This window comes from Oncorhynchus masou, chromosome 15, assembly GCF_036934945.1.
Source record: "Oncorhynchus masou masou isolate Uvic2021 chromosome 15, UVic_Omas_1.1, whole genome shotgun sequence".
In the NCBI taxonomy this organism is placed as follows: domain Eukaryota; kingdom Metazoa; phylum Chordata; class Actinopteri; order Salmoniformes; family Salmonidae; genus Oncorhynchus; species Oncorhynchus masou.
The window spans coordinates 9,956,608-10,100,786 of NC_088226.1; the positions used below are offsets into that span (position 1 = coordinate 9,956,608).

A 144,179-nucleotide genomic window follows, 5' to 3' on the forward strand; every position below is an offset into this window, starting at 1 on the left:
TTCTGCCCTATGTTATACAAGAGACCACAGGAAACCTCTTTGATCAGAGGTTAGTTTGTTTAATAAGGATTGCAAGCCAGAGTTTACACTTACAGTCATTTGCAAGTAACACACTCAGCACAAAAGATGGTGTTTTCCTTTTTTATCCCCTACTATGGTTCACTCCGCCCAGGCTGATGTCCCTTAACTTTACAGTTTTCACAATCACTTTGGCACTAATTTCAGAACCTTGATGTAATTTTTCAAAACTCTAGACACAAAACTCACAACCAATGATCAAAATGCAAATTTTTCAAAACTCCAACACTTTTTCCAATTGCTTGGATACAATACACATAAAGCATTGTGTATTAAAACATACAGTAAGCCAGGTGAGGATTTGTTCATTGAACTAAAATACCTGTTCAAAATTACACAACATAACATCAAAGTATTACCATTTCAAAAGGCAATTCACACATGATTGTCTACTCATTTCATTACAATGATCTAACTATCAATTGATACAACTGCTCAACATGATAAGTAACTGTTGCATTACTCTTAATGCATAGTTTTGTGGAAATTGACGAACAATAGTCCATGTTTAGATCATGAAAGTTTCAGGTTAACGAGATCCATTGACACCAATTACAGTGGAACATGAACCAATTGGACTACATTATCTATGGATGTAATATTTCATAACCATTCTTTATCACTGTCTCTATGGTCCCATGTACTACTTTTCAAACAACATCTTAAGCTCTCTACTCTATATACTCTATATATTGAGCTGCAGGCAGCCACATGATTCGCTGTTTGAATGTAACCTTCCTTGATGAGCTAAATCAGGGCTGTAGAGATGATGGCATGACCTATGTCATTGTGTGGGATAATGTCAGGTTCCACCATGCTCAAATGGTGCAAGCATGGTTTCAGGCCCATCCACAATTTACCACCCTGTAATTTTTCTCCACTTGGAGGTGGAAGGTATATGATAGGCGCCTTCACGAACAAGCCGCCCTTCCCCAGGCCATGGATGACGCATGCAATGACATCACGGCAGACCAGTGTCAGGCCTGGATTCGCCATGCCCGAAGATTCTTCCCAAGATGTTTGGCTAATGAAAACATCCATTGTGATGTGGATGATAACCTGTGGACAAATCCACAAGACAGGGTTGAGGGAAATATAGATGTACAGTGATCAATCTTTTGTTTTTCTTTTTACAGTAAGCCAGGTGAGGAACACTGCAGTGATGTTTTACAGTAAGCCAGGTGAGGAACACTGCATTGATGTTTTACAGTAAACCAGGTGAGGAACACTGCAGTGATGTTTTACAGAAAGCCAGGTGAGGAACACTGCAGTGATGTTTTACAGTAAGCCAGGTGAGGAACACTGCAGTTGACCTTTAACTGTTTTTTCTTTTTTTTTGATCAATCTTTTGTTTTTCTTTTTACAGTAAGCCAGGTGAGGAACACTGCAGTGATGTTTTACAGTAAGCCAGGTGAGGAACACTGCAGTTGACCTTTAACTGTTTTTTTCTTTTTTTGATCAATCTTTTGTTTTTCTTTTTACAGTAAGCCAGGTGAGGAACACTGCAGTGATGTTTTACAGTAAGCCAGGTGAGGAACACTGCAGTGATGTTTTACAGAAAGCCAGGTGAGGAACACTGCAGTGATGTTTTACAGTAAGCCAGGTGAGGAACACTGCAATGATGTTTTACAGTAAGCCAGGTGAGGAACACTGCAGTTGACCTTTAACAGTTTTTTCTTTTCTTTTCAGTTTCTTTTCTTTTTGTAGCTAAATATTTTTAATTTGATTCAAAGAAACCTATGTTGTGATTTTATTGTATTTCATCAATAAATGTCATATTTTGTTCAATGATTCCACTGTGTCTGTAGTATTCTCTCTACTAGTTACAGTGATGTATTTACGTGTAGTAGCATAATGAAACATGTATCACATATTTTGTACTACAATATTTAATGATTGTATGAACAACTACACAGTGAAACTATCGGTATCTTGTGTGTGGGTGATCTAAATGAATGTTCCTATGGTATTTCATGATAAATTAGTTATTTGAACCAATGATTCTGCAAGTGCAAGGTTTCTTTAAAGATATGAATGCACAATGCAATGTTTTGGACATTGGACAGCCTGTGTTACACGTGATGACCGTTTTGAGTTTTGTGTCTAGAGTTTTGAAAAATGACCACAAGGTTCTGAAATTAGTGCCAAAGTGATTGTTAAAAACTGTAATACCATATAAGCTCAAAATTCATAGTTGCTAATACAAAGATGTCTTTGCTAGGCGGAGTTGAGCTTATTGTGTTATTGGCAGTTAGTTCCCAATCACCTTTCCCCTTATTGCTATCATATGTCAGCAGAAGTAAAACTGGAACATAGCAACAGCAGGAACTCTTGGTTCCCTTTATCCATCTGTTACTCAAAGTATAGTTTCAACACACAGACATATCACTTTGTACAGTTCACCTTGTCATGCACTTGCAAGGTCCATCACTGATTCTTAATCTCAAGCGAAGACAAAACATTAATCATTGTACTTCTGTAATCACAGGTAGAGGGGGCATGATATTCATGAGGGGGGCCATGATATTCATGAGGGGGGCATGATATTCATGAGGGGGGGCATGATATTCATGCGGGGGCCATGATATTCATGAGGGGGCCATGATATTCATGAGGGGGCCATGATATGAGGGGGACCATGATATTCATGAGGGGGGGCATGATATTCATGAGGGGGGACATGATATTCATGAGGGGGCCATGATATTCATGATGATATTCATGAGGGGGCATGATATTCATGAGGGGGGGCATGATATTCATGAGGGGGGCCATGATATTCATGAGGGGGGGCATGATATTCATGAGGGGGACCATGTTATTCATGAGGGTGCCATGATATTCATGAGGGGGCCATGATATTTATGAGGGGGGCATGATATTCATAGAGGGGGTGATATTCATGAGGGGGCCATGATGTTCATGAGGGGGCCCCTGATATTCATGAGAGGGGTCATGATATTCTTGAGGGGGTCATGATATTCATGAGGGGGGCCAAGATATTCATGAGGGGGGCCATGGTATTCGTGAGGGGGGTCATGATATTCTTGAGGGGGGTCATGATATTCTTGAGGGGGGTCATGATATTCTTGAGGGGGGTCATGATATTCTTGGGGGGGGTCATGATATTCTTGGGGGGGGTCATGATATTCTTGAGGGGGGTCATGATATTCATGATGGGGGGTCATGATATTCAGGCCACTGTAACCAGACACACTGAACCAGCCGAGAGCAGCTCGTCTAACACGTGGACCACTGGACTGGCTCCTTTTTAAATTAAGTGGCGTAGTGACATGTGTGACAAAGTCTGTCCTCTATGGAGGGATATCATTTTTGATCAACAGCTTTCTGCTTTCACGGCAGTAACCATGACAGGAGGACCAAACCTGTCCTCAGCCTCATTGTGGAAATGAAACTGAAACTGTAACTCAAGACATTCAAGGTAGGAGGTGTAACTGTGGGGTTGCTTGGCTAGCTGTATAGGTCAGCTATTACTGACAGTAAATAGTAACATTTGAATTCAACATGAATGCTTTGTTAAACCGTATGCATTTTTCGATAAGACTGCCATGGTTTAGGAGACAGATCAAATGTATATATTTGGAATCTGTCCCGTTAACCAAGTCTCTTGAGTAAGAAATAGTTTAGTCTTAAAGGGATAGTTCAGGATTTTGGCAATGAGAGGGGGCTCATGGGTAGGCATCAGTAAGATCTGGGAGAGGTGAGATGAACTGGAGAGTGAGAGAGTGAGGCAGAGGGAGACAGATAGAGAGAGGGAGGGGTTGCTGAACATAACAGTATACCAGTGGAAGGGAGGACAGTAGCAGGTGACCCAACTGTGGTTTGTGAATATTATGATTTCCCATTGTAACCAATTCAGTTGCAGTAATTCCATTAATGATTTTTTGGTAACGTAATTATGAGTTTTAATCACTAAATTACGAGTTTTATCATTTAACTAATAAACACACAAATTACATGAACTGATTGGTAGGTCTACCATTACTTGTTACTTCGATGAACTTTCATTATTCTCCCTCCTCAATAGGGAGAGAAATTAGAAATTATATACAATAGTATGTGGACACCCCTTCAAATTAGGGAATTCAGCTATTTCAGCCACGCGCTGGAATGGTGTAAAGCTAGCTGAAATTGAACTCTGGAGCAGTGGAAAAACGTTCTCTGGAGTGATGAATCACACTTCACCGTTTGGCAGTCCGACGGACAAATCTGGATTTGGCAGATGCCAAGAAAACGCTACCTGTAGTGTCAACCGTAAAGTTTTGTGGAGGTGGAATAATGGTCTGGGGCTGTTTTTCATGGTTTGGTCTAGGCCCCTTAGTTCCAGTAAAGAGAAATCTTAACGCTACAGCATACAATGACATTCTAGACAAATCTATGCTTCCAACTTTGTGGCAACAGCTTGGGGAAGCCCCTTTCAGCATTTTTTAAAACTAGGCAAGTCAATTAAGAACAAATTCTTATTTTCAATGATGGCCTAGGAACAGTGGGTTAACTGCCTTGTTCATGGGCAGAACGACAGATTTGTACCTTGTCAGCTCGGGGATTTGAACTTGCAACCTTTCGCTCTAAACACTAGGCAACCCTGCCATGACAATGTGCACAAAGCTTGGCCTAATCACCAAACATCAGTGCCCGACCTCACTAATGCTCTTGTGGCTGAATGGAAGCAAGTCCCCACAGCAATGTTCCAACGTCTCGTGGAAAGCCTTCCCAGAAGAGTGGAGGCTCTATAACAGCAAAGAGGGAACCAACTCCATATTAATGCCCATGATGTTGGAATGAGAAGTTTGATGAGCAGATGACCACATACTTTTGATCATGTAGTGTATGTGGGTTTCTGGTAACAGAATTACAAGGCATGGGCCAATATTCCTTAAACTTACAGAAGGTAAACATTTTCTCCAAAACTCATTTTAAGTGTTCATATGAGTTGAAATATGTGTTCCAACTTCCATTCACAATTCAAATGGTTAGCCATGTTTTGGTTGAAAAACGTGTGCAATAAGTTGTGATGGTAAAATGAAATGATATACTCTGCAAGCTATTCTATGTGTCAGCATAGGGAGTGAGTGTATTAAAGGGATAGTTCCATGGAGTCAGATAAACTCGCAGGTACCATTTTTATGACTCTGTGTCCAGTAGGAAGGAAGTTAGAGGCAGTTTCGCAAATCAATTAATACTAACTAGCGTTAGTGCTATCTTAGCGTGCTTCAGGTACAGCATTGCTAACTAGCTTAGCGCAAAGATGCCCTCACTCCCTATGAAACCACATACATAGACGAAGTGTATGATTTTAATCTACCATCACAACTTATTGCACATATTTCAACCAAAACATGGCTATCCATGTGAATTATGAATGGAAGTTTTCAACTTGGAATAAATATTTCAATAGACTGAATGAATTATTTGGCCTAATTTTGAATATTTCAAAGTGAAAAGTGAAAAGTGAACCATTAGATAAAAACTGTTGGACTTCCCTAGGAATCCCAAATTAGATTAAGATGTTTTTTCTAAAGTTCAAGAAATGCTGGAATGGCTTATGTGAGAGTTTGATATAAGGACTGGCTTATGTGAGAGAGTGATATAAGGACTGGCTTATGTGAGTGAGTGATATAAGGTTTGGCTTATGTGAGAGAGTGATTTAAGGAATGGCTCATGTGAGAGAAGGAAAGAGTTTCAGAAACTATGGCAAATCAATAAATAAATCAAGTTCCCCCACTTAAAAAGATGAGAGAGGCCTGTAATTTCAACTATGACAGACAAAATTAGAAAAAAAATCCAGAAAATCACATAGGATAGGAGGATTTTTAATGAATTTATTTGCAATTTATGGTGGAAAATAACTATTTGGTCACCCACAAACAAGCAAGATTTCTGGCTCTCACAGACCTGTAACTTCTTCTTTAAGAGGCTCCTCTGTCCTCCACTCATTACCTGTATTAATGGCACCTGTTTGAACTTGTTATCAGTATAAAAGACACCTGTCCACAACCTCAAACAGTCACACTCCAAACTCCACTATGGACAAGACCAAAGAGTTGTCAAAGGACACCAGAAACAAAATTGTTGACCTGCACCAGGCTGGGAAGACTGAGTCTGCAATAGGTAAGCAGCTTGGTTTGAAGAAATCAACTGTGGGAGCAATTATTAGGAAATGGAAGACATACAAGACCACTGATAATCTCCCTCGATCTGGGGCTCCACGCAAGATCTCCCTCCGTGGGGTCAAAATGATCACAAGAACGGTGAGCAAAAATCCCAGAACCACACGGGGGGACCTAGTGAATGACCTGCAGAGAGCTGTAACAAAGCCTACCATCAGTAACACACTACGCCACCAGGGACTCAAATCCTGCAGTGCCAGATGTGTCCCCCTGCTTAAGCCAGTACATGTCCAGGCCCGTCTGAAATTTGCTAGATAGCATTTGAATGATCCAGAAGAAGATTGGGAGAATATCATATGGTCAGATGAAACCAAAATAGAACTCAACTCGTCGAGTTTGGAGAACAAAGAATGCTGAGTTGCATCCAAAGAACACCATACCTACTGTGAAGCATGGGGGTGGAAACATCATGCTTTGGGGCTGTTTTTCTGCAAAGGAAAGAATGAATGGGGCCATGTATCGTGAGATTTTGAGTGAAAACCTCCTTCCATCAGCAAGGGCATTGAAGATGAAACGTGGTTGGGTCTTTCAGCATGACAATGATCCCAAACACACCGCCCGGGCAACGAAGGAGTGGCTTCGTAAGAAGCATTTCAAGGTCCTGGAGTGTCCTAGCCAGTCTCCAGATCTCAACCCCATAGAAAATCTTTGGTGGGAGTTGAAAGTCTGTGTTGCCCAGCAACAGCCCCAAAACATCACTGCTCTGGAGGAGATCTGCATGGAGGAATGAGCCAAAATACCAGCAACAGTGTGTGAAAACCTTGTGAAGACTTACAGAAAACGTTTGACCTCTGTCATTGCCAACAAAGGGTATATAACAAAGTATTGAGATAAACTTTTGTTATTAATCAAACACTTATTTTCCACCATAATTTGCAAATAAATTCATTAAAAATCCTACAATGTGATTATCTGGATATTTTTTCTCATTTTGTCTGTCATAGTTGAAGTGTACCTATGATGAAAATTACAGGCCTCTCTCATCATTTTAAGTGGAAGAAATTGCACAATTGGTGACTGACTTAATACTTTTTGCCCCACTGTATACATACACATTTCTCTCATACTATGTGTTTGTGAAAACTAATATTTTTCCCCCTTTAAACTGGTAACACAGACTGACTGACCCTTGAAGTGTTTGTTTACTCATCTATAACCACCAGTTATTATAGTTCATGAAACAGTTATTGTACTGTAATTAGCAGAGCAAAACAAACAGCCTACAGCAGCAGCGGGAAAAATATGTGTGATGTCACCAGCCACAGCACTGTCAGAGATGTATGAGTCATCAACCAGCTTAAGACACAAGGACTAAAACAAGAAATCTGACTCAAATAGACTAATCCAGTAATGCACAAACACAAACATCATTCCCATAAACAGGCCAGTGATGCATGTCAAAAATAAATCACATAAAACATCAACTGAAAAAAGAAAATAGCAATTAAAAAAACACATATTCCAAAAGTTCTAGACAAATAATATGCATATTGCAGATACGTTTGCCGTATTGCAGATACAATCTGCAGACACAGAGTATTTAAATGGTGCCAGGGTGGCAGAGTCAGACACCCAGATCTGGTGTTGTCCTGTGGCAAACATAGGGTTACATTGTGTCATGACCCCATGCTGTGTCAAAGCGCTTCAGTAGCAGTGCTATTCTGGCCGCAGGGCTTGAGAGCCCGTCTTGATGGAGCTGCTATAGGCACAGACTTATATCGCTAAAATAACAATCTCACTTTATTGATCTCTCTTTCTCTTTCACTTTCTCAGCTTTCTCTCTCTGCCTTGAACTCCTCTTGCTCCCTTGCTGTTCTCTCTATCCATCTCTGTCACGCCCTAGTCGAAGTATATTGTGTTTGTCTGCATTTATTTGGTCAGGCCAGGGTGTGACATGGGTTTTTTGTGGTGTGTTTTGTCTTGAGGGTGTATAGTATAGTCTATGGCTGCCTGAGGCGGTTCTCAATCAGAGTCAGGTGATTTTCGTTGAAAGGAGGAATGGACATGGGAAGACGTTTTGGATGGCAAGGGTTGTTACACTTGGGAGGAGATACTGGCTGGAAGAGATCGCCTCCCATGGGAACAGGTGGAGGCACTTAGGAGAGCAGAGGCAGCTGGAGAGAGGAGCCGGCGATACGAGGGAACACGGTTGGCAAGGAAGCCCGAGAGTCAGCACCAAAAATTTATTGGGGGGAGGCTCACAGGGAGTATGGCTACGCCAGGTAGGAGACCTGTGCAAACTTCCTGTGCTTACCGGGGGGCTAAAGAGACCGGGCAGGCACCGTGTTATGCTGTGGAGCGCACGGTGTCTCCAGTGCGGGTGCATAGCCTGGTGCGGTACATACCAGCTCCTCGTATTGGCCGGGCTAGAGTGGGCATCGAGCCAGGTAAGGTTGGGCAGGCTCGGTGCTCAAGAGCTCCAGTGCGCCTGCACGGTCCGGTCTATCCAGTGCCACCTCCACACACCAGTCCTCCAGTGGCAGCTCCCCGCACCAGGCTTCCTGTGCGTGTTCTCGGCCCAGTACCACCAGTGCCAGCACCACACATCAGGCCTACAGTGCGCCTCGCCTGTTTAGCGCTGCCAGAGCCTTTCTCCTCTACAGAGTTGCCAGTATCTCCCGCCTGTTCAGCGCAGCCAGAGCCTTCCTCCTCTCCTGCACTGCTGGAGTCTCCCGCCTGTTTAGCGCTGCCAGAGCCTTCCGCCTCTACAGCGCTGCCAGAGTCTCCTGCCTGTTTAGCGCAGCCAGAGCTGCCAGCCTGCATGGAGCAGCCAGAGCTGTCAGTCTGCATGGAGCAGCCAGAGATGCCAGTCTGCATGGAGCAGCCAGAGCTGCCAGTCTGCATGGAGCAGCCAGAGCTGCCAGTCTGCAGGGAGCAGCCAGAGCTGTCAGTCTGCATGGAGCAGCCAGAGTTGCCAGTCTGCATGGAGCAGCCAGAGCTGTCAGTCTGCATGGAGCAGCCAGAGATGCCAGTCTGCATGGAGCAGCCAGAGATGCCAGTCTGCATGGAGCAGCCAGAGCTGCAAGTCTGCATGGAGCAGCCAGAGCTGCCAGTCTGCATGGAGCAGCCAGAGCTGCCAGTCTGCATGGAGCAGCCAGAGCTGTCAGTCTGCAAGGAGCTGTCAGTCTGCAAGGAGCTGCCATTCTGCAAGGAGCTGCCAGTCTGCAAGGAGCTGCCAGTCTGCAAGGAGCCACCAGAGCTGCCAGTCTGCAAGAAGCCGCCAGAGCTGTCAATCTACATGGAGCAGCCAGAGCCGCCAGTCAGCATGGAGCAGCCAGAGCCGCCAGTCAGCATGGAGCAGCCAGATCCGTCAGTCTGCCAGGATCCGCCAGTCAGCCAGACTCTTCCAGATCTGCCAGTCAGCCAGACTCTTCCAGATCTGCCAGTCAACCAGACTCTTCCAGATCTGCCAGTCAACCAGACTCTTCCAGAACCGCCAGTCTACCAGACTCTTCCAGAACCGCCAGCCAGGATCTGCCGGATCCAACTACCTGCCTGAGCTTCCTCTCAGTGCTGTGCTTCCTCTCAGTGCTGGGCTTCCTCTCAGTGCTGAGCTTCCCCTCAGTCCCGAGCTGCCCCTCAGTCCCGAGCTGCCCCTCAGTCCAGTGGGGTTCTGGGTGAGGACTACTAGGCCATGGACGTGGCGAGGGTGGACTATCTTAGGACGCGAGGAGGAGGGACTAAGACATTGATAGAGTGGGGTCTATGTCCCGTGCCGGAGCTGGAGCCGCCACCATGGACAGACGCCCACCCGGACCCTTCCCTATTGTTTTGGTGTGCGTCTGGGAGTCCGCACCTTAGGGGGGGGGGGTTCTGTCATGCCCTGGTCGAAGTATATTGTGTTTGTCTGCATTTATTTGGTCAGGCCAGGGTGTGACATGGGTTTTTTGTGGTGTGTTTTGTCTTGGGGGTGTATAGCATAGTCTATGGCTGCCTGAGGCGGTTCTCAATCAGAGTCAGGTGATTTTCGTTGTCTCTGATTGGGAACCATATTTAGGCAGCCATATTCTTTGAGTATTTCGTGGGTGATTGTTCCTGTCTCTGTGTTTGTTGTCACCAGATTTTCACGTTCCGTTTGTTGTTTTGTATAGTTCGTTTTTTCATTCCTCATTAAACATGTCTCAAAAATACCACGCTGCATTTTGGTCCGCTTCTCCTTCACCAGACGAAAGCCGTTACAATCTCCCTGTGTGTTCCTCCCTATCTCCACTGCCACCTTGGGCCTCTCTCTCTTTCGTCCTCTCCGACCATTCTTTCTTTGTGTGTGGGGAGGCTGGTGAAAGAACCCATCTCTTTTTTGGCTGATTGGGTTACTGGGGCCAACACCGTTGATGGGGCCAGCCATGCAGGGGTAGTAAGACAGCTTCGCAGGGGCATTAAGACCACAAGGAGAGAGACGGATTCAGACAGATCTCATGGCCTGGCCAGGAGGTAAGTCAACTCTATAAGTGACGAGAGACTGACTGACTGACTGGCGAGGTGCATCAATACTGCAATACATTAGCACTGCACTGTTCTCATTGAGCTGGGGAGGGAGGGAGGTGATGAGTGGGATAAAACGGATTAATGGTTGGTTGAAATACGGAGAAAAGGGAGGACAGAGAGAGTGAACATGCAAAGGGTCAATGATGATGAGATGTCAGGAAGTGATGGAAGTTTTGAAGGAAGACATTTAATAACATACTCTTTTACACAAGAATTGCTACAAAACAAAAGGTTAATGACACACAATTAGCTTGAAGTATAATAACAACCACAAATAATACTAACAACTTCTTCAAGGTTATTGGTCAGAAATGCAAGATGTACAAAAGATTTTTGTCCCACATTATCTTACAACCTGAATAAATTCACTCACCTTTCACAACAGATTGGGTTTCTGGGCGGTTTCCAAAGCCCAGTCTTTCTCTTTGGAAAAACACTGGGCCGGAAGACTGAGATATTAGAGCAAATGGGCCTGACCTGTCGCAAATTTCTGTACTGGCAATAAGTGGGCGGAGGTAATGTATCCAGAGTGTGTACATTTAACAAAGGAATGAAATCTCCATTCATTACCATGAGAGAGTTTCTCGGCCATTGGCAAGCTCTCTTGTTTATAAGACCAAACACTCCTAACGATAGGGCAAATCAGTGTCTTTAAACAAACACACACAAAGGTATGTATGTACACACCATGCATTTACACGCAAACACTTTTCTTGCATATGCACAGGAATAAACAAATACTGAAAGTGCTCTGAATGTAACATTAAGCTATTCACAATCTCCATCTACTATATCCATGTCACCTCTAACTTTCAACCCCTCCTTCCAATCATCCTAGGAGTGACACAACCTCCTTCAAAAAACAAACAAGATAAGAATGTCTGGAGTGGACCAGATCAATGCTGGGTGTGCAATGTGTCGGGGGGCCACTCGCTCGCATCGGTGCTTGAGGTATCAGAGCGATCAGGAAAAATGGTAGACTAGCCAAATACATCAATCAGCATCCAGACGTAACAGTATTTTAGGCAATAAACTCCCACTGTTTCCTCCCTGAACTCAGCCTAGCAGCTAGGGCCTCTTAACCAAACAATATGCTCCTCTCTCTCTGTGTCTAGACTGTAGGCAGAGTTGTCATTAGAGTTGGGTTCAGCCCACCTCTTTTTCTCAATTTTCTCCACCTGTCCATCTCTCCGTCTCTCTTAGTTTTTTAATCTTTCTATCTATCTGTTTCCTGCCATCTCTTCCTCTCACACCCAACATCCAAGAGACCAGAACCAAAACAAATCTAGAGTGAGTGACAGTTACTGGCTATAGGACTGATGTTCTGTCCCTGGCTAGAGAGAGAGAGAGAGAGAAAGAGAGACAGACAGAGGGAGAGTGACATAGACTGAGGGAGGGAGAGCGACAGAGACTTAGGGAGAGAGGGGAGAGAAAGGGGGAAAGAGAGAGAGGATAGGGAGGTTTAAGAGGTACCGTATAGTGGACATATGGGACAGCGGGTGGAGGGAGAGAGATGAATACAGAGGGATGGAAAAAGGAATGATGATGACATGTAATATATTTTGACGTTCATCTTTTATTTAGAGGGATGACAGGGGGAGATCCAGCATGCAACAGGAACAGCTCTCCACTCTCTGTTTAGGAGTTTTTTTTGATGGGAGCAGATTGGTACAATGTGTTCTGCCAAGGTGAAACCAGGCTAAAAGAAATATGAGTGCCACAGGGGTGCTATCAGGCCCGGTGAACGGAAATAATAAAATGATTAAAGACAGAACTCTCATCTAGCCTGTACCCTCCCTGCCCTCTACCCCCCAAGACATTTCCCATCATCCCCTCTTTCTGCCGCTCCATCCATCTCATCTTTCTTTCCCTCTCCACTCCTCCCTCACTCCTTCTCCCCCCTCCATCTCAATAGATAATTGTAGGCAGCAGTATACACGAGTGCAATACTTCACAGAACAGCAACATTGCCTGACATCTTTATCAACAGTATACTTTCTTACTGCAGGCAGTTTCATACTAGACCTGCAGTTAGGGAGGAAGTCAGAGAAGAAAACAAATATTGATGAGAGGGGGATGAGATGGAGGAGATGTGAGACTTGGAGAAAGAGGGTTTATGACTGCATGTGAATTTGGGAAAGAGGGTTGGTAAGGGTTAGACAGAAGGAGATGCTGTGCAGGGAATAGTGATGGGTAGGCGAAACAACAGTGGCTCAAAAGAGAGAAAGAAATAGATGGAGAGATGCAGCTATACAGAGAGAGAGAGAAGAAGACTAGGGCAGTGAAATTAAACAAAATAAGAGAAAAAAATGAAAATATGAATATTCAAAAGGAGTATAATGTCAACAGCTTTGAAACATAATAAAATATTTAGCAGCATCCCTTCGCTATTTTGCTATGTATTCTGATGAGGATGCATATTCGCCTAGAACGCACAAAGAAGGCCCAACGGCACTTTTTCTACCAAATCTAGTTCATGTACAACATTAAATCAGGGATTATTCCAAATTCATACAATTTTGCATCTCTCTCTCTTTTCTCTTTGTCACTCTCTTTTCATCCTAATCGCTCAGGTCTTGCTCTCTGCCTTTCCTGCAGAATATCCTTTTCCTAGCCTTCAATTATCTCCCTCTCTCTCATCCCCCACGCCACCTTGTCTCTCACTCTTTCGCCTGTTATCTATCTTCCCCTTCCTCTACTACCTGGCTTGCTCCCTCTCACTCTCCATCTATTCCTACTCCTTTCCATCCCTCCTGCAATCTAATAATTCCTCTCCCTCTCCTTCCCTTTCAAAGCCGCCCGCCCCTCTCCCCTGCTCTTCAGTCCCTGTTACGTTATGTCTCTCTCTCTCTCTCTCTCTCTCTCTCTCTCTCTCTCTCTCTTTTGCTCACTCCCCTCCCTCTCCTCTCTCCCTCTCTCACTGCCTCAGTAAATCAAATCCTGCAGCACACGTTAGAGACATGCTCACATAAAGACCAGGAGGGTACATAGGCATTAGCACAAGCATGCTCACATAAAGACCAGGAGGGTACATAGGCATGAGCACAAGCATGCTCACATAAAGACCAGGAGGGTACATAGGCATTAGCACAAGCATGCTCACATAAAGACCAGGAGGGTACATAGGCATTAGCACAAGCATGCTCACATAAAGACCAGGAGGGTACATAGGCATTAGCACAAGCATGCTCACATAAAGACCAGGAGGGTACATAGGCATTAGCACAAGCATGCTCACATAAAGACCAGGAGGGTACATAGGCATTAGCACAAGCATGCTCACATAAAGACCAGGAGGGTACATAGGCATTAGCACAAGCATGCTCACACATGGACACATGCAGTCAGCACCACTGCACTCATCTGTTGAACCGAGGGGGGTTTAAAAAGAGAGAGGGGGAATGGATAGGGATAGAGGATGCAGGCACGGTAAACAGAAAAGGTTAGACAGGGGGTAAAAATAAATTAGGGGATAAAAAAAGAAAAGAGAGCAGAACGAGAGAAAGGAAGAGACGTGGAAAGATTTAAAGAGAGAGATTTGGAAGGAGAGAGTACAAAAACATGGGACACAGCCTAGGGAGGAGGGTGTCAGTGACAGAGAGGGGGGGGTCACCAAGAGAGGTGCGCTCATTCGCTCACGAGAGCGAGTGAGAGATAGCGAGAGAGAGAGAGCGAGGGAGAGAGCGTGTGAGCATTTAGTCCTGCCAGAGCACAGTAGTGCAACATCAACGGAGACGGGATAAAGAAGCTCTGTGCGAGGGACAAGGGAAACAGAGGAATACACTTCTGAAGAAAAACAAAGAGGGGATGGAATGAAAAAAAGCATCCTACTGCTGTTGGTTATCCTGTTTCATCCAATTTCTGTTGGAGAATTCCATAAGCAAAGAAACAGAGAAAACACATACATGTGATATATATCTAAAATTCCTATACATATATATCAAATTATGCCTGTTTTCACAGAAGCTGCTTTGGGGGAAGGACTGTGTTGAGGTCCCTTGCATAACAATTGGAAGACTGCTTTAATGTGCAACATTTGGTAAAACTGTTGCATATTAATGCTTTTTGCAAATGAGCGTGATAAAAGACCACAAACAACACAAACAGCTTTGCTGCAGTTCCCATTTTTGAAGGCTTCTTGAAAACAGGATTTTGCATTGCCTTTTGTTGTCGCCTCTCCAGTTATCCTGCCCTTGGAACAGGCTGGGGAGTTGAGGCTTGGGTGTGTTGCATGGACCGCAGTCCACAGGCTCAGTAATACCCTCCTGTATTCACAGCATTAACGCGGCAGAAAGCCTGCTCTTTAGTTGTGTCTGAAAGAGGGAGAGGTAAGTGAGGAAGACAGAAGAAAGCAGAGAGCAAGAAACAACAAAAAGCAGCAGAGAGGGATTATGGAGTCGTGGTAAATAAACGAAGACAAGGAAAACAAGGAAGGGACCAAAACAAATAAAGCAACTAACCGACTACAATAAAGAAGTGGGACACTACGCAGAAATGTAATTACACCGCATGTTCGCTCAAAAGTGAGCTTCTCATAAATTTAGACTAGGGAGGACTGGACTAGACTCCACAGGCTGGGGGGGATTGTTCAGCACTCTGCCCTTGTCATTCCCCTATCCCCTGCTTGGTAGCACTTGTGGGCTTGTAGTTGTCTGGCAGCAGAGCTGTATTGGTGACCCCATCCTTTTAGAATCCCTCTCAGGTGTGGTGTGGAGCCGATCCGACAGCACCAAGAGAAACCCACAACAACAGAGAGTGACTGGACCCCCATCCCTCTAAACCCATTAAGCCAAACTGACACTGACGGAGCGCTGTCGCCTATGGATTAGAATGTGTGTGTGTCTGTGAGAGAGTGTGTCTGTGAGAGAGTGTGTGTGTGCGTGCGTGAGTGTGTGTGTGTGTGAGAAAGGCTGCCTGCCTCAGGTTCTGAGGACCTCTTTTAAATCTGGACTAAATCATCATTTCAGATCTCATAGGACTATATTGAAGAACTGCAGGCTGTGCTTTCGCTAGAGGGAGTGGAAGCAAAAACCAATATACCTTTTTTTCTGGCATAATATTGAAGACCAATTGTAGAATAACATCAAACTGGAATTGCACATCTGGAAAGGAAAGGAATGAGAGCATCATGTTTCACTTAGCAAAGGGATTAAAAATGGCTGCAAGAAAAATAACAAAGAATCAAATGAACATTCAGTTGGAGACCAGGCAGTTGCTCGAGGCAAGATAATCTGAGAGGGGAATATCAACAACTCCCATAATTATAGATTATGACAAGTGGATTATCTAGAAGTTCCAGTGCTTTGCCGTTTCCCCCACTTCAGCATTGATTAATGCTTGGCAGGGCAATTATCAAAATCTGTGTGTCCCTCTCCTAAATGTTTACAGAAAGGAGCTTGGAGCCTTGAGGAATCTGCTTTTCCGCTGGCGCTGTTGGGATTCCAATCTCTCTGATTTACGGATAACACTTTCTTTATTGGGGGGAGATTTTTTTAAATGCCACGGGCCAGTTCATTTCTGGGTGACACCTCCTAAACTGGTGGTGCTCCAGATTTCAGATCACATCTGTTATTGACATTTGGCAGAAAAGGGCTGTATTTTCGCAACGCTGCCAGAACTGTGTGTCTGAGTCTGGGACTGAATCACTGGGGACTCATTTGTGAGGAGCAGGTTGAGGTTTGGGGTTAGTTTGTTTCACTTACTTGCTCATCCCCCTTCTTGATGGCAATTTATTACTTCACACTGAGCCTCCTGTACCTGAGTGCTGTAATAACTCTCAGCAAAGTAATTGAAAGCTCAACTCCTTTTCAAGTCTCCAGTGTGTGAAATACCTAAAAGGCTATTTTCATGTCATTTTTTGGGGGCCAGTGAGAAGCCTGCATTTCTGAAGTTGGTGTTTTTGCACCAGCTTTGAGACACTTCAGCAACTGAACAGAAGCAGCATCCACAGGTATCAAACATGGCTGCCAATTCTGTGCTAATCTGCCTCACCTTCAGCTTTCTGCTGGGCTTCACTTCACTGGGTCAGAACTCTAGAGAGGCTGGGGCAGATGCCCAGGCCACCAACCAGACGGCAGCCACCTCTAATTCTCCGGAGGCTACGCTGGTCACTCCGGTGGCGGAGGACCAGACCATCCCAATGATAGGCAGCCGCTGCCGGGGCTACTATGATGTCATGGGCCAATGGGACCCACCGTTCAACTGCAACGCGGGCGTCTACCTGTTCTGCTGCGGCTCCTGCTTTTACCGCTTCTGCTGCCAGTTCAAGGTGCACAGCCTGGAGCAGGAGTCCTGCTCCAACTACGACACGCCCGTCTGGGCCAACACCGGCAAGCCGGCAGCCCCCGTCACTGAGGTGCAGGAGGAGCCCGACCGAGACCGCACCCACATGATCGTCTACATCATCTGTGGCGTGGTGGCCATTATGGTGCTGGTGGGCATCTTCACCAAGTTGGGCCTGGAGAAGAGCAGAGGTGGCCAGACAGACATGACCAACTCTAGGTAAGAGAGTAGCAGGGGTCATGGGCCAGTGGGACAGGGTGGCAGGGTGGATGTGGTTGTGCTCTCACAAGCGATAATAGGCGTGACCATGGAGTGTTTGCGTAAAGCTATTTGTGGAGAGCCCAGACTATGGCTTCTAGTACACTGTGAGGGAATCGGAGCTGGGGTTTTTGGTGGACTATTGACATGCGCTGGCTGGCGCAGTGCCAAGGGCTAATTCTAGTTCAGTGAAAGTGAAGGGAGGGCTGGGTGTGACTGGCCGTACTATTGGTTGTTAATAACGAGACCACAGGGATGGCGTTAATACAAGTCATTACCGGATCTCTCAATTTGGGGGAGGGGGACTTCAACCACACCAGTATTATTATTGAGAGAAAAGAGGGCCCAGTCACACCCTCGCAGGTTCTGTTTTCTCAGAGGAGACGAGCTGCAGGGCTGAGAGGGTGAGAGAGAGAGACAGGAGCCTCCAATGCCCGAGTCATCTGCTGTATTGATGAGCCCAATGACAAAGGCGGGGGGGGGGGAATGGAAGGGAAATCCATTGGAGCGCAAGGCTGGGCAGCCATAATTTCCCCTGATTTACCGTAGTGCGCAGGATTTTTACGAGCCTCGATGAAGGCGTCCTGCCATCCTACAACGGGTGGGGAGTGGGGGGAGAGGGACAGAGAGAGGGGCAGAGGGTGGTATCTTATTGATCAGCATGGAGAAACCCAATCAGGTCAGTCAGCCAGTTGTCCCAGTCACTGGGCCCATTGATTCACTGAGACCCCAATTTCAAGGTTGTGGGTGGCTAAAACACGCACACAAACATTGGAGATGCCTGGGGATAGTTTTAATTACGTTACTTGAACAATAACATACTTTAATAAACTCTGACTTTCCAAAATGTTTTAGCTTTTCCTGAATGTATCTCTTTAGCCTAAGCTGATTGATATGATTTGATATCAGAAAGGGTATGATCACTTGTATGAGAAAAGTAATCAAATGTCTTCATGAACATGAAACAGGGCCTTTAGATCTGTGATATATTAGAGGGAAGGAGACAGTTGTCTGTGGGAAAATGACATTCAAGACCATTCCCTTTAGTTGTGCTGTGTGGCTCATCACAGGGGTACTGTATCTGTAATTTGCTTCTCAGTGTGTGTGTGTGTGTGTGTGTGTGTGTGTGTGTGTGTGTGTGTGTGTGTGTGTGTGTGTGTGTGTGTGTGTGTGTGTGTGTGTGTGTGTGTGTGTGTGTGTGTGTGCATCCTGCGGTAAAGCTTTCTTACAGTGTAACAGAATATGTCTGGTGTTTTGTTGTGCATTCAAGGAGTAATTGATTTTAATAATTCAAAATGCCTTTCAAGAGCTGAATGTTATTGAATTCAACCTTTCTAAATTGGACATGTTCCTAAGATTAAAAATGTAAGTGTGATGTATACAGTATGTACAGTTCCAGTCAGAAGTTTGGACACACATTTTTTCTTTATTTTAATTATTTTCTAAATTGTAGAATAATAGTGAAGACATCACAACTGTGAAATAACACATATGGAATCATGTAGTAACAAAAAAAGTGTTAAACAAATCAAAATATATTTTATATTTGAGATTCTTCAAAGTAGCCACTCTTTGCCTCGATGACACTCTTGGCATTTTCTCAACCAGCTTCACCTGGAATGATTTTCCAACAGTCTTTAAGGAGTTCCACATATGTTGAGCACTTGTTGGCTGCTTTTCCTCCACTCTGTGGTTCAACTCATCCCAAACCATCTCAATTGGGTTGAGGTCAGGTGATTGTGGAGGCCAGGTCATCTGATGCAGCACTCCATCACTCTCCTTCTTGGTCAAATAGCCCTTACACAGCCTGGAGTTGTGTTGGATCATTGTCCTGTTGAAAAACAAAATGTTAGTCCCACTAAGCACAAACCAGATGGGTTGCCGTATCGCTGCAGAATGCTGTGCTAGCCATGCTGGTCAAATGTGCCTTGAATTCTAAATAAATCACTGACAGTGTCACCAGCAAAGAACCATCACACCACCTCCTCCATGCTTCACGGCGGGAACCACAAATGCGGAGATCATCCATTCACCTACTCTGCGTCTCACAAAGACACGGAGGTTGGAACCAAAAATCTCCAATTTGGACCCATTTCCACCAGTCTAATGTCCATTGCTCGTGTTTCTTGGCCCAAGCAAGTCTCTTCTTATTATTGGTGTCCTTCAGTAGTGGTTTCTTTGCAGCAATTCGACCATGAAACCTGAAACCTTGTCATCAAGGCAAAGGGTGGTTACTTTGAAGAATCTCAAATATGAAATATATTTTGATTTGTTTAACACTTTTTTGGTTATTATATGAAGTCCTTTAATGCGCTGATTCCTGCTCGGGTAGAGAATTATTCATGTGCCAAGCCACCTTCAACTCAGCTAATCTTGTGCATGGCTTAGTCTGATGTGGATGAGTTGGGAGAGAGTGCTTTGCGTTTCCCTCCAGATTCAGATATCGAACTGGAGGGGATTTATGGCCCACGCCATTAGCTCCTGACGTTTCTAACAGGTTGTATGTGCAGCACAGCAGGCTTAGTACCTCACTGAGGACAGAACATTTCATAGTTTGAAGGGTGAGATATTTCAGCTCTGTCTCAAGCTTTAAAACATGTAATTTCATGTTCTGTGTGCTTACAAGATGCTTTTACTTATCAGTGAGTGGCTCACCTGTTTAAATCCACTATTCCATGAATGCGGCTGGATGCTCATTTTGAGCAATTGAGCTTAAGTGTTATCCTCAAGGGCACGGCAGCAGCCTGACCCACCAGGAATCTAAACAGCCAATACTTAGAATACTATTCTAACAATTCCCATCACTGCTCTTGATCATTCATAGCCAATGGTTGCCTGGCTACCCATTCACATCGCGCCGCCCAACGGATGTTTCTTCTCCACAATGAGTCTGGATTTGCCTCCCTCCCCGCCGATTTCTAGAATGCCCAAAAAATCTGACCGCTTTCATTGGTCCCAGACAACGATTGGTTGGGCCAGAGCCGGCCTACATGATGGCATTATCAAATTTGATACTCTGATTGGTTAGACCCGTTAGAGGCGATCCAATGGCTGATGAATTTGTTTTGTACAAGGCCCCTCATTTTGAAGTCACACAAATGACTTTAGGATGGAGGTTTTAAACTGAATGTATGTAGTGATCGATAGAGCAGTGCAATTAAATTCATGGTGAGTCATCAGGCAAAACCAATGTCAGCTTTGAAGGACAGAAGAAAATATGCAAATATTTGAACACAGATTTTTTTTAATGTGTGGTTGCCTTCACAAATTAGAAGGGCAACAATTGATGTGAAGTATATTCCTCCAGTATAGTCTTCAACAGGGGATTTAACATTATGAATACTGTCACCTCTTTCTCCACAGAGGTCCCTGATGCAGTAAAACGACATTCTCTGCCCTATTATTTTCCATTACGCACTTAACACAAAAACCAAAATAAACACTTTGATGCTTTCTTGAACAACAAAATAACCTCCCCCCCGCAGTGCAGAGTGAAATCAAATGATGTATCTTATGAGCCCCCACATTCAGTGTAGCTGAGCAAAGAAAGAATAAAACTTTATCCAATTATTAACGCATGGGGGCTTGAATGGAGCCATGTGTCGTCTGTGGCTGGCCTTGTGGGACCGAAGCCACTGTCCGTCACTTCATGTCAGTCACTGCGGACTGAGTGTACTTTGGTGTTCGATAACGCTCTATTGGAAAATATGAGACCTTAGACAGTGGTTCACTGACAGCCAGGAGCTCGTCTGATTTGTGGATTTACTCCGTGAGCAACAGCAAACCAACAGAGACAGTGAGGGATTGAAATATTGTTTCCTGGGGACAAACACTGCCATCCATCTTTTGAGGCTTGAACACAGAAACTCTACAGAGGAATACATACGAGGGCACAGCCATTATGGCTCGGGTGTGGACACTGTACTCAGAGATGCCAACAGGTGACCGATTTAAGGCTTGAGGGAAAAAACTGGTTCCCGTGAGGAGCAGTCATGCACAGCCTTCTATTTACCTTCTGTGGACACCCACCTGCTCACACATGCACACACAAACACACATGTTCATAATAAGTGATTCTGTGTGCACTTCACACAAACATTGGCAATGCACCACTTACATAAATACACCAGCCGTACACCTATGAAGAAAGACATGGTTGCTAACATGTATCAGGGCTCAACGCTGGTCCTATACAAAACGTTAAGAACACCGTCCTAATACTGCGTTGCACCCCACCCCCTTTTGCCCTCAGAACAGACTCAATTCGTCAGGGCATGGACTCTACAAGGTGTCAAAAGCGTGCCCATATTGACTCCAATGGTTCCCACAGTTGTGTCAAGTTGGCTGGATGTCCTTTGGATGGTGGACCATTCTTGATACACACAGGAAACTGTTGAGTGTGAAAAACACAGCAGGATTGCAGTTCTTGACACAAACCAGTGCGCCTGGCACCTACTACCATACCTCGTTCTAAGGCACTTAAATATTTTATCTTTCCAATTCACCTTCTGAATGGTGCACATTCAATTCTATTTAACAAGTGACATCAATAAGGGATCATATCTTTCACCTAGATTCACCTGGTCAGTCTATTTCATGGAAAGAGCAGGTATTCTTAATGTTTTGTATACTCAGTGTAGATAAGTTGTCCAAATGGACAAAATCAATGAATTACTCCAATCAGAATTGGATAAGAAGCCAACATTGGAATAATATTCAAATATTATTTTCATGTTCTAGGGAGTTTTTCTCAAAAACCCAACATTAGCACAACATTAGCACAACAAGAGGTACAACATTACAAATATTATGTAAGATAATTAACTTGCTATCTGTAATATCGTATAGCTTTGGAATTGTGATATTATGTACTTTCGAGGAAAATAGGCACATCGGCATGTACACTGACTTTGAGAAGGGATTGCGTGGCGATTAGCTTAGCAGCATGACAACGTGAATGGGTGGGGCGGGGCACTATACATTGGATTCCTATCTCCTTTCTACGCACCCTAGACTAAAGAGGCAGACAATTAGGATAAATGTGCTAGACCCTAAATTAGACATTTCTTGAGGTAGGAATATCGCAAAAATATGTTCAATGGCTTATTCCAGAGAAGGCTTCCTCTCGAGTTCTGATATTTGCCAGCATTGAAATCTGACATGTATGATAGACGTTTTCACAATCTAAAAGTCGTATTCCTATTAGCTTCCTGTGTAGTGGGAGCGACTTTATCACAGTGCTATGTCATACCGGACAGATTCCTGCATGCTTGAACGCCAATACACATGAAAACATGAAATGACCCAGGAAATCGATAGAACATCGCTCAGAGACAAACAAAAACAATATAATACCCAAAATGGGTGAACCTTTCCTTTAAGGGGGGCATTTCCCCCCAAGCTACCCTAACCCATGCTCGTTGATGCATCTTTAGAGCTCCTCTCTTTCTTCATTTCTAATGGATATTTTCATCTCTGTCACATGCGCTTTTGAGAACAGTGTTTTCCTGGTTGCATTTTGGAACATTCACACATAGCCTACAGTCATGTGTGTCATCCCAAACCTGTCCCAGAGTCTGAACCAGAGACATGTTTCTATTGTCCAGGGATGAGGGGACGCCCTTCATTTTGAGCCCTGGTTGTAATCGTAATGTTGCAATATTTTATAGGCTTCCAAGTGTGGCCAACCATCCTCCAGGAGAGCCTTAAAGGGGCACTGTTGTATTTTGAGACAGGCTTCAATATGCAAAGAAGCCAACAGGCAGTGTAGCCTACATTTTTGAACAAGTAAAAAATCTGTCCTACTAAAAAATGTAATGTCAAGCCCTGATGTATGCACACAAACTCATATGCCTGCACACAGACACACACACACACACACACACACACACACACACACACACACACACACACACACACACACACACACACACACACACACACACACACACACACACACACACACACACACACACACTGATAAAACACTTTTGACAGCAGGTGGTCCCCAGGCTTTTCCTTTAGCCTTTTCTGGAGTAGCACTCCACACTTGAAATGGTCCTGTCCCTTCACTCCCTTCATCCTACTCTCCCACCCCTTTCTGGTGGCCCCCTGTGCTCTGTCTGTCGCTCCAGATCAGGTCGGGGGAGCGGTCCGTAAAGCAGTCAGGAGAGATGGGAGAGGCTGCTGCTCCAAAGTGGATTTTGCATTAGGTGTGTCCTGGATACGGTGGGACTGGGACCACCTCTAGGGTGTAGGTAATGAGTGCAGGCGGGGACGCTCAGATGTGCTATGTGCACCGCATTAGTTACAGTCTTATCCACACATACACACACACGCGCGCACATGAACATACAATACAAACCAAATGTGTTATAGTCCAATAAAACTAAACTCAAACTATCTGCTAACACTAATAAGCCCTAGAACACCTAGACACCACAGGAGGCTGGTGGCACCTTAATTGAGGAGAACAGGTTCGTGGTAATGACTGAAGTGGAATAGGTGGAATGGTCTGATTCCATTTGCTCCATTCCAGGCCTTTATTATGAGCTGTTCTCCTCTCAGCAGCCTCCACTGCTAGACACTGTTAAATGCTCCCAGTTTTACTACATTGAGATTTTATACAGAAACAACCCCAGAACGTTTCATCTTACAACCACACATCCCAGGCTTTGTGGGAGTGACATCACTTAGAAGGCCACACCACACCCCAGTGCAGAGCCTCACAGTGAGAGCTGCAGAATACTGAGGACCACAGCTCAATTGTTGCTGCATTATTCCAAAGCTACCTCTCACACACATTATCCTAAAGACAAACAAACACAGCATAGATATTGGCACAAATAAGACATGACATGTACTAAAACTGCACTACAACGTGGTTTTGACTTGAATTTGAATGTCAGTAGATAACTCTTGATAGTAGGCTTTTTGTTTACGTAACTCGAGACTAACTGCTAAAATACTGTATTTTCCGTTGTGAGACAAGCCGTTTGAGTAGATGGGACATGTGCATAGTAACACAACACTACAGTAATAATTCAATGTAGGCTTTGTAAATAGTGAGGATTACAAACTGCCGCTATGTGTGTGTGTGTGTGTGTGTGTGTGTGTGTGTGTGTGTGTGTGTGTGTGTGTGTGTGTGTGTGTGTGTGTGTGTGTGTGTGTGTGTGTGTGTGTGTGTGTGTGTGTGTGTGTGTGTCTGTGTGTGTGTGTGTGTGTGTGTGTGTGTGTGTGTGTGTGTGTGTGTGTGTGTGTGTGTGTGTGTGTGTGTGTAGAGAGTGCATATGATTGTGTACACCGGCGGCTGGGACATGCAGTACAGCCCGGGTCCTGTTTTCACTCGACTGGGCTGGGTAATGGGAAAGACCAGGGAGGATTGACACAGTGCCCAAGCCACAGTGACAGAACATCAACAGCTAACTTGTAGCGATTTGTTGGAGCGGACTCAGTACCAAGCACTATCAGAGCCTCAGTCTTTATCTGACCAGCAAACCACAAACCCATCAGTTTACCCTCCCATCCATCCTCAACCTTCTCACCATCCTCTCAGTAATCACCTAGACCCTTATCGTTCACACCATCGGCTAGAGCCTAAAAAACACAGCAGACACAAGAAAAAACAAGAGAGAGATGAGTATCAGTGAAACTCTGCTTGGGCCTCGAGGGGGAACCGGGCAAAGCAGCGTGCTTCTTTATTTTCCTTTCATCTGTTTCTCCCTCCCTCCCTTCCCCTCCCTCCCCTTCCCCTCCCTCCCTCCCTTCCCTCCCTCCCTTCCCTTCCCCCCTTCCCCCCTCCCCTCCCTTCCCCCTTCCCTCCCTACCCTTCCCCTCCCCTCCCTCCCTCCCTTCCCTCCCTCCCTCCCTCCCTTACCCTCCCTTCCCTTCCCTTCCCTTCCCTTCCCTCCCTACCCTTACCCTCCCTTCCCCCCTCCCTCCCTCCCTCCCTACTCTTCCCCTCCCTACCTTCTTCCCCCCTACTCTTCCCCCCTTCCCCTCCATCCCTTCCCTTCCCCTCCCCTCCCTTCCCCCTTCCCTTCCCCTCCCTACTCCCTTCCCTTCCCTCCCCTCCCTCCCTACTCTTCCCCTCCCTACCCTTCCCTTTCCCTTCCCCTTCCCTTCCCTTCCCTTCCCTACTCCCTTCCCCTCCCTTCCCCCCCTCCCTTCCCTTCCCCCTTCCCCTCCCCCCCCCCTCCCTACTCTTCCCTTCCCCTTCCCCCTCCCTACTCTTCCCCCTCCCTTCCCCACCCTACCCTTCCCTTTCCATCCCCCCCTCCCTTCCCTTCCCTTCCCTCCCCCTCCCCCTCCCTTCCCCTCCCTTCCCTTCCCTTCCCTTCCCTTCCCTTCCCTTCCCCCCTCCCTCCCTTCCCTCCCCTCCCCCTTCCCTTCCCTTCCCTTCCCTTCCCTTCCCTTCCCTTCCCTTCCCTTCCCCTCCCTTCCCTTCCCTTCCCCTCCCTCCCCCTTCCCCCTTCCCTTCCCTTCCCTTCCCTTACCCTCCCTTCCCTTACCCTCCTCCACTGTTCATTCATCCTGAACTCTTCAGTGGTGTTAGGGACGGCAGTGTGACTGAAGGCCTTTGTGAGACCAAATGCCGTGTAAACGGCCGCAGTGACAGACCCGTTAGGGTTAATTTGCTGTGGTGGAGAGAGACCAGAGACTGACTGACCCCACTGCAGGGAATAACGACCCCGGGGTAGGACCGGCCATGGCTAGATCTGTACACTGGTACTGATTTATCTTTTGTCCACTGTACCGCATTCTCATTTCAAGCTAAATGTACAGAATGAAAGAAGAGCATGGGCTGTAAAGCACACATTGAGAAATAGTAGGCTTCAATATATAGGCTTCAACAAAATCTCTCTTTCAATGCCTAAAGCCTCACCTGAATGCGGATGTCCACTCTCAAAAGGCCTTGAAGAGTAATGCCTGTCTGTCTGGTATATTCACCCCGGCAGTTTCTCACTTTTTTGCTGGAAAGCTGCAGTCATTCATCTTGACTGGACTAGATTTCCCTCACGATCTCACTCTGATGTTTGCTGAGGCTTTGGTGCACTGTGATTGATGGCCAGGCAAACCCACGGCTGTTGCAGACAACCCCGGTAATCATAGTCTCTCCAGCCGGTCTGGAGACGCTCCCAGAGATGGTCCCTTGTCACCCAGGGGGCACTTATGTTTGAGGTATCTCTAATATCTCCTATATCAAATGGAGGAGGTCTGGACAATCAAGCGTTAGCATGGGGGATCCAAGTGGTTAAAAATAGCACTCAGTTCCATCCAATGGTGTATTTTATGAGATCTGAATGGCGGGCGGAAGGCATCCGTTTCTGTGCATTCAGTTTAAAAGGAATTTGATACACTTCTTAGAGCTTCAATGTAGTTAAGGGGTCAAAACACTATCTCTCTGATCTTAATCACTCCTTTCATCTGTTTCAGGGCTCTTAATGACGATTAAGACTTCCTTAGTGTGATAATGATTAAATATACTGTACACCACTGCACCTAAATCCTTAAGCACCTCCTCAATAGTGATGCACGGGTCAACTCAGAACCACAGGGCCCACGGGTTTCAGCAGTGTTCAGGAATGTATTTTTAATCAAGTTTTATATTCCAATACACCTGCAAGAAATTTACTAGAAGTACAACCATTTTCACTTCAATGATTTGTCATTATAATACTAACTCTACTACCTCGACTCTTTTAATTCAAAATATTATGTAAACACTACCCTTCACACGCCATAAAAAAATAGTGCTTTCTAACTCCGGAAGTTCATTGTACATTGTACACACAGTGACGTTCAGCAAAAGTGGTACTGTCAATACTGTTATGCATACTAATTACTCTGCGGCCATATCAATGTAGCCAATGACACAGTGTCACAATGACGCAACAGTCAGATCAGTGACAGAGGGTTCCCACACTGATATCTACTGTATGTGTATGAGTGTGTTTGAGAGAGAGAGAGAAAGAGAACGAGAGAAAGAGAGAGAGAGACAATGTGCCCTTGAGCTAGACACAGGACACAATAGAATACTCCCATTGGCCCAATGAAAAATAAGAAGTCAATGAGAAGTGACATGAAAACTGAGATTCTGCATGTGGAGTAGATGACCAAGTACAACTACACCAATGACAACACCCCCCCACCCCCCACCCCAACAGCACCATGGCCAACCCCATTGTACATATGCTGCTGTTTGATCCTTAAATGGAAGAGCACATAGAGATACTGTGTTACATAACATGGGACTTGGCTTCAGTGAGAAGAAGAGAGAGGACTAGATACAGAGAGAACGGAATAGAACGAGAGAGAGGGAGAGCACCATCGGAGAGATGACATGACTTTTATTTTGATCACTCTGTTGCAGGAGAACATGTCAAGCTTGTAGTGTATTTGAGGTTTAAAAAGGCTTCTGAAGTTTGTAATTTCCACTTTGAAATGCCAGACTTGATTCGCCCCTTACGAATAAGTGTATTAACCTCTACAAAAATGTCCATTCATTATAATCCACATAATAATTCACATTTCCTGTTAGTGCAGGATTGTTTTCCTGCTGTAGCAAACTGGCTCAAATTAAGATCCTACATCTGTATGAGAGATCAAGCCCAGAGGACGCCTCCTCCCTCTCCTCCTCCTCTTCCTCCTCCTCTTCCTCCCTCTCTTTGGCAGAGCTAAAGCACATGCTTTTTGATTACCAAAGAGGAGTTGTGCGTCTTGTGTCCTTTGCTGCCGGCTCTCAATGTGACTAACCCCCCCCCTCCTCCACCGACCTCACCCCCTCCTTCCCTCACCCCTTTCTACCCAGATCCCCCTTACGTTCACAAAGCATCAAAAAGAATGTGAGTCACCCTGACATGTGTTGCGGGGCATTCGCATTCGGAGTACATAGATCTGCCCTCTGCAGAAAATATAATGATAAACCATGAGAAGGACTGCTCTGTCTCTTTCTCTGGCAGTGGGAGACTTTTCAAAAAAAGCCCTCTGTCTTCCACACCACCCTGTTCACACACTTCTGAGAGCCGTCCTCCTCTAGATGCAGCAGCCTTCAATTCAAAACCAATCCTCGATTTCTGGCAGGTGCAAAGACTGTACAAGTCTGTACAAAAATAGGAAGTGTCTGTTGTGTGGCTCGACAGACATGATTGTTTTCTACTCTCATCCCAGTGCATTCCATCTGCTCCAAATACCCTCGCCACCACAAACATGAACAGACAATACTGTGGCACGTGTAAAAACAACAAGTCCCTCCTTCCTCTCCCATTTGGAGTGGTTCTTTTTCCCCTCTCTTGTCTGATGTAGCGTGTCTCTTTGCTTTCTCCCAAAACTCTTTCTGACGTCTGCAGCCCTGAAGAGCGATGAGTGTATGATGTGCTCACTTAGTTTGACACGGGGGCAAACACAAAAACACGCAGGAAGAAAAACACACTTAACACTAAATCACTGGACAAATACAGCACCTTCATGCAAATTAACATGCACACAACTTACGTACACAGTCGTCACGGGCACATTATTAAAGTGCACGCACGCACGCACGGTCTCCTCAGCAAACAGATGGATGCTCTGCATTACAGCAGGTCACTAGACCAAGCATATGAACTGCTCCTCTGCCAGTGGTGCTGTTTTATTTAACCACTGCTCTAACCGTGATCCCTCGCTCTGTGTGACGCAGAGCACTTGACAATTGTGTATGTGCTGTCTGTGCCGCCGTGACACGCTGGGCTGGCCACCTCTTTATGAGCTTGGGGACCGTTGGCCCAAATGACTCTGTCTGGCTTGGCTGGACTGGCCTCGGCCCAGTTTGGTGTAGCCGTCTGTAAGTGTGTTTCTGTGCGTTTGGTTGAATATTTGGGTGTGGGAGGATGTGTGAGCTGACCCTGGCTACGCAGAGTTGTGTTTGGGTAAACAGCAGGACAGCCCTGCGAGAAGACTGCATAAAGGAGTATTGATTGTGAGTGGGAGATGTCAGCATGCTGCGGGAGGGACTAGCCATAAATCCCCTTAATGACGGGATACATTATCAATGGCTTAGCAGGTGGGACAGTCATCACTTAGAGGAAGAGAGGTAGAGAGAAAGGAAGGAGAGAAAGATAAGAAATGAAAGAACGAGGGATAATATGGAAGAGATGGAGTAAGGGACAAGGAGATGAAAAGGGAATGGCAGAGAGAGAGAGAGAGAGAGAGAGAGATAGATAGATAGATAGATAGATAGATATAGCGGAGGGGGTGTGCTCTGGGATATTTGACACAAGCAGTGTACGGTAGAGTACGGTAAAGCTGGTTCAGCCCCTTTAGCAGGATATTGCATATATTAGCATTTTAAAGCACTAAAGTGATTGCTTTATGATCTCCTGGCTGTGAGTGGCCATGCCTGCCATAGAACAAAATGTGCCGGCTGCCTTCACACATCTTGACTTTAAGCGTTGCTTGTTAAATGTATGTTTTACAGTATACAGTAGATGCCAGTACACAAAATATGTGTGCAAATGTAGGAATGTAGGTATGTGTATGTCTAACTCTTTAATGATCCTACAGTTTGCTGCCACATCTGTCTAAAACTATGTCTTTGTGTGCCTCTGTAGAAATGGACAACTTTTTAAGCCAATGTATGTTTCTGTGTGTAAAAGGCCAAATCTGTGAGTGTGTGTTTGTCTGTGAGTGAGGTTTGCCCAATAATGTCCTCTGTGTGTGTGTGTGTGTGTGTGTGTGTGTGTGTGTGTGTGTGTGTGTGTGTGTGTGTGTGTGTGTGTGTGTGTGTGTGTGTGTGTGTGTGTGTGTGCGTTGTGTGTGTGTGTGTGTGTGTGTGTGTGTGTGTGTGTGTGTGTGAATCAGAGGCCAGTTTGTCATGTTGCTGCTCCAGAGAGCCCTGATCCAAGCTGACAGGTGAAGCTGAGCGCAGCTAAACAGCACACGTAACGGGGAAGGAGGGAGAGAGAGAGAGCATGAGAAAGGGAGAGAGAGGGAGGGTCTGTGGGAACGTGGAGATTAACTATAGAAGGAGATAGAGGTTAATTGGCATGTTATCAGAGGTTATCTGGTGGATGTTCATTTTTCATGGCTAGATTTTCTCTGCCGTGGCTTTCTGTTATTGTCTCTTTAAACTCATTTGTCAAGGCATGAATATTATTGCCATGCCAATCAGTCACTATGAGGGGAATGGAGTCACACAGAGGACGGATACTAAATTTAATTGCTGAATGACTGCAGCAAACCGATACAGTCAGTGGACATAGCTCAAGGACTGCATGGAAGACCAGAGAGTGGGGAAGGGAGAGCGAGAGAGAGAGAGAGAGAGTGTGGAGATAGAGAGTGTGGAGAGAGAGAGAGAGTGTGGAGAGAGAGAGAGAGAGAGAGAGAGTGTGGAGAGAGAGTGGAGAGAGAGAGGAGAGAGAGAGAGAGAGAGAGAGAGTGTGGAGAGAGAGAGTGTGTGTGAGAGAGAGAGAGAGAGAGAGAGAAGGTTGGACAGGTTGATAAATTACAGTCATTGATGTGACCCACCCAGTAGATACACATTCACTCATGTAGAAAGAGTAGTACAGATAAGGCATGTTTTTGCTATTAGGAAAAATGAGAAGCAACAATTTGATGTGAGTGTAACATGCAATAGGATATTGTCCTGCATTGTTAGAGTATGCTTACACTATTTCTCCCCCTCATATTGGTATTTGGGTGGATGCATTTGAATAAAAATCATGACATTCTGTATTCTGAGAGTATCCCAACTCTGTACATGCATGGGAATACTTTGATCTTATGTATTGTGAGAGGTATACCCATCTGTGTGTGTGTGTGTGTGTGTGTACACATTAGCAACCATGACTTCATAGGTCTCCGGCTGGTGTATTTATGTAAGTGGTGCATTGCCAATGTTTGTGTGAAGTGCACACAGAATCAATTATTATGAACACGTGTGTTTGTGTGTGCATGTGTGCATGTGTGAGCAGGTGGGTGTCCACAGAAGGTAAATAGAAGATTGTGCATGACTGCTCCACACTGGAACCATTATGGATTTGAACCTGCGTCCATGCTTAAACCCAGTTTCTGCATTGAGGCCTTAAAAGTCATTCATCTGTTGGCATCTCTGAGTACAGTGTCCACATCAGAGCCATAATGGCTGTGCCCTCGTATGTATTCCTCTGTAGAGTTTCTGTGTTCAAACCTCAAAAGATGGATGGCAGTGTTTGTCCCCAGTAAACAATATTTCAAACCCTCAAATCAAAATCAAATCAAATTTATTTATATAGCCCTTCGTACATCAGCTGATATCTCAAAGTGCTGTACAGAAACCCAGCCTAAAACCCCAAACAGCAAGCAATGCAGGTGTAGAAGCACGGTGGTTAGGAAAAACTCCCTAGAAAGGCCAAAACCTAGGAAGAAACCTAGAGAGGAACCAGGCTATGTGGGGTGGCCAGTCCTCTTCTGGCTGTGCCGGGTAGAGATTATAACAGAACATGGCCAAGATGTTCAAATGTTCATAAATGACCAGCATGGTCGAATAATAATAAGGTAGAACAGTTGAAACTGGAGCAGCAGCACGGCCAGGTGGATTGGGGACAGCAAGGAGTCATCATGTCAGGTAGTCCTGGGGCATGGTCCTAGGGCTCAGGTCCTCCGAGAGAGAGAAGGAGAGAATTAGAGAACGCACACTTAGATTCACACAGGACACCGAATTGGACAGGAGAAGTACTCCAGATATAACAAACTGACCCCAGCCCCCCGACACATAAACTACTGCAGCATAAATACTGGAGGCTGAGACAGGAGGGGTCAGGAGACACTGTGGCCCCATCCGAGGATGCCCTCACTGTCTCTGTTGGTTTGCTGTTGCTCACTGAGTAGATCCACAAATCAGACGAGCTCCTGGCTGTCAGTGAACCACTGTCTAAGGTCTCATATTTTCCAATAGAGCGTTATCGAACACCAAAGTACACTCAGTCCGCAGTGACTGACATGAAGTGACGGACAGTGGCTTCGGTCCCACAAGGCCAGCCACAGACGACACATGGCTCCATTCAAGCGCCCATGCGTTAATAATGGCGGAAAGTTGGAGTCATCCTTTGCTCAGCTACACTGAATGTGGGGGCTCATAAGATACATCATTTGATTTCACTCTGCACTGCGGGAGGGAAGTTATTTTATTGTTCGTGAAAAGCATTGAAGTGTTTATTTAGGCTTTTGGGTAAAGTGCTTAGAGGAAAGTGTACTCATATATGTGGGTGTATTTGAATAAACATTGTGACATTCTGTATTCTGAGAGTATCCTAACTCTGTACATGCATGGAAATACTTTGATCTTATGTATTGTAAGAGGTATATCCATCTGTGTGTGTGTGTGTGTGTGTGTGTGTGTGTGTGTGTGTGTGTGTGTGTGTGTGTGTGTGTGTGTGTGTGTGTGTAAGCTATGAGCTTATGTAGTGACCTGTGTGTGTGTGTGTGTGTGTGTGTGTGTACATGTTTTCCTACATTATTAGGACTACAATGTCCTGACAAGTCACCAGAATGTCCTGGCAAGGTAGGAAAGCAATAACCCTTTTGAAAAGTCTGGACATTTTTCCATGGCCTGAATTCTTTCATATGCTGTTGTAAGCTTAAGGGTTAGGTTTAGGGTTGGGGTTAAAGTTAGGCTTAACGATATATTTAAGACTTAGGGTTAGGGATTAACGTTAGGGTTAATGTTAGGGTTAGGTTACGGGGTTATGGACAATAGGATTTTGAACGTGTTTGTCTGTTGATGGCAGGAGGGTCAGGACAGAGGTGTGACTAATTACATACGTGAGATTCCCCTGTGGGAGGTGTAATAAATCACCACAGAGCATTTAGGAACACCGCTATTTGCTCTCCCAAAATTCATTATGATACGCGGCGTGACAAAACATCCCCCTGATACCATGCAGGAGACTGATAACAATCTTCTTTAAATGGGCTTTACGAAATGGGGATGGACCAAGCGGGCCGGACACAGGGAACAGGACACAGCCACAGCACTCGGCAGAGCACATGGCCACTACACCATGTGTCCCTGCAGTCAAAAGCAGGTCCGTTAGCCAGGCTATTACAGGGCCATTACATTGACATGGCGAATGGAACGATGCTATTGTTAAGTCATGAAAACCCTGAGCCCCGTGGCAGGTCGGTAATATACAGTGACATCTTAGGCATGACACGGCCAGTATGGGACTGGAGCAGTTCCATAGGAAAATGTCAGGGGTGGCATTGATCGCTTGTCCATACAGTGGAGATGGATGTGTGTGATAGAGCTGATGATGGGTCATGAAGCGATAAGGCTATGTGCTGGGGCAGGTTGTCATGGGGATGATGGTCAGACGATGACCAGTCTGTGGCGTCACTTAGATAGGTCCATGTGGACCTTAGTGTGTCCTCCTGGGATGGCTGTATCCCTGGGAGAGGGTCTGTGTGTCCTAAAGACCCAACTTTCATTTGAGTAGGAGTCAGTGGTTGAAATGAATTATCTCCCATTAGGGTTGAATGGCAGGAACCCGGTTAACACGATTTTTCCTGCCCAGAACCACTCCCTTTTCCTGGGATAAATAACTGTGAGAAACAGGTAAATTATAATAAATGATTTATATGAAAAGCATGCGTGAAATGGAACTTGAATTATATGTGATGTCTAAATCTGTCTTCTCTACGGCCTCTACATGATGAATCATCAACGCACAGGGTGGAGACATTATTGAGAGCAGTTCATAATGCATGTAGACCTCTCGTCTCACCATGGTCACTTTTTTTCTAGTGACAGGTAGGCCTTCATTTGCTGCAGCATCTAATTTACCCATCTCCAGCTGGCTTTCGGGGTCACCTTGTTTTTTTTTACTGTAAAGATGTTTTATTTTTTAAATGTTTTGCAGCTAACCATTCAATCTTTGTGAATAGAAGTGAAAGCCTTCTGCATTTCATTCTAGTCCCATATTATTCAAGCATGCCATTAGAATGATGAGGATAAGGACAACAAAACATATTCCATTTAACTGTTGAAAGCGATGAAGGAATGATGTAACAATAGAGAGAGAAAGAGGAAGTAGGCTAATAACATTAGGGGAAATATTATGAATTATACAAATAGGCCCTGTTAAATTTAGACATTCAAATAATTTTCGCTAGCCTATAATTGTAACTTTGTAGGCCAGATGTGCTGCACCAGAATTGCATGTTCTCTCCCTGCTTTATCATGGTTTGAACGAGGTGTGTAATTCCAGTCCATATAATACAGTATAATACAATACAGTAATACAGTAATACAGTTCACACTCAAACAGATTAGCCTACTGGAGCTAGTTGCATGTATTTACCCAAGAGAGCATACAGCTATCTATGGGCTTTTATTTTTTTTATCATACATAATGAGCAGTATTCTATTTCATATAGGCCTATGTATTGGGGGCGGCAGGGTAGCCTAGTGGTTAGAGCGTTGGAGTAGTAACCGAAAGGTTGCAAGTTCAAATCCCCGAGCTGACAAGGTACAAATCTGCTGTTCTGCCCCTGAACAGGCATTTAACCCACTTTTCCTAGGCCATCATTGAAAATAAGAATTTGTTCTTAACTGACTTGCCTAGTAAAATAAAGGTAAAACATTGGTTAATGGCACAATCACTTGTGATTTTTATTATTTTGGGCTCATTGCATGTTGTTCATGTAGCGCTCATAAAATGTATTCATGTCTGGCTCATCAGGCTCAGGTAGCATCAGGCTTGAATTTTCTATCAAACTCTAATCAAATCCAGACACAGGCCTATTTATATGCTTTATAATGCTTTTGAATTACATTTCGGTTTTGGCGGAAAATATTGGGTTTCCCGGGAGAAATGTGATTTATTCTCGGAATGGAACATTGTTAAGATACAGCGAATATATTCAACCCAAGCTCCCATGACATCTTTACCCAAAGCCTAGCTTGATCTAAGAGGTGCTCCTCCAGAGTCCAGCCTATCCAATGGTTGAATATGAATGAGGTACTTTTCATCCTAGGAATGATGAAGGGTGTAACAAATGGTGTGTGTGTGTGTTTTTTGGAGAAGTAGCTTCAGCAACTATAGAAGAGAACTAGGCCACTGCAGACAGCACAGTCATGCCCACCCACATACAAACATAAACATACCCTGGCATAGTCACACAGCCATGCTAAGAGGCACTATTTGGCAGCTGTCGCGTCCAATACCAAAGTAGGGAAGACAGTGGCAGGCAGCTGCAGGCACTAATACTGGTGGGGCTCACTATCTGGCAGTGGTAGCTACAGTGTCAGCCTCCCTGGTTGAGAGGGAACTCAGCTCTGAGCACCGCGGGGTGGGAGACTCAGTACCCAAAACACAGGGTATCATTTCTGCTACTACATACCTCCCTTAGCGAGCACCATGGAGACACAGCCTGAATTATTGATCAAGGGAGACAGGGTTCAGAGAGAGCTGTTGGTTCTGACAGCCTAGAACACCAAGACAAAGAAAGAGCAGAGCTACAGATGAGGAATGTGTACAAAATTACTAAACTTTTACGCCTGGTGAGTGAAGCTGGCTGTTGGGCTCTATGATGGCACTTCAAATCAAATCAAATCAAATCACTTAGGGAGTGAAATAATGTGAACCAAGCCATTGTCGCACCATGCAGTCCAGAATTAGTTTTCTGCGCTGGAGGGTTTATTTTATCTTTTTGTTTGGGAAACTTTTCTGGTAGCTCAAGTTCCCCACCCACACTTAGCCTCGGCAGCACACCCTCAGTGGGATTTGGGGGTGACTCAGTGGGGTGTCCTCATAATAACCCCGGTGGACTGAACACGAGGTGGGGTGCCACAGATAAAACCCCACGTAGAAATAAGACAAAGCGTAATAACAAACACTATAGCTAGTGGTGGATGGTAGAGGCAAGCAAAAACACACTAACCTGGTGTGACAGTGGTGTGGCACTGGTCACACTGGTGTGACAAGAACAAAGGGTTTCAAACATACCCCAGAGCAGTGGACAGTAAAGGTGATATAAACATGCAGAAGTGTTCTGCAATTTCCGCCTTGAAAGGACAATAAACAAAATGATTAAATCTGAATTATATTCTATTTTACTGTACTGTGCAGTAGTGGACAGCAGCTGGAGGTAAACAGTGAGACACCCTGGCTCCTGGCTGGGACTGCAGGGGGTCACAGCAGGCCTCTTCTGCTCAGTGGGCTCCAGCTGTCTGGTGGTAATGAACTAATACACTCACTTTGATTGTGGCCTTGCCACCCACAGGGAGTGTAGGACTCCTCACCCTTACTACCCACAGGGAGTGGAGGAGACAGAGAGTCCTCACCCTTACTACCCACAGGGAGTGGAGGAGACAGAGAGTCCTCACCCTTACTACCCACAGGGAGTGGAGGAGACAGAGAGTCCTCACCCTTACCACCCATGGGGAGTGGACAGGAGATAGGCAGGCCTCATCCTTAACACCCACATGGAGTGCAGAGGAGACAGAGTCCTCACCCTTACCACCCATGGGGAGTTGAGAGGAGATAAAGAGGCCTCACCCTTACCACACATGGAGAGTGGAGAGTTATGGAGGCCTCACCCTTACCACCCACATGGAGTGCGGAGGAGATATGTAGGCCTCACCCTTACCACCCACAGGGAGTGCAGAGGAGATAGGCATGCCTCACCCTTACCACCCACAGGGAGTGCAGAGGAGATAGGTAGGCCTCACCCTTACCACCACAGGGAGTGCAGAGGAGATAGGCAGGCCTCACCCTTACCACCCACAGGGAGTGCACCAGGAGATAGGCAGGCCTCACCCTTACCACCCACAGGGAGTGCAGACCACACATGGTGAGTGGAGATAGGCAGGCCTCACCCCACCCACATGGAGTACCACCCACAGGGAGTGCACCCACAGGGAGTGCACCAGGAGATAGGCAGGCCTCACCCTTACCACCCACAGGGAGTGCAGCGGAGATAGGCAGGCTTCAACTCCAACCTGAACCCCCACTGCCTCCACTAGGGTGATGCTACAATCTCAGAGTAACAGGACCTTCATGCCGATCCCAGAGCCGTTTATAATTTAATATAATTGATCTAAGAAAAGTAATAGAAGTATTGTTACAGGAATTATATTCCTCTATGTTTTAATACCCAATTAAAATTAAACACTCTGTCAATTCCTAAGAATTTGTAAGACTCTTATTTGCATAAAATGGATGACCAGTCTCAAAAATCAACCAGCAGCGTTTATTCTCGAGAGTACTGAACATGATACAGTTTACCACAGATTATAAACTGAAAATGATGTTATTAGTTTTCGTACTACCCCGTCTCATCAACCAGCAGTACAATGGCTATATAGTTCTCAAGCCTTCCCACATCGTCTCTCCCTACTAAGATAATTTACGACCCAAGCCAAGGTCTGCCTGTGTAGATAAGCATTCTAGCCAGTCTGGCTATAAGTTCATTAATTTCTACCAAGGAACAGACAGTCATTGTTCTAATTCTTGATTATAATTACACACATTATATTCAGTACTAGGATTAAAAGAAAATCCATACATCTATACAGTAACATAATAGTATTCTGATTAGTCAGTCCTGATTGAAATGTATACATAATTGGTCATTATTGATAAAAAAAATTCCTTAACATAGAAGTACCGTTGCCTCATGCCTTTGTTCTTGTGTAGTGCATCAGCAAGAAACTAAACAATTAGCTACAGATGGTTGAAATCACAACAGAAGTTATCATTAGCATAATTTGATTCATGCTTGAACAATACCAGAGGAATCCAGCTTTGAGTATCAGACATTATTACAGTCTAATTCATTTTACTCTGCAAACCTGCATGCACTACACTGTAGCATACATCAATGAGTGAAGCAACTCACAAACTTAACTCAGTGTAACTTAACTATGTCCTTTGTTCAATCATTCAATCTAGTTGTTTGTCGTGTAAACAAGTCCGTGCCTCACCTCTCCTAGAACAGCCAAGATTTGCGCTTGGTTGAGAAGATGATAGATAGATTATGAAATCAATTTGATGTAATTACCATCCATATTTAATTGGTGCGCCAAAAAAACACATTCGCACAGAGGCTTTAAACTCTTTCAATTTGTAACCATTATGAATTTTACCAGCCCAGTAAGTGCTGAGTTTCCACCTGTCAATTTTTTCACGTGTTCGTTCCCTTCAAATGTCCCTCATAGCAACTGACAAGTCAACCCTGTGGAACCCTCAGACACTGCAGTCCTACAGAAGTCATCATCATCAGGACCGACCAACCAGCATATGGAGGAAATAGCAACGATATGCCTCAAGACATTCCAGGATCTTGCCTCATACAGTAAAGCCCCTCAGGTCGAACATAAACTTTCCCAACTTAACTTTTCTCCTTTCTGCTGACACACAACTGCTGATGAGGGAGCACAAAACTTTATGGTTATCTTTAATTCATTAATCGATTCATTTCCTTTCTTGTATTACAGCACACAATCCATTTTAAGTAATTCAACTGCAAATGAATCTCATCTGTGGCCCTATCTGATGCAACCTCAAGATAACCCCTGTAATGTATCCAATCTGGAAAACAATGTTGCCCCCTCTCTTAACAGTGGCACAATGTGTGCTAGAGAGAGAACGAGAGCGAGAGAGAAATAGAGAGACTAAACAGACTAATTCCTCAATGAACATCTTCAGTGACAAACTACAAGGGCTTTTTGAAATGTACAAAGCCATAAAATCCGAGCTTTTTTCTAAGCAGTTGACATTTGACCACTGCAGTAGGACTGGCAGAGATATCTAACACAATTTCCTTTGTAACATTCTGGCAGTGAGAACGTAATGTTTGAAACAACACCCAGGGAAATAGTTCTGTCAGCCCCGAGAATTGTGTTTGAGGAACACTGGCTCATCCAACCAAACCCTTTCCCCAGGTTCTTATGATAAAAGAGACAGATCCCGATTGGCTGTGCATGGGAATGTATCTGTGCATGGGATTCGCCAGGGCATTTGGCTGCCATCGTGGTTTAAACATTTCCTTGCCCTTGTAATGTCTGAGCCTAAGAGAGGGCTCTGGGAATTTTTCTGAAAAGTGTTGCAATGTTCTCACATCAAATCACATCATCCCTTTACATCTTTACATTAGCTAGGAGATGTGACGGTCCTGGGGGGTTAGAATACGGGTTCAGAGAGCTGACAGCTGTATTGAGAAGGTGGAACAACCAGCACTCCACAATAACAGCACCCTCAGCAACGCCCGAGAGAAAGAAAACAGAGAGAGGATGAGAAAGAGAGAGAAATGCTTTAGCCAAATAGGAGACGGATGAAACAAAGGGAATGAGTGAGAAAGTCAGAAACTAGCCAGAAAGACAGACACTCACTGGTGGTGATGCGTTAAGGAGTAGAGTGTATGTTTGTGTACTGCTGAATGGGTGACTGGAGGGCATTTTAGAGAGAAACCCAACAAGTGAAAAGAAAAGCATGAAATACAGAGGGGCAGTATTTCAGCACGGCCTCGGGACTTAATCCTTGTCTATACCTGCTGTCATCAGTCTGTCAGCACGATCTACATATTAACCCTCGTTCCTATCACAACACTACTGACCTACTGTCCGGGGCTCATGTCTAGCCAGCTGAGCTGTCAGCAGGCATGTACCATTTAAATTCAACCGATTTCTTTGAAAAGTTCCAGCTGTCAGTACTATAAATCAAATCAAATTTATTTATGAAGCCCTTCTTACATCAGCTGATGTCTCAAAGTGCTGTACAGAAACCCAGCCTAAAACCCCAAACAGCAAGCAATGCAGGTGTAGATGCATGGTGGCTAGGAAAAACTCCCTAGAAAGGCCAAAACCTAGGAAGAAACCTAGAGAGGAACCAGGCTATGAGGGGAGGCCAGTCCTTTGCTGGCTGTGCCGGGTGGAGATTATAACAGAACATGGCAGAGATGTTCAAATGTTCATAGATGACCAGCATGGTCAAATAATAATAATCACAGTAGTTGTCGAGGGTGCAGCAAATCAGCACGTCAGGAGTAAATGTCAGTTCGCTTTTCATAGCCGATCATTAAGAGTATCTCTACCGCTCTTGCTGTCTCGAGAGAGTTGAAAACAGCAGGTCTGGGACAGGTAGCACGTCCGGTGAACAGGTCAGGGTTCCATAGCCGCAAGCAGAACAGTTGAAACTGGAGCAGTAGTGGAGTGGGGACAACAAGAAGTCATCATGCCAGGTAGTCTTGAGGCATGGTCCTAGGGCTCAGGTCCTCCGAGAGAGAGAAAGAGAGAATTAGAGAGAGCATACTTAAATTCACACAGGACACCGGATAACACAGGCGAAATACTCCAGATATAACAGACCGACCCTATCCCCCTGAGACAGGAGGGGTCAGGAGACACTGTGGCCCCATCCGATGATACCCCCAGACAGGGCCAAATAGGCAGGATATAACCCCACCCACTTTGCCAAAGAACAGCGCCCACACTACTAGAGGGATATCTTCAACCACCAACTTACCATCCTGAGACAAGTCCCGAGTATAGCCCACAAAGATCTCCGCCTCGGCACAACCCAAGGGGGGGGGGGCGCCAACTCAGACAGGAAGATCACGTCAGTGACTCATACTACACTATGATTAAAGTGTTTGTTTTACACACCAATGGACATCACATATAAGAGGGCTTTTATTGTGATCAAATCACACAGATTAGGGAATTATGGCAGCACACTTCCATTTGATTTGATGTTGTAGAAGGAGTTTATTCTATGGTGATCTCAATCGATTTGACACAATGTTCTCTCGTCTTCCTGATGGGTGATCTTTAACCTAACACTTGTCTTTCTCTCTGCAGGGCCTTGACAGAGTTGTTGAAGCAGCCAGGAGAGGTGGGTGGAGTGGATGGGACCGGGGGTCACCACACCATAGGGACCAATGGGATATCTGGCAGGTCACCGCGCAGCAACAATGGTAAATCTGTTTCTCTGGGAGCGACAGTGGTTATTACAGGAGATGTCTCTCAGTGTAATTAAGCATATCGGATACTGATCCAGCAACGCGTTGCAAGCACTCTCACGAGGGCTCTTTTAGCACTCAATGTACTAATGAGGACACTAGTAACTCTGAATAGGGTACAACAGACTATTTCAGACTCTGGCATTTTTCAATTTTTGCTCTGCATTATTGAGAAGGGCCTGTAAGTAAATGTTTCACTGTTGGTCTATACCTGTTGTATACGAAGCATGTAACAAATCAAAATTGATTTGACACGCACGCATGCAGACACTTGTTATTGAGCTAGGAGGAAGGCTCAATTCCATAGCAGCCCCTGCTGTCTCCCTCCATGGCTGAGCAGAAGTGCAGGGACAGGCTGGTTATCTTTAATTCCATAGCAGCCCCTGCTTTCTCCCTCCATGGCTGAGCAGAAGTGCAGGGACAGGCTGGTCATCTTTAACTTCTCTGGGATATGTGGGACGGTAGCGTCCACCTCACCAACAGCCAGTGAAATTGCAGGGCGCCAAATTCAAAAACAATAGAAATCCCATAATTAAAATTCCCCTACAAGTATTTTACACTATTTTAAAGATACACTTCTGGTAAATCCAGCCACAGTGTCCGATTTCAAATAGGCTTTACGGCGAAAGCACACCAAACGATTATGTTAGGTCAGTACCTAGTCATGGAAAACCATACAGCCATTTTCCAGCCAAGGAGAGGGCTCACAAAAATCAGAAATAGCGATTAAATTAATCACTAACCTTTGATGATCTTCATCAGATGGCACTCACAGGACTTCATGTTACACAATAAATGTGTCTTTTGTTCGATAAAGTTAATCTTTACGTCCAAAAACCTCATTTGAAATTGGTGTGTTATGATCGGAAATGCATTGTCTCAAACAAACATCCGGTGAAAGTGCAGAGAGCCACATCAAATTACACAAATACTCATAATAAACATTGATAAAAGTGTTATGTATGTGCAGAGACAGGTGTCTGACATAACAAGAACAATTAATGCAACCGCTGTGTCAGATTTCAAAAAGGCTTTACGGCGAAAGCACACCTTGCGATTATGTTAGGTCAGCGCTAGTCACAGAAAAACATCCAGCCATTTTCCAAAGGAGATGTCAGAAAATAAATGTTTTAATTTTACCCCTTTTTCTCCCCAATTTCGTGGTATCCAATTGTTTTTAGTAGCTACTATCTTGTCTCATCGCAACGACTCCGTACGGGCTCAGGAGAGATGAAGGTTGAAAGTCAAGCCTCCTCCGATACACAACCCAACCAAGCCGCACTGCTTCTTAACACAGCGCGCATCCAACCCGGACGCCAGCTGCACCAATGTGTTGGAGGAAACACCGTACACCTGGCAACCTTGGTTAGCGCACCCTGCGCCCGGCCCGCCACAGGAGTCGCTGGTGCGCGATGAGACAAGGACATCCCTACCGGCCAAGCCCTCCCTAACCCGGACAGCGCTAGGCCAATTGTGCGTCGCCCCACGGACCTCCCAGTCGCGGCCGGTTACAACAGAGCCTGGGCGCGAACCCAGAGTCTTTGATGGCACAGCTGGTGCTGCAGTACAGCGCCCTTAACCACTGCCCCACCCGGGAGGTATATTCACTTACCTTTGATGATCTTGATCGGTATGCACTCCCAGGAATCCCAGTTCCACAATAAATGTTTGTTTTGTTTGATAAAGTCAATCATTTATGTCCAAATACCTCATTTTTTGTTTGCGCGTTTATCCCAGTAATCCAAATGCATAATGCGTGATCACTTTGTCAGACTAAATGTCAAAAAAGTTATATTACGGTTCGTAGAAACTTGTCAAATGATGTATAGAATCAGTCTTTAGGATGTTTTTAACATACATCTTCAATAATGTTCCAACCGGAGAATTCCTTTGTCTTTAGAAATGCAATGGAATGCAGCTACCTCTCACAGGCATGCGCGTGATCAGCTCATGGCACTCTACAAGACCTCTGGCTCAAACAGCTCTCATTCTCTCCTCCTTCACAGTAGAAGCCTCAAACAAGGTTCTAAAGACTGTTGACATCTAGTGGAAGCCTTAAGAAGTGCAATATGACCCCATAGACACTGTATATTCGATCGGCAATGACTTGAAAAACTACAAACCTCATATGAGACAGCTGTTCTGTTATACTCACAGACATCATTCAAACAGTTTTAGAAACTTTTAGAGTGTTTTCTATCCAAATTATATATGCAAATTATATGCATATTGTAGCTTTTGGGCCTGAGTAGCAGGCAGTTTACTCTGGGCACCTTTTTATCCAAGCTGCTCAGTACTGCCCCCCAGTCCCAAAGAAGTTAATGAATTTGTAATTATCTTTGTTCTGGTCTGGGACCTGTTGATATAGCACCAAGCAGTTCATCTGTTTACTAATTAGATCCCCTCAAATCCCTCTGAACCCCATTCCCATCCAACACACACACACACACACACACACCCATCCAACACACACACACACACACACACACGCTTTGCTTTCATCTTCACTCTATTCCAACAATTCCTTTCTCCATCACGTTCATGCCAACCTACACCCATCAGTCTCCACCTTCCCTTCATCTCTACTCCTCTTTATTATTTTGCCAAACAACACTCACTCCCCATCTGTCCTTCCTTTCTCCTGTCTCTGACTAGCGTTGACCATTAAATTAGTCTTTAATTAAGTGGTCATTATCTGTGGAGGGCTGATACAATGGGACGTGGAGGCCAGAGAGACCCGTCTGTGTGCCCCCTGTCCCCCTGTCCCCCCCTCAGCTCTCAGCATGGTATGTCCGCTGGCCACACAACCACAACCTGCCACCACCCGCATGACCTTCATTAAGAACCACAGACCAGAGAGAGAGGGGGGGGGGAGAGGGGGAGATGGAGCAAGATGAGAGAAGGGGCTCATTTGAGAGAGAGAGAGAAAGAGATGGATGGGGACAGAGAGCATGTGTGTGAGAAAGGTGGGCAGGTAGAAGTAGAAAGATGGAGTGCAGAGGATGGAAGAGGAAGAGGTGGAAGAAAGGGAAGGAGGAATTGGCAGAGACATAAGAGGGGAGATGGATTTCTGGAACAAATATCAAAGGAGAGGGCAGGAAAGAAGTGACAAGGTGAAAGAATGGGATGGAAATGAGGGAACGTAGGGATTGTAATAGATAAGGGTAAAAAAAACATGCAAACATTTAAAAAGATGAAAGATGGGGTGACATAGCCATTGAGGAATTCCCAGAAAGATATGGGTAAAAAAACGGATCAAATAATACCAGATGAAAGAAGGACATTGACTGGGGTGTGACATTGTGTCATGATGAACATTAAAGAGAGGACATACAGGTGCTGCCAAGTCTACTGAGGTGGATGAGAGTGTAAACCTCTGGCTCTGCACATGTTTTCATTATTTCTATTCCACCCAATACTGCTCTGCCCTATAATCTCAGTGCTTTATCTGACATGATATGGTTAAGGCTGCATCTAGATCAGTGTCTGAAAGTGTGAGGTTGGGGTTAGGGGACAATCCAGGCAGAGAGCGTGTGTGTGTGTGCACAGTATGTGTGTGTGTGTGTAAGTGTGTGCAACTGTGTTCTAGTGCCTTTGCAATAACAATTGAATATACTGTGCGGAGTGTTGAGACAGTATGTACCACAGTATGTACCATATGTGAGGCCAATGTTGGTTGAGAATTATAACGTTTCTGCATGTGTGTATTATTCTTGTCAGTGAGTGGCTATAAGCTGGTAATTACAGTGTAGAAGTATCTACATGAGATGTGATGGAATTGAGTGTCCCTTTTGGAATTTGGTGTTCCTGTGAGTGTGTCTATGTTCGAGTGTGTTTGGCATGTATTATATGTACTATAGTGAATGTGCCTATGTGAATGTGTGTGTGTGTGTGTGTTGTATGAGAGCATTCTCATGACAGTGAGTGGAACAGCTGGACAGAGCTGCTCTGTGTGGAGAGCTGCCCTGAGGGTCAAACATCTCCCAGTGAACAGGCCGTGCGTGTTCCTCTGTGAAACAACGGAGGGAAAGAGTCAGAGACAGAATGACAAATAAAGAGACTGAGGACATTTTATATCGATTTTGGGGAATAGAGAGAAAGACGAGAACATGAAGAGAACGAGAGGAAATTGGGTAAGGACAGAGACATAGGGAATGAAAGCAGGAAGTGAGAGGCTAACAGATGGAAAGAGAATGATTGAGAGAGCACAAAGCACAAGGCCTAGCCTATCCTCATCCCACTTGTTTCTGCTGTCTGTGAGCTGTGTTCGAGCACCATGGACAGAGCTAATGGTTCATTACAATACAGGGGACTGACTGGTCTAAACTCCTTAGAACTGCACCATGAATTATTTAAGGTTTACTATATGCTTGAACAGACCGATCTCAACATTTATAATTTTTTTATGTTTTGCCAATAACGACAGTTACACTACTGTTATTGAACACGATGAAGACAATGCCCCTGATGTTGTTGATGATGCTGATACTGTAGTGATGACGAAGTTGATCCTGCTCATACAGTGGCTAACCGTTATCTAAACAAACATGTTCAGAGGAAAATACCCCTGCGTTGAATAATCTTGGCTGGGCGGACTGTGTGAAAGTTCTATATTGGCACTGTTCCTGCTCTCTTTGTAGATAAGGGGGATCTGCATCTGTGGAGCGTGTGTAATTGCATGTTGCAGAGGCAGTCTGTGAGGGGGAGAGCGATAGCATCAGTGTGACATTGAAATCAAAACAAGGAAATGAGGGAATTTGGACGGGCGGAGGTAGTGTTAAGTGAAAGGGGGGGGTTGTATATGTATGTTAATTTCTATGTATATTCACTGTGATTAAAATCCACATGGGGCCAGCGCCAATTACATACGTTCTGTGCTTGCCTACCAGTCAACATATGACGCTGTGGTAATGATACTCTGAGAAACAGAGAGGATGCTGTGGGAATAACAGTCACACTGTATGACATACATGCTCATGCATGTGTCCTCTGCCATCTGTGTGTGTGTGCTTTGAGCTATGTTGTGTACTGTAGGTACAGTGTATTTGTAATGTATTCAGACCCCTTGACTTTTTCCACATTTTGTTACGTTACAGCCTTATTTTAAAATGTATTAAATATGTTTTTTCTCATCAATCTACACACAATACCCCATAATGACAAAGTGAAAACAGGTTTTTTTTAAACATTCTCAAATGTATTAAAACTATAAAACAGAAATAACTTATTTACATACAGTGCCTTGCGAAAGTATTCGGACCCCTTGAACTTTGTGACCTTTTGCCACATTTCAGGCTTCAAACATAAAGATATAAAACTGTATTTTTTTGTGAAGAATCAACAACAAGTGGGACACAATCATGAAGTGGAACGACATTTATTGGATAATTCAAACTTTTTTAACAAATCAAAAACTGAAAAATTGGGCGTGCAAAATTATTCAGCCCCCTTAAGTTAATACTTTGTAGAGCCACCTTTTGCTGCGATTACAGCTGTAAGTCGCTTGGGGTATGTCTCTATCAGTTTTGCACATCGAGAGACTGAATTATTTTTCCCATTCCTCCTTGCAAAACAGCTCGAGCTCAGTGAGGTTGGATGGAGAGCATTTATGAACAGCGGTTTTCAGTTCATTCCACAGATTCTCGATTGGATTAAGGTCTGGACTTTGACTTGGCCATTCTAACACCTGGATATGTTTATTTTTGAACCATTCCATTGTAGATTTTGCTTTGTTTTGGATCATTGTCTTGTTGGAAGACAAATCTCCGTCCCAGTCTCAGGTCTTTTGCAGACTCCATCAGGTTTTCTTCCAGAATGGTCCTGTATTTGGCTCCATCCATCTTCCCATCAATTTTAACCATCTTCCCTGTCCCTGCTGAAGAAAATCAGGCCCAAACCACGATGCTGCCACCACCATGTTTGACAGTGGAGATGGTGTGTTCAGGGTGATGAGCTGTGTTGCTTTTACGCCAAACATAACGTTTTGCATTGTTGCCAAAAAGTTCAATTTTGGTTTCATCTGACCAGAGCACCTTCTTCCACATGTTTGGTGTGTCTCCCAGGTGGCTTGTGGCAAACTATAAACAACACTTTTTATGGATATCTTTAAGAAATGGCTTTCTTCCTGCCACTCTTCCATAAAGGCCAGATTTGTGCAATATACGACTGATTGTTGTCCTATGGACAGAGTCTCCCACCTCAGCTGTAGATCTCTGCAGTTCATCCAGAGTGATCATGGGCCTCTTGGCTGCATCTCTGATCAGTCTTCTCCTTGTATGAGCTGAAAGTTTAGAGGGACGGCCAGGTCTTGGTAGATTTGCAGTGGTCTGATACTCCTTCCATTTCAATATTATCGCTTGCACAGTGCTCCTTTGGGATGTTTAAAGCTTGGGAAATCTTTTTGTATCCAAATCCGGCTTTAAACTTCTTCACAACAGTATCTCGGACCTGCCTGGTGTGTTCCTTGTTCTTCATGATGCTCTCTGCGCTTTTAACCGACCTCTGAGACTATCACAGTGTAGGTGCATTTATACGGAGACTTGATTACACACAGGTGGATTGTATTTCTCATCATTAGTCATTTAGGTCAACATTGGATCATTCAGAGATCCTCACTGAACTTCTGGAGAGAGTTTGCTGCACTGAAAGTAAAGGGGCTGAATAATTTTGCACGCCCAATTTTTCAGTTTTTGATTTGTTAAAAAAGTTTGAAATATCCAATAAATGTCGTTCCACTTCATGATTGTGTCCCACTTGTTGTTGATTCTTCACAAAAAATACAGTTTTATATCTTTATGTTTGAAGCCTGAAATGTGGCAAAAGGTCGCAAAGTTCAAGGGGGCCAAATACTTTCGCAAGGCACTGTAACTATTCAGACCCTTTGCTATGAGACTCGAAATTGAAAAAATTGTCCGTAGAGCTCAGAGACAGGATTGTGTATAGGCACAGATCTGGGGAAGGGTAACAAAAAATGTCTGCAATATTGAAGGTCCCCAAGAACACAATGGCCTCCGTCATTCTTTTTTTTTACCCCTTTTTCTCCCCAATTTCGTGGTATCCAATTGTTGTAGTAGCTACTATCTTGTCTCATCGCTACAACTCCCGTACGGACTCGGGAGAGACGAAGGTTGAAAGTCATGCGTCCTCCGATACACAACTCAACCAGCCGCACTGCTTCTTAACACAGCGCACCTCCAACCCAGAAGCCAGCCGCACCAATGTGCCGGAGGAAACACCGTGTACCTGGCTACCTTGGTTAGCGCGCACTGCGCCCGTCCCGCCACAGGAGTCGCTGGTGCGCGATGAGACAAGAACATCCATACCGGCCAAGCCCTCCCTAACCCGGACGACGCTAGGCCAATTGTGCGTCGCCCCACGGACCTCCCGGTCGCGGCCGGTTACGACAGAGCCTGGGCGCGAACCCAGAGTCTCTGATGGCACAGCTGGCGCTGCAGTACAGCGCCCTTAACCACTGCGCCACCCGGGAGGCGCCTCCGTCATTCTTAAATGGAAGAAGTTCGGAACCACCAAGACTCGTCCTAGAGCTGGCCGCCCGGCCAAACTGAGCGATTGGGGGAAAAGGGCCTTGGTCAGGGAGGTGACCAAGAACCCGATGGTCACTCTGACAGAACTACAGAGTTCCTCTGTAGAGATGGGAGGACTTTCCAGAAGGACAACCATCTCTGAAGCAGTCCACCAATCAGGCCTTTATGGTAGAGTGGTCAGAATTATGCCACTCCTCTGTAAAAGGCACATGACAGCCCGCTTGGAGTTTGCCAAAAGGCACCTAAAGGACTTGGACCATGAGAAACAAGATTCTATGGTCGGATGAAACCAAGATTGAACTCTTTGGCCAAGTGTCACGTCTGGAGGAAACCTGGAACCATCCCTAAGGTGAAGCTTGGTGGTGGCAGCATCATGCTGTGGGGATGTTTTTCAGCAGCAGGGACTTGGATACTTTTTATTTAACCTTTATTTAACTAGGCAAGTCAGTTAAGAATAAATTCTTATTTACAATGACGGCCTACCCCAGCCAAACCTGTACGGCACTGGGCCAATTGTGCGCCAACCCTATGGGACTCCCAATCACGGCCAGATATGATGCAGCCTGGATTTGAACCAGATACTGCAGTGATGCCTCTTGCACTGTGATGCAGTATATAAGACCACTGCGTCACTCTGGAGCCACATAGTCAGGATCAAGGGAATGATATACGGAGCAAAGTACAGAGAGATCCTTTATGAAAACCTGCTCCAGAGCACTCAGACTGGGGTAAAGGTTCACCTTCCAACAGGACAACGACCCTAAGCACGCAGCCAAGACAACGCAGGAGTTGCTTCGGGACAAGTCGCTGAATGTCCTTGAGTGACCGAGCCAGAGCCTGAACTTGAACCCGATCGATCATCTGGAGAGACCTGAAAATAGCTGTGCAGTGACACTCCCCATCCAACCTGACAGAGCTTGAGAGAAGAATAGGAGAAACTCCCCAAATACAAGCGTGCCAAGCTTCTAGTGTCATACCCAAGAAGACTTGAGGATGTAATCGCTGCTAAAGATGCTTCAACGAAGTACTGACTAAAGTGTCTAAATACTTATGAAACTGTGATAAAGTTTTTTATTTTCTATAGATTTGCAAAAAAATTATTATGGGGTATTGTGTATAGATTGATGAGGAAAAACTATGTAATACATTTTAGAATAAAATGTGAAAAAAGTCAAGGGGTCTGAATTTTTCCAAATCCACTGTATGTACAGTATTTGTGCATCTGTGTGTACTTGAGTTTACCTACCTGCATGCCGTCATGTTTGTGATTCTGTCATTGTTTTTTAGTGTATGTTCTGTCAGAGTGTGTTTGTTAGTTCTGAGCTATAGTTCGAATAAGGGTTTGATTATTTGTTACATTGTCATTTTTTTCCTTTGGTCCGGGTGTTCTCACATTGCCAAATGTCAAACAAACTAAAATGCCAAAACAAAACCACGTGTTCATGCATGTCATTTGTTTATTGGGCACAAATACTCACGTTAACTCCATCCCTGATTATCAGGAAGAATAACTTGTGTGTCTCAAAACTTCATATTACTTTCGCTTTGGTCTTCGAACAACATGCGGGGGGGACAGCGGAATAGCCGCTCCAACTATATTCAGCTCCAGTCTCCCCTAACCTGCATCGGATGTGCTCATAAATGGGCTGCTATTCACAGAATGCTTTATGCAGCCACAGCTGGTACTGTGTGCATTTCATCAAATGCTCTCAGTCAAACAACCAATAATACCGCTCACCTCTGGTTCTTTTCCTGTGTTTGGTCCAGACTGCCTTCTCACCTGCAGCGAACCGCACCACACTAGGAATGAAATAGGACTGAGAACATCCTTTTTGAGAGAGCCACAGTGCACTGCTTAGTGCGCTCCCTAGTGTGGATAGTGTTCACACCACTACAGACTAACCCAAATCAATTTGGTGGAAAAGCAGTGTGTCTGTTAGTGTTTGTTCTGTCAGTGTCTGTTAGTGTTTGTTCTGTCAGAGTGTGTCTGTTGGTGTTTGTTCTGTCAGAGTGTGTCTGTTGGTGTTTGTTCTGTCAGAGTGTGTCTGTTGGTGTTTGTTCTGTCAGAGTGTCTGTTGGTGTTTGTTCTGTCAGAGTGTCTGTTCATGTTTGTTCTGTCAGAGTGTGTCTGTTGGTGTTTGTTCTGTCAGAGTGTGTCTGTTGGTGTTTGTTCTGTCAGTGTGTCTGTTGGTGTTTGTTCTGTCAGAGTGTGTATTTTGGTGTTTGTTCTGTCAGAGTGTGTCTGTTGGTTTTTGTTTTGTCAGAGTGTGTCTGTTGGTGTTTGTTCTGTCAGAGTGTGTCGGTTGGTGTTTGTTTGACGGAAGCCTCAACTTCAATTACTGTGCTTGTGAGTTGATATACTGGCTGCCTGGCTGTGTTCATGTGTGTGTTCTCGTATGTGTCAAACGAGGCAGATGTGTTTGATCACAGCACAGCTTCTCTCCAACGCCTCTGGCGCTCTTCGTCTGACCCCTCCAGCTGTCTTTACAAAGCCACAGACCTCCTACTCTCCCCCTCAATCTCTCCCCCCTTCCTCCCCCTTCAGTCCTGCCCAGGGGCGTCTGCAGGCTATATCTGCTGGTTGCTTCTGCTACGTCTCAACAGGCTAGACTGTGCAGTTTAAGGAGGGTTGGAGAGGGGAATAGGATTATAATGTGCACAGGGCTTTTGGAGTGCAGCTAAGACAAACAGTGCCCCTAAGTCAGTTCTATTTGGATACCCTCTCAGCCAATGAGGTGTAGATTAGCATGGAGCAGCAGGTCCTGGACCAGTGCTAAGTTGTCTCTCAGTGCCCTGTTAAGGATTTAGACTGAAAGTAATGCACTGCCACTGAGCTGTGGTTGAGGGGATTTGCATCGCGTAGATCCAGCGACCGGGGTCGTTTCACTCTGTCATCTCAAGGACACCTCACACTACGGGCTACGGATGACACTGTCTTAAGTGATACAATATAGAGATATTATGGATATGGGGCTATGGGCACAATATGGACATGCTCTTAACCTTATCGCCTCCTCCCCACTCTCCACTGTAGCTTTGGGCTCCAACAGTTATGGATTGACACAGTTTTAGCTTGACCTTAAAAAGGCTGTAATGGTGATTGGGCTGAAGCAGGCTTTTCGTCGATCCAGTATGTCTGTGTGTAGCTGATAGGAGGGAAGCTGAGCCCCTCAGAGATGTGCGTGGCTATACATTAAATTACTGGGATAAGCCAGGCTGCTGACGTACTGATATTATGGCTTCCGGGCAGTTGAGTGGGGATGTGGCTCCATTCTGGCTCTGTTATTCCGTCATAATGAGACCTAACCCTTTCATAGATGAGCCTCCGGAGCCAAAATGAGTCTACAGTTTCCACCTAACCCCTGCAAGTCTCAAGCCCATCATTACCAGTGGGGTGATGTGTGGTGAAGATCAAGTGGTAGAATCCTCAACATACACTGAGTGTACAAAAAATTAAGAACACCTTACTCAAATTGAGTTGCACCCCTCCTTTTGCCATCAGAACAGCCTCAATTCATCAGGGCAGGGACTCTACAAGGTGGCGAAAGCATTCCACAAGGATGCTGGCCCATGTTGACTCCAACGCTTCCCACAGTTGTGTCAAGTTGGCTGGATGTCCTTTGGGTGGTGGACCATTCTTGATACACACGGGAAACTGTTGCAGTTCTTGACACAAACCGATGTGCCCCGCACCTACTGCTATACCCCTTTCAAAGGGGCGGCAGGGTAGCCTAGTGGTTAGAGCGTTGGACTAGTAACCGGAATGTTGCAACTTCAAACCCCCGAGCTGACAAGGTACAAATCTATCGTTCTGCTCCTGAACAGGCAATTAACCCACTGTTTCTAGGCCGTCATTGAAAATAAGAATTTGTTCTTAACTGACTTGCCTGGTTAAATAAAGGTAAAAAAAAGGCACTTAAATCTTTTGTCTGGCCTGTTCACCCTATGAATGAAACACATACACAATCCATGTCTCAATTGTTGACATGCTTAAAAATCACTTTTTAACCTGTCTCCTCCCCTTCATCTACACTGATTTAAGTGAATTTAACAAGGGACATCAATAAGGGATCATAGCTTTCACCTGACCAGCCTATGTCATGGTAATAGCAGGTGTTCCTAATGTTTTGTGTATATTTGAAGGTCACAGCATTTTCATGAAATAAACACCACAAATTGTTCTGTGTTAGACTGAGTCATGTCCAGCCTGAGAGTCATTATCAGACGCAATGTTACCCATTGTAAAATAAAGTGAGACCACTTAATGGCTGAGAGCAGAACTTAGTGAAGAACCAAGATGATCTGATAATACACTGCTCAAAAAAATAAATGGAACACTTAAACAACACAATGTAACTCAAAGTCAATCATACTTCTGTGAAATCAAACTGTCCACTTAGGAAGCAACACTGATTGACAAATTTCACATGCTGTTGTGCAAATGGAATAGACAACAGGTGGAAATTATAGGCAATTAGCAAGACACCCCCAATAAAGGAGTGGTTCTGCAGGTGGGGACCACAGACCACTTCTCAGTTCCTATGCTTCCTGGCTGATGTTTTGGTCACTTTTGAATGCTGGCGGTGCTTTCACTCTAGTGGTAGCATGAGACGGAGTCTAGAACCCACACAAGTGGCTCAGGTAGTGCAGCTCATCCAGGATGGCACATCAATGCGAGCTGTGGCAAGAAGGTTTGCTGTGTCTGTCAGCGTAGTGTCCAGAGCATGGAGGCGCTACCAGGAGACAGGCCGGTACATCAGGAGACGTGGAGGAGGCCGTAGGAGGGCAACAACCCAGCAGCAGGACCGCTACCTCAGCCTTTGTGAAAGGAGAAGCAGGAGGAGCACTGCCAGAGCCCTGCAAAATGACCTCCAGCAGGCCACAAATGTGCATGTGTCTGCTCAAACGGTCAGAAACAGACTCCATGAGGGTGGTATGAGGGCCCGACGTCCACAGGTGGGGGTTGTGCTTACAGCCCAACAACATGCAGGACGTTTTTCATTTGCCAGAGAACAACAAGATTGGCAAATTCGCCACTGATGCCCTGTGCTCTTCACAGATGAAAGCAGGTTCACACTGAGCACATGTGACAGACGTGACAGAGTCTGGAGACGCCGTGGAGAACGTTCTGCTTCCTGCAACATCCTCCAGCATGACCGGTTTGGCGGTGGGTCAGTCATGGTGTGGGGTGGCATTTCTTTGGGCACAGCCCTCCATGTGCTCGCCAGAGGTAGCCTGACTGCCATTAGGTACCGAGATGAGATCCTCAGACCCCTTATGAGACCATATGCTGGTGCGGTTGGCCCTGGGTTCCTCCTAATGCAAGACGATGCTAGACCTCATGTGGCTGGAGTGTGTCAGCAGTTCCTGCAAGAGGAAGGCATTGATGCTATGGACTGGCCCGCCCGTTCCCCAGACCTAAATCCAATTGAGCACATCTGGGACATCATGTCTCGCTCCATCCACCAACGCCACGTTGCACCACAGACTGTCCAGGAGTTGGCGGATGCTTTAGTACAGGTCTGGGAGGAGATCCCTCAGGAGACCATCCGCCACCTCATCAGGAGCATGCCCAGGCGTTGTAGAGAGGTCATACAGACACGTGGAGGCCACACACAGTACTGAGCCTCATTTTGACTTGTTTAAAGGACATTACATCAGCCTGTAGTGTGGTTTTCCACTTTAATTTTGAGTTTGACTCCAAATCCAGACCTCCATGGGTTGATAAATTTGATTTCCATTGATAATTTTTGTGTGAGCACATTTTTTGTTGTCAGCACATTCAACTATGTAAAGAAAAAAGTTTTTAATAAGAATATTTCATTCATTCAGATCTAGGATGTGTTATTTTAGTGTTCCCTTTATTTTTTGGAGCAGTGTATATTCCGTCGTTTCGCTGAATGTCACTCACACTGTGTGCTTTAATAGATCTACTCTCCTGTTTGAATACCTGCTGTGTTCATTTCTGTAGCTGAAACATTTCTGATTGGAAGCAATCCCATAACTAAAAGCCAGTGCACACTGCTTACGATGCGTCATAGCTGGCATCCCCTAATTAAGACGTCTGACCGGATCAGATACCTTTTAGACTTAATCATGGGTAAAGATTGCGCAACCAAGTTGTAAGAGAAAAAAAGCAGAAATGTCTGTCACGACATGACGCTCATCTTCTGCCCATTGAAAATATGGCGAACTTGGGTGGAGGCCCCATGGGGGAATGAAAGACACTGTGACTTTAACTTAAACTGGCACAGGACATCTGTTTCTCTGTTTCATGAGATCCCAGTCCCGTCTAGACTGAGGATGCACCTACAGTCACCACCAGGGAGGTTATAGTTCAGTGCCAAAATGATCGATCCCAGTACCAGTTATAGGGAGAATGATGTTTGGAGCATACAGCACCACGGTCCAGGACCCATCCATCCATCACTGGAGAGTGACAGGAAGGGAAGGGCTTGCTCCAGAACCCATGCAGAGGGAGTCCATCAAAGTGCTGCAGGTGCACTGCTGTGTGAGAGAGACATCATTTGTCAACAAGCCTCTGCTACAACACTAGAGCTCTGGAACAAAGGAAGTGACTGTGGACAACCCAGGTTTAAGTCAAGAGAAGAGGATGGAGAGATCTCCAAAACCACAACCGGAAGGGTAGTGCCCATGCTTGCCCTTGTGCTTAGCCTCCCCTAGGAATGGAAGGAACATTCATTGCTTTGATTGTATTTACCAGGCAGTCTTGTCCAAGGTGAAGGTGATTAAGAGGGGCTACCTGTCAAAACACATGGGACAGAACAGCAAGAGTCATTGGTGACACATGGAGAGCCAGTGTCAATCACAGTCAAGTGGCACAGTGTTAAACTACAGAGTGCTTACTCAGACTTCCACTGTTTTGATAAGGGTGTACAGAGTGGATTTTCAGATATCAAATCTCTGAGCCATACAAGCGCTCGGAGGAGATGGTGCAGGGAGAGAAGCCCCCTCGTGGAAGTGGTATTGATCTCAGCACACAGTGCCTAGAGAGATGTTTGTAGAGAGTCGGAGCTGACACCACGATCAGGCAGCATTATGGGGGATCAAAGAGCCCCTGGCCTCCCAGTGATCTGACGACAGCAAGGGAGGAGTGAGAATTTCCTGTTGACTGACGTTCCAATCCTGCGGCTGTCGTCGAATGGAGCCTCTCAATCATTCACCCGAACACAGAGGAGGGTGGGGAGACAGATAGGGAAAGAGTGGAGGATGAGAGAGAGGGAACAAAGAAAGTGAGATCAACATAAAGAGATGCAGAAACGCTGCTGTGACAGGAGGGATATGGGGAGACAGAGAGATGGAGGGGGGAGGGTTTGTGAGGTGGCAGAAGAAGGTGAGAAACAAAGAGCGACTAAGGGAGTAAAATTGGAAAGAAAATAGAAATAAAGAGCGAGAATGAAGAGTGGCAGAGGTAATAGAAACTGGTATGGAAGACCATGCAGGAGGGTTGGGAGAGGGAGGCATGGAACATTTAGGGAAATGTGGGGGACAGAATTTATAGAGCCATTGGTCAGTGTTCTGGAAAAGAGACCCCTTCGACCCCCCTCTCCCCACTGTCCCTCGCTCTCTCTGTCCCTCGCTCTCTCTGTCCCTCGCTCTCTCTGGCCCTCGCTCTCTCTGGCCCTCGCTCTCTCTGGCCCTCGCTCTCTCTGTCCCTCGCTCTCTCTGTCCCTCGCTCTCTCTGTCCCTCGCTCTCTCTGTCCCTCGCTCTCTCTGTCCCTCGCTCTCTCTGTCCCTCGCTCTCTCTGTCCCTCGCTCTCTCTGTCCCTTGCTCTCTGCTGCAGTGCTGCTTAAATGTCATTGGACAGCTTACATGTGGTGGGTGAAAAATGGGTGAAATGTCAAGCATGGTAAAGGGTGGCGTGCCTGTGTGTCATAGTGTGTGTGCCATGTGTGTGCCTGTGTGTTTGTGAGAGTGCATGTATTTGCCACATGCAAGGAGTGTTTAATTAAGTGTGAATTCATGTAGTATTCTATCTGTGTACCTTCGTATCATTCTGTGTGTGAGAGCATGTGGATAGGCAATATAAGGTTCCAAGGGAGTCTTTACTTGAGACATGTGTAGGTCTATGTTTTGTAATAAACCCTGCAGCTGTACGCTTCATCTGCTTTCGTCAAAAGGGAGCTGAATCACTGATTAAAAATGTCACGGGCAAGACCTTGGCCTATGAAGTCAGAAAAATAGTGCTATTATAGCAGCTGTAGGTATTAAATAAGGATGTTGTTGTAAAAACATGTCCCATTAATATTAATGCTGCTTTTTATGATATGAAGGTTTGTTTATCTTAATTGCAATGCCTCATTCTACTTTTTATTATCAAGGATGCATAATAATAAATACAGATGTTATGTTAGAAAGGCAACAGTTGCACAATGTACAATGATCTCATTAGAGACATTAAACACGTAATTACTATGCGGTGCACAGAGCCTGTTTCCCAAGCCTCACTATGAGATGGAGCAGTGATTCCAGCTGCTGAAATGTGACAGAATCAGAGCCTTAGAGGCTCAATGCAGCTGTTTTTATCGCCATATCAAATCATTTCTGGGTAACAATTAAGTGCCCTACTGGGGATTGCTTTCAATTAAAATGGTCAAAGAGAAACAAAAAGAGCAATTTCTCAAGCAAGAATTTAGCTAGGACTGTCTGGGAGTGGTGTGGGGAGTGGGAAACTGAAAACTAGCTGTTATTGGTAGAGATGTTTGGAACTCTCTTTCTTATTGGTCTATTTAAACACCTCTTAAACTTAAAAGGGCATTATCATAATTTTTACAATATTATTCCAATATTTTTTAAAAACAAGGAAAATCATGGTTGACTGCATTGGTTCTTTAAGGGAGAGTGGGAAACAGAGAGAGAAGAGGGAGAAGAAAGAGAACGAGAAAGAGAGAGAGATGACAGAACAAAATGTGAAAGATGGAGAAAGGTCAAAAGAGAGAGACATGTAAGTCCAGGAGAAAGCATGATAGAAATAGAGACAGGTTGAGCATACACCAGACAGAGAGAGGAAGGGAGAGGGAGAGAGAGAAGGGGATAGAAGCAAGGTATGAGAAGGGAACCATTACAACAAGGGGAAAAACATGAAAAGAGAGTGATCGCTATTCTCAGTGACAAGAGAGCAGCTGGACGCTGTGATATACATTTCGCTCTGTCTTCCTCTCTTTTTAAATGTCTCTGTTAGCCATCTGCTCTCCCTTTTTCCATGTAGTGTCCCTCTCCCAGTACACATTTTTATGCCTTGTGCTATTCCGCCGTTCTCTCACAATGCGCCTCTCACCCTTTCCCTCTCTCCTCACAGACACTAGCAGAATGTACAGTGTGGTATTTAATCTGCATGGGGGCTTGTTAAACCCCAACCCCCACCCCAGCCCCCAAGCCCCCCAGCTCGGTGACCCATTCCAACACCACACAAACCAGGTTCTAGTCAGAACATACCAAGTCAGGAACAGAAATAGGGGGGATGGCGAGGTAGGTGATTTGAAGGTCAAAAGACTGGGCTGTCTGTTAATGCGTCTGCAGTATATCAATCACAGTTTGTAATGGTGGGTGGTTGTGCAGACAGAGTGTACACGCCTTGCACATGCTTGAGGGCTTTGCCTCAAATCAGACAGTGTGTGTGTGTGTGTGTGTGTGAGTGTCAGTGTGGTGCAATATAGAACAATGAAAAGTCCCAATGTTGAATCTACTGGTTAACCCCAGATGGATTTGAACACCTACTCTCGTACTATTCTTTTGTACCATTCTTTAATGGCCGGTTTTAAAAGAGCTCATGTATATTGAACAAAAATATAAGTGCAACATATAAAGTGTTGGTCCCATGTTTCATGAGCTGAAATAAAAGATCCCAGAAATTTTCCAAAAGCACAAAAAGATTATTTCTCTCAAATTTTGTGCACTAATTTGTCTACAAATTTACAAAGCATTTCTCCTTTGCTAAGATAATCCATCCAACTGACAAGTGTGGCACATCAAGAAGCTGATTAAACAAAGCTGATTAAACAGCATGATCATTACACAGGTGCACCTTGTGCTGGGACAAAAGGCCCCTCTAAAATGTGCAGTTTTGTCACACAACACAGTGCCACAGATGTTCTAACTTTTGAGGGAGCCTGCAATTGGCATGCTGACTGCAGGAATGTCTGTCTGAGATGTTTCCAGAGAATTTAATGTTAATTTCTCTACCATAAGCCACCTTTTTTAGAGAATTTGGCAGTACATCCTACCGGCTTCACAACCACAGATGACGTGAATGGCTTGGTCGAGTGGTTTTCTGATGTCAATATTGTGAACAGAGTGCCCCATCTTATGGTGGTAGTGGGGTTATGGTATGGGCAGGTATAAGCTACATACAATGAACACAATTGCATTTTATCAATGGAAATTTGAATACACAGAGATACTGTGATGAGATCCTGAGGCCCATTGTCGTGCCATTCATCCGACGCCATCACCTCATGTTTCAGCATGATATTGCAGGGCCCCATTTCCCAAGGATCTGTACACAATTCCTGGAAGCTGAAAATGTCCCAGTTCTTCCATGGCCTGCATGCTCACCAGACGTCACCAATTGAGCATGTTTGGGATGCTCTGGGTCGATGTATACAACAGCGTGTTCCAGTTTCTGCCAATATCCAGTAACTTCGCAGAGCCATTAAAGAGGAGTGGGACAACATTCCACAGGCCACAATCAACAGCCTGATCAACTCTATGCAGAAGGAGATGTGTCGCGCTGCATGAAGAAAATGGTGGTCACACCAGTTACTAACTGGTTTTCTGATCCACGGCCCTACCTTTATTTAAGGTATCTGTGACCCACAGATGCATATCTGTATACCGAGTCAAGTGAAATCCATAGAATAGTGCTTAATGAATTTATTTCAATTGACTGATTTCCTGATATGAATGGTAACTCAGTAAAAATCTTTGAAATTGTTGCATGTTGCGTTTATATTTTACTTCAGTATAGTTAATGCATGATGGCGTCAGATTGAGCTAATACGGATGAGCTAATCCTCTGATGGGCTCTGGCGACACACACACACACTCTGGGGGATAGCATGATGGAGAGCTTGTGTCTTCCACCTCATCTGTAGCTTTAGCTCTGCACATTTGCCCACACACTCACATCAGGTCTACAATTAGCCAGAACACGTCTGTGAAGCTCACAGCTCAAAGTACGGTAGCATGCTCCAGTCATGGCGACAGCATGAAAGGTTAACAACTGCACTATCAAACATCCATGACATTACATAAACAGACGCTCCCAAGCATACATGACACACAGAGACATGGATACACGGCATCATTTCACCAGGGACTGTATGAGAATTACAAGTCAAATCAAATTGTATTAGTTACATGCACCAAATACAACAGGTGTAGACCTTCCAGTGAAATGCTCACTTACGAGCCACTAACCGACAGTGCAGTTTCAAAAAATATGGATAAGAATAAGATATAAAAGTAACAAGTAATTAAAGAGGAACAGTAAAAAAATAACAATATATACAGGGGGGTGCCGGTACAGAGTCAATGTGCGGGGACACCGGTTGGTTGAGGTAGTATGTACATGTTGGTAGAGTTAATTAAAGTGATTATGCATAGATTACAACAGAGAGTGGTAGTGGTGTGGAGAGGGGGGGGGACAATGTGAATAGTCTGGGTAGCCATTTGACTAGATGTTCAGGAGTCTTATGGCTTGGGGATAGAAGCTGTTTAGAAGTCTCTTGGACCTAGACTTGGCGCTCCGCTACTGCTTGCCATGTGGTAGCAGAGAGAACAGTCTATGACTAGGGTGGCTGGAGTCTTTTTCAGGCTCTCTTCTTCTGATACCGCCTGGTATCAAAGTCCTGGATGGCAGGAAACTTGGCCCAAGTGATGTACTAGGCTGTTCGCATTACCCTCTGTAGTGCCTTGCGGTCGGAGGCCGAGCAGTTGTCATACCAAGCAGTGATGCAACCAGTCAGGATGCTCTCGGTGGTGCAGCTGTAGAACCTTTTAAGGATCTGAGGACCCATGACAAATCTTTTCAGTCTCCTGAGGGGGAATAGGTTTTGTCGTGCCCGCTTCACGACGGTCATGGTGTGTTTGGACCATGTTAGTTTGTTGGTGATGTGGACACCAAGGAACTTGAAGCTCTCAACCTTCTCCACCGCAGCCCCGTCGATGAGAATGGGGGCATGCTCGGCCCTCTTTTTCCTGTAGTCCACAATAATCTCCTTTGTCACGTTGAGGGAGAGGTTGTTGTCCTGGCACCACACGGCCAGGTCTCTGACCTCCTCCCTATAGGCTGTCTCGTTGTTGTCGGTGATCAGGCCTACCACTGTTGTGTCATCAGCAAATTTAAAAGATGGTGTTGGAGTTGTGCCTGGCCGTGCAGTCATGAGTGAACAGGGAGTACAGGAGGGGGCTGAGCACGCACCCCTGAGGGGCCGTTGTGATGAGGATCAGCGTGGCGTATGTGTTGTGTTGTTACCTGCCCATACCACCAGAATTACAAATGGTAGTGGCATGACATTGTCAACAATTGCATTACTAAATGTAATATTAGGCTTATCTATTTTGTTCAGGATACAAACATAGCTTCATCTATGACTGTCAAATTGTATTCTACATAAATTAGTTTGATTTGTTGTACAGACTTTGTGAGATCTAGTGATCTTTCGGGAAACCATGACACTGTGTCATTCTTTTTAGATGTGTGTGTTTGTGTGTGTGTTCTTTCTCTGTTGTGTTGTGTGTGTGAATGTGGCTATGAGAGGCTGGATGTGCATGACAGTGACATAATTGTTACTATGGAGAAGCAATTGCCAGCAGGGGGAAAGGCCCTCACTAACAAGCAAGGGGCAATAGGAGGAAACAAACACTACTCGACTGAGGGATACCCTATACACAGACACCACATATCACTGTCATCTACCATTAAGCATCAAATTACATCACAACAAAACCTTTCCAACTCACTGCCAATGAGACGAGCCAAAAGGCAAAGGAGAGCTGACAGCTCTTATATAACAATATACCACGTTCACAATTTACACTGTGAACACTAGACAGCCCATTTGAACAATTTGTGGACTAGAAAACCACCATCACCACCAACAAGTTGTGGAGTAGGCCTTACATAGGGTACTGCAAAACTCTCTCTAGTCCACTTTACACCTCTCCACCCTGAGTACTTTCCTTTGCCTTCAAAGGTCTGGCTAGTAATATTTAATATAAACATGAATATGCATACTGACTGCTCTTTCTTCTTGTGTGAACCCATGAATAATGAATTAACAGCTCAATGTTTCTTGCTTGTAGAACTTCTAGAAGATTAGGAGGAAGCATGTCCTCTTGAGTCTTTTTGCCCTGAAATGACTCTCTCATTATCCTCTATTAAAGTATCTGTCGCCAAATGATGTTGGCATGACATCAAGTAGACATTTGACATTCATCTAAAAAGATAGATTATTTCTGTCTGAAACTGGCTGCGTTACCCTTAGGACTCTGTGCTACTTAGGCTAGCTAGCCTACTTGTCGGTGTAAACAGGGTTAGCCCAAGGGCGTGGGCCTTTTTGAGCTCCAGGGCCCATGAAAGTCCTTCATCAACAATTGATTAATACCCTGCAGTTACCTACCGGCCTTGGCCTTGCAACAAACATCCGGTGTAGACGGCCGGCAGATGGCGCTATTATTCCTTTTACGTCGTTTGTCATCTGCGTCCACTGGAATGTATGCAGTTGGCTATACACTCATGTCCCCCGGCGACCGCCTCGTACATAAAACATCCTCCATTCAGGCTGCAAGGGCGTCGGTTTCCTCCTTAACTATCTGGAAAAATATGAGTATGAAAAGAAAATAACTGTTTGCCACCATCATACTAACTTTAGAGTGGCTAATGCTACTTCCTGATGTTGCACATGGTGTTCAGCCGGTGGTAAACAACATACTGCTTCTACTTGATTGGCTGAACATCAGGAAGTAGCATAAGCCACTCCAGCATCGTGGTGGAAAACTGTGTTTTATGAAAAGTACACATATTTTTCATGTTTTTTCATTGTGTTTTTGAGAGTCTCCCCTTTCCATAAAGTGGAATAATAGTTTTTAGGCCAAACCGTTCGGACCCTATAGATGTTTTTGTGAGAAGACCGATTTTTGGGATGTCTCATGGTCTGACAAACACCACTGTAGCTCGGCCACCTTCCACTGCAGATGTGGACAGTCGACATAGGTGGATGTGATGGGTTGAGATGCAACCCATTAAAAAAAACGATATCTCAAAATTAAACTGACGGATTTTGATGGGGATTGAAGCACAGGTGCGTCACTAGACTCTTAAGGATATTTAATATTGTAATGTATAGCCTGGGCTACTTCTTGCAATCCCTAAATTAAGTCCCTGTTCCTGTTGGAATAATTGTCCAAAAATACGTTGAAAGGCTAAAACATTAAAATAACAACACTAGGCCCTCTTTGGCTTCTCTTGCTAATTAATCCCAAAATGAAAAGGTGTTTCTAAAATTTCAATAAAATATTTATCCAGCCAAAAAAAGGGAACCTAATAAGAGGCTGTTGCATAACTGGGGTTTCAAGTTCTTCCCTGTATAAACTGTCTGTAAGTGAAGCTTGAAATTATTGTGCTATTCAATTACTTATTTTAAATTATTAAGTATTTTGAACTTAAAAGGGAGCACCCAGAGGTTTGGTGTGTTGTTACTTTCAGGGTGAATTATGCATCGAGAGAGAGAGAGAGAGAGCAGACTCACTTATCACTTAACAAATATCTATGTGATGATGTTGAATCCACTTGGAAAACTGATTGGAACCTAAATTCAATGTCATAGAGAAATGTTTTGCTGATTTCATGTTGAATTCACATTAGTTGACAAACTGACGTCTGTGCCCAGTGGGAAACACTCAACCACGTCATGTATTCAGACAAGCGCATTATCTTACTCACAAACAGTGACCGGATCTTAGGACGTTATTGATGACACTCGGTGGCCAGTTTATTAGGTATACCCTATTAGGTACATATAGTACCGGGTCGGACCCCCCTTTGCTTCCAGAACAGTCTGAATTCGTTGGGGCATGGATACGTTGCTCAATTTGTATCAAGGGACCTAACTTGTGTCAGGAAAACATTTCCCAAACCATTACACCACTGCTACCAGCCTGTACTGTTGACACCAGGCAGGATGGGGACAAGGACTCATGCTAAACCTGACTCTGCCATCAGCATGACACAACAAGAACTGGGATTTGTTGAACCAGGCAATGTTTTTTTTTGGTGATCACGTGCCCACCGGAGACACTTCTTCATGTTTTTAGCTGATAGGAATGGAACCCGTGTGGTCGTCTGCTGCAATAGCCCATCCGTAACAAGGACCGACAAGTTGTGCGTTCCGAGATGTCACTCTGAACATCACTGTTGTACCTGTGCCGTTATTTGCCTGCTTGTGACCTGTTAGATTGGACGATTCTTGCCATTCTCCTTCGATCTCTGATTAACTAGCTGTTTTCGCGCACAGGACTGCCCCTGACTGCATGTTTTTTGTTGTTGCACCATTCTCTGTAAACCCTAGACACTGTCGTGTGTGACAAGCCCAGGCCGTTTCTGAGATACTGGAACTGGTGCACCTGGCACCGACGATCATACCACGCTCAAAGTCTCTTAAGTCACTCATTTTTCCCATTCTAACGTTCAATCAAACAGTAACTGAATGCCTGTCTGCCTGCTTTATATAGCAAACCATGGCCACGTGACTCACTGTCTTCAGGAACAAACTATTTCCATGAATGGGGTGTTGTACATAATAAACTGAATGTATGTATCAGATGTACCAGTGTAAAATGAATTGGTTGCTTTGTAGGTCTACACATGAGAATAGCCTTGCAACGAACAATGTACACAACTTGTGTGTTATGTGCATTGTTAACTGTAGTACAGAAAGATATCTCAGCACAGCCCAACACTGATGACTTTTGACTCGCAATGGTGCAATGAGGGGGAATTGACTTTAATAGACCATAATTCAGCAAGGCGTGTATTTGTGTGTACACGAGAGAAAGTAGGTAGAGGGGCCTTTTAAATCACTAAGCTGGGCTGGACTGTGCTGACCGCAGCAAACCCATTGTCCTGGCTAAGCCTTCAATTCAGTCTTCCTCTCAGGTGGAGAGAAAGACAGGAACTGAGAGAAAGAAGAGATATAGAGTAAGATAAAGAGAAGGAAGTGGCAAATATATGGCAAATAGAAATCCAAAATGGATGGTGTTAAGAGATAGATGAGAGGGGTTGAATGGAGCTGAAGGGTGGGACTAATAACAAGATAACCAATGTAAAACATACAGGGTCTGTAAAATGTATATAGGTTCAACTTTTGTGAAATAGCACAGTTACAAGTAGAAATCAAACTGGGTGGACATCAAAAATAGAGGAAGGCCAGGACTAAAAACAAACAAAATATAACTATTGTAAAATAGATTGTGTCTGTAAAAGGTGTATAAGCCTGAAGTAGAAGACTAGGTGTTATTGTTTATTAGTTTACTCCAATTGTTTTAACCTTTATTTAACTAGGCAAGTCAGTTTAAGAACAAATTCTTATTTGCAATGACGGCCTACCAGGGAACACTGTGTTAACTGCCTGGTTCAGGGGCAAAATGACAGATTTTTACATTAGGGATTTGATCCTGCAACCTTTTGGTTACTGGCTCAATGCTCTAACCACTAGGCTACTTGCCGGGTGGTAGGGTTTGGAGGGAATAATAAATGAAGGTATATATAAAAGAAGTGTGTATATGTATATATACAGTTGAAGTCGGAAGTTAGGTTGTAGTCATTAAAACTCATTTTTCAACCAATCCACACATTTCTTGTTGACTAACTATAGTTTTGGCAAGTCGGTTAGGACATCTACTTTGTGCATGACATAAGTAATTTTCCAACAATTGTTTACAGACAAATTATTTCACTTAGAATTCATTGTATCACAATTCCAGTGGGTCAGAAGTTTACATACACTAAGTTAACTGTGCCTTTAAACAGCTTGGACAATTCCAGAAAATTATGTAATGGATTTAGAAGCTTCTGATAGGCTAATTGACATAATTTTAGTCAATTGGAAGTGTACCTGTGGATGTATTGCAAGGCCAACCTTCAAACTCAGTTCCTCTTTGCTTGACATCATGGGAAAATCAAAAGAAATCAGCCAAGACCTCAGAAAAAAATTGTAGACCTCCACAAGTCTGGTTCATCCTTGGGAGCAATGTTCAAATGCCTGAAGGTACCACGTTCATCTGTACGAACAATAGTACGCAAGTATAAACACCATGGGACCACCATGTTCACTCACGACTGCATGGTCAGGCACGACTCCAACACCATCATTAAGTTTGCAGACGACACAACAGTGGTAGGCCTGATCACCGACAATGATGAGACAAAGCCTATTCCCCCTCAGGAAACTAAAAAGATTTGGCATGGGTCCTGAGATCCTCAAAAGGTTATACAGCTGCAACATCGAGAGCATCACTGCCTGGTATGGTAATTGCTCGGCCTCCAACCGCAAGACGATACAGTACATCACTGGGGCTAAACCGTCTGCCATCCAGGATCACTAGACCAGGCGGTTTCAGAGAAAGGCCCTAAAAACTGTTCTCTCTACTACCGCATGGCAAGCGGTACCGGAGCGCCAAGTCTAGGACAAAAAGGCTTCTCAAAAGTTTTACCCCCAAGCCATATGACTCCTGAAAAGGTAATCAAATGGCTACCCGGAATATTTGCACTGCCCCCCCCCCCCAACCCCTCTTTTACGCTGCTGCTACTCTCCGTTTTTAATATACAGTGCTTTGCGAAAGTATTCGGCCCCCTTGAACTTTGCGAACTTTTTCCACATTTCAGGCTTCAAACATAAAGATATAAAACTGTATTTTTGTGTGAAGAATCAACAACTAGTGGGACACAATCATGAAGTGGAACAACATTTATTGGATATTTCAAATTTTTTTAACAAATCAAAAACTGAAAAATTGGGCGTGCAAAATTATTCAGCCCCCTTAAGTTAATACTTTGTAGCGCCACCTTTTGCTGCGATTACAGCTGTAAGTCGCTTGGGGTATGTCTCTATCAGTTTTGCACATCGAGAGACTGAAATTTTTTCCCATTCCTCCTTGCAAAACAGCTTGAGCTCAGTGAGGTTGGATGGAGAGCATTTGTGAACAGCAGTAGGCTGCGAATTTTCGCAGCTTTTTGTTAAAAATCGCACAAAATTTCAACGTCCTGCTAGTCATGCCAGGAATATAGTATATGCATATGATGAGTATGTGTGGATAGAAAACACTCTGAAGTTTATAAAACCGGTTAAATGATGTCTGTGACTATAACAGAACGTGTGTAGGAGGCAAAATCCCAAGGAAAACTGTTCACAAAAAACACGAAAAAAATATCAATCTGACAGTCTCTGATTGTCTATGGCAAGGGAAAATAGATAGCGTCCGGTTTACAGTTCCTACAGCTTCTGCACGATGTCGCCAGTGTTGGGAATTGTGTTGAAGTTAATCCTTGGTCAAATGAGTAATAGGCACTTCCTGTCGTCGAGTATACCGGAGGAAGTTATGAAAGGGAGAAAATGGACGATGATTTCAAGACTTGCTGCTATTGAATACAGATCGCCCCGTGATCAATTTGATCGTTTATTAACATTTACTAATACCTAAAGTTGGATTACAAAAGTAGTTTGAAGTGTTTTGTCAAAGTTTATAGGCAACTTTTTTAATTTTAAAAAATGACGTTGCGTTTTGAAACTGAGTTTTTTCCTGGATTTGACAGTGTTCATAAATGGACATTTCATAAATGGACGATTTAATCGAAAAAAATACCCAATTGTGATGTTTATGGGACATATAGGAGTGCCAACAAAGAAGCTCGTCAAAGGTAATGAATGTTTTATATTTTATTTCTGTGTTTTGTGTAGCGCCGGCTACGCTAATTATTTTGTTTACGTCCCCTTCGTGTATTTCGGGGGGTTGCATGCTATCAGATAATAGCTTCTCATGCTTTCGCCGAAAAGCATTTTAAAAATCTGACATGTTGGCTAGATTCACAACGAGTGTAGCTTTAATTGAGTACCCTGCGTGTGTGTTTTAATGAAAGTTTGAGTTGTATCGAGTACTATTAGTTGGCGCTCTGGAATTTCCGCTGATTTTGATCCCTGTACAGGGACCGCAGCCATATTAAAGGCAATGCTACCAAATACTATTTGAGTGTATGTAAACATCTGTCCCACTGGGAATGTGATGAAAGAAATAAAAGCTGAAATAAATCATTCTCTCTACTATTATTCTGACATTTCACATTCTTAAAATAAAGTGGTGATCCTAACCGATCTAAGACAGGGAATTTTTACTAGGATTAAGAGTCAGGAATTGTGAAAAAAAGTTTAAATGTATTTGGCTAAGGTGTATGTAAACTTCCGACTTCAACTGTATATTTGTGTGGGTATGTATGTATGTATGTATGTATGTATGTATGTGTGTGTGTGTGTGTGTGTGTGTGTGTGTGTGTGTGTGTGTGTGTGTGTGTGTGTGTGTGTGTGTGTGTGTGTGTGTGTGTGTGTGTGTGTGTGTGTGTGTGTGTGTGTATGTATGTATGTATGTATGTATGTATGTGTATGTATGTATGTTTATATATATGTGTGTGTGGGTATGTTTATGTATATATATAGATACATATATTTACCACAAAAATATAAGGGCGGTTGGAAATTAGGCATACAATTACATTGATGGAAGCAACAATCTATCTGCATTATTAAAGATGATCCACCCCTTAAATAAAAATAAATAAAAAAGAAAGAAATTAAAAGACAAAAATAACAACATGAATAGAGAAGGAAGTGGGGAGTGGTAGTGAGAGTGATAAAGAGAGAGAGAGTGAGAATGAGCAGCCGAAAGGAATGGCCGATCTCCCAAACACATCCCTTTAAAGCTTTTCACGTGAGCACAACAGATGGCCCAATGCACGCTCCATCACAAGTGCAGGCAGGCAGGGTACTTAGCGCTCTGGAAATTAGAATTTTCTCATGTTTAAATAGGGAGGGCTTCCTTCAGCTGCCAAACCCAAGCCACATTTGTGCGAGTTTAAATTGAGTAATTTCAGTATACAGAAAGGGAGAGTCTAATGATAGTAACATATGTCTGTGTGAGAAAGAGAGTGATTTCATTACTTACGTTTTAGTTGTAAGATTAGAGAACAAGGCGTGTGTGTGTGCTTGAGAGAAAGAGAATGTGTCTCTGTGAGAGAGAGACAAAGTGTGTACAGTATGTATGTGAGTGTGCTCACACATGTGAGTGTGAGACACTGTGATTTCAGTGCCCCAGATGTAGTTGAGAGGAGAGACAGGGTCATTTTGTCACAGCACAGGAGTTCACGGCTAGGTGTCTTAATCTGCAGTGTAAGGGCATGTGAACGCTTTTCAGGGCTAATCAGCTTACTGCACCAAACTGCACTAGAGGGAGAGCTATAAGGGGAAAGAGATCTGTGAAGCTGAACAAGAGAGGCAGGGAGAGAGATGGAGAGTTATAGAGGGAAAGAGATCTGTGAAGCTGAACAAGAGAGGCAGGGAGAGAGATGGAGAGATGGAGAGATATAGAGGCTGAACAAGAGAGGCAGGGAGTGTGAGAGCTGAACAAGAGAGGCAGGGAGTGAGTGAACAAGAGAGATGGAGAGATGGATAGAGGGAAAGAGATCTGTGAAGCTGAACAAGAGAGGCAGGGAGTGAGTGAGAGAGATGGAGAGATATAGAGGGAACAAGAGATCAGGGAGTGAGAGCTGAATGGAAGATATAGGCAGGGAGTGAGCTGAACAAGAGAGGGATGGAGAGATATAGAGGGAAAGAGATCTGTGAAGCTGAACAAGATAGGCAGGGAGTGAGAGAGAGAGATGGAGAGATATAGAGGGAAAGAGATCTGTGAAGCTGAACAAGAGAGGCAGGGAGTGAGTGAGAGAGATGGAGAGATATAGAGGGAAAGAGATCTGTGAAGCTGAACAAGATAGGCAGGGAGTGAGTGAGAGAGATGGAGAGATATAGAGGGAAAGAGATCTGTGAAGCTGAACAAGAGAGGCAGGGAGTGAGTGAGAGAGATGGAGAGATATAGAGGGAAAGAGATCTGTGAAGCTGAACAAGAGAGGCAGGGAGTGAGTGAGAGAGATGGAGAGATATAGAGGGAAAGAGATCTGTGAAGCTGAACAAGATAGGCAGGATGGAGTGATATAGAGAAAGAGATCTGTGAAGCTGGAGAGAGGGATATGGAGAGGAGGAAAGAGATCTGTGAAGCTGAACAAGATAGGCAGGGAGTGAGAGAGAGAGATGGAGAGTTATAGAGGGAAAGAGATCTGTGAAGCTGAACAAGAGAGGCAGGGAGTGAGTGAGAGAGATGGAGAGATATAGAGGGAAAGAACAAGAGAGGCTGTGAAGCTGGAGAGATATAGAGGGAAAGAATCTGTGAAGCAAGATAGGCAGGGAGTGAGAGAGAGATGGAGAGATATAGAGGGAAAGAGATCTGTGAAGCTGAACAAGAGGCAGGGAGTGAGAGAGAGAGATGGAGAGATATAGATGGGGTAGATGAAAATAAAGATAGGGAGAGATGGCGAGTGGGGTAGAGGAAGAGAGAGATGGAGAGTGGGGTAGACTGAGGAGAGAGAGAGAGAGAGAGTGAGGGATGTGTTTAAATTAAGTGAAGCATATTTTCTGTTTATTGGAGAGGGGGGGTCCTCTCCATTGCTGCAACATGGCAGAACAGACTGCCTGTGACAGAAGTCTCTCTTACCACCACTTTCTCTGTCTTTTTAACATCCTCCCTGTGGAGTTCCCCATTCTCTCTCTCTCTCTCTCTCTCTCTCTCTCTCTCTCTCTCTCTCTCTCTCTCTCTCTCTCTCTCTCTCTCTCTCTCTCTCTCTCTCTCTCTCTCTCTCATGCTCTCCCTTTCACTTGCTTGCCTGCTCACACTCTCATCTTTTCTCATCAAGTGTAAAATGCCTCTTGCTCTGCGATATCAGTATTTAATCTATTGATGGTGTAGTCTCTCGCCCCCACTGTCTCTGTGTTTTAGAGCCATATCAGTGGCAGCTCTGCTGAAGCCCTTGTAGCACTAGGGCCCTTTGAAGTTCAGCCCTGCTGAATTAGGCCATCGCCCAGCAGTGTACTGCACACCAGCTCCGACTCATTCACAATGTGTACACACACACACAAATCCAAATCTCTCCCTTGCACTCTCTCTCTGTCTTTTCTCTCTCCCCCTCTCTCTCTCTCTCTTTATTTTTTTCTCTCTCTATCTCACTCTCTCTCTCTCTCTCTCTCACACACACACACACACACACACAATTTGAAATTCATATCAACATACAAATCCTTATTCGCAGAGACACTCACACTCATACCCACATCAAAACCGTGAACTCTCTTTATACATTGTTCTGTGTGCACATACTCAAGGAACCTACGCACAAACTTCGTAAAGAAAAAAAACGCTCTCATATCTGTGAATATTCAACCCCATCATTGCAGCACAGATGGCCATCACACACAGTGTGGACACAGTGTCCAGCTCTGTACACACCACGACTACCACCACCACCACCACCCCATGTCACCAGCACATAACCCTGTGGTCAAACTGGACAGAAGCCAAGGATTTTTTTTCATCAATGCAATTAGTTGATTTCTTTCTCTCTAGTTCTTCCACTCTCTCTCTTGGCCTCTCCTCTTTCCACTGCTGATTAGTCAGTTAGAGTTTGATATATCAGCATAACGGCAGAGTCATGTCTTAAGTGTAAAACTAATAGTGACTCAATAATTCATGCCTTCTGTGAATGCTCTAAAGTCCTAAAGTTATGGGCAGAGTTAGAAAGTTAGCTGTCAGTAGTATTACAATGTAAATGTACTTTTAATCTCTAAAAAAAAGGGGGAAAAAAGATACAAACAAAATAATACTGAAAAAGAGTTGGATTTAGCACCAAGCTGGGAAGACTCCGAGTGGGGCATAGCTCTGGCCAGCCAGACAGTCAAATTGCATTCCGGAGTTCTGAGGCGGAGGGGAAAGGGATTCCGAGGGAATCTTTGTGAGAGACAGAGCTCATTAGGGGTGCCAGCTCAGATGACCGCTGGGATTGCAGAGAGACGGGCCCCTCTTGAGAGGGAGAACTGGTGGGAAATGTCCTGCTCGCCAGAATCAAACGCTTCACAGCTCATCAGCCAGGGAGCGAGTAAGCCTTGGTGGCCGGAGCCAGTTTCACTTTTCTCCTTGGGGTGGAGTGGAGTGTAGAGCAGTGGTGCACTGTGGCACGAAAGACAGTTCATTTTCCGCACGGCTCACTCAGCGTGTCATAATCACATATCAATTACACGGGGACGTGAAGATACATTTCTAATTCAATCAGTCAACTTCAGTGTCATCCTTCCCTCTCCGCTCTTCTCTACCGCTCCTTTTATCTCCTGCATGGTTTCCATCAATGCGATACATAACGTGGCTCGAACGACTCAGACCCCATCCAGGGCCACGGTATTGCTCTGTGTTTGGTAACTTTTCGTGCCACTAAGTGATCTAGGCATAACAATGCCTTCCAAACATTTAGTACATTATGTTACATAATGACCCTTGAAGCACACATGGTTATTTTACAAAAAGGTATTCTATCTATTAATTGAAATGTGAAACATGACTACATGACTTTTTTAAATGTCCCCACCAGGGTCACACACAACAGCAATGTACAGTAGCTATATAAGCTTTATATAACTTAAATGAGCATCCAATGACTAGTAACCTTTCAGAGAGTCTGACAATAATGTGTGAATCAATTATATTCTGAGTTGCAAAGATGCATCTAAAGCGGCACAAACATTTAACCCTTTGTCACCCTCTGGTGCTTACATTTGGCCAACTGTCAGTCATCTCAGGTCAGGTTGCTGTTGTTGTCACACTAGCGAGCTTCCTCTCTCGTCATTGGCCTGAACACCAGCATCACCTCACTGGATTGGTGAACCTGTTAGAACTTGATGACTGCGGGGTTCCATTTCAGTGCTGTGAAAATAGGAGAGGGCCAGAGTGAACAAGCCTCTGACTGTCACATTTGTTCAGTGTACACTATCGGTCAAATGTTTTAGAACACCTACTCATTCATGGGTTTTTCTTTAATTGGATTATTTTCTACATTGTAGAATAATAGTGAAGACATCAAAACTATGAAGTAACACATATGGAATCATGTAGTAACCAAAAAAGTGTTAAACAATTCAAAATATGTTATATTTGAGATTCTTCAAATAGCCACCCTTTGCCTTGATGACAGCTTTGCACACTCTTGGCATTCTCTCAACTAGCTTCATGAGGTAGTCACCTGGAATGCATTTCAATTAACATGTGTGCCTTCTTAAAAGTTAATTTGTGGAATTTCTTTCCTTCTTAATGCATTTGAGCCAATCAGTTGTGTTGTGACAAGATAGGGTTGGTATACAGAAGACAGCCCTATTTGGTAAAAGACCAAGTCCATATTAGGTCAAGAATCTCAAATAAGCACAAAGAGAAACGACAGTCCATCATTACTTTAAGACATGAAGGTCAGTCAATATGGAACATTTCAAGAACTTTGAAAGTTTCTTCTAGTGCAGTAGCAAAAACCATCAAGCGCTATGATAAAACTGGCTCTCATGAGACCGCCACAGGAATGGAAGACCCACATTCTCTGCTGCAGAGGATAAGTTCATTACAGTTACCAGCCTTAGAAATTGCAGCCCAAATAAATAGTAACAGACACATCTCAACATCAACTGTTCAGAGGAGACTGTGTGAATCAGGCCTTCGTGGTTGAATTGCTGTAAAGAAACCACTACTAAAGGACACCAATAATAAGAAGAGACGGTGGAAATGTGTTCTTGGTCGAGAGTCCAAATTAGAGATTTTGGTTTCAACCGCTGTGTCTTTGTGAGACGTGGTGTGGGTGAACGGATGATCTCCGCATGTGTATTTCCCACCGTAAATAATAGAGAAGAACAACATAAGACATTACATTAAATAAATACATAAATAAAATTGTCTTCCATAGCTTAAGATGAATGGCAGTTCGGAAAAGGAAGTATCTTAAGAGGAGGGAACATAGATGGTACAGCCAGGCAGGGAGGTAGAGACATCCGACAGACAGGCCACAGAGCTCTTCATCGGGAACCTAGTCGTCTTCGATAGTCACAGCTCCTCCTCCGTGGATAGACTAGATTGTCCAGTACTGAAATGTAGCATCCACCTGGGTGATGCTTCAGCGACTGTAAAAGCTCCAGTAAGACGGTGTTGATCTGGTGTTGCTGCATCATTCAAATCATATTAGCTAGACGTGACATAATCAGTCCTGCAACTCCGTGGGTCACCACCAGATATTACAGTTCATCTATCAACAAGATATTAAAAACAAAAAAATATGTACAATCTAAATATACCTTAGGGAATATTTAAACAATGCTTTGTAACTGAATGTCTAGAATTATAACAATATTCAACATTCTAAAAGCATAACTCTCTAAAAGTATGGCTCTGGGCAGAGTTTCCATCTGCATGTCGATGCTCTGCATGTGTGCACCACAACAAACCATCCGGCCTCACACCGCCACGGGGCAGATAGAGAGGCGGTGCTCATGCACGCCAATGAGCGCCACATCCGTGACTGCAACCACTGGGCCACATTAGCGTCCTTAACCCCCCATTCACTGTGACCCAGGGGGCACCACTGTGGGGGTCTGGTTGAATGAGGGTTAATGTCGGGTCACAACAATTTTGACATGATATAGTTAAAGCTAGTACTGTACAGTGGGCTTGTTGTGTGGTTGTGTTGTGTTGTGATTGTAGTTCCTGTCAAAACACCTGTGGGAAATAGACTATTTGATGTCCGGAAGACGGGATTTTAGCCACTATGCCTCCTGTACACTTAGAAAAAAGGGTTCCAAAAGGGTTCTTCAGCTGTCCCCATAGGATAACCATTTTTGGTTCCAGGTAGAAACCTTTTGTGTTCCACGTAGAACCCTCTGTGGAACGGGTTGTACATGGAACCCAAAAGAGTTCTACCTGGAACCAAAAGTGGTTATTCAAAGGGTTCTCCTGTAGGGACAGTCGAAGAACCATTTAAGTTCTAGATAACACCTTTTTTTCTAGTATAGGGGAGGATATTTGACTGCCTCAATATTACAAAGGACAGTGTGGTCACATGTTTTTTTTCAGCTTGCATCTTTATCTTCACCAGCCCCCACTATGCACAGACTAGATGCATAAATTTACAGGTCATTAAGCATTACTCATACACATGATGGTACACATACTGGTACACATGGTGGTACACATGGTGGTACACATGGTTGTACACATTGGTGGTACACATGGTGGTACACATGGTTGTACACATGGTGGTACACATGGTTGTACACATGGTGGTACACATAGTTGTACACATGGTGGTACACATGGTGATCAACACATGGTTGTACACATGGTGGTACACATGGTGGTACACATGGTGATCAACACATGGTGGTACACATGGTGGTACACATGGTGGTACACATGGTTGTACACATGGTGGTACACATGGTGATCAACCCATGGTGGTACACATGGTGGTACACATGGTGGTACACATGGTGGTACACATGGTTGTACACATGGTGATACACATGGTGGTACACATGGTGGTACACATACTGGTACACATGGTGGTACACATGGTGGTACACATACTGGTACACATGGTGGTACACATGGTGGTACACATGGTGATCAACCCATGGTGGTACACATGGTGGTACACATACTGGTACACATGGTGGTACACATGGTGGTACACATACTGGTACACATGGTGGTACACAAGGTGGTACACATGGTGGTACACATACTGGTACACATGGTGGTACACATGGTGGTACACATGGTGGTACACATGGTGGTACACATGGTTGTACACATGGTGGTACACATGGTGGTACACATGGTGGTACACATACTGGTACACATGGTGGTACACATGGTGGTACACATGGTTGTACACATGGTGGTACACATGGTGGTACACATGGTGGTACACATGGTGGTACACATGGTGGTACACATGGTGGTACACATACTGGTACACATGGTGGTACACATGGTGGTACACATGGTGGTACACATACTGGTACACATGGTGGTACACATGGTGGTACACATGGTGGTACACATGGTGATCAACACATGGTTGTACACATGGTGGTACACATGGTGGTACACATGGTTGTACACATGGTGATCAACACATGGTTGTACACATGGTGGTACACATGGTGGTACACATGGTTGTACACATGGTGATCAACACATGGTGGTACACATGGTGGTACACATGGTGGTACACATGGTTGTACACATGGTTGTACACATGGTGGTACACATGGTGGACACATGGTGGTACACATGGTGGTACACATGGTTGTACACATGGTGGTACACATGGTGGTACACATGGTTGTACACATGGTGGTACACATGGTGGTACACATGGTGGTACACATACTGGTACACATGGTGGTACACATGGTGGTACACATGGTTGTACACATGGTGGTACACATGGTGGTACACATGGTGGTACACATGGTGGTACACATGGTGGTACACATGGTGGTACACATACTGGTACACATGGTGGTACACATGGTGGTACACATGGTGGTACACATGGTGATCAACACATGGTTGTACACATGGTGGTACACATGGTGGTACACATGGTTGTACACATGGTGATCAACACATGGTTGTACACATGGTGGTACACATGGTGGTACACATGGTTGTACACATGGTGATCAACACATGGTGGTACACATGGTTGTACACATGGTGGTACACATGGTGGTACACATGGTGGTACACATGGTTGTACACATGGTGGTACACATGGTGGTACACATGGTGGTACACATGGTTGTACACATGGTGGTACACATGGTGGTACACATGGTTGTACACATGGTGGTACACATGGTGGTACACATGGTGGTACACATACTGGTACACATGGTGGTACACATGGTGGTACACATGGTGGTACACATGGTTGTACACATGGTGGTGCACATGGTGGTACACATGGTGGTACACATACTGGTACACATGGTGGTACACATGGTGGTACACATACTGGTACACATGGTGGTACACATGGTGGTACACATACTGGTACACATGGTGGTACACATGGTGATCAACACATGGTTGTACACATGGTGGTACACATGGTTGTACACATGGTGATCAACACATGGTTGTACACATGGTGGTACACATGGTGGTACACATGGTTGTACACATGGTGATCAACACATGGTGGTACACATGGTTGTACACATGGTGGTACACATGGTTGTACACATGGTGATCAACACATGGTGGTACACATGGTTGTACACATGGTTGTACACATGGTTGTACACATGGTGGACACATGGTGGTACACATGGTTGTACACATGGTTGTACACATGGTGGTACACATGGTGGACACATGGTGGTACACATGGTGGTACACATGGTTGTACACATGGTGGTACACATGGTGGTACACATGGTGGTACACATGGTTGTACACATGGTGGTACACATGGTTGTACACATGGTGGTACACATGATGGTACACATACTGGTACACATGGTTGTACACATGGTTGTACACATGGTGGTACACATGGTGGTACACATGGTTGTACACATAGTTGTACACATGGTGGTACACATGGTGGTACACATGGTGGTACACATGGTTGTACACATGGTGGTACACATGGTGGTACACATGGTTGTACGCATGGTGGTACGCATGGTGGTACGCATGGTGGTACACATGGTTGTACACATGGTTGTACACATGGTGGTACACATGGTGGTACACATGGTTGTACACATGGTGGTACACATGGTTGTACACATGGTTGTACACATGGTTGTACACATGGTGGTACACATGGTGGACACATGGTGGTACACATGGTGGTACACATGGTTGTACACATGGTGGTACACATGGTGGTACACATGGTGGTACACATACTGGTACACATGGTGGTACACATGGTGGTACACATACTGGTACACATGGTGGTACACATGGTGGTACACATGGTGGTACACATACTGGTACACATGGTGGTACACATGGTGGTACACATACTGGTACACATGGTGGTACACATGGTGGTACACATACTGGTACACATGGTGGTACACATGGTGGTACACATGGTGGTACACATGGTGATCAACACATGGTTGTACACATGGTGGTACACATGGTGGTACACATGGTTGTACACATGGTGATCAACACATGGTTGTACACATGGTGGTACACATGGTGGTACACATGGTTGTACACATGGTGATCAACACATGGTGGTACACATGGTTGTACACATGGTTGTACACATGGTGGTACACATGGTGGTACACATACTGGTACACATACTGGTACACATGGTGGTACACATGGTGGTACACATGGTGGTACACATACTGGTACACATGGTGGTACACATGGTGGTACACATGGTTGTACACATGGTGGTACACATGGTGGTACACATGGTGGTACACATACTGGTACACATGGTGGTACACATGGTGGTACACATACTGGTACACATGGTGGTACACATGGTGGTACACATGGTGGTACACATACTGGTACACATGGTGGTACACATGGTGGTACACATGGTGGTACACATGGTGATCAACACATGGTTGTACACATGGTGGTACGCATGGTGGTACACATGGTGGTACACATGGTGGTACACATGGTTGTACACATGGTGGTACACATGGTTGTACACATGGTGGTACACATGGTGGTACACATGGTTGTACACATGGTGGTACACATGGTGGTACACATGGTTGTACACATGGTGGTACACATGATGGTACACATACTGGTACACATGATGGTACACACACATGGTGGTACACATGGTGGTACACAGTGGTACACGTGGTGGTACACGTGAGGGTGCACATGATGGTACACATGGCGGTACACTTTGCGGTACACATGGCGGTACACTTTGCGGTACACATGGCGGTACACTTTGCGGTACACATGGCGGTACACTTTGCGGTACACGTGGCGGTACACTTTGCGGTACACGTGACGGTACACGTGACGGTACACATGGCGGTACACATGATGGTACCCATGATGGTACATGTGGTGGTACACATGAGGGTACACATGGTGGTACACATGGTGGTACACATGGTTGTACACATAGTTGTACACATGGTGGTACACATGGTGGTACACATGGTGGTACACATGGTTGTACACATGGTGGTACACATGGTGGTACACATGGTTGTACGCATGGTGGTACGCATGGTGGTACGCATGGTGGTACGCATGGTTGTACACATGGTGGTACACATGGTTGTACACATGGTGGTACACATGGTGGTACACATGGTTGTACACATGGTGGTACACATGGTGGTACACATGGTTGTACACATGGTGGTACACATGATGGTACACATACTGGTACACATGATGGTACACATAGTGGTACACGTGGTGGTACACGTGAGGGTGCACATGATGGTACACATGGCGGTACACTTTGCGGTACACATGGCGGTACACTTTGCGGTACACATGGCGGTACACTTTGCGGTACACATGGCGGTACACTTTGCGGTACACGTGGCGGTACACTTTGCGGTACACGTGACGGTACACTTTGCGGTACACGTGACGGTACACATGGCGGTACACATGATGGTACCCATGATGGTACATGTGGTGGTACACATGAGGGTACACATGGTGGTACACATGGTGGTACATGTGGTGGTACACAGGATGGTACACATGGTGGTACACATGGTGGTACACAGGATGGTACACATGGTGGTACATGTGGTGGTACACAGGATGGTACGTCAGAAGGTGAATTCACCAATTTGTAAGTCGCTCTGGATAAGAGCGTCTGCTAAATGACTTAAATGTAAATGTAATGTAATGTACACATGGTTGTACACATGGTGGTACACATGGTGGTACACATGGTGGTACACATGGTGGTACACAGGATGGTACACATGGTGGTACACATGACGGTACCCATGATGGTACATGTGGTGGTACACATGAGGGTACACATGGTGGTACACATGAGGGTACACATGAGGGTACACATGATGGTACCCATGATGGTACATGTGGTGGTACACATGAGGGTACACATGGTGGTACATGTGGTGGTACACATGATGGTACACATGAGGGTACACATGAGGGTACACATGATGGTACACATGATGGTACACATGAGGGTACACATGAGGGTACACATGGTGGTACACATGATGGTACACATGAGGGTACACATGAGGGTACATGTGATGGTGCACGTGGTGGTACACATGCTGGTACACATGAGGGTACACACGGTGGTACACACTGTGGTACACAAGGTGGTACACATGGTGGTCTCTGTCAATTTCTATCAACTGTGTATCTTCAATACCAAGTGTTGGGACTAAATCTCTCTCTCTCTCTCTCTCTCTCTCTCTCTCTCTCTCTCTTGCTCTCTCGCTCTCTCTCTCAGATCACAACCACCTGAATAACGCTGCCCTCTCACCCCTGGGTCCAGCGATGGCACTCTCCCACCCTCACAACAACCTTGGTCTGGGCTTTAACAAGTGCGCCTCCCTCAAGGCTGTGGGTAAGTAACGCACCGCTCACTACAGACATCCTTTCACATACACTATCTATCAACAGACCAGTTCACATAGACAGAAATAAACTAAAACCTATCCACTCATGCAAACATAAATAATATAGACATATTTTATGCATTTTATATTTGGATATTTCTACATATGTGCATTTGAAGAACTGCTGTCATTATTACGTGAGACACCATGCCTGTGATACTCAATCAATCAAATGTATTTATAAAGCCCTTCTTACATCAGCTGAAGTCACAGTGCTGTACAGAAACCCAGCCTAAAACCCCAAACAGCAAGCAATGCAGGTGTAGAAGCACGGTGGCTAGGAAAAACTCCCTAGAAAGGCCAGAACCTAGGAAGAAACCTAGAGAGGAACCAGGCTATGAGGGGTGGCCAGTCCTCTTCTGGCTGTGCCGGGTGGAGATTATAACAGAACATGGCCAAGATGTTCAAATGTTCATAGATGACCAGCATGGTCAAATAATAATAATCACAGTAGTTGTCGAGGGTGCAGCAAGTCAGCACCTTAGGAGTAAATGTCAGTTGACTTTTCATAGCTGATCATTCAGAGTATCTCTACCGCTCCTGCTGTCTCTAGAGAGTTGAAAACAGCAGGTCTGGGACAGGTAGCATGTCCGGTAAACAGGTCAGGGTTCCATAGCCCCTTCCTGTATGTTAATGTTGGTGCCCTATAAGCCTCTAGGGTATTTCACCTATTATTATCTCATAAATGGAACAGACAGCCGTATGGTCCTGCGGACACACACATGCGTATGCACAAATACACACACACACACACACACACACACACACACACACACACACACACACACACACACACACACACACACACACACACACACACACACACACACACACATAAACAAAACACTTGCTGATTGGCCACAGGTATGACAAAACATTTATTTTTACTCTTCTAATTTACGTTGGTAAGCAGTTTATAATAACAGTAACGCACTTCAGGGTTTTGTGGTATATGGCCAATATACCATGGCTAAGGGCTGTTCTTAGGCACGAAGCACGTCAGAGTGCCTGGATACAGCCCTTAGTTGTGGTATGTTGGCCATATACCACACCCCCTTGGGCCTTATTGCTTAATGCCTATACTTTGCTCTAAAAAACATGTGTGACTGTGTGAAACATTACAAAAGCATGTGTGAGTAATCAAGTAGAGCAGGGCAGCCAACCCCTCTTCCTGGAGATCTACCGTCCTGTGGGTCTTCAGTCCAACCCTCTTCCTGGAGATCTACCGTCCTGTGGGTCTTCAGCCCAACCCTCTTCCTGGAGATCTACCGTCCTGTGGGTCTTCAGTCCAACCCTCTTCCTGGAGTCCAACCCTCTTCCTGGAGATCTACCGTCCTGTGGGTCTTCAGTCCAACCCTCTTCCTGGAGATCTACCGTCCTGTGGGTCTTCAGCCCAACCCTCTTCCTGGAGATCTACCGTCCTGTGGGTCTTCAGTCCAACCCTCTTCCTGGAGATCTACCATCCTGTGGGTCTTCAGCCCAACCCTCTTCCTGGAGATTTACCGTCCTGTGGGTCTTCAGTCCAACCTACAGGACAGTAGATCTCCAGGAAGAGGGTTGGGCAGCCCTGAAGTAGAGGGTGTATATTGTATATGAACAACAATGATGTTACTCCCACACATCATTCACTGCCCTACTCTATCATGACTAACTCATTAACCCACATACTGATGCTACTACATATCCTCCAAGACACATATGGAACACAGACACATATGGACACAGACACATGTGGAACACAGACACACGGTGCAGTAACCCTGCCTGTAGCTCAAGCACTGGATGGGTCTGGATGGGTCAGAGCCGTCCCCTTTGGCTGGCCCCATGGCCTCACACACAAAAGCACACACTCACACACACTTACAGTACACTGACCCCAACACACACACGCACACACACACACACATGCATTCTGGCCCCAACACACACACACATGCATACTGATGCCACACACTCACACTCACACACACACACAAACACACACACACACACACACGCACACACGAATATACACACACATAACCGTACATGATTGTTACGGATCACTCTGGAAATACAAGGACACACTGATGCTTATTTGGAAAGACAGCACGACACAGACATGCTTGCGCCATGAGATCATTGCATGGCATTAGAACTGCTCACTAGCCCTTCCTATTCTAAAACCACTAATGGCAGGGATGGAGGAGTCCACTTGATTTTGCTGCTCACTGAGTGAATAAGTGTGATTGCACCAAAGGACCGTCAATAGAAAAGACAATAGATTCATATGACGTTGTCATTGACATTTGCAGTAAAATACTTAAATTAACATTTTCATCCGAATGTGATGCAACACTCTTTTTCTCCATACGTGGTCATATTCCTTTCTGTTTGATGAAAGCACATTTTATAATCCCCAACCCTTGTCACCAGGAGGACCCTAAACCGAATACGTATGTGGATGACTTGGTCCGCTCTTTAATGTAGTCACTTTTAAACAGCAGTCATTTTTTAGAGCTACTCTACACACCACACAGACACTATACCCACCACACACACACCGTACACACACTCACACATAGCTGTAGGTTGTACAGACAATGGCGTGGCTGCCATCCGTGGTGCCAGCCGGGGCACGGGTCCTGTGGCACAGCAGGTTGGCATGCCGGCTCATCGGGCCCTTGAGAAGGGCCCACCTCACGGCTGGTGCATTACCACGGGCAGTTGCTTTGTATTTACATCTCTGCATCTCATTTGAATCCATTGATTTTAAGAGACGGGAGTCTATCTACACCTCTAGGGTATTTTACTTGTTATTTCCTCATGAATGGAGCAGACAGCCGTATGGTCCTGTGGACACACACATGCCTACGCACACACACACACGCGCACACACACACACACACACACACACACACACACACACACACACACACACACACACACACACACACACACACACACACACACACACAAATGCTTGCAGATGGCCACAAAAGCAGAAAAGCAGGTTGATGCACGAGAATCTAAACAATGTTAATGAAACATGGAAAGACATTGAGGTACAGACACATACAAACGCTCACACAGACACACTCACAAATGCTCACACAGACACACTCACAAGCGCTCACACAGACACACTCACAAGCGCCCACACAGACACACTCACAAACGCTCACACAGACACACTCACAAACGCTCACACAGACACACTCACAAACGCTCACACAGACACACTCACAAGTGCACACACAGACACACTCACAAACGACACACTCACAAACGCACACAGACACACTCACAAACGCTCACACAGACACACTCACAAGTGCACACACAGACACACTCACAAGCGCACACACAGACACAAAGGTGTTCACACAGACACACTCACAAACGCTCACACAGACACACTCACAAACGCTCACACAGACACACTCACAAGCGCACACACAGACACACAAGTGCTCACACAGACACACTCACAAACGCTCACACAGACACACTCACAAGCGCAAACGACACACTCACAAACGCTCACACAGACACACTCACAAACGCAGACACACAAGTGCTCACACAGACACACTCACAAACGCTCACACAGACACACTCACAAGCGCACACAGACACAAAGGCGCTCACACAGACACACTCTCAAGCACACACACAGACACAAAGGTGCTCACACAGACACACTCACAAGCACACACACACTCACAAACGACACACTCACAAGTGCACACACAGACACACACAGACACACAAGTGCACACTCACACAGACACAAAGGTGCTCACAAGACACACTCACAAGCACACACAGACACACAAGTCTCACAAGACGCTCACACAGACACACTCACAAACGCTCACACACACTCACAAACGCTCACACAGACACACTCACAAGTGCACACACAGACACACTCACAAGCGCACACACAGACACAAAGGCGCTCACACAGACACACTCTCAAGCACACACACAGACACAAAGGTGCTCACACAGACATACTCACAAGCACACACACAGACACACTCACAAGCGCACACACAGACACACAAGTGCTCACACAGACACACTCACAAACGCTCACACAGACACACTCACAAACGCTCACACAGACACACTCACAAACGCTCACACAGACACACTCACAAGTGCACACACAGACACACTCACAAGCGCACACACAGACACAAAGGCGCTCACACAGACACACTCTCAAGCACACACACAGACACAAAGGTGCTCACACAGACACACTCACAAGCACACACACAGACACACTCACAAGCGCACACACAGACACACAAGTGCTCACACAGACACACTCACAAGCGCACACACAGACACAAAGGCGCTCACACAGACACACTCTCAAGCACACACACAGACACAAAGGCGCTCACACAGACACACTCTCAAGCACACACACAGACACAAAGGTGCTCACACAGACACACTCACAAGCACACACACAGACACACTCACAAGTGCACACACAGACACACAAGTGCTCACACAGACACACTCACAAGCGCACACACAGACACACAAGCGCTCACACAGACACACAAGCGCTCACACAGACACACTCACAAGGGCACACAAAGACACACAAGCGCTCACACAGACACACTCACTCACAAGCGGACACACAGACACACTCATAAGGGCACACAGACACACTCATAAGGGCACACACAGACACACTCATAAGCGCACACACAGACACACTCATATGGGCACATACATACACACTCATAAGGGCACACACAGGCACTCATAAGGGCACACAGACACACTCATAAGGGCACACACAGACACACTCATATGGGCACACACAGACACACTCATATGGGCACACACAGACACACTCATAAGGGCACACACAGACACACTCATATGGGCACATACATACACACTCATAAGGGCACACACAGACACTCATAAGGGCACACAGACACACTCATAAGGGCACACACAGACACACTCATATGGGCACATACATACACACTCATAAGGGCACACAGACACACTCATAAGCGCACACACAGACACACTCATAAGGGCACACAGACATACTCATAAGGGCACACACAGACACTCATAAGGGCACACGCAGACACTCATAAGGGCACACATAGACACACTCATAAGGGCACACACAGACACACTCATAAGGGCACACTCACACACAGCAACTCATTTGGGATACAGGCTTAGCCCTCTCATCTCTTCACACATGATTGTAACCCCCAGCAAGCCAATAAACAACACGGCACGTCACCACTCACTGTGGTGGCAAAGTCATTGAGAGGACAGAGTGTAGTTCAGCGGCTTTGGCTCAGGCGTCAGCCAACTTCTGCCAGGTGTACCAGCAGGTCCTTGGACCAGGATGTAGTTGTAGCCCTGTATCTTAATTAAACACTAACGACCTGAGAATTTCTGCTAGGGCACAAAGGGGTCGTGCGAAAAAGTGATGGAGAAGGCGAGAAATGGACGGAGGGGGCAGCGAGGCCTCGTTGCCGGTCCCCCGCCTTCAGCGCATATGCTCTCTCACCGTGCACTTCCTGTGCCGTCGGCCGAGAACGTCAGTGTTTCCCCGTGACAAAACGCATGCTGCTGCAACCCCGAGGTCACTTTCGTTCAAATTTTTCTTAGCAAGCATGGTAGTAGTTGGATAGCATGGGTTTCGAGCATCACTAGTAAAGATAAAGAGATAAAATGTCGGTCTCGTCTGGTGCAATGTCGGTTGTTGTCATTTTTTTCATTTGGCTAATTACAGCACACCCCTACTTGGCCTCAAAATGGCTGTGTTGTGGGGATCAATGGAAGTCTTCAGCATGAATGACTTGGCACCTGCTAGACTGCTATTCTTTAGAGAAGCCATGTGACAGGGTTTACACTGTCACATGGTCTGCTGGAATCAAGCTGCTTGTCCTTTAGAATATTTAGAATGTATAAACACATGCCTGTATACAGTTGCATTGGCAACATAGCCATTTAATCCTCCCATGACTTGCCAAACGTGGCACATGCCACAACATGAAAGCAGGCCTTTTAAGAGCACTGTCATTATCAGCATAATAGTCGTTTAAGGCCTTGCGTAAAATAATTTCAGTGATTTGTCCATTTAAAGCAGCTTTATACATCTGTAGTTCCTCTCCTTTCTCTCTCCTCTCCCCCGAGCTGACAAGGTACAAATCTGCCGTTCTGCCCCTGAACAGGCAGTTAACCCACTGTTCCTAGGCTGTCATTGAAAATAAGAATTTGTTCTTAGCTGACTTGCCTAGTTAAATAAAGGTTAAAAAACAAACAACAAAAAACAATATGCACATAGGCCGAAATCTGGCTTGCCTACTATTTAGTTAAACTGCATACTGTGTACTAATTGCACTACATGCTATTTAGCCCATACTGTATTGTAAAAAATGAAGTATGCCATGGCTGAAACATATTACTTTTGGTACGTTCAAGACAACTGGGAATTCGGAAACAAAATTAGCTCACAGTGGGAAAAATCCTAACTTTGTGATCTTCAGATTGGAGAAGTCCGAGCTGTAGGATAACGGCTGAGTTTCTGACCTGTAGTTCCGAGGTGGCTGACCATTCAAAAGTATTTTTCTCAGTCGGTTTTCCCTGTTGTCTTCAATGCACCATCAGTTACGGCTGTACATATGAACCGGAAAGGATAGCCTGTAGCCCTCACTCTCCATCTTTGGAGGAGGTATGCACTCAAAGACTTGGCCTGGTCGATCTAGCCAGCTATAGATAGGCTACTCATGATGATGTATTGCCTGTTTGTTTTTTGCTTTTGATGCACTTTGAGATACTATAAAACAGATTTTTTCAAATACTCAAACGGCCTACTATTTCGGACGCAAGTATGTGTGTGTGTCTCAGTCACCAGATTTCAACCCAATTGAACACTTAGGGGAGATTATGGAGCAGCACCTGAGTCAGCATTTTCCTTCAACAAAACACCAACTGATGGAATTTCTCGTGGAAGAATGTTGTTGCATCCCACCAATTGAGCTCCAGACACTTCTAGAATCTATGCATATTCTGTTTTATTTTTTACATACGCTATAACTTCCTGGGCATACCCTCTGCCAATATCTACATTCGTACATGTACTGCATCTATGATGGTGCGTGCAGGCACGCATGTACGCACACACATATACACACACACACGTACGTACACACACACACGTACACACACACACACACACACACACACACACACACACACACACACACACACACACACACACACACACACACACACACACACACACTCAGAGGCTGAGGGGGGAAAGAAACAACAACAACCAGGATGATTTTTTCAAACAGAATAGGGGAAGAAAAACCTAAATGACACAACAGTGGGGCGAACAAGGTTGTTAGTGTCTGAGGGCTGAGGGGTTTGCGGCTGTGACCTCATGAAGCAGCACTCAGGGCTCCCTCACTAATACGACACGACACTCTAAACCCACTCTATTTTTACTCCCCTCAAAACTCCAGCATATCCGCCAGTTGCTGTTGCTTTTTTTTCTTATTTGTTTTCATTCAACGTTAACGGTACGGGGCTTCAGGCTTTTTAACCCCCCTCTCAAGCACACACACACACAGACACAGATGCAAGCCCCTGTGGGTGTAAGATGCTGTACACTGTGCAGCTCTACCTCCATGTCATTGTAGGTTTACCTGACAGGTTGGCCGGTTTAGGGATGATGGTGTAAAGCTACTGGTTCCTTTCATGGTATATAATACACAGCCAACGGCACAGGGATTAACACAGGGGGAGAGGTGTCTCACCTTAATTCGTCCCTTGGCAGCAGAATAGCATACAAGGGACTCCAGAAAGGGACACAGTGTCTTGTATAACCTGCCTACATGTGTACATTTAATTAAAACAGAGAGGTTGGGTGAGGTTCAAAGCTATTGAAGTGATATGAGTGGGGTAACTCAGTGAATTTTATTAACCTGTGCTCTTCAATTCCAGCATTTTTTACAGCCACATTATTGATGGGGTCTATTACACTGCTATTACAATGTGTACAATGTAATTACCTGGAATCACACTTGTCTTTACAACATGATAAAGTAGGGAGGAGATGCTTGTGCAGCAGATCATTAAAGATTTTCATTGTTGTTTTGTTTGTTTTAACTTGGTTTAGGGGTTTGGCCACTGGATAACAGAGCTCTTACTGTATCTGAACAAAGGAGGACATTGTTGAGGTCTCTGGGGGTACCAGGTAGATATTCTGACCCATATAACTCATTGTGGACCCACAGGTTGAGTGGATACCATGTCAAAGGAAAAGATTAAAGGTATTTGTAAGGTATTTTGACCTTTATACCACTAACCACATTCTTCTCTCTCTCTCCCCCACCTTTGTCTCCTCCCCTTTCTCGCAGCAGATACGGCAGCAAGAGACTACTACAAGGGCTACCCCATGGTGGACTACTCCCGCCATCACTCCTCACCCCCCACCTTCCAGCCCATCGCCTTTCACAAGGACAAGCCCTTCCTGCCCCCTCCAGACATCCACGCCCCACTGGCCATAACCATCACCGCCGCCCAACTCCCCAAGCCCAAGATCTCCAAGACTAACACCCATCCGCTTACCTCCAGCTCGGCCTTCAAAGTCTGGGACCCCAGTAAGGGCCATGTCCAGCATCCAACGGCCTCCCACATCGGGCAGGCACTGCAGCAGCATCCGCAGCATACGCAGCATCAGCAGCATCCGCAACATCAACAACATCAACAGCAGTTACATCAACAGCCCAACATCCGCCGGCAGGCCTACTCCAACAAGCGGAAGTTCAGCATTGAGACGCTCCCGAACTCTTCTCCCAGCCTCTGGGCTATGGACAGTCGCCCCACATGCACCCCAAAAACAAGGGGCTGCCCACCAACAGCAAGACAGAGGTCACAGTCTGAGCATGAATGTTTGGAGAGCAGGAGGGCAAGAAAAGAGTCTATAGGACTGGGAGCGAGAGCTTTTTGTATGAATCAATGTCGTGTTGATGGCTGGGGGGACGAACAGGAACAAGGAACATCTACTTTTGCTATTTTAATTGCAGGTTTTCTTCGTTATTGATAATGTAACACCCAAAACGGAAGGTAACGATCACATGAAGTGACTCGCTCTCTCTAGACCTGGTTCCCCTAAATTCCCTCTCTGTCCCAGCGTCCTCAGCGTCCCCCCTGTTTTGTTTTGGTCAATCTCCCCTTTGCCCCCCCTGGCACCACTACTCTACAACCCCCCCCCCCCCACACACACACACACACTTACACACTCTCCTACTTTTTGCAACCTGTCAGAGTGGTACACATGGGTAAAGCACCCCCAGGACCCTGAACAACAGCAGTGACAATGCCATTGTCTTGTCAGCTCCCATCACTCTCCATCCAGAACAGAGTGAGATACCATTCTGGCAAATCTGTACCACCGAGATAGAGAGAGAGAGAGAGAGAGAGAGAGAGAGAGAGAGAGGGAGAGAGAGAGAGAGAGAGAGAGGAGAGAGAAGAGAGAGAAACAGCGGGAAAGGAGGTGCTTGTTTATTCATCCTGAAGCGTAAGGGATGAGGAACTAAGCCGGACAGAGGTTTGGTGCGGCAGGCACCTCCTGTTCGTCACCTACTGGAGAAGAGCCCTGAAGCTTCAGGCCCCCTGGTCGTCAAAGCTGGGGAATCTCACACAGTGGTTGTGTCTGGAGACTCCCTGGGGATCGTCAGCGTCCACGTCTCTCAGCGATGTGTTGTTTGTTGTTGTCTTAACCGGTGATGCATGCATCGGAAAGGGCAAACAGCACAGGTATCAGCAAGGTCACCACAGTCGTGTTAAATGGTACGGTCTATGTTAGTGAAGCTTCAACGCAAATCGCAAGGGACAATAGGCGCCTGCTAGAGGGCAGGACAGGCCACCGTGTCTGTCCCGGGTAATATGGTGCCAAAGGCAATGCAAGGGTGGAAAGTTGTAGGTGTGAAGTAAAGGTCATTGCTTTTTTATTTTATCTTAGCTTTGGCTTGCTGTTGAAGAATTTATCCAAACATGAACGCACAAAAGTCAGGAAGAAAGAAAACTCATACGCAGAGTATTTTATAAAAGTATGTCTTCCAGACTGGCAGCAATTCATGTGATGCATGCATATATTATTGTAATATTAAAATAGGCTTTAATATGATTATTTTGTTGAATGCAGGTGTAAGGTTCATCTATACGTATAATGAGTCACTGTAAATGCAGCTGGGTTGAAGCTAGTGGCTAAACATAGACATTACAGTAAGTCTTTCCCAACCACAAGGATTATTTCCAGCTACAGGAGAGCAAGCAACTCCTCTTGGCACGTTATCATTTTACACTTGACCGCAAGGTACATTATTTGCATGGAAACCTGATATGTCTAAGTTCACACAAGCGCCGTCCTTCACCATACATTTGCTGCAATTTAGCCCAAGCCTCAAGCTTAATGTATTATCTTAAGTAAACAGGTTACGCCGCAGTGCATACCTACGCCCAGCGTATTCCAGACAGGTGGAACCGTATCAACGGATGGCAGCCAGTCAGTTGTGTTTACTAGAGTCATTCACCATTTGCTGCTTGCTCCTCCCCACCAACCAGCTTCCAGCCTGTTCCTGAGCTCCACCAGACCCCCTTTCCTCTGCTCTCCCTTTCCCAGTGGGGTTGACTTACGGTGGGAGCCTCCAGCATCCAACCCCTGCATGGTCTTCCAAGCTGTTCCCAGCCAGGGGACACCATGCCTCCTCACGGGGGGTGCAGCCATAACTAATGATACCCAATCCCCAGCATGGCAGCCCCTCACACACTAGGCATGCATGGAGTGGAGCAGGGCTTTCACAGTGTTAAATGATTTGGAGATTCATTCGGCTGCTATTGTCGAGCCATTCTGTGTTACGGACAGACAAAAAGTGGTTTCACTGTAGCAGCATGATATGTAATATAAGACATTTGAATTGATTTAAACTAGGTGCAGACTATTACATTTATGGGTTTATGTTACATTTCATTGGAGATTTGATTTATCTGTCCAAGGTTCATACTTCAGGATTTCTAAAGCTGTTATGTAATCTACATAAGACCCACTTGGAGTTGTTGTTTTTATGATATGGTTGAATAAAAGTACATCAGAAATAGAGAAGTGTTGGGTTATGCACAGTACATGTATAAATATGCATCATGCACATCTGCACTCATAGCTACCGTATGCAGCATGCACGGTCACCATTTAGCTTTCTCCAACTTCAATTCGTAAATGGGGGGGGGGGTTACACACAATGATTTTTAGCTTAACATCCCAGCCATATAAGGTATTCTATGGACTCTCTCCTCTATCGTTCAGGATGCATTAGTGGTTGTGAACAAGCAATGGATGTGTGCAAGTAACAAGCAATAAGTTCTGTCTGCAAAGCAATAAGTACCCATCTATCTGCAAACCCTCTCTCTGGAGTCTGACTCTGCACCTTTCCAGAGTCCTTTAAATGTGGGGAGCTGAGGTGGAAGCAGAGCTACATAGACCCAGAATTTTTGTTGTTGTTGCAATCTCAGGCTCTTCTGAAAGATATTTAGGACTATTTTCTCAAAAATCAGACCACTGAGCTTTTATTAATTCTCTCTTCTCTCTCCTCCTGCGCTTCTCCGGCAGAGGAAGTTGCATTAGCGAATCAGAACTCTGAGAACCCTATCCACTCAGAATAAAAGCTTGATTAGCTCTCCATGACCTTTTACTATTGGACGGATTCAAATGTTATTTTACAGACACAATTCCAGCAAGGCCATACTAAAGGAAACACAAACCTACAAGCAGTTATCAGGGCTGGCCTGCAAGATTGGACACCTCTGAAACCCCATCTGAGCTCTACAGGCTGCAAGCACTAGGATAGTGTTGCTAATGCTAGCTGAACGATGCTGACGTTGTGACACATGGATCCTTCAGGCTCCAGGGAGTCTCCATGAGGAGGGAGAGCCTCTGAGGCTTCAAGGACAAACACAGCCTGGGGCCAAGCTGACAGCTAGCGAGGCACCAGGATGTCGCCAGGTTAGCACCTTGGCTTGCCTCCTATAGTGGAATGAAGCAATGTAATTGGCTGAGATTCCACCTTAATGTCCCTCTTCTTCCCATCCTAGTCCTGAGCAAATGTTGACGCGCAGGTATATCTGACCCACGGGAGACAAACACTGCTGACTGTTCTAAATAGTGACACCCTCCGTGAGTATCATTTACCCGGTGAAGGGCCTTTTTGGCCCACAGGTATGCCAGAGTCTTTTTGCCTCGGGCCTCCATACAGTGAATCCTACACCAATACCGTCACAGTAAGCCCGCTGGTTTTGGATTGCCTCAGTCTATGTTGGACAGTCAAAAGTGAATTAAAGCTGACGAAGGCTTACTGGCTCAAAGTTTTGCCTCAGTTTCTCAACACTGGATGATGTAAATTATATACCACAGCAGGACAGAGGAGCCATGTATATCTCACAGTCGCCCATTCTGTGGTTGTAGGTGCTGGACCAAAACAATTCTTATCAGGAGAAATTGAGTACACGTAACTGATCGCACAAAGTGGGAATGTCAGACTGTGGACCATCAGCTTAGTATGCATACTCAATCTCTACTGATTACACTGTATATACAGCACCCTAAAAGAGCTGAATGACTGTTCTTTGTAAAACTTCCTTAAACGCAACTATTCTACAACAGGTTATCTGAATGCAACCTGGTAGACATACTTGGGTTTCATCCTTAGCAATATATTGTGTATGATTTGTTTTGTACTGTATTCAGATTGGAAGTCCTTTCAAAAAAGTAGCTTTTGACTGATGAGAGATGAAGTGCTTTCAGATTCAAAACTGGCCACGCGCTTCTTCCCAACAGAAAACGTTCTGTGTTTGAAGCTTGTGCTTTTTCGGATACTATGTATGGTACATACACTTGTGTATTCATGTCAAAAATGCATTGTATTCAAGTGCTTTGGCAACACATTAACAATGACGATTGAAGATTTGTGATTCCTGTGCAGCTTATATCTGCAAATCATGTGTTGTTCCATACTTTTGGTAGTCGACTACCTTTGATTGCTATGTACTTGTGTATATATATTGTACCACTTGTCTGCTTTAAAAAATGGTTAAATACTTGGTTTATATAAGGGCTTTTTATAGACTTAAACAAGAAAAACACATCTTTCTCTTGTTTTGCGTTGAGTGGAGAGCTACCAGTGTTTGGGTCACCCAGATTGCGGTGTCCAAATTAATTTTTTCAGACATCTCCGATTTGGCTGAATCTGTTTCTCTTGGTTGTTAGCTGGCAGAAGCGTTCCAAACCCCTGGAGTATGTGAAGTTATCTGACAACATGCGAGGCTAAAGAGGGGAGGACTACTCCTTTTTCTATCAGCTAAAAGTCCCCACTTCTTACCACACCTTTCCCATACTCTGCTCCGTAAAGCAGGGCAAATACTGGTACTCTTTTTTAATCTTAACCTTAAGAGGGGGCCCAGTATCAGCAAGACTTCATTACCATTAGGCCGCCATACCCACCTCTTCCTCAGCATCATGAAAAAGGTATCAGTGGGTGCGTAAACTCTTTAGACAAGGAAGAAACCATAAGGACGTCAATTAAAATCTTCCCTAACCAAGCATCTATCAAATACCGTTGCAATACCTGTAGACTTGGTCAATAAAATAGCCCAATTATAAATGTACAATTGGATTGTTTTAAATGAAATTGTCATCTAATTTGATTTATGTTCAAGGTCTATGGCCTTTAAATGAACCCTAAAATTGGTTTGGACACCTCTTAATATGCCCAGGCTGTCTAGATAGAATGGAGATAAAAGGTAATTAAGGTGCTGGAACATTGCATGTTTTGACCAGAAATTATATTAATTTAGCTGACGGGCCTGTACTAATTATACTGCCCTGACATCTAAAAATAATATTTGTTGTTGCAGGTGTTCTTATGTTCTCTATTTACATGTGGTTTTGATTATGCAGTTCTTTACTCATAGTTAAAGGCCACGAGAAATGGAGCTAAAAATGTATATTTAATGTCTAGAAAAATGTGTAGGCCTACATGTGAATAAAAGTGTACACACGAACACACATGCATTCAGTACAGTACACACTGACACAGTAAATACAATTCCAGAAGAACAGGCAAGACAAATGAAAAGCATATTTTATGTTAATTTGGTGGCTATCATTCACATTGTATAAGGAAGGCAGGCACTGTCAAAAGAAGAAAAAAATGGAACCCTTTGGTCTGGGCAAGTACTCCATGAATTCAGCATTCATCTGGGCATCCCTCTCTCCTAGTGCCCTGCATTTGTTTTGTTCTGCCACCGCATCCCCACGGAGACCCAGGCCAGCTGTCACTGATGTTTGACTTCATTTAAATGTCTACAGGGTCTGGACTGACTCCATCAGAGAGAGCAAAGAGCCAAACGCCACAAACCACATCCCTCTCTCGCATCCTCCCACTCCAGTAGTGGACAACCTGAGGCAATGTCCTGAATTAGGAATGTTAAATGTTCAGGTTAAAAGACTGAAATACATAGCAGCATACTCCTGATATAGAGCGTTAATATAACTACACTAAAGGTTTACAGGATGTTGCATTTGGGCAGCAGATCAGTTGATTAGAGAGTTCCAATGAGCTCCTTCCACAAAGACAGAGGACATTAATATGAGGGGAATTAAAAAACCCTCCCACCCAAGCTTAACACTTTAGTTCTATGCAGATCAATCAGTCTCATAAAGACACCCTCATAACATCAACAGGGTCCTTTCATTCCCTAGCTGTTTACTTACATTTTAAAAGAGGTCATCATTGATGACGACGATGATAATGATGATGAAGATTGTTTCCGTTTTTACAGCACTAATTACAAAATAATTTTTGAGGAAGAGTCAAGGTCAAACTTATTGTCTGGCTTTTGAACCATCTGTTTTTAGAGGAAACCTTACTAAGTGTTCTTTGTATGAACTTGATAAAAAATTAAAATGGTGAGACTAACCTTGTGTCTGGGTATGTTTGTGTGAGTGTGTCTGTCAGACAGGGAGTAAAAAAAGAGAAAGAGGCCTTCTTATAGCTATTCCTAAACCAATACTGTGGTATAGTCCAAATGGTACATATGCAACCGATGTGAAACGGTTAGCTAGTTAGCGGGGTGTGCGTCGGTGACGTCACTCGCTCTGACACTTTGAAGTAGTTGTTCCCCTTGCTCTGCAAGGGCCGCGGCATTTGTGGAGCGATGGGTAACGATACTTCAAGGGTGGCTGTTGTTGATGTGTGCAGAGGGTCCCTGGTTCGAGGAGAGGGACGGAAGCTATATTGTTACACATAGTACATTTCTGCTTCCTGCTCTCAAAAGGTTTTACTAGCAGCTGACATTGTCTAGACCAACCTGGTCTCGGAGCATTTCATATTATTCTGTACGTTAAACCGAGACACTCCATTTAGTATGGTATTTATTCATTTGTGGATATCCATCATCCATTTCATATGAAATGTTACGAATACAATATGTTCCGAATTTGCAAAATGTAAAATATATTACAAATTTGAAAAATGTACAATTTGTTACAAATTTGAAAAATGTACAATTTGTTACGAATTTGCAAAACGTATGATATGTTACTGACCAACTGGCAGGTGTCTTCACTGACATTTTCTTTCTTTTTTAATTTCAATTTTTACATTTTACCCCTTTTTCTCCCCAATTTCGTGGTATCCAATTTTTTAGTAGCTACTATCTTGTCTCATCGCTACAACTCCCGTACGGGCTCGGGAGAGACGAAGGTTGAAAGTCATGTGTCCTCCGATACACAACCCAACCAAGCCGCACTGCTTCTTAACACAGTGCCATCCAACCCGGAAGCCGCACCAATGTGTCGGAGGAAACACTGTGCATCGGGCAACCTTGGTTAGCGCACACTGCGCCCGGCCCGTGATGAGACAAGGACATCCCTACCTGCCAAACCCGGACGATGCTTGGCCAATTGTGCGTCGCCCCCACGGACCTCCCGGTCGCTGCCGGTTATGACAGAGCCTGGGCGCGAACCCAGAGTCTCTGCAGTACAGCGCCCTTAACCACTGCGCCACCCGGGAGGCCCTTCACTGACATTTTCAACATGTCCCTGACGGAGTCTGTAATAGCAGCGTGTTTCAAGCTGACCACCATAGTCCTTGTGCCCAAGAACAAAGGCAACCTGCCTAAATGACTATAGACCAGTAGCACTCACATCCGTAGCCATGAAGTGCTTTGAAAGGCTGGTAATGGCTCACATCAACACCATTATCCCAGAAACCCTAGACCCACTCCAATTTGCATATCGGCCAAACAGATCCACAGATGATGCAGTGTGCACTCCACACTGCCCTTTCCCACCTGGACAAAAGGAACACTTATGTGAGAATTCATTGACTACAGCTCAGCTACAGCTCAGCGTTCAACACCATAGTACCCTCAAAGCTCATCACTAAGCTAAGGATCCTGGGACTAAACACATCCCTCTGCAACTGGATCCTGGACTTCCTGATGGGCTGCCCGCAGGTGGTGAGGGTAGGTAGCAACACATCTGCCAAGCTGATCCTCAACACTGGAGCTCCCCAGGTGTGCGTGCTCTGTCCCCTCCTGTTCACCCACGACTGCATGGCCAGGCACGACTCCAACACCATCGTTTGCAGACAAAACAACAGTGGTAGGCCTGATCACCGACAACGACGAGACAGCCTATAGGGAGGAGGTCAGAGACCTGGCCGGGTGGTGCCAGAATAACAACCTATCCCTCAATGTAACCAAGACTAAGGAGATGATTGTGGACTACAGGCAAAGGAGGACCCGAGCATGCCCCCATTCTCATCGACGGGGCTGTAATGGAGCAGGTTGAGAGCTTCAAGTTCCTTGGTGTCCACATCACCAACAAACTAGAATGGTCCAAACACACCAAGACAGACAATAAAAGGGCACGACAAAGCCTATTCCCCCTCAGGAGACTAAAACGATTTGGCATGGGTCCTGAGATCCTCAAAAGGTTCTACAGCTGCAACATCGAGAGCATCCTGACTGGTTGCATCACTGCCTGGTATGACAATTGCTCGGCCTCCGAGAGGGTAGTGCGTACGGGCCCAGTACATCACTGGGGCTAAATCGTCTGCCATCCAGGATCTCTAGACCAGGCGGTTTCAGAGGAAGGCCCTAAAAATGGTCAAAGACCCCAGCCACCCCAGTCATAGACTGTTCTCTATGCTACTGCATGGCAAGCGGTACCGGAGCGCCAAGTCTAGGACAAAAAGGCCTCAACAGTTTTTACCCCCAAGCCATATGACTCCTGAAAAGGTAATCAAATGGCTACCCGGACTATTTGCATTGCCCCCCCCCAACCCCTCTTTTACGCTGCTGCTACTCTCTGTTTATCATATATGCATAGTCACTTTAACCATATGTACATACTACCTCAACTGGGCCGACAAACCAGTGCTCCCGCACATTGGCTAACTGGGCTATCTGCATTGTGTCCCGCCACCCACCACACCCTCTTTTACGCTACTGCTACTCTCTGTTCATCCTACATGCATAGTCACTTTAACCATATCTACATGTACATACTACCTCAATCAGCCTGACTAACCGGTGTCTGTATGTAGCCTCGCTACTTTTATAGCCTTGCTACTGTATATAGCCTGTCTTTTTAGTGTTGTTTTATTTCGCTTGGCTAGGGGTTCAAATCAAATTTGATTTGTCATATGTGCCGAATACAACACATATAGACCTTACAGTGAAATGCTTACTTACAAGCCCTTAAACAACAATGCAGTTAAGAAAAATGTGTTAAGTAAAAAATAGATAAGTTAAAAATACGAAATAAAAGTAAATAATTAAAGAGCAGCAGTAAAATAACAAATCAGCCCGAATAACCAGTGTCTGTATGTAGCTTTGCTACTTTTATAGCCTCGCTACTGTATACAGCCTGTCTTTTTACTGTTGTTTTATTTCTTTACTTACCTATTGTTCACCTAATACCTTTTTTGCACTATTGGTTAGAGCCTGTAAGTAAGCATTTCACTGTAAAGTCTACACCTGTTGTAGTCGATGCACGTGACAAATAAAACTTTGATTTGATTCCAATTTGTTGTGGCTAACGTTAGCTAGCTAGCTAGCTAAAGTTCGCTAGGCTAGGGGTTCAAATCAAATTTGATATGTCACATGCGCCGAATACAACACGTATAGACCTTACAGTGAAATGCTTACTTACAAGCCCTTAAACAACAATGCAGTTAAGAAAAAAATGTGTTCAGTAAAAAATAGATAAGTAAAAAAACAGGAAATAAAAGTAAATAATTAAACAGCAGCAGTAAAATAACAATAGCGAGGCTTTATACAAAGGGTACTGGTACAGAGTCAATGGGCGGAGGCACCGCCTCGTCAGGGTAATTGAGGTAATATGTACATGTAGGTAGAGTTAAAGTGACTATGCATAGATAATAAACAGAGAATAGCAGCAGCGTAAAGGGGGGGGGCAATGCAAATAGTCTGGGATAGGGTTAGGAGTTAGGTTAAAGGGTTAAGGTTAGGGGAAGGGTTCGCTAACATGCTAAATACTTGCAAAGTATCTCAAAAGTAGTAAGTAGTTTCAAATGAGCTAAAATTCTAAAGTTGTCCATGATGAGAATCGAACACGTAACCTTTGGGTTGCTAGACGGTCTCATTATCCCACCCATCCACCCTTCCTCCTTTTGTTTCTTGCCTTATGCAAACATACCAAACGCAACAATTCATACTAATTTCAGTCTCCAGGCTTTACATTTACTATGTTACCCCTAGTCTGTGAGACCAGGCTGTGTAGATAAGGGAGACCATGAACACAAAAGGGACTGCAGTCAATAATGAAGGAAATGAATAAATCATAAAGCTATGGGAGAGGAAAGGAAAGAGAGCAAGAATAAGACAGGACGGGACACTGAAAGAAGGAGCAGGACGAATGGAAGTGGGGGAAAAAGGAGATTGTTTCCAGAAGGAAAGACGGAAGCAGAACTGAAGGAATTGAACATGAGAGAGACAGAGAAAGACAGACAGCACTAGATTAAAAGAAACAGAGACAAGAGCGACAGCAAAACCAGAGAGAGCTGACGAAGAGAGAGATAAGCCTACCACATGAGGAACCAGCATTGTGATTGTAATACTGCTGATTGATTGTTAACTGTGCGGCAAGAATGGGGGGCCTTGAGGGGTGGCTGGGCCTGAGGGGAGGGAGCAGAATAGGGGGTTTGAGACAGGCAACAGTTTGGCACAACAGTAAGGGGCGATTGGACTGCAGTCGGAGGATATTGAGTCTTTCAAACCTCCCTCTCGACACATGCTCTCTCGCACGCACGCACGCACGCACGCACGCACACACGCACACACACACACACACACACACACACACACACACAGTGCAATCCAGCGACAGCTCCATCAAACTCATTGGCTCAGTGTCTGCACACAGCAGCTGTCAGTGCACAGGCAGGGAGGTCCCAGGCTGCAACGACAGGCTTAAGAAAAGGGAGAGAGAGGGAAGTGTGTGGATGGAAAACATGGAGGACGAAGAGAAATAGATAAGAGCAGACATGGGTCAAACAACTGACATATACAGGCGCCGTGCTCCGAGTGGCGCGGTGGTCCTGTAATGGTCTGTGGATGGCTGGACACCCTGTCTATCTGCAGAGGGGCATCGACAGCGACCTCAGTATATTAGATGGATGGGCTCCATCGATCTTCCCATTCACCGTTTCATAAACTCAATTAAATTCGAGCACTCCCGAAGAGCTGCATAGTCCCCCTGCACTGCTATTCTCAGGCACCCTTTATTTGAAGGTCACATCACACCCTGGTGGCCAGAAGAGGTAACGCAGGAAAGAAAAAAGCATTTGGTTCCCTTCCAAGTATGTACTGTACCTCCGTCAATCAACTCAATTTGCAGCTCTACAGGACTCTTTTAACCCCAATAATGTCAAACAGATGACAGATTGTCATTTGTCAAAATAATTCCCGAGAGAGATTGCTTCAATCCCCCAACAATGGCAGGTAGGTACCCCCACCACTTCATAAAACAATAGTGACCCTAATCAATATGTATGATTTAAGAGGGGTGATCTGTGATGGAGTAGTGGGTGGGGTTGGACAGCCCATAAAATCTGATGGACTATTTCAGAGCAGAAAATTAATTAAATGCAGAGGAATTCATTGCGATTGGATGCATCCGGAATGACTTAAGTGGGATGGGAGGGGGCATGATGTGGGTGGATGGGGTGGCGGGGGGTCTCGAGTGACATTTTCAATTAGTTGGCAGAAATAAAATACCTTACTCAATACTCAGAGTCCTGCACACTATTGTTTCAGCTTCAATTACAGTCAGGAATAAAGTAGCAAGAGGAACTGGAAAGACGGGACACTTCACTGAGAAAATAAAAGCTTAAAAACAGATTAACTTTGCTAATTGGCTGGGAAATGATTTGGGGTTCCAGATTGGTTAATTAAATGAAAGGGACAATATGGGAGGGGCTAGAGGAGAACTAGAGAGCTTTCAAAGAATCCTTTAAATGGTTCCTTAAAAAGTTTAGACAAGCGTCCAGTCAGTTTTGACAAGCGTCCAGAAGCCCCTTGGATCTTCATTGACGAGGTAAGGGAAGAGGACAGTGGCTGCTGTGACTGAGTCCTGTAAAGGTTTTTGAGAAAGCATGAAATAAAACAATGAATACAAAGATGATACATGTGATCTACATAACATGTGGAAAACCTATACCAATTGTATATACACCTTTGTGTTTCTCCTCATCAGTATACCTGATGAAACACAGACAACAACAAAAAGTGGAAAGTGAAAGACACATGAAAGTGGGCAGTTGCAAAGCAGGGTCTATATCTATTGGCCAGTTGTAATACAGAAGTTGTAATACAGTAGTTTGGTCATTCTAGGGCAGGGATCAGCAACTAGATTCAGCTGCAGACCAATTTTCTCTTGAGCAGAAGGTCAGGGGGCTTGAACATATTTACAAATTATTGACAAAACAGATGTAATCATTTCATATCTCTTATGCACAGATTCTACGGGACTGACTTCCAAAATTAAAATAACTTGAAGCCGATTTGCTCGTGTTTTTAGTCTTTTATGTCCAACAATAAAACAATTATATATTGTATTTTGTTTTGCTCAGAAAATTTGGGGGGCCAAATAAAATCACCCACTGGCCAAATTCGGGACAAGGGCCGCCAGTTGGAGAAACGTGCTCTACGGGGATTCTGGTGCTAAATGATTACTTCACAGTATCCGCTTTTTCAAAATGTTAATCTCCAAACCTCATTCCATGCTGTGTCCCCCAAACATCCATGTTGCAAACCACAAGTTATCAAATTGAATTTAATCAATTACTCTTCTAAAAAAAAGAAAATACATAATAAAATGTCCAAATCATGAAGAAGCCCAACCAGTTTCCCTCCCCCGAGCAATCCCCAAATCCCTCAAGTTTTGACAACTTAAAATGGAGCATTTCAGAATACCTAATACAGCAGACCGGGGCTGACTGGTCTACAATCCATCTACCATGGCATTGCACCAGTCAGGCCACCATGAGGGCAAAGTCAAAGAGGAGGATATACTGGACAGAAACTGCCTGTCCGCCCCCACCACAAACACACACACAGGAGAAGTGAGAGAGAAGCATATATTGAATGCATGTTTGTGGTGATATGCAACAAACCATGAAAAGGATAATACATTCAAACAAGCAAGCGATGCTCAAAATTGAGCATGTGCACGTGTGTGTGCAGTGTTGCATGATTGCGAGTCTGAGACCGTGCAAATGCAGGCTGTATCACATCCGGCCGTGATTGGGAGTCCCATAGGGCGGCACATAATTGGCCCAGCGTCGTCCTGGTTTGGCCGGGGTAGGCCGTCATTGTAAATAAGAATTTATTCTTAACTGACTCGCCTAGTTAAATAAAGGTAAAAATAACAATAAATAAAAAAGGGTTTTCTAACTCTGGATACAGAGTTCACACCGTTGAATTTGTCACAGTAAACCATGTACTTCGTAGTGCTCCATTGCCTAAAATAGAGTCAAGTCAAAAAAAAGAACTGTGCATTATAATACATTTTCAGTGTCTAAATTGGTATATCACAGCAAGAATTTATAGGGAGGACTTTATCAAAAAATTGTTTGGCAAAGGTACTGATACAGTACATATTAATAATAATACAATCGTGATGTTAAGGGGCACCCAAAATAATAACACAGCATTCGTGATTCACCAACGCAGCTCCTGGTTCAGTAGGCATCAGTATAATTGATGGAGTATACACTACAGTATACACGAAACCGCATACTCCGCATACTTAATTGCTTGTATAGGTTCAAATGAAACAAACATTTCCATCTTTGCAATCGCTTAACCCTAACTTACTTTAGCTACAGTACTGGCTGACATATGGTTCTGCGCATCTATGAAAATGAACCTATGTCCAAGGGAGATCAAGTACACTACGTAGCAGCAATACCTCTGTTAAGAAAAGCAGGTTCTCATTTTTTATCAAATATATCAAATCCTATCACGTCTGTCATAATGTTCGGGAGCAATATCATTAAAGCTAAGAGAGTAAGACCACGTGTTCTAAAACATGGAACCATGTTTCCTGGCATTTTCAAATATATTCCAAAATACACCCCATATTATGGGCAAAAATACATTATAGTCAAATATCACTGTCTGTGTGTCTCTCCTCTGTACCAGGCTCCTCCTGCAGTTCTCCAACTCAGTCAGAACTGCGGTCACCAGACTGCTACACTGGAGCCACGGTCTGACACCTGCATGCATTCATGCTAACAAACAGCTATTTGATTCTTCGTCACCTTGGCTTCCCTGATCATCTCCTCTAAAGTTCTCATGAAAATAAGTAGGTTGTGTTTTTTTTTACCCTAAAGCTGCTAGACAGATGTGATTATCGTCTTGTTCTCACATTACTGGTTCAACATTGTTACAATATCCCCACACTATTACCATCCTAATACTACTAAGGGCAATAATAAACGTAGACAATAGTCTAGATGGGTGGCTACGGTAAGCTGCTGACTGGCTCAGATGAAGGAGCATCATCAACTACGGTCCACCGGGTTTGTTAACAAAGGTATTACTGTATAAGCTACGTGTGTAAGAGGGCCTGCCTTATAGAACATATGGGTATACATAAGAAATCTATCAAAGTGTTATTCAGTAAGAGGGACTGAGTTCAGAGTGCAGTAGAGCCCATGAGTTGAGTTGTTGTACCGTACGTTGAGAAAAGAGAGAAAGAGTTGGACAACGTAACATCAGCATCTATCCGTGTGGATGACACTAAGACTGTCCAGGGCTATAAGCAGGAGTCCCAGTGGAGCTGCAGGTCTGAACTGTCCAGAAAGTCTGCTGAGAAGACGCTGGGGGGAGTGTGGGGGCCCAGGGGACCCAGTGGGGCGAGCCCTGCAATCTCGTTGCTCGCCCCTCCCATGGTGATATCCAGCCAATCCATGCTGTCCAGGGCATGGTCTTCGAAGTCCAGGCCAGGGGGGTTGGCCGTGTAGCCCGACAGCTCATAGGTGTCCATGGGCGAGGATGTGTGGTCCAGGATGCTGGGGGTGCTCAGCATTTGACTGTGAAGGTCATCAATCAGGGTCAGGGGCCCGCCAGGCTCCACTCCCAGGAGGGGTTTGCCCGTGGTGCTCTCCAGGAAGTCCTCCAGACGTCCACTTCCGGTGTTGCTTACGTCCTGGTCAATGGTGGCCGGCGCCTGCAGCTCCTCTTCCCCTGGGCTCGGCTTGGGGGTCTCGGGTTCGGGAGGGGTGGGGGGCGAGAAGTGGAGTTGAAGCTGGAGAGGGGAGGGGGCCTGAGAGCGGGAAGGGGAAGGGGTATTGGGGCGCAATCGCGCCAGGGAAGGGTCGGGTGCTGGTTTGAAGGTGGCTGAGATTTCTGGGAGAGGAGGAGAGAGAAGAAATGTCAACCAGTAGGAGACAAATATTGAATCAGGAAACCAGGAGGAGCTCTCCTTCTCTATCGGCATTCAACACTCACCTCCTGTCTGAATCAGGATGTCGAAGAGGTCGTCCATATGCTGGGTGGATCCATTATCCTGGGAGCAAGACACAGGGAGAATAGTAAGTCCTGACACAGCCACTGAGTTGAGAGATGAACACAGAAGAGCCTTGGCATGGTTGTCCATAATGAGACCTCTGAGACACAAACATAGAAACAGAAAGGCAGCCAGGTGGCGTGGGTTACCTTGTCATCCGGTGGGTTAGGGGAGGGCGTCTGTTTGGGAGAAGGAGGGCTGAACAGGGGTTCATGGTCAAGACCTGGACTCAAATCCTCCTGATGGAAATAGAACAATGTTCTCATGTCTTAAATATGTATACTATTAACTTGTCCCTTTAAAGAACCGCAACTACAGTACAAGTTTTAACAAGTTCACAATTACCGTTTGAGCTGGAGGAGAGGGGGAGGCGTCTTTTTCAGATGGGGAGGAGTCATCATTGGGGAAGAAAGGCTGGAGATTGGGTGGGGCAGAGAAGGAGAGCTCGACCCCTGGGGAGTGATTGGTTGACACCTGCAGCCCCGCCTTCTGTCCCTAAGCAAAATGGGAGATAAATCTTAATTAGCTGAGATGCAAATGAGCTGAAAGATTCATTCTTTAAAACATAAATCACAAAGATGAGGTATATCATTACAGTAATTACCAGAATAATAATCACTATTACATTGCCTTAGTTATCAGCTCTTACATAAAGGATGCTGTCCGTGTATTACAGGGTTTACATCATTAATTCACATAAACACAGGCGATTATTGGATTCACCGAGGCAATTCTAAATGACTCTCTCACTTAATGGGACATTAGCAACAAGCCAGTCACCACCATAATTGAAGCTCCATTGACCGCTGTTCAACGGACATCCTACAAATCAGGCTTTTGGAACCTTTCACTGACCTTTCTGGTTGGCTGTTTCACGAGGCCTGGTTGAGTTTTTGGTTTTGATTGGGTGTCACTGCTGGACAACTGAAGAGGGGATTGGCTGGGCAGCTTGGTGGGAGTTGACTGCAGTCTCTGGTTAAACCAAGGAGAGAAAAAGCGTGAGAAGAAAAGTAAGCAGCACAAGGAGTCCCTAAACAAAAATATTAGGTTTGAGTGAAAGAGGGATTTAAATGTTTACCTGCAGTATGATGCGATTGGATGCTTTGCCCTGTGGAGTGCCTTGTGGCGTTTCACTCCCTTGGCTCTCGGCACAGTGATTGGTCAGTGCGATGAGGAAATGGTTGCCGTTGCTGTCTGTCACCAGGGTAGGTGTGGAGTGTGTCTTGAGGAGATCCAAGGGGAAGGAAGTGGTGGAGCGCGACTGCTGATTGAGGAACATCTGAGACACCTGGAAGAGACCAAAGGCATTAGTCAGTGAGCGACACACACAAGGTGACACACTGACTATTTTGACTGGGATCACATTTGTTTTGCTGTCACTGTCTGCAGCTCTTGTTGTGACAAACCGTTGAGCTGTTTTGACTGCCACTGACCTGTTGTGACTTCAGCTGCTGCTGTTGTTGTTGTGCCTGCAATATCTGCTGTTGTTGTTGTTGTGCCTGCAATATCTGCTGTTGTTGATGCTTTGACTGTAATAGCTGTTGGTTCTTTGATTGTATCTGCTGTTGTTGTTGGGACAGTAGCTGTTGCTGCTGCTGTTGCTGCTTGAGCTGTTGCTTGTGGGACTTCTTCTTCCTCTGCTGTGAGCGGTGTTTCTGCAGATTCTGCTGGAGGAGCAGCTGCTGCAAGGCCTGCTGCTGTGCCAGCTGCAGCGCGTTGATCTGCTGCATCTGCTGTAGCTTCAGCTGCTCGAGCTGCGACCGCTGCTGCGCCTGGATCTGCTCCAGCTGCACCTGCTGAGGTGGGGCTTCCAAGGACGGCTCCACGGCCTCTTCCACATCTCCGACCTCCTGCTTGATGGTGACCTCCATGTGGCACTGGGAAGGAGTCGGGGAGCGGGCAATGGGGCAAAATGTGGAGGGGATGCTGGGGATGTCTGGGGGCTCTTCCTTCACCCTGACAAGGCCCAGGGGTTCTGGGGGGGCGTCCCGGCCCCCTCTCTTGCCCTGTTCCAGCTGGACGCGCAGGGTCTCCACCAGCCGCTGTTTCTGTCTTAGCATGCACGTCAGCGCCTCAATCTGCTTGTCCTTCTCCTGCAGCATCTGGTCCTTGTTCACAAACGGGGGTGCTACTTGCAAGCGTTTCTGCAGAGCAGCCATGGGGAACTGGCAGGCTGTTGGGGCCGAGCCGCTCAACTCCTCTTTGATAGTGCCAAGGTGCTGGGGGGAGGGATGGAGGCTTAGCTGGGTGAGTGGAGAGCTTACCTATTTGGAAAGAGAAAAGTAGTCTCAAGATTCAAACTATAAAACCGGATATCTGGGCACTATAAAAACATATTTTTTTAAAAGCAAGGACACAGCTGATGAAGAAAGAGACCTACCATCTCCCCAAATGAGTCTCCATTACAGCTCGTCTCGTCTGGGCTCATCCCAGCTAGCGAGCGGTCCGAGGGGGCAGGAGAGACTGGCGGGGAGGAGCTAGTGCTGCCAAAGTGCATGATCTGCTGTGGAGCAGTGGTCATGAACGGGAAGGTTGCCAAGGTTACCACACCTGCTTCTCCTGATTGGTGGACCACAGAGGACAGGGCCTGGTGTTGGGAAAGTTGCTGTTGTTGTAGTAGTAGTAGTTGTTTTTGTTGTTGTTGTGTTGGGTGGTTGGTTTTGGGCGCTCCGGCCCCAGACCCTGTGGCACCCCCTGCTGTTGTAGTTGTTGCACTACCACCACCACGACTGTCCTGCTGAGCCTGGTAGTTCCTCAACCGCTCGATGAGGTCATTCTTGGTGCCTGATACAGGCAAGCTCCGCAGTTTGAGCTCATGCTTCAGTTCAGCCACCTGGAGGACAAAAGAAGGTGTCAGAATGTGAAATGTTTAGACACACAGTTGATTTTTTCAACATAGTCAACTCTTGATAAATGCAACGGCTTTTACTGACCTTCAGGTCGTCCAGGTTAGGAGGCAAACAACCTAGTGTGACCCCTCCTACATGTGTGACATTCTGCCGGCTTGGTGCACTTTGACTGGAGGAGGATGTCGAGGGGGCGGGCACGGCCGGAGAAGGAGAGGGGCCATTGGTGGGAGGTGGTTGATCTGTTAGTGGTCTGGAGAAAAAAAAACATGAGTCAAAACGATGATAGGATACAGGCTGGAGTTGATGGCTATGTGAAGCAGTTGTATACACACACGCGCAAACACACACACACTCACTCACTCACTCACTCACTCACTCACTCACTCACTCACTCACTCACTTGGGTGGTGCAGGAAGGATGGTGTGGTAGTTGTAGTGTTGCTGCTGCTGGTTGAGGATCTGCAGCTGGAGGAAGAGCTGCTGCTGGTGGAGGATCTTGGCGTAGGTGGAGTCCAGCTGAGGGGGCGGCTCGTGGTCGGCCTTCTGGTCCGGGGGGATGTACTGGTGGTACTTCAGCTTCCTCACCTTGGGCTTGTTGTCCTTGGGCTTCTTGGATCGCTGAGGGGGGCGCTCTGAGGTGGGCTTTGGCTGGGACTGCAGGGGGAAGAATCATTGAGACGTGGTGGATTAAACACTGGACTAGTCTACTGTTAACAACAGAAGTAATGATAAACTAATAATACAATGGGCTTCGGTACAATACTCAGAATTAGCCGTGACAGCTGCCACTAACCTTGATCAGTGCAGGGCCGGTTCTCAGAACTGCTGTCCCATTGCTCAACTTCACTGGTTGGCAGGGCCCATGGAAGGGAGAAAGAGGAGGGGGTGGCGGAGGAACCTGAGTGAGAAACTGTGTGGGGGTGCTGTTGCAAGCTAGGACGTCAGGGGGAGAGGGCAGAGGGCCGTGGCCCAGCGGAGACTCCTGACCAATGGGCTGCTCAGGAGAGAGAGTATCACTACTGTCCTCATCAAAGGAGGATATCTCCCCAGCAACCTTGGGGAAGTCTGTCTCTGAGGGAGAGAAAGAGGGATGAAGAAGAAAGAACAAAAGAGTGAAAGGAGAGAAGAGGGGGAAAAGAGGGAGATAAATAGTTAAAGTAGAATAATGAGCCACCAGTGACAGTTCGTACAAAGCAACAATCTGCCTTGTCATCGTTGTTGTGATGCAGTGTGAGAGAGCCATGTAAAAAGAAGCCTTTGTGTCAACATTAGCCGTGCCATCATTCCTCTCAGCAGCCAGTCAGTCAGTTAATCAGTCAGTCAGCATCAACAGAGGTTCCTGCAGTGGAAGCAGGAGGAGGTGGAGGCCTGCTGGGCCCGGGGCTTTATCATCACATTGTATATGGCTGGTACATCCCCATGCCTTTGACAAAGACTATTATGGATCTTTTATTTACTAACGGCAGGCAGGCAGTTGGAGCGCTCAGCGAGCACCGTTGGCTATTAATTTCCCATCAGTGGGAGATGATGAATAACCAATATGGGGTTTGATTCATTCTCTTTCTGAACCAATCATGTGATGGCTTCCTCTTTGCACCACCGTGTGTGTGTGTGTTTGTGTGGCTGAGAGTGTGGAAAGCAGCACAGGTTGAGGTCATGTCCCTGTTCTCTGTGTGGATATGACTGCCTGTAATTTGATTGTTGTTATTAAGAACCACCAACTGCCAGGGCAATCCCCTGAGATTGAACCATGCTGGAACCTGACTCGCAGACATGTTCACGTTCATCTTCACAGCAATCAATCTACTTTCCATCATCTCATTTATCTCACGGTTTAACAGCACAGTAGAGAATACCTGTTACGTGATCTCTGGTGTGGCAATGCATTTCCTTTACATTTAATCCAACCAACTGTGCCAAGTCATGTCTTGATGCGTGCACAAACACAGCCACACACCCACACACAAACGGACACTCTCACATTTTATAGTGATGTGTGAAATTGAAATCAACATGTTTCTGTGAACCGTGAATGCACAAATGCGAACAAACATTAGTATGATTAACACAAATGTGCACCCATGAAGGGCCCGCAGTGTGGAGGTTGGCCCCTGTTCATCAGAAAGTCATGCATTTACAGTATGTGTGTAAATGCATATCTACGGTTAAGAATGATATCTCCATGCTTGGCAGCAGCTTTGAAGCATCTGAAGGCAGACAAGGCCCTTCTAGATGGGCATGGTGGGAGAACGCCAACTTGAACATCAATATGCTTATTTTGGCTGGAAGAGGAGATGGCCAGGAGGGACAAGCAGAGGTTCTCACGTTTAACACACATACAGTGTATTCACAGTGCATTCACAGTGCATTCACAGTGTATTCGAGAAGCACTCAGACGCTTGACTTTTCCACATTTTGTTACAATACAGACTTATTCTAAAATCTCATCAACTTACTCACAACACCCGATAATGACAAAGTGAAAACAGGTTTTTAGAAATGCTTGCAAATGTATTAAACTTAAAACAGAAATACCTTGTTACATAAGTATTCAGACTCTTTGCTATGAGAATCAAAATTGAGCTCAGGTGCATCCTGTTTCCATTGATCATCATTGAGATGTTTCTACAACTTGATTGGAGTCCACCTGTGGTACATTCAATTGATTGGGCATGATTTGGAAAGGCCCACACCTGTCTATATAAGGTCCCACAGTTGACAGTGCATGTCAGAGCAAAAACCAAGGCATGAGGTCGAATGAATTGTCCGTAGAGCTCAGAGACAGGATTGTGTCGATTCACAGATCTGGGGAAGGGTACCAAAATATTTCTAGTCCCTAAAAACACAGTGGCCTCCATCATTCTTAAATGGAAGAAGTTAAGAATCACCAAGACTCTTCATAGAGCTGGCTGCCCAGCCAAACAAAGCAATCGGAGGAGAAGGGCCTTGGTCAGGGAGGTGACCAGAGTTCCTCTGTAGAGATGGGATAATTTTCCAGAAGGACAACCATCTCTGCAGCACTCCACCAATCAGGCCTTTATGGTAGAGGGGCCAGACGGAAGCCACTCCTCAGTAAAGGGCACATGACAGCCCGCTTGGAGTTTGCCAAACGGTACCTAAAGACTCTCAGACCATGAAAAACAAGGTTCTCTGGTCTGATGAAACCAAGATTGAACTCTTTGGCCTGAATGTCAAGTGTCATGTTTGGAAGTAACCTGGCACCATCCTTAAGGTGAAGCATGGTGGTGGCAGCATAAAAAACAAACTATTGAATCCATTTTAGCTGTATCGTAACAAAATGTCAAGGGGTCTGAATAATTTCCGAATGCACTGTACATACACACACACTGAGACAGACACAGATGCACAGTATTAATGACGTGTGACTGGGTCCGAAGTGAGCAGAGTTCATATGAGATTTTATTCAGTACCTGTTCCTGATGACCTTCAAATAGAGTTTCACTGGGTGGACTATTTTTGCTTATTCAGCAGATGTTCACGTCACACGAGTGAGCAAATTAGTGAATTGTGGCAATTGGAAACATGGGGCTTGTGGAATGGAGGACTTCTTACAATAACCTGTTTGATGCTGTTGAAATGATAGAATAGTGTAGTGATCATGAGAGCTAATTTACCTGCTTGATACTGCTGCTTTAGTTACCTATGATGGCCTGCTTGATGCTGCTGATTTAGTTACCTATGATGGCCTGCTTGATGCTGCTGCTTTAGTTACCTATGATGGCCTGCTTGATGCTGCTGCTTTAGTTACCTATGATGGCCTGCTTGATACTGCTGCTTTAGTTACCTATGATGGCCTGCTTGATGCTGCTGCTTTAGTTACCTATGATGGCCTGCTTGATACTGCTGCTTTAGTTACCTATGATGGCCTGCTTGATGCTGCTGCTTTAGTTACCTATGATGGCCTGCTTGATGCTGCTGCTTTAGTTACCTATGATGGCCTGCTTGATGCTGCTGCTTTAGTTACCTTTGATGGCCTGCTTGATGCTGCTGCTTTAGTTACCTATGATGGTCTGCTTGATGCTGCTGCTTTAGTTACCTATGATGGCCTGCTTGATGCTGCTGCTTTAGTTACCTATGATGGCCTGCTTGATGCTGCTGCTTTAGTTACCTATGATGGCCTGCTTGATGCTGCTGCTTTAGTTACCTATGATGATGCTGCTGCTTTAGTTACCTATGATGGCCTGCTTGATACTTTAGTTACCTATGATGGCCTGCTTGATGCTGCTGCTTTAGTTACCTATGATGGCCTGCTTGATACTGCTGCTTTAGTTACCTATGATGGCCTGCTTGATGCTGCTGCTTTAGTTACCTATGATGGCCTGCTTGATGCTGCTGCTTTAGTTACCTAGGATGGTCTGTTTGATGCTGCTTTAGTTACCTATAATGGCCTGCTTGATACTGCTGCTGCTTTAGTTCCCTATGATAGTCTGCTTGATGCTGCTGCTTTAGTTACCTATGATGGCCTGCTTGATGCTGCTGCTTTAGTTACCTATGATGGCCTGCTTGATGCTGCTTTAGTTACCTATGATGGCCTGTTATGCCTATTACCTATGATGGCCTGCTTGATGCTGCTGCTTTAGTTACCTATGATGGTCTGCTGCTGCTTTATTACCTATGATGGCCTGCTTGATGCTTTTTAGTTACCTATGATGGTCTGCTGATGCTTGATTACCTATGATGGCTGCTTGATGCTTGCTTTAGTTACCTATGATGGCCTGCTTGATGCTGCTGCTTTAGTTACCTATGATGGCCTGCTTGATACTGCTGCTTTAGTTACCTATGATGGCCTGTTTGATGCTGCTGTGTACAGGCAGGATGTTCTTGTGAATGAGCTCCATGGGGCCGGGCCGGTGGGAGATCTTGTCGTTGAGGTCGTCAGCCAGACGGGCCCTCTTCAGCTGCAGTTGTTTGGCCTGGAGGGAGGGTTCCACCGACGTCTCTGAACACACAGCACACAGCGGGTTAGCCAGCCAACAACCATCAGGCACGTGTTCTTTATCAGGGAACCAGGAAATCAAAGCTGTGAGTTTCAACATCAATGCTTAAGTAATGATGCAGATACGAAGGTACAAGCACACAGCTACCAGTTATGGCACTCAATATCAGCTAATGGAATGGAAGAGCAAACAATTGAGGGAATTTATTTTGTAGCCTACATTTCTCAGCTGCAGCACCCTATGGCTCAGGGAGGGGGCGCTGTCTGAGAAACTCACCCTCCAGAATGTGCATCCTGACCAGCTCCGACCTCTCCGGCCGACTTCGGATCTTCCTCTTTAAATAGTCTTCAGTCTGGGAGAGGGGAGAAGAGGAAGATAAAAGAGGAAGAGAGAAGGGGAGAAATGATTCACTTTTTAACCAGTTCACCGTTGAGGGTCAGTTTAAAAGTGTTCATCTGACAGACACCACAAAGAGTGAGAGGAGTATGAAGAGAAACTCACCCGCGCTCGCTCTAAACTTCGTCTCTGTTCGTGGAAGGCAGCTGGACTTTTCAGCGCTGGAGAGAGAGAAGACATTAACACGGCAAAGTGTATGTTCATGCTGATGTTTAAAAAACAAGTGTCTAGAAACTTATGTCCTCTTGTACCAGGCAATGACTTCATAATGTACTTTACATTTTACACTTGAGTACTCAACACCAATAGCATATCAGTATGCCTCTAGTCCTGCATGAGTCAAATAGCAGGTTTCCATTTTCATGGTCTGGCATAGTCACAAGGTGGGAATGGAATGGAGACATCGAAGGGTTCTCCCTGAATGTGATTTTCCACTGTTTGAGAATTACTCCAGCCAATAGATGTTGCGTCCCGGTCTATAGAGTAATGCATGTATTGTTTATTGAGCCTTCATATAGGTACCTGCAGTACCTTGTTTCTGTGGGGAGAAGTGACATGTAACCTGCTTCTGCAGTCAGAGCAGACAAGAGACAGCGATAAAGAGAGTGCTAGCTAGATTGTCAGTCACACATTAGCTCTCCCTCTCCCCCCCCCCCCCCTCTCCCTCCCTCCCTGCAATGCACAGTGTGTGTTCTGACCGGATGGGTGCCCCCTAGCCTCCTGGACGGGTACATGACTGCCTCGGGCGGTGCGGTTACAGCGCGCCTGTCTGTCAGTGAGGAGAGAGGACCGGGAGGGCGATGATGAGGTCAGAGCCAAAAGCCCCATTTATCTGCGTGAGCGCCCGCATCACCGGCCTCCAACCCCCTCGCTGCTGACACACTGCCCTGCTGTTAAGGTACAAGAGGGACTGCTACGTAGCAGTTATAACATGTAACGGCCCTGCAACGCTACAGCCATCTCAAACGTTTGTTTATTCTTCCTCGGAGGTTGATTTGAAAATCCAACTATTGTAATGGAAGGGGGTGGCTCTCAGGGGCTGTGGTTGTTTAAGTGAGAAAGACAGAGGAGAGCCAACCAGTAAAAAGCACAGCCCCCTTTATTATCGAGGCATTGTGCTGACAACATCAAAGAGCCATTCCAGGATCTGAAGTCAGGAGGCCTTTGAGAGTTAGGTGTTATCCTGAGTAATTTATATCTGGTTGAAGTCTGAGTTGTGTTTTTATAGTGGAGTTGAACCTGTTTAGTCTGATGCTGGGTGTTTGTCTGTGCAACTAACTGTACATGAACCCCACTTTCACTCTCTTTTTTCACTTCCTGTCTGGCTTCCTCCCCTTCCTTCTAGTCACAACACCCCATTATGTAACCAAGATGTATGGGCTGAACAAATTGATCCTCATTACACCTTCTAATTGAATTTAATGAAAGATAATAAAACAATAATTGCTGTTGGTCTCATAGCACCCTAATCTTCGTTAATTAGATATTCATTGTTGAAAGTGTTTTCTGAACCTTCCTCCACCAAATAATCAACCAACATGACTGCGAAAAATATATCTAGCCTCTTGAGCAAAACACTGCATATCCTGACCACTCGCCACTGAAGAAATGCACATGGGGAAAGAATCCTTCTCAGTCCTCCCCTGCGCTCCTAAATGGACTGACTGGGTCTATATCTGTGGCTAAGCTTACGAACATCATGGACCGTGATGGATTTATGCATCCAGAATAACGAGAGTCACCTAAGTGCATCTGTGAGCGTGAGGACGAGTGTTTCATGCATGGTGGTGTGTGGATCACGTCTTCTCTGCAGTTCTACTAGTAGCAGCGCGCAATGTCTTAAAAGTGGATATAAATAACATGTAAGGTAAGCTATCACCAGGTCTGCTTATTATAGCCCAGTTTCACACAGTGTGACACAAACACACCCTTACACCACAGCCGGCTAACCATGCATGCAGTCGCGCAAATATTGTTAACGATTCCAACCATGAGAAACAGTCATGATTGTTATTTAATTCAATACACGGTATGTGATTTCACTCGCTATAACAGCCATCTAATAAAAACAGCTCATGTCAATCATATAAAACAATAATCAACCGTCATTAAACTGTCCAAAATGGACAATAAAGTATCTATTCTATTTTAAAGGTCATTTTGATTCCTGTAATTGAAGGCTTGACAATACGTTCCATTGTTATCTTGAATTAGACAAATGCTTTAAATTGCAAAAATCAAAATGTCTCTCCACAGAGACATGAGTGTGTGCGTCCTGAATATGCTTCATTGCTTTCTAGGTTAGAGCGTATACGCTATGGAAAATCCCATTATCTTGACTTAGTAATTCATTTTCATACACTCGTAACAATGTGCGTAAGAAAACATATGACTGTTAGCCAAACGTATGACTGTTAGCCAATGTCCTAGAATGTTGTGTTATCCACCCAACAGTGCATATTCAGGCTAATGTTTGTCTGGACAAAGAGCCAATTGGCTGAACACTATTAATACAAAAGTATGTGGACACTCCTTCAAATTAGTGGACTATTTCAGTCACAAGCGTCAGCTGGACTCTGGAGCAGTGGAAATGCGTTCTCTGGAGTGATGAATCACACTTCACCATCTGGCAGTCCGATGGACAAATCTGGATTTGGTGGATGCCAGGAGAACGCAACCTGCCCCAATGCATAGTGCCAACTGTAACGTTTGGTGGAGGAGGAATAATGGTCTGGGGATGTTTTTCATGGTTCGGGCTAGGACCCTTAGTTCCAGTGAAGTGAAATCTTAACGCTATAGCATACAGTCACATTGTAGCCGATTCTGTGCTTCCAACTTTGTGGCAATGGTTTGGGGAAGGCCCTTTCCTGTTTCAGCATGACAATGCCCCCATGCACAAAGAGTTCCATACAGAAATGGTTTGTCGAGATTGGTGTGGAAGAACTTGACTGGCCTGCACAGCAGGTGTCCACATACTTCTGGTCATGTAGTTACGTATCTCTGAGGTGGTGAGTAAAAATGTTGCAGGCCTCCGATTGAACAAGTCCTGCGGTCAGCAGTGATCAGAGGAGCCTGAGACTGAGCATCGCCCCTACAGTTAACACTCATTTAGCTCTTCTCTTTTTCTGTGGTTCAAACAAAAACATTGCTTCCTCACTGCTCTCTGATTGGATGGAGTGGTGCAACCCTGGGATTGCATAAGACAGAGAATGTGTCCCAAATGGCACCCTATTCTATACAACGTGCACTACACCAAAAATCTAAGAGGGAATGAGAGGAAAGAGAAGTGGCTGTCTGCACACTGACAGTACCAGCAAGGAGGACCTATTTTGAAGTGATACTCAGACCTAGAGGTTAAATATGTATTCAGGAGGGAAGCGAGAGGACGAGGGATAGCGAAAGAAATAGTCAGGAGACATGATGACTCACCTGTCGTCAGGTGGTCGTTTAGCAGACCAATGCCTTTCCTGTGACTGCTACTCTTTCCCTCTCCTATTCTCTGCCATCTCCTCACACCCTCTCCTCTACTGTTCACTGCCATCTCCTATTCTCTACTGTTCACTGCCATATCCTATTCTCTACTGTTCACTGCCATATCCTATTCTCTACTGTTCACTGCCATCTCCTATTCTCTGCCATCTCCTCACACCCTCTTCTATTCTCTGCCATCTCCTCACACCCTCTTCTATTCTCTGCCATCTCCTCACACCCTCTTCTATTCTCTGCCATCTCCTCACACCCTCTCCTCTACTGTTCACTGCCATCTCCTATTCTCTACTGTTCACTGCCATCCCCTATTCTCTACTGTTCACTGCCATCTCCTATTCTCTGCCATCTCCTCACACCATCTTCTATTCTCTGCCATCTCCTCACACCCTCTCCTATTCTCTGCCATCTCCTCACACCCTCTCTTAATCTCTGCCATCTCCTCACACCCTCTCCTATTCTATGCAATCTCCTCACAACCTCTCCTCACACCCTCTCCTATCCTCTACCGTTGTTTTCCATCTCCTCATACCCTCTCCTATTCTCTGCCATCTCCTCGCACCCTCTCCTATTCTCTGCCATCTCCTCACAACCTCTCCTATCCTCTACCGTTGTTTGTCATCTCCTCATACCCTCTCCTATTCTCTGCCATCTCCTCTCCTCTGCCATCTCCTCACACCCTCTCCTATCCTCTACCGTTGTTTGTCATCTCCTCACACCCTCTCCTATTCTCTGCCATCTCCTCACACCCTCTCCTATCCTCTACCGTTGTTTGCCATCTCCTCACACCCTCTCCTATCCTCTACCGTTGTTTGTCATCTCCTCATACCCTCTCCTATTCTCTGCCATCTCCTCTCCTCTGCCATCTCCTCACACCCTCTCCTATCCTCTACCGTTGTTTGTCATCTCCTCACACCCTCTCCTATTCTCTGCCATCTCCTCACACCCTCTCCTATCCTCTACCGTTGTTTGCCATCTCCTCACACCCTCTCCTGTTCTCTGCCATCACCTCACCCCCTCTCCTATACTATTCTCTGCCATCACCTCACACCCTCTCCTATCCTCTGCCATCTCTTCACACCCTCTCCTATCCTCTACTGTTCTCTGCCATCTCCACACACCCTCCCCCCTACTGTTCTCTGCCATCTCCACACACCCTCTCCCCTACTGTTCTCTGCCATCTCCTCACACCCTCTCCTATTCTCTGCCATCTCCTCACACCCTCTCCTATTCTCTGCCATCTCCTCACACCCTCTCTTGTCCTCTGCCATCTCCTCACACCCTCTACTATCCTCTGTTCTCTGCCATCTCCACACACCCTCTCCTCTACTGTTCTCTGCCATCTCCACACACCCTCTTCTCTCCTGTTCTCTGCCATCTCCTCATACCTTCTCCTGTTCACTGCCATCTCCTATTCTCTGCCATCTCCTCACACCCTCTCTTAATCTCTGCCATCTCCTCACACCCTCTCCTATTCTATGCAATCTCCTCACAACCTCTCCTCACACCCTCTCCTATCCTCTACCGTTGTTTTCCATCTCCTCATACCCTCTCCTATTCTCTGCCATCTCCTCGCACCCTCTCCTATTCTCTGCCATCTCCTCACAACCTCTCCTATCCTCTACCGTTGTTTGTCATCTCCTCATACCCTCTCCTATTCTCTGCCATCTCCTCTCCTCTGCCATCTCCTCACACCCTCTCCTATCCTCTACCGTTGTTTGTCATCTCCTCACACCCTCTCCTATTCTCTGCCATCTCCTCACACCCTCTCCTATCCTCTACCGTTGTTTGCCATCTCCTCACACCCTCTCCTATCCTCTACCGTTGTTTGTCATCTCCTCATACCCTCTCCTATTCTCTGCCATCTCCTCTCCTCTGCCATCTCCTCACACCCTCTCCTATCCTCTACCGTTGTTTGTCATCTCCTCACACCCTCTCCTATTCTCTGCCATCTCCTCACACCCTCTCCTATCCTCTACCGTTGTTTGCCATCTCCTCACACCCTCTCCTGTTCTCTGCCATCACCTCACCCCCTCTCCTATACTATTCTCTGCCATCACCTCACACCCTCTCCTATCCTCTGCCATCTCTTCACATCTCTTCACCATCCCTCTCTTCACATCTCTTCACACCCTCTCCTATCCTCTACTGTTCTCTGCCATCTCCACAGAAAGTGAAGAGAGAAAGCGTTCTATTGGCGGTTCAAAACCCTGACTGAGGAGGATCGTGCATCCTCAATGAATGAAATGCCAAAAGAAAAACATGTATGCAACTGGTTTATTACTCATAAACCCAATCAGATTGAACCCATTCATGTCCATAACGGAAATGTATCATTTCCTTTGGTACACTTGTTCTCTGAGCTTACTGATGGACATTTTTTACCGGCCAAAGCATTTGTCTACAATATGAGGTTTTGATATTGTACTATATTTAGCCTTTGGACACATGGGGTTACTGTCTTGTTCAAATGATCAGATCTTAATTTTTGGTACTGTATATACAGTGCCCTCTGTAATTACTGGGACAGTGAAGCATCTTTTCTTATTTTTGCTAGGTCGTCATTGAAAATAAGAATTTGTTCTTAAATGACATGCCTAGTTAAATAAAGGTAAAGTAAAAATAATAAAAACGGTTTAGAAATTACAGCACTTTTTGGACCTGAAAATAGCTGTACAGTGACGCTCCCCATCCAACCTGACTGAGCTTGAGAGGCTCTGCAAAGAAGAATGGGAGAAACTCCCCAAATACAGGTGTGCCAAGCGTGTAACGTCATACCCAAGAAGACCCGAGGCTGTAATCACTGCCAAAAGTGCTTCAAATAAGTACTGAGTAAAGAGTCTGAATACTTATGTAAATTAGATATATCCATTTGAATTTAGAATAAATTGGGGTGTTGTGTAGATTGATGAGGGAAATAATTGTTTTAATCCATTTTATAAAAAGGCTATAACGTAACAAAATGTGGAAAAAGTCAAGGGGCCTGAATACTTTCCGAATGCACTGTATATTTGCACATCTGCTCGTCAAACATCTCATTCCAAAATAATGGGCATTAATATGGAGTTGGTCCCCCCTTTGCTCTGAAAATAGCCTCCACTCTTCTGGGAAGGTTTTCCACTAGATGTTGGAACATTGCTGCGGGGACTTGCTTCCATTCTGCCACAAGAGCATTAGTGAGGTCACCATTCCAATCCATCCCAAAGGTGTTTGATGGGGTTGAGGTCAGGGGCTCTGTGCAGGCCAGTCAAGTTCTTCCACACTGATCTCGACAAACCATTTATTTATGGACATCGCTTTATGCACCGGGACATTGTCATGCTGAAACAGGAAAGGGTCTTCCCCAAACTGTTGCCAAAAAGTTGGAAGCACAGAATAATCTCGAATGTCATTGTATGTTGTATTGTTAAGATTTCTCTTCACTGCAACTAAGGGGCCTAGCCCAAACAATGAAAAACAGCCCCAAGAACATTATTCCTCCTCCACCAAACGTTACAGTTGGCATTAGGGCAAGCAGGGAAGAACTTTGAAGAACTGACTTGTTGGAATGGTGACATCCTATGACGGTGCCACGTTGAAGGTCACTGGTCGCTCTTCAGTAAGGCCATTCTACTGCCAATGTTTGTATAGCTGTTTATGCTCGATTCTATACACCTGTCAGGAACGATGCACATACTTTTGTATATACAGTTGAATTCGGAAGTTTACATACACTTAGGTTGGAGTCAATAAAACTCGTTTTTCAACTACGCCACAGATTTCTTGAAAACAAACTATAGTTTTGGCAAGTCAGTTAGGACATCTGCTTTGTGCATGACAAGTCATTTTTCCAACAACTGTTTACAGACCGATTATTTCACTGTATCTCAATTCCAGTGGGTCAGAAGTTTAAATACACTTAAATACAAGTCAACTGTCTTTAAACAGCTTGGAAAATTCCAGAAAATGACATCATGGCTTTAGAAGTTTCTGATAGGCAAATTGACATCATTTGAGTCAATTGGAGGTGTACCTGTAGATGTATTTCAAGGCCTACCTTCAAACTCAGTGCCTCTTCGCTTGACATCGTAGGAAAATCAAAAGAAATCAGCCAAGACCTAAGAAAAAAATCCCAGAACAGCAGCAAAGGACCTTGTGAAGATGCTGGAAGAAACGGGTACAAAAGTATCTATATCCACAGTAAAACGAGTACTATATCGACATAACCTGAAAGTCCGCTCAGCAAAGAAGAAGCTACTGCTCCAAAACAGTCATAAAAAAGCCAAACTATGGTTTGCAACTGCACATGGGGACAAAGATCGTACTTTTTGGAGAAACAAAAATAGAACTGTTTGGCCATAATGACCATCGTTATGTTGGAGGAAAAAGGGGGAGGCTTGCAAGCCGAAAAACACCGTCCCAACCGTGAAGGACGGGGGTGGCAGCATCATGTTGTGGGGGTGCTTTGCGGCAGGAGGGACTGGTGCACTTCACAAAATAGATGGCACTCGAGGATGGAAAATTATGTGGACAGTTAAAGTTTAAAGCTTGGAAGTTAAAGCTTGGTCGCAAATGGGTCTTCCAAATGGACAATGACCCCAAGCATACTTCCAAAGTTTTTGGCAAAAATGGCTTAAGAACAACAAAGTCAAAGTATTGGAGTGGCCATCACAAAGCCCTGACCTCAATCACATAGAACATTTGTGGGCAGAACTGAAAAAGCTTGTGCGAGCAAGGAGGCCTACAAACCTGACTCACTTAAACAAACTCTGTCAGAAGGAATGGGACAAAATTCACCCAACTTATTGTGGGAAGCTTGTGGAAAGCCACCCAAAACATTTGACCCAAGTTAACCTCTTATGGCGGGGGGGCAGTATTGAGTAGCTTGGATGAATAAGTTGCCCAAACTAAATGGCCTGCTCCTCAGTCTCAGTTGCTAATATATGCATATTATTATTAGTATTGGATAGAAAACACTCTAAAGTTTTAAAAACTGTCAAAATATTGTCTGTGAGTATAATAGAACTGATATTGCAGGCGAAACCCTGAGGAAAATCAAACCAGGAAGTGGCTTCTATTTTGAAAACTCCATGTTCAATAGCCTGCCTTTGCTCCATTTAAAGGGATATCAACCAGATTCCTTTTCCTATCGTTCCTCAAGGTATCAACAGTCTTTAGACATAGTTTCAGGCTTTTATTCTGAAAAAATGAGCGAGAAAGATAACATCGCGTCATTTTATAGCCGGGTGCCAGCAGCGTTTTGTATGCGTAACAGAGTTTGGGCAGCCATTGCCTTTCTCTCTCCGACTGAAAAAGACAGTTGCGGTTGATATATTATCGATAACATATTTTAAAAACAACCTGAGGATTGATTATAAAAAAACGTTTGACATGTTTCTGTGGACATTACGGATACAATTTGGAATTTGTCTGAGTTGTCGTGACCGCTCTTTCCTGTGGATTTCTGAACATAACGCGCCAAACAAACGGAGGTATTTTGGATATAAAAATAATCTTTATGGAACAAAAGGAACATTTATTGTGTAACTGGGAGTCTCGTGAGTGAAAACATCCAAAGATCATCAAAGGTAAATGATTAATTTGATTGCTTTTCTGATTTTCGTGACCAAGCTACTTGATGCTAGGTATACATAATGTTTGGTCGAGCATTTGATAAACTTACACAAACGCTTGGATTGCTTTCGCTGTAAAGCATATTTTCAAAATCTGACACGACAGGTGGATTAACAAAAGGCTAAGCTGTGTTTTGCTATATTGCACTTGTGATTTCATGAATATAAATATTTTTAGTAATATTATTTGAATGTGGCGCTATGCAATTCAGCGGTTGTTGATGACAATTATCCCGTTAACGGGATGGCAACCATAAGAAGTTAAACCATTTTAAAAGGCAATGCTACCAAATACTAATTGAGTGTATGTAAACTTCTGACCCACCTGGAATGTGATAAAAATAAATAAAAGCTGAAATAAATAATTCTCTCTACTATTATTCTGACATTTGACATTTTTAAAATAAAGTGGTGATCCTAACTGACCTAAGACAGGGAATTTTTACTCGGATTAAATGTCAGGAATTGTGAAAAAGTAAGTTTAAATATATTTGGCTAAGGTGTATGTAAACTTCTGACTTCAACTGTAGGCAATTAAGGTCACAGTTATGAAAATGTAGGACACTAAAGAGGCCTTTCTACGGACTCAAAAACACCAAAAGAAAGATGCCCAGGGTCTCTGCTCATCTGCATGAACGTACCTTAGGCATGCTGCAAGGATGCATGATGACTGCAGATGTGGCCAGGGCAATAAATTGCAATGTCAATACTTTGAGATGCCTAAAACAGCGCTACAGGGAGCCGGGATAGACAGCTGATTGTCCTCACAGTGGCAGACCACATGTAACAACACCTGCACAGGATCTGTACATCCGAACATCACACCTGTGGGACAGGTACAGGATGGCAACAACAACTACCGAGTTACACCAGGAATGCACAATCCATCAGCGATCAGACTGTCCGCAATAGGCTGAGAGAGGCTGAACTGAGGGCTTGTAGACCTGTTGTAAGGCAGGTCCTCACCAGACATCACCGGCAACAACGTCACCTATGGGCACAAACCCACCGTCGCTGGACCAGACAGGACTGCCAAAAAATTGCTCTTCTCTGATGAGTCGCGGTTTTGTCTCACCAGGGGTGATGGTTGGATTCGCGCTTATCTTCGAAGGAATGAGCGTTACACTGAGGCCTGTACTCTGGAGCGGGATCGAGGTGGAGGGTCCTTTATGGCCTGGGGCGGTGTGTCATAGCATCATCAGACTGAGCTTGTTGTCATTGCAGGCAATCTCAACGTTGTGCGTTACAGGGAAGATATCCTCCTCCCTCATGTGGTACCCTTCCTGCAGGCTCATCCTGACATGACCCTCCGGCATGACAATGCCACCAGCCATACTGCTCATTCTGTGCGTGATTTCCTGCAAGACAGGAATGTCAGTGTTCTGCCATGGCCAGCGAAGAGCTTGGATCTCAATCCCATTGAGCACATCTGGGACCTGTTGGATCCGAGGATGAGGGCTAGGGCCATTCCCCCCAGAAATGTCCGGGAACTGGCAGGTACCTTGGTGGAAGAGTGGGGTAACATCTCACAGCAAGAACTGGCAAACCTGGTGCAGTCCACGAGGAGGAGATGCACTGCAGTATGTAATGCAGCTGGTGGCCACAACAGATACCGAATGTTACTTTTGATTTTGACCCCCCCTTTGTTCAGGGACACATTATTCCATTTCTGTTAGTCATATGTCTGTGAAACTCTTTCAATATATGTCTCAGTTGTTGAATATTATGTTCATACAAATATTTTCATGTTAAGTTTGCTGGAAATAAACTCAGTTGACAGTAAGAGGATGTTTCTTTTTTGGCCGATACCGATATCCAATATTTTCCTTGCAAAAACCCCCAAAACGATACCGATAACTGCTTTTACAAATTTTAGCGGCTTTTTAAGCATTCTAGTAGAGTTAAATAGTTAACACACACACACATGGACGCAGCTGTATTAGGCACTGCATCTCAGTGCAAGAGGCGTCACTACAGTCCTTGGTTTGAATCAAGGCTCTATCACATCCGGCCGTGATTGGCAGTCCCATAGGGCGGCGCACAATTGGCCCAGCATCGTAAATAAGAATTTGTTCTTAACTGACTTGCCTAATTAAATAAAAAGGTCACACACACAAAAGGTGATTTGGTTGGCATTTACTGGTCATTGTTTTCAGGCTGGTTGTATTGGTGCTACCTAGGTACCAAGCTAAAGCTCGCTACCCCAGAAGTTGCAGTCAAACAAATGATGCTTTATTACCAACGCGGTATTGGAAACGAAAGCCAACATTACCCACGGCAGAGAATGGTTAAATATAGAGGTTATATTATCTTGGCTTTAATGGATTTCGCCTTCGAGTCGTCTCGCTGAAATTTTGTTACTCTTTCAAATGACTGCTTGACTTGTTGACTGCTCGATCCACACAACAGACATTGTGGGCTAGTTTAGGAATGCTGTGGTGTCATTACGTCATGTACCTTCATTATATAGGTATGCACGTCAGCTTTGACATGGGTTTTGTACAATCGGGCGTTAAACTAGACATCGGCCGATTACAATATGTTCACCGATATATCGTGCATCCCTAATATAAGGTCAAGGCAATCTATACAACTATTAAGATCTGATAATTTGAACATATTTACATGATTTTATTCATGAATTGTGTAAAAAACAGTAACCCCATGTGTCCAAAGACTAAATATAGTACAATACAGAAACAGCCGTAGTTCATAAACATTGAGTTGAATCATATATTTGTCATATTTGTGCTAAGATCAGGGCACCTGTATTTACTATGTTGATACCAAATTTCATGCATTTATACCAACCAAATGTGTTCTGTGGCGCATTCTGATATTGTCCTAAATATAGTTAGAGGACGTAAATGGGTTCGTAAAGGTAAAAAAGGTTCCTGGAACTAACCCGTGTGAAACAGAGAGGAAGTCTATCTTAGTAATGTGAACATTCATTGACTGTGCAATGAATATAACAAGTGTAACAGCTAAAAATTAAATGGGGCAATGAATTAAACGCACAGGCCCCAGTACACACTGAATGAGTTTAGCATTCAAAAGTCAGAAGCAGAGGAAGGAGCTCGATCCACTTTGCTTTGAAGACTGACAATGGCATTTCTCAGAAAAAAAGACGCCGCCGATTTAACCACTAGCATAATCATCAGGATCTCTCGAACCTTAGAACATGAAGCAAAGCATTGAGATACGTATAGCCATGTATATTAAGTGCCTGTTATGAAACAAGTGAGGTGACTACAATAGGAGTAGCTGTACTGATTCTTATGGGCGTGAGGATAGGTCAACAAGCTATCCATTCACTTTGAAAAAAAGCAAGCTAATGAGGTGAGGTAGCAGCTAGAGGAAGGGGAGATTGGTTTGGGGATGAGGTAGTTTAACGGACGGGAGAGAGTTACTTACGTGGCATGATCCCCTGACTGACCAGCTCCTCACGGGTCCGTCTCTGCTGGAGTTTGAGCTGGAGCACTGCATAAGAGGGACAGCAAGAGGTCAGGTGAGTACACTACAGACAGAAGCAGCCAGGGCAACAACCAATAGTGAAAACTTAAACGCCCTACAGTCAGTTTCCGTTCCGTGCTCTTCTCCTTGGGAGGAAATACAAGGCCGGTTACAGCCGTGTTGTAAATTAATATAGTGCATCTTTCTGGGAGGTTGAAGCCTTAGAGTTGAAGAGTACCCTACTCACTGCTCTTCTGGCCCTCGCTCCCTCCTCTCCCCCTCCCACAGAGTCGTCTGACAGCCGATACAGAGGTTATTATCAGAGTCAAGGAGGAGAAATAGCGGGCAGACGGTCCCTGTCACACAAACACACACACGCGCTTCCTGTTTCTACATTCACACAGCAGCCGGGTTGTCGCGTTTTGACAACTTCTACCACACAGAGAGAGATAGAGAGGACGACACTTCCGCATGGCTTGAACAATGCTAATGCAGAGGGATTCTTGTAAAAACAGGAAGGCCCACATTCACCATTCACAATTCAAAATAGAATGAGGTGTTATATTGAGAGGAGTATGTGTACAGATAAATGGTAACACTTCTGTACTGACTAAATGTGTATGACATGAATAAATGTGTCTTGCTAACAGCTGCCTAATCTCAGCTCGACCAATAGAAGGAACACAGAAAGCTAGTGATGGAGACCATGTTCTCTGCATCACATCATTGCTATCCCGTGTTTACACTTCAGCCACAGCGAGCTGAGTGGACTCATGTAAGTGATTCCTGTCAGATGTGAGGTAAAGTAAACCTACATCTCAGTACGCGCATTAGCAGTTTTCATGAAATTCGAGATGTGATACTGTACATGCAAGGGGAAGTTAAGCTGTTACAGTGTACTACATATCCATACAGTATGTGGCCTGGTGTTCATGTGTGAGAGTATGATTGTTGGACCAGTCCATTAGACTGTACACAAAGTGATGCTTGTGTGCACCTCCTTAGGTAGTTGTGTTTGTAGCTGGTCTGCTGCCTACATGTGAACCACAGGGAAGCATACTGACTAATAGGTCAGAGGGAGATCATTGTGGGCGATGTGGGACTTCTTTCTCATGGTTTCCATCTCTCTCTGAGCTCAGCCTCTGCGTTTATCACATCTCTGACCAGCGTCAACATTTCTGACAGTCCTGGCTGACGCCGCCTTGGCCAAATCATCCTATTTTTTCTTATATGGCCGCTTGACGTAGGACTCCCAATAGTCCCCTCGACAGGAGACAAGATTAAATGGGCTTGGGGGGGGGGGGGCACGCACAAACACAGACACTCCTCCAGCGATAGATGATTTGATCCTGCCAAGGACTGACAGGGGGATGATGCCAGCTGCTTATACAGATTATTTTCTAGGCAAATGCTCTAGGGACATGCTCACTCTGAAATTTGAATTCATTACCGAATTCATTGAATTCATTACCGTTCTCAGTACCTCAATGTGATGTAAACGAGAACATTACATTTTCCTAACACCTGCCCCTCTCCATATCTCCCTTTGTGCTCAATTTATGTATTGTCACCTTTCTCTGTGCGTCACTACAAAGCTTCCTGTGCACTTTTCTACATTGCCTATTCAATCGTTTACTTCTTTGAAAATATTTTCAAAACCTTCCATTCCCTCCATCCCAACCCTGAGATGAAACACATCCTCTCCCTGCTGGTTTCTATTTGTGAACCACTCTGTAATGTCTGGGAACTCGATCTCTCTGCCCGGCCCAGCCTGTTGAGTTACAGGGAATATTACTGTAAAATCACCCGACACTCAAACTGCTCCGAAGCAGAAATCTAAGGCCTGGGCTCAGCCTGGCTGCATGAAGGGATGTGAACAGACACCCTCCTCAATCAGGGTCAAGGTATGCTGTCCACCTCTGAAACTCTGAAGTCAAACCGGCTGCCAAGGCAGGTGCCTGTGGGTTACCTCATCGTACAGTGTCTCTGGAAGACTGCACATCTCAGTGCAAATGACTTCTCGGTAAATCACAGTCTGTCTCAATGGTTCCAAGTCCATCTCAGTGTCTCAAGCCTGTCCCTGTTTTCCCTCAGTGTCCATCTGTGTCTTAGTATCTAAATCTGTCTCTGTTTGTAACACTAAACACCACAGTATCTTCATCAGTCTCAGTATTCCTCACCTTAACTCAGTGGGCCAGCATATCTGCCTCACAGCACATTTATGTTTCTCTAAAAGTCATTGAGAGATTCTCAGTGTGTCACGACTAAGTCTGTTCAGGCTCTTTTTGCTCCAACTCAGTTGGTGTCACGGCCCTGGCAGCACCCACAGGTGCCTGAGCATTGTCCACTGGGCACAGAGTCCTGGCGCTGCCCCATCTGTACCGGGGCCAGAAGGTCCACTTAGTATCTGACCAGCAGCCCAGAAGACACCAGACACCCACTCAGCCGGCCTGAGCAGCATAACTCAATACACACGATTCACTGAGAAAAACTCAACTGTATAGCTGGGTGTGTTTTATGGGGAGCTATGAAACAAAAGCCAAGTAAGGAAGAGTAAGGATAATAATTCTCCATAATGATGCTATATCAAAAAGCTCTGTTGAAGAAAATATATAACCAAACAATGATATCAATGAAACCATATCTTCCACATCTCATATTATAAAGAGTTTGTGTGTATGTGTGCGTAATATGAATCCCACCTTCCCTCAGGCTCTGACAAGCCCGGCGTTCTAACTCCAATCGTATGCGTTGCTTATCCATGCTGTTGCTGATTGGAGGGGGCCCAAAAGAGGTGGGGTCTGTGTGAAGGGTCGGATTGGTGTCCAGCATGGTGATCAGGTTCAAAACAATAAATAATTATTACTGAAAGATGGTGGTCCCATCAAATAAATACATTAAAACAGTGTCCAAAAACATTCAAATGTAACAAAAATAGAATTCTCTGTTCAGCTCAGTCCAATACAGTCCAGTCAATATGGATTATCACGTTTGTGATATCTTTTGGAAAAGTCACAGAGATTCTGCTAAATATATTAATGCAGGATATCGTCCGATGGACCAAAATAAGAGCATTAGAATAGAAATGGTCCTTGTGCAAGTGACAAAAATCATGAGAAGATTGAAGTTTTCCAACTGTGTTCTCGCTGACCTCTCCTCTTTCTCGTTTTTTAGCAAACAAAGTTCCAAATAGTTCAGAAAAATGGCCAAATCTTATTGAAAAAACCCCAAAAACAAATGAAAAAGATTGAAAAAAAGAAACACTGGCTTGAAGTGGAAATGTACAGCTGCTAGTTTCAAGAGCCAGTATCTACTGCAGCAAGACGAGTGAGTGAGGTGAGTGTGTGGGTCTGTGAGTGTGTGTCAAATGCCTGTGAATCCTTGATCAAGCACTGTCACAGCTGTTGCTGCACCCACTCACTCTGTCATTGACAGACACTGACACACTTCAGCTAAACCTTTTCCTCCTAACCACAATCAAATACTTCCCCCTTGGCACCTGGGACCTCTGCTCATTAGTGACAACATAAGAGAGCACACCTGTGAGCTTTGTGCACGATCTAGACGCCCCATACTCAACTGGTGGACTGCGGTCTGGATCCGGTCCCAGAACGGGGTCAATACAGGCCGCGGTCCAGACTACAAAATAAACAAATATAAACTCAGCAAAAAACAGAAAGGTCCTCTCACTGTCAACTGCGTTTACTTTCAGCAAACTTAACATGTGTAAATATTTGTATGACCATAACAAGATTCCACAACTGAGACATAAACTGAACAAGTTCCACAGACATGTGACTAACAAAAATTGAATAATGTGTCCCTGAACACAAAATCAAAAGTAACAGTCAGTATCTGGTGTGGCCACCAGCTGCATTAAGTACTGCAGTGCATCTCCTCCTCATGGACTGCACCAGATTTGCCAGTTCTTGCTGTGAGATGTGACCCCACTCTTCCACCAAGGCACCTGCAAGTTCCCGGGTATTTCTGGGGTAAATGGCCCTCACGCTCCGATCCAACAGGTTCCCAGACGTGCTCAATGGGATTGAGATCCGGGCTCTTCACTGGCCATAGCAGAACACTGACATTCCTGTCTTGCAGGAAATCACACACAGAACGAGCAGTATGGCTGGTGGCATTGTCATGCTGAAGGGTCATGCCAGGATGAGCCTGCAGGAAGGGTGGAGGATGTCTTCCCTGTAATGCACAGTGTTGAGATTGCCTGCAATGGCAACAAGCTCAGTCCGATGATGATGTGACACACCGCCCCAGACCATGACGGACCCTCCACATCGATCCCGCTCCAGAGTACAGGCCTCAGTGTAACGCTCATTCCTTCGACAATAAACGCGAATCCGACCATCACCCCTGGTGAGACAAAACCGCAACTCGTCAGTGAAGAGCACCTTTTGCCAGTCCTGTCTGGTCCAGCGACGGTGGGCTGTTCCCATAGGCAACGTTGTTGCCAGTGATGTCTGGTGAGGACTTGCCTTACAACAGGCCTACAAGCCCTCAGTCCAGCCTCTCTCAGCCTATTGCGGACAGTCTGAGCACTGATGGAGGGATTGTGCGTTCCTGGTGTAACTCGGGCAGTTGTTGCCATCCTGTACCTGTCCCGCAGGTGTGATGTTCGGATGTACCGATCCTGTGTAGGTGTTGTTACACATTTATTGCCCTGGCCACATCTGCAGTCCTGATGCCTCCTTGCAGCATGCCTAAGGCACATTCACGCAGATGAGCAGGGACCCTGGGCATCTTTCTTTTGGTGTTTTTCAGAGTCAGTAGAAAGGCCTCTTTAGTGTCCTAAGTGTTCATAACTGTGACCTTAATTGCCTACCGCCTGTAAACTGTTAGTGTCTTATGACCGTTCCACAGGTGCATGTTCATTAATTGTTTATGGTTCATTGAACAAGCATGGGAAACAGTGTTTAAACCCTTTACAATGAAGATCTGAGAAGTTATTTGGATTTATACTAATTATCTTTTAAAGACAGGGTCCTGAAAAAGGGACATTTCTTTTTTTGCTGAGTTTATTTTTTAGAAGTAGGTCAGGCATTGACCCCTGGTATCATATAAACACACATAAAACATGGAAACATTTGTAGAATTGCAGAAAATTTGCTTTAAAAAGCAACAGAATAAAATGCTCTGCCCCATGCAAAATGTGTAGAATTGTGGGAAATTAGCTTTAAAACTGCAAGATTTTCCACATGGGTTGCAAGGTGGGGGTTTGTTACAATGCCGATAAATGACAATATCCATCCGGACCTTTGCCCCCTAGGAGATTTGTGGGGCCGGAACTTCTCAAATAGTACTTAAGTACTCCTAATGTAGGCAGACAGTATAATGGCCCCACACAGTACCCTGAGGTAGGCAGACAGCATAATGGCCCCACACAGTACCCTGAGGTAGGCAGACAGCATAATGGCCCCACACAGTACCCCTGATGTAGGCAGACAACATAATGGCCCCACACAGTACCCCTGATGTAGGCAGACAGCATAATGGCCCCACACAGTACCCCTGATGTAGGCAGACAGCATAATGGCCCCACACAGTACCCCTGATGTAGGCAGACAGCATAATGGCCCCACAGTACCCCTGATGTAGGCAGGCAGCATAATGGCCCCACACAGTACCCCTGATGTAGGCAGACACCATAATGGCCTCATACAGTACCCCTGATGTAGGCAGACACCATAATGGCCCCACACAGTACCCTGATGTAGGCAGACACCATAATGGCCCCACACAGTACCCCTGATGTAGGCAGACACCATAATGGCCCCACACAGTACCCTGATGTAGGCAGACACCATAATGGCCCCACACAGTACCCTGATGTAGGCAGACACCATAATGGCCCCACACAGTACCCTGATGTAGGCAGACACCATAATGGCCCCACACAGTACCCTGATGTAGGCAGACACCATAATGGCCCCATACAGTACCCCTGATGTAGGCAGACACCATAATGGCCCCACACAGTACCCCTGATGTAGGCAGACACCATAATGGCCCCAGGGAAGAAGCTGCCACCACACAGATCCCCAAACAGAAACATGTGTTGTGTCCCAAAGCCAAGACTGGGTCTTTGACGGTTTCAGTCTTCACCGTTTGACTTTTGTAAGCAAAACATTTGCTAATACAAGAAGGCAGTGACAGAGAGTGAGAACTTTAAAATGTGAAACACGTTGTGGTCTGCCACATCTCATTAAAACATGGTCTGCCACATCTCATTAAAACATCAATGCTAATCAAAGCCCTAAAATCATTTTCTAAAGATGAAGTACAAAAACTGTCAAAACAGACATTTAAAAACAGAAATGCAGCCTACAGCTATGTGTACTGCCAAAGTTACCATTTGTATTCACTTAAATGGTGGATCAGGTGAGCTAAAATAAAGTCAAGAACTAGCCTGGGGTCAAAGAACTGTGAGGTAGAGAAAATCCCCAGGAAAGCTCTTGTTGATTATTATTGGTATTCACTTTGAATGGAAGTGCTAGGACATCGCTGAGGAGAAATGATGATCTTCAGAGCCAGAGGCAACAGACACTGATAATTGTCATCATTAACTGCGTGTAATCAGGGTACCGCTAGGGTATCTGATACTGGCCTGGGTCTGGTTTCCCTATAGCGATGGAACTAATGAGTATTTTAACGATGAATCCCTACAACGGCAGAATATCTAACATGAGTTTCCCAAAACACCACAGAGAGAGAACATTCGCTAAGTGGGTCGTTAGAGCATGTGGCAATACTGATAGGATTGAAAGAAAGGCAGCGCTGCTCTCAGATTAGCTTTCTCCATTCAAATCTTACCTTAACATTCTAATTATTTCTAAATACTGATGACGGATCAGCTGCTTGAGAGATATATTACCACATTATGGCTGCAAATAATGAGGCGGCTTATTCTAATGCTAACCCGATAATAATGCACTAAATCAGTTTGGGAATATAATTGCGCACATTGTTACACATCAAAATATATTGAGTCAAAAATGACAGAAAGTAGCCTACAATTAGCTACTGTAAATAAAACTCAATACGATTTCAATATATAGCCCTAGAGCCTATACTGTATGCGTCTCAGTGTTCATTTGAAGCATCGTTTTATCCTTCACTTGTTTGTAACAATTACAAAAACACTGGCAACTTTGTATTTGTAGTCAACTTTGTTCCGATGTTATCTGCGGTCACAGAGACAGATAAACATCTTGTTTCTATGTTTAGCGGAGATCTGTGTATAAAGTGAAGCCGAAGGGCAACAAAAGCATCTAACGACGCACTTAGCTGTTAAGAGTGGTATGAGGCCGTCGGTAAATAAAGAGCGCTTTGAGGTGCAACTTTAGTAACAAGGCTTTTGGGAAACAGCTTGGAAATCTAACCATGCTACTACAAAAGGTTCTAATGATGAACCTAATATGCTTTTTGGAAACTGGGCCCTGGCGTCTCAATATCTGGTGGGCCTACTGTGTTTGAAACAAGATGGAGTCCACATTCAAACAGTTACTGCTGCTGCCTTCACACCTCTTCATTGAGGTCTTACTCAGGAGGAAGGGTGCGATAAACAAGTCTCAAATTAACTCCTTCCCTACTGGGCCTGGGCTCCAGAATGTGAGACCCCCCCGGGCTGACTGTTTTAAATAGTAGGCCAGCTGGCTATGGGCTATATAGGGCTATATCCAGCTACCCTTAACTGGTGCAGGCGGCAGCTAGGGTTACTCACAGATATCCCTGCACACACACAACCCGACTCCACACATATCTTGGGTTAGGGATCTAGAACCTGTTCAATATCCTCAGTGCATTTGAACACATAAAAACCCAAGTTTACACTGAAACAGCCATTTCAATTACATTAAGAGATTTTCCAAGGTTTGAAAATGAACCTCATCTCCTGATTCATAGGACATGATGCACACATGCAAATGTCAATATATATGTGATGTGCCACAGTACTTCAGTTCCCTGTCCTTCCTCTAATGCTGTATGGCCAGTTGTAGTGTATCTGTCAGCCAATAGATGGCAGTGTGTATCATCCCAAGCGACATTGATATTTCTAATAGTCCACGATGATCAATCCAGCTGATGTGTACATCTGGCAGCATGTGTTGTTCAGGGCCAGATATGAAAGAGCAAGTAGGGTTCGTAGGACTTCAGGGTGATTGAACTCTTATGAACTCTTCGTGCAGTCATCCTTACTGTCACGCGCGTCACGTTCCTGGTCAATCACATTCACAGTACATGAGGTCAGCTATATGGTTCAGGTGTCAAGGTTTTCCACTAATATTTCACAGTTGAAAAAAAATACACATTTTGGACTGATAACAGTGGACTTTATATGCCTCTTGATCTCATCTCTCTCTCACTCTTTGCTGCCCCTCGTTCATAATCTTTTTCCTCCCTTCCCATCACCCCCTTCCATTAACCTCTGTTCTCCCTTCGCCTCCCTTCTCTCGTTTGACAGCCTTGATTACCATAGATGTGTAAACATATCAAAATATGAACAGATAAGGAATTGAGGATATATCTATGTCAAGAACATAACTTCCGGCGGCTATTATCCCAAAATCCACATGCCAACACCCACACGATTATAGAAAAACACACATCACTCAATTGGTTTATTATTCTCTGCTATGTAAGGCTCCTCGAGCATGAGTATTTCAGATAAACGTCAGGAAGACATTTCTGTTTCCATGTTAACAACAGACGTCTTGGAGGGTTCGGGATAACGTTTTTTGGCCTAGTGGGGGATCTATCAACGTGCCCTTGAGCAGGGCATTGACCCCGGATGCTTCTGTTGGATGACTGGTATGATGTAGTTGTTGAGCGGCTTCACTGCAAGTATATGGTATGTTTCGGATATTCAATTTTAAAAAACAACAGTGTGTGTGTGTGTGTGTCTATGCTGAGAATCAACTCAGTGCTCTGTGTGGACAGTGTCAGCAGGAGACAAAACATTTTTAAACGTGGAGGAACTAGCTGAACTAGTTCATTAAGAGCACAGATGTCTGCTTCCCATTAGGAAACGTTTATCTGTGGTGTGCCGTGACCTATTAAACACGACCCAGGTACCTTATCACACCTGACTCCCTACAGACACTTCACACTCCTCCCCTCACCTGTCAGAACAGCAGACTAAAGGTGCAGAGCATGCTCACTCATTATGGAGCCTGTGTGTGCATGCTTATCGGCAAACGTGCACTGACCCATACACCCCAATTAGCATGCTATCCATTGGTGAACATTCAGTCAGAGAGTAAGATGGAGATCAGAGTGGAGTAGAACACAGTGTCAGGGCAGCAGTGTCGAGCCCTGCTGTGATTCGAATTACAACTGCGATCTGGGTGTGAGTGCAGTTCCTCGACATCCACTACACACTTGATCTCTCAGGCCTCCTCCTTGGCAAAGTGGTTGGATCCAGGCCAACTTTGTCATTAAACAATCGTGTTGAGCTGCCTGCACCTTCAGTGAAATATTGGGACAAGTATGTAACCTTTAAATTCCTAAAACAACTGAGCATGTGCAGTGTTGAGGAAGCTACTCAGAAAATATAGTTTATCAAGCTACCAATTACTTCACACTGGAAGAAGATAAGCTACATTAAAGCTACCCGTAAGAAAAATATAGTATACTGAACTAAAGTTACTTCGAACAAGAGGTTAATTACATCCAAAGTACTTTGTGATAAATAATCATATCTAAATCTGAAATATCAGACTACAAATTGCAAGAACAGATTAATCTGGGGTCAGAAGTTAACAGAATGTTTCAATTAGCCTATTAAACACACAAACTGTGTTTCAAGTGAGAATTAGACAAGCCTGATCCCAAAATATAAAGGAAATTGCCTACTTCACAAATGTTATCTTTCAGCTGAAAAAGTAATGTAGTTCCAGTAGCTAGCCTCAAGGCAAAAAAGTTATGACCTACTGAAAACACTACCAAGATCTGAATTGAGTTCAACTACCACCAAGCTACTGCAAAACAGAGTTAAATGCCTAGTTGAACTACATGTAGTTCACTACTACAACACTGAGCATGGGCGTGTACGCACAGGGATAACACAAAGTAAGAGCTGCAGTTTGCTGCTTTGGCTGCGGTAATAAAATGTTAACTATGTAAACTCACACAGCTCAGGGAATGGGACTGCATCTGATGATAGCATGAGTGGAAAGGGTGAGGAGGGTGGAAAAAGTGAACACGATTAACTCAGACTTGTATTGCTCATGATATCATGCTGCTCTTTTTAAAATGTGCTTGTCTCACAGCTTCCCCTCGCTGAGATGCTCGTGGTTAAGGACGCTAGTGTGATTTGGTGGAACAAAGTGCTTTTCAATGTTTCCAGTGCTGCTGACTGTGTTTGTTGCTCAGAATGGTAATCCATGAACCAAAAGGCTTCTCAACAGCTTTTACCCCCAAGCCATAAGACTTCTGAACAGGTAATGAAATGGTACCCCCCAAACCCTCTTTTACGCTGTGCTACTCTCTATTTATCCTATATGCATAGTCACTTTAACTATACATTCATATACAGTGCCTTGCGAAAGTATTCGGCCCCCTTGAACTTTGCAACCTTTTGCCACATTTCAGGCTTCAAACATAAAGATATAAAACTGTATTTTTTTGTGAAGAATCAACAACAAGTGGGACACAATCATGAAGTGGAACGACATTTATTGGACATTTCAAACTTTTTTAACAAATCAAAAACTGATAAATTGGGGGTGCAAAATTATTCAGCCCCCATAAGTTAATACTTTGTAGCGCCACCTTTTGCTGCGATTACAGCTGTAAGTCGCTTGGAGTATGTCTCTATCAGTTTTGCACATCGAGAGACTGAAATTTTTTCCCATTCCTCCTTGCAAAACAGCTCGAGTTCAGTAAGGTTGGATGGAGAGCATTTGTGAACAGCAGTTTTCAGTTCTTTCCACAGATTCTCGATTGGATTCAGGTCTGGACTTTGACTTGGCCATTCTAACACCTGGATATGTTTATTTTTGAACCATTCCATTGTAGATTTTGCTTTATGTTTTGGATCATTGTCTTGTTGGAAGACAAATCTCCGTCCCAGTCTCCGTCCCAGTCTCAGGTCTTTTGCAGACTCCATCAGGTTTTCTTCCAGAATTGTCCTGTATCTGGCTCCATCCATCTTCCCTGTCCCTGCTGAAGAAAATCAGGCCCAAACCATGATGCTGCCACCACCATGTTTGACAGTGGGTATGGTGTGTTCAGGGTGATGAGCTGTGTTGCTTTTACGCCAAACATAACGTTTTGCATTGTTGCCAAAAAGTTCAATTTTGGTTTCATCTGACCAGAGCACCTTCTTCCACATGTTTGGTGTGTCTCCCAGGTGGCTTGTGGCAAACTTTAAATTACACTTTTTATGGATATCTTTAAGAAATGGCTTTCTTCTTGCCACTCTTCCATAAAGGCCAGATTTGTGCAATATACGACTGATTGTTGTCCTATGGACAGTCTCCCACCTCAGCTGTAGATCTCTGCAGTTCATCCAGAGTGATCATGGGCCTCTTGGCTGCATCTCTGATCAGTCTTCTCCTTGTATGAGCTGTAAGTTTAGAGGGATGGCCAGGTCTTGGTAGATTTGCAGTGGTCTGATACTCCTTCCATTTCAATATTATCGCTTGCACAGTGCTCCTTGGGATGTTTAAAGCTTGGGAAATCTTTTTGTATCCAAATCCGGCTTTAAACTTCTTCACAACAGTATCTCGGACCTGCCTGGTGTGTTCCTTGTTCTTCATGATGCTCTCTGCGCTTTTAACGGACCTCTGAGACTATCACAGTGCAGGTGCATTTATACGGAGACTTGATTACACACAGGTGGATTGTATTTATCATCATTAGTCATTTAGGTCAACATTGGATCATTCAGAGATCCTTACTGAACTTCTGGAGAGAGTTTGCTGCACTGAAAGTAAAGGGGCTGAGAAATTTTGCACGCCCAATTTTTCAGTTTTTGATTTGTTAAAAAAGTTTGAAATATCCAATAAATGTCGTTCCACTTCATGATTGTTTTCCACTTGTTGTTGATTCTTCACAAAAAAATACAGTTTTATATCTTTATGCTTGAAGCCTGAAATGTGGCAAAAGGTCACAAAGTTCAAGGGGGCCGAATACTTTCGCAAGGCACTGTACATACAACCTCAATTAGCCCGACTAACCGGTGCCCCCGCACATTGGCTACGAGAACTATCTGCATTGTGTCCCGCCACCTACCAACCCCTCTTTTACACTAACTGCTACCTTCTGTATATTATATATGCATAGTCACTTCAACCGTGCCTACATGTACATACTACCTCAATCAGCCCGACTAACTGGTGCCTGTATATAGCCCCGCTACTGTATATAGCCCCGCTACTGTATATAGCCCCGCTACTGTATATAGCCTCGCTACTGTATATAGCCTCACTACTGTATATAGCCCCGCTACTGTATGTAGCCTCTCTACTGTATATAGCCTCGCTACTGTATATAGCCTCGCTACTGTTATTATTCACTGTCTTTTTACTGTTGTTTTTTATTTCCTTACTTATCTATTGTTCACCTAATACCTATTTTTTTTACTTAAATTGCACTATTAGTTAGGGCCTGTGAGTAAGCATTTCACTCTAAGGTCTACACCGGTTTGATTTGAAAAGGAGAGAGTAGCCCCCATGTTTAGACTTTATCGCCTAGACACACACACACACACACACACACACATTTCTATTTTCCTCATGTCTGTAAAAATAATTTCATATACAAGCTCTTCCTCCTCATGACTTAATGAGAGAAGCTCAAGTTTAGCTGGGTTTTATTCCCGCACACCAGCTTCTACTCCTCAAGTGCACTTTCGCAAACTGCATTCCAGGTACCCTTTGACCCAGAGTGCACATGGGTAAGATACTACTCTCCTCCTCCTCATTGAGCTCTTTCAGCTGGAATTCTAACAACTTTGCCATACAACTCTCCCTCCTTGACCAGAGACCACTGTGGGTACTGTGCCAAGTGAGAGGAAGTATGAGAGCGAACTAACGTTTGTACAGTTCTACCTGCATTATAGAAGTGTTTACACAACACAGAGCCTCAGACTGAAAAACCTGTCCATGCTTCATAGCTGCAGTCTTGGTTTTCATTTTCTACAGTTCATACCAGTAGTTTTTTCTGATGGAAGTGGATAGTCTTCGCGCCATATAGCATCAGTCCACCAGGGTTTTAATCTCATCGGTGGGCTTGATGACAGTTGCCTGGAATCAGAACAGGCACTCACCGTTTTTCCTGTCTGTCAGGGGCAGCAGGTTGGGGGCGGGCTGCAGCGACAGCTCTTGCAGCTCATTGGTCACTGCCTCGCTATGTGGGCTGGGGGCGGAGTCAGGCGATGCAGGAGTCGAACCAATTGGGCCTGGCTCCTCCCCTGCTTGGGCCTCCATGATCGCAGGGGTGACGGAGGGTGGCTGACGGACAGACCTGAGAGATAAACAAAATAACACATTCATCAAAAATGCCTAGAACTATCTCACCATCTTACTAAACTGGTTAGAACATCCCTCCTTTACTTGTATCCACAACTGCCTGACACATTCCCAGGGCTCCCCTCCAGTTCACTAGCCTGACAGAGTGTATGAGCCCTAATCCAATAGGTTAATGGGTCTTGCTGCAGAAGGACCAGCCCATCCCCATGGCAACCCACTATAACAGGCAGGACCGCAGATGAAACACTGGGCCCAGCCAATACTGCGGGGGACCAGCTCCTTGCCATGGCAACGCCTTACATAAACACCGCCCAATGCAGATAAATGTACAAAAATCACATGCTAACGGATTCAGAGGAGAAGCCTAAAACGGACATATCCTTGGAATGAGAGCTCAACTTGCTACTGATGGGCTACAAAGGTGCTCTTGCAAACCTCCAGCTAATCTGTCACTTCGGAGTGTGTAGCGATATGGTCTCCTACACTGAATATCAATGTGGCTTAATGGAATGCAGTCTGTATCCACATACCATTTTTGCATTAGTCATGTGGTGATCTTTAATCATAATGCATTCATTGATTTTTCTGTGTTTTAAAAATACAAAACGCAACACGTAAAGTGTTGGTCCCATGTTTCATGAGCTGAAATAAAAGATCACAGAAATGTTCCATACGCACAAAAAGTTTATTTCTCTCAAATCCCTGTTAGTGAGCATTTCTCCTATGCCAAGATAATTCATCCACCTGACAGGTGTGGCATATCAAGAAGTTGATTAAACAGCATGATCATTACACAGGTGCACCTTGGGCTAGGGACAATAAAAGGCCACAAAAAATGTGCAGTTGTCACACAACACAATGCCACAGATGTCTCAAGTTGAGGGAGGGTGCAATTGGCATGCTGACCGCAGGAATGTCCACCAGAGCTGTTGCCAGAGAATTTATTGTTGAATTTATTTAATTTATTTATTAACTTCTCCACAAAAAGCCACCTCCAACATCCTTTTAGAGAATTTGGCAGTAGGTCCAACCAGCCTCACAACTGCACTGACCACGTGTAACCATGCCAGTCCAGGACCTCCACATCTGTGGGATTGTCTGAGACCAGCCACCCGGACAGATGATGAAATTGTGGGTTTATACAACCCAAAGACTTTCGACACAAACGGTCAGAAACTGTCTCATGGAAGCTCATCTGCATGCTGGTAGTCCTCATCGGGGTCTTAATCTGACTGCAGTTTGGTGTCGTAAACCCACTTCAGTTGGGAAATGCTCACCTTCGATATCCACTGGCACGCTGGAGAAGTGTGCTCTTCACAGATGAATCCCGGTTTCAAATGTACCGGGCTGCATGGCGTGTGGACGAGCGGTTTGCTGATGTCAACGTTGTGAACAGAGTGCCCCCCGGTGGCGGTGCAGTTATGGTATGGTCAGGTATAAGCTACGGACACAATTGCATTTTATCGATGGCTGTTTGAATGCAATTTAAAAGATAGAGAACGGTGAAATTTGATGATATTTAAATGAAACCAGTTAATAGTACTGTAGGTTGACCCAATTATGAAAAATGACTAGCTGGTACGTTGACAAAGTTGATCATAAAGTTACTGGTCAAACGCACACTCAATGTCAACAAAACAAAGGAGATGATCATGGACTTCAGGAAACAGCAGAGGGAGCAGCCCCCTATCCACATCAACAAACATTAGTGGAGAAGGTGGAAAGCTTCAAGTTCCTCGGCGTACACATCACGGACAAACTGAAATGGTCGACCCACACAGACAACGTGGTGAAGAAGGCGCAGCAGCGCCTCTTCAACCTCAGGAGGCTGAAGAAATTTGACTTGTCACCAAAAACACTCAAACTTTTACAGATCGAGAGCATCCTGTCGGGCTGTATCACCGCCTGGTACAGCAACTGCTCCGCCCACAATTGTAAGGCTCTCCAGAGGGTAATGAGGTCTGCACAAAGGCATCACCGGGGGCAAACTACCTGCCCTCCAGGACACCTACACCACCCGATGTCACAGGAAGGCCAAAAAGATCATCAAGGATAACAACAACCTGAGCCACTGCCTGTTTAACCCGCTATCATCCAGAAGACAAGGTCAGTACAGGTGGGGACCGAGAGCAGGGACCGAGAGACTGAAAAACAGCTTCCATCTCAAGGCCATCAGACTGTTAAACAGCCATCACTAACATTGAGTAGCTGCTGCCAACATACTGACTCAATCTCTAACCACTTTAATAATTAAAAATTGCATGTAATAAATGTATCACTCGCCACTTTAAACAATGCCACTTTATATAATGTTTACATACCCTGCATTACTCATCTCATATGTGCATACTGTACTTGTTCCCATCTACTGAATCTTGCCTATGGCGTTCGGCCATCGCTCATCCATATATTTTTATGTACATATTCTTATTCATTAATTTACACTTGTGTGTAAAAGGTAACTGTTGTGAAGTTGTTAGATGACATGGTAGATATTACTGCATGGTCGGAACTAGAAGCCAAAGCATTTCGCTACACTCGCTTTAACATCTTCTAAACATGTGTATATGACAAATAAAATGTGATTTGGATCCAGGAGGCAGGATTTACTAACAGCTTTACGCAACGTCACGTAACGCTGGAAATGTCATACACCTATGGTAGTCTTATAATCCTAACTCATTTAAATATGTAAAACCTGAACAGTCATCACATGAGCACATCATATGGCTTTGTTTACGAACCGTGAGATGGCTCAAGCAGAACGATACATAACCCTTGTCAACTGTGACTTTTATCAAGGAAGCTACTTACCAGCATGCTGGAAAAAGCACCCTGTGTTGTGGCTGGATGCCAGTGTTAATTACCGTTACACTATTGTCCGAAGAATGAAGACATCTGACAGCAGTGGCTGCTTTTCATTTCAGGGGGACCAGCTTCACCGAGAATTACGATCATGTCACACGTGTGCAGAGCAAATTTAGAGCGAAGATGCTTTATCAATTGGGGAGAACATTGGATGGGTCTTGCCAGGAAGCTAATCCTGAAGACGGCTGCTGTACCATCATGGACAGTGGATCAGTGGACGTTACAAGCTCTGACCATAATGTACGTGACAGAGGTTGAGGAGTCTGACACGGTGGCTGTAACTGTGGTTGTGTTGACTGTAAACTTCAGTAACACACCTGATCGTCACTATATGGTTTTTGTTCTATAGCATTTGTAATTGAACATTGGATAATCATATTTTTGCAATTCTATTGTGTGGGTTGTTGTCTTACAGTTAATGTAGCTTGTGTCATTGGGGCTCATCGTGATGATTAGGGGGGGGGGGGGGTATTATTTCCATCTCCTTTTATCTTTCCACTCATCGAGCTGTAGTAAGACACTGGAGAAACTCCAACATCTACTCTGTCTGCACTGCTTCCCAGGCAACCACCGCGGCAGGAATGCTGGAATACTAAATCGGCTTTAGCAAGAAAAAGAAAGGGGGATATGCTGTGAAGCCAGACCCAACATAGTGTAAGCCACAGATTTTCATTTCAGGCACACAAAAACTCCAAATACAAAACATTGAAAAGTTTCACTAAAAAGTGCACGGCCAAACCCGTCTGCCCGGTCAAATGACATCTAACCATTATTTCCCACCTTTATTATTCTCATGTTCATGGATATCTATATTTCAGCTATGCTGGCCTATTGTAAATAATCCAATAAAGATCTGATCAATACATACAATTCTGAACATATTTTTCTTTATAATGCTAATGCAAGGGCACCAATAAATTGCACTTATTGTATGCTGTTTTCATGTACATTCCCCTTATGTCTAAGGTGACTCAGGCTTTACTAATTCTGGTGAAGAAGTGTATCAGTGAACTGTATTTTGTAATTAGTTACAAAACAATAGAAATGCAATTGTGTATTGCTGCTGATATTCAACAGTCCATGATCAGCTCTGTCAACCATGAGAGCATTTTGCTGAGAAAATGAGTTGGTGCATACTGTTTTGGCTCAGAATGACACGTGGTCCATTGTTTACCTGGTCATCAATAACTTGTGGCCCATTTACCTTGTTACCTAGCAATGTACACAGGGATGTTTGAAAGAGATGTCAGTCAAGGAGAGCACATGAATATAAACTCCCTGCCCACTCATACAGTTCTTTCAGGCTTACTGATCGTTAAGATGAGAGAAGGTAAAATGTATTAAATTCTGAGTATGTTTGGTCATTAAAAGGCTATTTTTACTTGGGAAATAGGATGACTGTGTGGGACCTTTAAGTCAACATGGCAGAAACCTGAGCCCGATGGGTGGATTATTACAGCTGCCTTCTGTGAACCAAAATCACAACAATAGCCTCCTGATACTCCAGCCATGTTCCAGAGGCTTCCACCTTTACACAATCTAGCTACAACTGTTGGAGCACATACAAAAATATTATGCTGTTAGGACAAGGGAGCGCCACCACTCCACACTTTTCAAGCTGAAGGAGAGGTCACAAGAGAAGCATTGCATGGGACGTCTGAGTTCACACAACCTTTGAACTCCACTGGTCCTGACTCGTGACCTTCCCCAGGGCTTTTCAATCCTTCAAGAAAACAGGTTATTTTCAAACCGGGCTCTTTCTAAAAACAGGTTCGTAATATACTATGCCAGTTTCCATGGCAACCCAACCCCTTTCGACAAACTTGCTCCACTGCCCTTGTCCACCTCTTTCCATAGATAGATGTAGGCCTAGGCTATGTGCTGAAAGGGTGCTGCTTATTAGTAGCGAGCAGAAAATGAGTTATCCATCTTTTACAAACTGTCACACTTTTGGTTCTTATGAAATGAGTCAAGTCAGCTGCTGACGAGTGTTATAAGAGTGACTCACCTGTAATTTCCCAGAAAGGTATTACACAGAGTGCTTTAATCAAATACACTTCTACCAAAACCATCAACACTGTCCATAATTAAATGGAAATAGTTTCACTAATATTTAACTAAGCCAAAAGATGCCGCAGGGACTGTCCAGGAAGCTCTAGTGAAAGTGACATGGTAACCTGAAGGGTAGGACATGCAGGATGCTGCGGCGTTAATGACAGTTTGTTCAATGATCCATTACAGTCGGCAC

General features: G+C 44.9%; 2 protein-coding genes across 9 annotated transcripts in view; one reads left to right on the forward strand and one right to left on the reverse strand.

Moving 5' to 3' along the window:
* Window positions 1–14,469: 14,469 nt before the first annotated feature.
* On the forward strand, window positions 14,470–89,703 carry LOC135555570 (protein shisa-9-like). Its single transcript, XM_064988110.1, is given in 6 exon segments — window positions 14,470–17,255; window positions 41,110–41,225; window positions 80,497–80,613; window positions 88,842–88,919; window positions 89,083–89,502; window positions 89,505–89,703. Coding segments are annotated over 6 exon segments (1,377 nt in total). The 5' UTR covers window positions 14,470–16,713; the 3' UTR covers window positions 89,609–89,703.
* A 12,366-nt stretch (window positions 89,704–102,069) lies between these two features.
* Window positions 102,070–144,179, reverse strand: part of LOC135555571 (myocardin-related transcription factor A-like) — a 47,050-nt gene continuing 4,940 nt past the window's right edge. For 2 of the 8 annotated variants that reach the window (XM_064988112.1, XM_064988111.1), the window contains 16 exons: window positions 138,862–139,058; window positions 125,538–125,603; window positions 113,131–113,186; window positions 112,906–112,981; window positions 112,470–112,685; window positions 108,465–108,742; window positions 108,072–108,325; window positions 107,756–107,921; window positions 107,203–107,655; window positions 106,256–107,086; window positions 105,901–106,110; window positions 105,678–105,794; window positions 105,168–105,317; window positions 104,972–105,061; window positions 104,765–104,822; window positions 102,070–104,662 (listed from right to left, as the gene is read on the reverse strand). In XM_064988112.1, coding sequence (XP_064844184.1) covers window positions 104,070–104,662; window positions 104,765–104,822; window positions 104,972–105,061; window positions 105,168–105,317; window positions 105,678–105,794; window positions 105,901–106,110; window positions 106,256–107,086; window positions 107,203–107,655; window positions 107,756–107,921; window positions 108,072–108,325; window positions 108,465–108,742; window positions 112,470–112,685; window positions 112,906–112,981; window positions 113,131–113,186; window positions 125,538–125,603; window positions 138,862–139,021 — 3,774 coding nt within the window. In that variant the 5' untranslated portion in view covers window positions 139,022–139,058 and the 3' untranslated portion in view covers window positions 102,070–104,069. The other 6 variants (XM_064988118.1, XM_064988119.1, XM_064988113.1 and 3 more) reach the window with 6 other exon arrangements.